Here is a 133,208-nt window from a genome sequence, read left to right as displayed (position 1 = left end):
TTCAATATCAAGTTCCCTGGGAACTGCACACTCCAATTCAGGCATTGCTCAAACCAGCTAAGCAGGGACAGACACGTTGTTTTGTATTTTAGAATGTGCCCATCACTGATCTGAACGAGGTTTGGACCGAAGCTGCAGTGACTGCAAGAACTGGCTTTAACACCAGGGGGCAGATTCAGACAATGAACCAGGTATTTACAGGAAAAGTACCATGCAGAGCTCATGGCTGTGATAACAGAGTGCCCAAAGTCCCCAGGACTCACCTGCGTTTGAGTTTTTCTGCAAGTTCATCCAGGATCTGCACTGCCTGCCTGTGGTAGTCCAGCTGAGCATCCACCAGGGCCGACAGCTGGCTCACCTGCTCAATCTGAGAGAATCACACCAAGACAGGATGAATGGCTTTCCCTTGCTGATAGAAGATTCCCACTAGGGCTGAGATCACACAGGGGAACGTGCACAAGGGACGGCTTCCTCAAGGAAACGAGGATGAAGTTTGGGATTTCAGGTATTAGAGACAAAACTCTGGCTCAGACTCAGCAGAACGGAGGCCACTGTCTCCTACCCTCAATGCTTCCATTCCCCAGCTGGTCGAATCCCTCCCAACGGTGCTGCATTACCTGGCCAAACTCATTCCCAATGGCACCCTCACGTAGATGGAACACAACCCACCCCCAGCTCTTAGCTCCAGGGGCAGCAAGGAGTCCAGGTGCACTTACATCAGTTTCTAGGAGGTTGTGCATACTGGTCTCTGCTACTTCCTTCGACTCTTCAAATTTCTCCATGGCCTGTCGCAGTTCCTCATCAGGGATTTTTCCCTGTCGCTTCTTTTTGTAATCAAAGTCCAAGCGTCTGCCTTCAAGCTTCTTGAGATGGTGCTGGGAAGAAGACGATTATGAACAGTAAAGAAAAAGAGGAAAGAGCCAGAGACTGGAAGCAACTGAATGTTTGTGTTCAGCAGCGGCAACAGTGCTAAATGCACCGAGCAGGGGAGGAAACACTAGCAAAGCTGGAGAGAGAATGCACATTACATGCAGAGGAACAGAAGTGATACCTGTGCATATCCGTGTTGTTTCCCACTGTGATGGAGCAAGTGGTTACATGCACTAATAGCCAAAAGAGGCCAGAATCTAAGGAGATGAACAGCAGAGACAACACCGTGGCATTTACCTGGATCTCTTTCAGGTCTTTGTCACACAGGTTCTGGAGGGGATCAATAAAATTTTGTTTGACTTCAATATCCAGCGAGTCCTTCACTTCAGCCAATCGTTTCATAGATTCCCCAGCATCAAGCAGCGCATCGCCTTTGAGTGAGAAAAGGAAGAGAAAGGGAGGAGGAGAACAGGCCAGCCTGTTAAATAGAGCCAAAGTCTGTGGTAGCTGCATGCAGAGCCATTCTGCCATGACACCCAGCGTGTACAAGTTCTGTCACATGTCAAAAACCTCCACGTTTCTATATGGAGCAGCTCTCTGAGCTGAGCACAGGGAGTGCTGACTGGTGTGACAGCAGGCAATGGCGCGTTGGTGCCAGCTCCGCAAAAGACACTTCACCAACGTGCTTCATTTTCTTCCCCCGAAAACAAGGAACAATCTCTACAAACTACACAGAGGAAGGGAAAGGTATTTTGTAAACAGCTCTGTTAACTCGGGGAGTCCCTGGGCTACTAATTGGCTGAGCGCTGCTTTAACCTTGCTTGGCACTGCTGGCAGCACAAGCTGGGGGCAGAGTACGTTTGGCCTGACTGAGCCAGGCCGTCCTTTTGTTCAGAGGGTTTGTAAGCCCAGAGCACTCTTGATCAACCTCTCAAGTGTCCCCAGGTGTCAACAACAAACTTGCAGCCTTCTATTCATTCTGGATCTCTACCTGGCCAATCTTAGCTCTTTTTCCACCGCTTTCTGAGTTAGAACTCAGAGTCGCTTCTTGAAACCTATTTAGCTTTTCTAAAGCTCCCTCTAATGATGACAGTTAAAACAGACAGCCTTGCTGCAAAGCATTTTTAGTCCTGGCTTTTTATTCCAGTGGAAACCATTTATAGATTAAATTATTCCTGTGCAGCTTTGGCAAACCAATCGTTTCAACACTACATCAGCACAGGAGACAATGCAAATGAAATGGAGAGTAAAGTGAAACCACCAGTCTGCTGTCCGGGTGGAAAAAAAGGATACAACAGAGTATCTGCAAAAGAATTATTTCAATGGTGCTAACCTGTCAAAATAAAAACGCATCAAGTTAAGTGCTTCTGTAAAGAGAGGCTATTAAAGGAAGCCACGTTTGCTATGTCCTTCTAAAAACTTCCTTCCCCTTTGCACTGCAATAATGCTGGTTTCCTGCAAGCCAAGAGAGATACAGAGTTCTGAGTCAGCCAGAGATACCCTCGAGAATTCATCACTCCCACAGAGCAGCCAGAGCTTTGTAATTTTCCTGAAGCAAGAAGGCTCCTCCCTGCACTGGAAGCCATCAGACAGCTGTGCACCGTATTGGCTCTGTCACATGGACAGGCTGATGTTTCGCTGGATTAAGACTGATGTCATCAAAAAGCTTCACACCCCCTTCAGGCCTGCAAGTCACACGTGGCTTGTTTCACGATTATGAGAAGTTACCCCATGAAGAGATTTCTTGGCTACAGAGCTCTATTGCATATTAAAGCACCTCATCTTGCTCAGTCCAGTCTCTACATCACTACACTCAGTTTTAAAGCACAGAGATAGTTTTTCTCACATGCAAGCTTATCCCAGTATTCAATAAGTATTAAAAGGTTTTGGACTTAAACCTAATGTCATTGATTGCGATTTGGTACCCATGGATTCTGCTCTCTCCTTCCCTGAGTGGAAGGGCCAGTGTACAGAGAGGCTGTTGACAGCACAGACATCAGCAGTGAGCTGTGGATTTTGCCCTCGGTTTTGGTTTAAGACATGAGGTGCAGCTGCTGCCATGCATTTGCTCTGAGACTGCTATAGATCTGGCACTCATTACTGGCCTGGACCAAAGGCACATGCTGCTAAGTGATACAAAGGGTCATAGAGCCCTTCAGGAATCCAAAGGAACAGCTTGGAAATTTGGCACTGCACTTTGCTGTCTCATTTGCACGCTCCTGGAGGGAGCAGCCCCAATGGGCACTCACCAAAGTTGGAGTCCTCGCCCAGCTCCTTGCCATAGCGGATCATGCTCTCCCCCAACAGCCCTTCTGACTGTGGGTAGCCAGGGTTCTTCACCTGCCCGCGGATCTTCGACATTGTGTTCAGCATGGTTAGCTTGGCTCTGGAAGCTGGCAAAGAAACAGCCACAGCCGTGTTTGTAATTGCTTGGACTTGCCAGCAGCTGCTGGCCACTGCCAGCAATTCTTTTTTTTTAAGTGATTCCCAAAGCCAAGAAGTGCTATTGTCATAATCGACCAGAAATATCACTTGCTACAAAAAGTAAAGTTTCTTTTCCAAGACAGCAAACAAATATAGATCCCTACAGCTAACTGGTGAAGGCCAAAGGAGTTTCCCCAGCCCTCCCATAGTCCCTGGAGCATTCTCTGAACAAGCTGCCTGGAAACACACGGGGCAGCAGGCTCCGGAGGTGGTGGTTACAAATCTAACCGACTCTTCCCAACCCAGAGATGATATTTTTTCTGCACACCCTGGTAAAAATAGGTCCCCAGCAGATCTCTCCTAGATCCAAGGTTAAAGATTTGTCTATTTTATTCACTGTTTGACAGCAACAGCAGTGTCTTACAGCCCAGAAATACATTACTGGTCGAGATGGCTTTACAATCACAAAGCAATACCTAGCTCACAAATACCTGTGAGCTAGGGTAGGACCTCACCAGGCTCAGCTAGTTAGGAAAGCCACAGGAAACGTACAGGACAGCCCAGCATACACCAGGTAAAGGTAGGCAGCATACCTGATAACAAATGTGGGCTTGGTGGCACACCTCAAGGTCGTAAAGGTTCTCTCTGAGGTCTCTCTGCACCTTCTGCCTATTTCCCTCTTGCCCTCTTTGGGAGGCAGAGGACAGGAGAGGTCTCACCACTCACCTGGGTTTGGCTGCAGGTATTCTATTGTTCTGGTCAATACTTCTGTAACTGCTTTGCTGGTCAAATCCACTTTCTGTAGGAAAACAAGATGATCCAGCAGCAGTGAAGATCAGCTCAGGGCTTTGGCAAGGTCACAGAAGGTTTACATGGGTGATATTAGGGATTTCTCCTATCTCTTGCTCACCTTTTCCATTTCCTTGAAGTCATCGTCAAGTTTGGTCCCTTCTGCCCCTCCAACCTTCTCACTGACCAGCTGCAGAAAAAGAACAAGGCAGGAAGAATCAGGCATGGTAGTGTCTGTTTACCTCATGCAGAGAGGTACAGAGTCCTGGGGACAGAAAGAGAACAGGGGTGGTCCAGACAGCACCTGCAAGAGAAAGGAGCTGGTAGGAACAGCCCAAAGCACGGTAACAACACGTGGCTCTTTGCTAACACTGCCCCATTAAACAATCTAAATGTCCCCTACCCTCCCAAGGCACGACAGCTTGGCCTTCAGACATAGGCAGGATATTCCCCACCTGGCAGAAGCTACAAAGCTCTTTAAATTCATAATCACAGCTCCTACACCAACACTTGTTGGAAAAGGCAAGTAACAGCATTGTCTCTCAACTCCATTTCACACAAGGCAAAATGCAAGTAAACAGGGAATTAAGATACTCTGCTTGCAGCAGCCAGTACAAGAACAATGCTCAGAAAGAACCACTCAAAGCCTTAAACCACAACTCCTTGCGATCCAGATGGTGAGAGCTTAGGATCTAGGGCTCTGTATTTCAAGATTTTTTTTAAAGAGAAGGATAAAGAGATTTACAGAAGCTACAGGAAAACGTTCGAATCCAATTATCGAGGTATCTCTGACGTCTGTTCTAAAACAAAGTGAACACAAGGTGTTTGACACAGCTGGAAAGGCAGGGCTGCTTTTGGCTATCTGCACAAAGGGCTGATGGGCTTTCTTCAAAATGCCATTTAGTGTAAGAAAAGACTTTTTCCCAAAGCTTCACCATTCGCCTTCCTGAGCTGAAAGACGTGTGCCAAAAGTGCTTTATTAAATCCAACTGAAGAAGTGTCCTTCCATGCAACCCAAATGGAGGGGGACATCTCCTGCCCTGCCCCGTTCCCTTGTGGCAAGGCCAGTGGCAGCACCTGGGGTTCAATAGACTGGCCAGAGCTACCAGCAACACATCCACAAGCAACTGCCAGGCCCCGAAATGGGTCCGTGCACACCAAATTACCTCCACAGACATCAAAAGTGGTCTAGGAAATGGCTGCTGCCTCCCAAGCTCTTGATGCCTGCTACAGGCCATTGCCAGGATTCCTCGTGCTTGTAGTCAAAACTCCAGCTCTGGACGAACAATAAAGGTTTGTTTACTTCAACATCAAATACCTGATTTTATCAAGTCTTGCTTCCTGTGGCGCCCATGGGGACTCAGAGTGGTTCCTTAGTTGTTAGAGGACAAGGAGAAAAAAAAAACTCCTTAGGCAAGCATCCAGTTCCAAATGCACTTAGAGATACCCCATAAGCTCCGTGTGACTGCACTCACTGGGCAGTGCTTAGTCCCAAAATCAAACGATGAGCTGCAAACCAAGGTGCTAGGCTGAGCACTGCTATGGCTGAAATGCTCCTCGTGCCTCAGTGGATGGATATCTGCAGCTGCCGAGAGCTTCAAGGCACGCAGGCGTTACAGGGAAGTGGCTCAGAGAGAGCACAGAGCTCTTCTGAATGACAGCACTGCACTGAGCAACAGCAGCATAAATCATCCCAAGGCCAAAATATCCTTTGAGAGCAAGAGTTTGAAAGAACTGAGATAGAAGGCAGCAGCCTTTTAGGGCCTCACTTTGCCTGGGTAAGGGCTTTTTTCTCTCTCTGGGGGAGCAGAGGAGCTCAGATGTTTCACAAAGAGATCACTGTGGTTTCCCTGGGCATTTAAACACTGGGGGAATGCAATGGGTCAGCGCTCTCCAGGTTCACCCAGTCCAGCTCTCAGCTCTGGATTTCATTTTCAGATGTACGCCCAGATGGATCTTCACTCATCCCTTTGTGTGCAGCCCCGCAGTGGTCCATGCACACTTCTGGGTGCAGCACAGCCCTCCTGACCTCACCAGCACCTGAAGTGCAGGACTATGGATTCAGCAAGAGTGTGCCAAGAGGCAAGAGGGGCTTGAAGGGATGTTATCACTGCAGAGCTGCCTGCAGATGGGCAAACAACCAAAGCTTGAATTCTTGCTTTTTTTGGATCCTTGCTCTGTGCTTGGGGTGCCAGCACACACAGCCTGCCAGCTCTGAGCTGGGGAAGTACACATTCCTCTTTGGAGCAGGGAAAATAAACCACAAAGCGGTTGCTCTGCTTTCCAGACCCTGTGTGGGCACTCACTCCCAGCTGCCACCACCCACTCCTGTGCTTCCATGCCAAAAGACAGCTCGTCATGCAGCCTCCGTGGCCAGAAAGGGGCTTCTACGCAGCCCAGAGCAGCACCTCCAGAAAGGTCTTTCATTCTGCAATAAACCTGAGAAGAGTACAATGAAGCGGAGTAATTCCATCCCTGCTTTTCTCCACCCACCCACAGACTGGCAGCCCAGAAAGCTGCAAATACTGCCTCTGATGGGGAGCTCTGCCATAATCAGGGACTGCATGCCATGTTGTACACGGTGATCACCACAGTGATTTTGGAGGCTTAGCACTCTCTCAGAGAGCACAGAGATGTGAAGGAGGAAAATTCGCTTGCAGACTAATTTAATCCTCCTTTTGACATCCAAGAAATGCTACTGGTGCCCTGCTGTGAAGGAAGAATAAGACTGAGGTTTTCTCCCTGCTGGCTCTAATTAAGCTAGGAGGCTTCATTTCAGGAGGAAAGAAGGAGGGACTGTGTGCCATCTCCATCCCAACAGTCCCAAATCTGTCAGGCAAGAGGACAAACTAATGCAAGTTTCCTCCTTTGCCAGCAGGGATGTGAGCCAGGGACATGGCCAGCTTGCTGTTAGCCCAGGGCTGTCCATCCTGGAGAAGGGATCTGATCAGTACTACTCAATATCCAAGGGGAGGGGGCCAGAAGGATGGGGTCAGGCTATGTTTGGTGGTGCCCAGTGACAGTACAAGGGACACTGGGCACAGACTGGAAGCCAGGAGAGGGCATACAGCAAAATGTTAAGCCTACAAGAGGCAGTGCTGCAGCTCAGTGGAGAGAAGCAGGACACAGTGGAAGCGCAAAAGCCCTGGGCTGCACTGCACAGCAGCCAAAGCTGTGTGCTTCCTAGAGCAAATATTAGCACAAGGCAATACGGTTGGGCGTCACAGATCGGAGAGATAAAACAGCTTCAAAACAGGATGGCTGTTTACCTGGCACCATCACCACCAAGACGTAGGGTCAGAAAAAGGGATGAAGCAGACGGTGCACAAACAGTCCAGCAGAGAAGCAACACCTGTGTATAATTAAAGGGTTGCTGGCAGTAAAAATATGGCCCAGACAGCTCTGACCTGAGCTCAGGGCGTAGGGAGGTGCGGTGATTGCAAGTCCTGTTTGGACGGCTCTGGTTCTGTGCCAGGGTGCAGTGATGGATCCCACCCAGCAAACACGTCCACAGCACAGCACCCATCTTCTGCCTTGTCGGTCTCTTTGCTCCTGAGTGTATTTTGCAGATACTGTAGCCTCATTTTAATAAGGATTGATTCAATGGGGCTTCCTTTGTAGAGTCATGGGAAGTCAAACTATCACCCTTACCTTTGGCGTTCCAATGCTACCAAAGGGCTGTGCATGGTAGAAGATGTTCAGAAATGAAAGCCCTTTTGTTAGCTAACTACTGCAACAGGAGCCTGGCAACAGGGAGAGGAAGGAATGATCTGTGTATGCTGAAGGATAAGAAGGACAGGATGGAAAAGGGCTTCTCTTATAGCAGAGAGTGGGAGAGAAACATAACCCCAGGGATGAGGGAGGGCTGCACAGGCACAACTCCATGCACCCCTCCTCATCCTCACCAGCCCCCTCCAAGCCCATCACTCCTTCATCCAACCTACACAACTGCCCTTCAACCCCAGGATGAGCTTGTGATAAATAACTAACAATCCAACAACGCTCTCATCATTTGGTGCACCCTTACATAAACCCGATGAATCAGACAGGCCTAGCAGGCATCTGGTGCTGCCCACGCCATCACTGAAACCTAAACAGATCTCAGTGGCATTAAGTAGGACCCCGGCACACCCACTCCAAAGCTGCACTTCCCTCATTGCTGGCTGCAGCACCACCCCTTTAACATTCCTGCAAAGAGATGGTGACATGAGGCTGTGCCCGGTGCATCTCTCCGCACAGCAGGTGCCTGTGGATGTATTTAGGAGCACAGAGCATCAAGGTATTTTGCAAGCAGCAGATGTGGACCTTCCCAAAGTCAATGAGAGGCAGCTCAGAGCAATGGGATGTGCTGTGCTGAACTGCAGCCTTGCTGCATCGCACCCAGCCAGCGCTGGTGATGGAGGAAGGCCAGATGTGTAGGAAAAAAGTGGAAATCAATGTACGGTACAATCATCAAACATGAAAATAGAGGCAAAACCAAGTGGGGAGATGTCACCATCCAAACCTTCTGCAGCTGAGGAGTGCTGGTTGGTGAAGCCCTTCCATCTCAAGATCCTGCAGAGGGCAGATGTGCAGCATTGGTCCTAAAGGTGAGCAAGTCTTTGGCTGCCCAGCCTGTGGATACCGGAGGCTGAGGTCAGTGCTGTGCCAATAAGCAACTTCTGCACAGGGACCTCACACATCCCAGTCTGACACACTGCTCTTCAACCTTCAGGTAGGACATAATTTCCTCAAACAAGCACAATGTGAAAAAAAAACCACTATTTTTTCTTATAAAACTTGCATTTTTTTTTCCCCTCAGCAAACAGCCAGTGCTATTTATAACGTATCAAACATACGCAATCAAAGCATTCAAAGCAGTTGCCCACACTATAATGAAAACATTATCCTTCCCAATGCTGACGTGCCAAAGCCCTCTCCCTCCTCCCTGCCACCCTCCCAGCGTCATGCCTCAGCAAAAAGTGCCCTTTTGAGAAATAAAAACCACAGACAAGCAAACAGACGAGCAGCTCTGCCCTGATTGAGCAGCTCTGCCCTGACTGAGCAGCTCTGCCCTGACTGAGCAGCTCTGCCCTGATTGAGCAGCTCTGCCCTGACTGCCTGCGTTAGAAAAGAGCAAGTTCAGTGGAAAAAAAAAACAGCCCGCAAAGTAACTAAAAAAGTGCAGTACGTGTTTTGAATCCCAAAGGAAAGGGGCTTTAGTGCAACACAAAATACCTGGTAGAGAGATGTAGTGAAGGGAAACACAGCTGTAAGTGCTGGGATTGCTGGTGAGGAGTTTCGGTTGTGCATAACTGCATATTGCTGTGAGCTGTGCCCGTGGGAGCTAAATAAAGCCACTGCAATAGCTCAGTGAGGCACAGCTCCTTGGAATTAAGTGTAATTTTTGGTTGTCTTCACTAGTAGCTTCATCATCACAAAGGACGAGGCAGCGGGGTGCTCACAGCTCCACTCAGCCAACACAGCTCGCTGTTGCTGCAATGTATATTTAGAACAGTTTGGCAGCACGTAGGTCTCATCCCTCAACCACAGTGCTGCACTCTCCTGTTGTGGGATCTGACAGTAACAGGGCTGGAGAACCCCAAAAGCTATTCCTGAAACACACTCTGCTCCAGCACCCAGGAAGTACCCGCGCTGTCCCTAAGCTCTCATGACAGAGAAGCTCTCTAAGCAGAGAAGAGGAAAGAGAATGAGAGGAAGTGATTTGCCTACTGTCAAGAACAGGTTAGCAGCAGTTTGGCTGCAGAAAAGCAGATCAGAGGAAGGCAAACAGCAGGAGAAGCTCTCACCTCCCTGCCCCTCCACGTGAGTCACTGCTGCTGGCTCCTAACATCAGTCCTGCTATTCATCTCACTTCTCTGGGCATATGGACCTGACAGTTCCACCTGCCACTTACCTCATCCCATCTCTCTACTCACATAAATGTTCTCACTCTAGTAACCAGCCTTCAATCTTTTGCTGGGCTTTCTTGCCTTTACTGTTCTTTTCTTGTACAGGAAAAGCTGCTCCCTCCTGAGACCAAGCATCGCCCATGAACCTGTGCAAACACATACAGAGGTTCTCCTGCTGCCTTTTGCCCTGTGCTCTTTCCTTCCCTTTCCCTTTCTCTCTTTCCCTAGCAAAATGCCTTCAAAGTGACCTCAGGTTGTAATCTTATCATATAGGAACCACAAGGAAAGAGCTGTCATACGCAAAGACAGCTTTCTAGGGAGCCACCTGTCAAATCACCTACTCAAAGCATTATCGAATGACTCATCTCCATCCAGCAGATGGGCTTAGAGGAATGAGGACAGCATGAATTAGAAAACGTAACTTAAGCAGGAGCCGGGAGGTCTCACTCGCAGTGCTAAGGCCAGTGCAATGCAGCCGCTGCCTATTTGCTCAGGGAATTCATCCTTTCATTTTCTGTAGCTGGATGACAGTGTTTGATCCCAGCTTGTACAAGGGGCACGTTGCTGCCCTGAGAACAGATTGGCACCAGAGAGAAGTTTCGCTCCTTACCTCTTGCTCTGGGTGACACTTGCCACAGGCTTACCACATGAAAGCAGGCACCTCCCAAGAGTCAGCAACGAGGCCTTGCATCACATTTGCTCCTGTTATTAGCTACTTCTCGCATGCTTTACACCAAATGAGACATGGTTTGTACTCAGCTAGAATTCATAAAAACTGGGTCAAGCAAACAAGTGAAAACAAAACCACGGGGAAAAGCAGCAGCAATTCTCCCCTTGTGCAACTCATCCCCTCGCCCACCTGCCATGGCTACAGTAAACTGAGGGGAAATGGGGAAATATTTGCCTTGCATTCAGATTTCCTGCCCAACCTCCCCACATCCTATCTCCCAAAGCCTTTGTTAATCACTGCCTGACTTTCCTGAAGTTGCTGAGCAATCACTTCCCAGCAGCTCCACCAGAACTCTGACGTAGGGGCAAAGAAGAGCGAGCGACTGCTGCCATTTGGCACTCGGAGCTGCTCAGTAGATAGGGCAAAAACAAGTACAAAGTGCTCAAGTGCCTCCCGGAGTTTGCTTTTCGTCTCTTTTGTCAGACAGAAGCAAAGTCCTGATGATGCCAAAGCAGAGCAACCAGCAGCCTGTCTGTGCTGCTGCCAGGGACTTCAGGATTTCATGAAAAGCAATGGAAAAAAGGAGAAGGAGGGTTTATGACACCCGGAGGTCCCAAACACAACAAATGTGAGGCAGCTTGCTAGGAGGGTTCTCAAGAAGTAGACAGGATTTCTGCTCCAGTGAAAACTGAGACACAAGAAAAATAACACCCCAGGGCACAGGGCAGTGAATGGTATCATCAAGCAAAAGCCTCCAGTACAGCAGAGCCCAAAGAATGTCACAGGGCTGGGAATGGGGCTACAGAGGGTCAGTGTGATGAATGAACCCAAGCCATGCTGATGGGACACGCTGAGCAATGAGGTAAGGGGGGTTCAGACCCCTGTATGCAGGTTCAGATGGTGACTGTGTTAATGAGTACTGAGGCCGATGAGGTGGATCAGCAGTCAGGTTCATGGACAGACCAGATCCAAAAAGGGTGGTGAAAAGACCTCAGCAGCAGCTCAGACCTGTAAAAGGGAAGGTAATGACCCCCCTTCCTAATTGTAAGGGGAGCAGAGGAGGACACGTGCAGAGTCCCCCCCCTTAACACAGGCAGCGATGGCCAAATGAGAACTACAGCTATCACAGTGTACACAAACATCAAAGAGGGAGAGAATTCAGAAATTCATACACACACGTTTTCCTTTGTTAACGTGAATAGTAGGAAAGGGGCTTGGTTATCACAGCCCAGCACAGCATCCTAAGGAAAAGGAGAGGGGGAGTGACATCTGTAAGGCCGTGGGGAGCCAGCAGAGCCAGGTCAGGCTCCTGCAGTTTGCTTTCACTCTGCAGATTACACTTTCAATGCACCACTTCAGCCTTTCTGCCTTGAAGCCAGAGAAACAGGTGTATCAGAAACCCCTATTGCATTACCCTGTTTAAACACAGTGCAGATTCCCTTGCTCTTGGAAACGCATCCAATGCAATTAGGAGCTTTGTTACGTATGAGAAAGGCTCCAGCAACATCTGGTGCTGCAGATTTGTGCCTGCCCAGTGCCCAAGAGAGGCACATGTGCAGCCACACGTCAGCACCAAATGTAGCGCTTGCTAAATGCTCCACCACTTCAGTACGTAGTGAAGACGAGGGGAAAAAAATCCTTCTGGTAAGAGCAGCACCTCCTTACTCAGTGGATTTGCTTTGTGGGTGGGTGATGAAGCCGGTGGCACAGGCTGGGATGAGCACGGCATCTAGGCTCTATGCCTTCACCAGGAGGAGCAGTGGGGCAGGTCTTGACCCCCCCCCCAGCTCCAGGTGGAAGCCATGCTGCTGCTGGAGGGGATCCAGGGAGCTGCTTGCTTACAGCTCCAGCCTGGATGGCTGCCGCCATGCAGCCCTGACCGCCCAGCACGGCTGCTTCCTGTCAACAGGAACCTGAAAGTGATGGGGTTGCAGTTTAAAGGGATGGGTGGGGTGAGGTGGAAGAGGAAACCTTTCTTTCTGAAAAAAAAAATATATATATATATAATAATATATATATTACTTTTACACAGGGAGAGGCCAAGGGGTGTGTGTGAAACTTGCACTAAGCCATGTCACACAGACAGTCGTTATAAGTAATGTGATGCTGCATGGCAGATGTAGAGTGAGGAGCACGAGTCCTTCCCTTCCTGCCCCAGCTCTGCACAGATGTCACTCACCTGCCCCCAGCTCAGGGCCGCTCAGGATTTGACCAGCAAGCAAATAGGCCGACAGCAGAGCAGCACTCTGCACGGGGCTCTTATGAAACAGCATTAATGTCCAGATGCATCAGTGCTTTTCCATGTGAATGAGACGAGCTGATGCTACAAACCCAAGACCTTCTAAACTATGGATTTACTTGATTTCTGGGTGGAGGGTTTTTGTTCTTCATTTCCAGCAGTTTGGCATCTTGCTTGGCAGTGGCACATACTGTACACATCAAATGGGTAAAGCACAAGTTGCCATGAGACTCAGGGCCTATGGAAGGGCACAGGTGAGGCCAGTGTTCAGCACTCTTCCCAGCCCCCCAATGAACCTATAAATGAGCATGGATATCTACTGAGGGGCACAGACCGAACCTCTTCCCTTCAGCATACACCAGCTTCTGCAAAAGAGGCTACAGCCCCCCCCAAGGCACACAGAGCCTGCAGCTGTGATTCATTTTTACATGAGTGTTTCTGCATCTCAAACAAGGTGAACCGCTCTATTCCTGCAGCAGCACCTCCACGCTATGGGTCCATGTCCCTCCAGGTCTGCTGGATAGGGCTGTGAGTCCTGGCGTATGGTGGAATGAGGGAGAGACAGAACAACAAATGTGCTAAAGGAATAAGTCAGCTTTTACAGGGCGGGCTGCCTGATCTCATCCCCCATTTTGCTCTTTCCCAGGAGGAAAGTGTTGGCAGGGCGAAGCAGGAGGAAGGATTTCCTTCCACTGCATCCAGCAACACCACCCCCTCAGCTCTGTCTTACACTTTCAATACTTCACCCTCAGATTAACCCGTTAGAAGAGTTAAACAAATAGGTAATTTTAGACAGGCTGAGGTGACAATGAGGAATCAGCATCCTTGGTGCCACACGATTCCCCCACAGCTCTGAATCATGCATCCTCCCCGTGTCCCAGATTCTCCAGCTGTAAACATGGGATAACAGCGCTCTGTTTAACATGAGAAATGAGGAGGGAAGCACAGCGAGCAGGGTATGGGGGGAGCCAGAGCTTCCCACCTCTGCTTTCTGTCTTTGCCTTTCAAGAATCAGAGCTTTCATTATGATGAGAGCCTAAAAGCTGTGAAAGCAATCCCAAAAGGGTGAGAAAAGCCAAGTCAACATAACTGATGCAACGAACCATCCCCTACCTGCACCTCCAGACAGGCTGGACAACACTGAGAAAAGCTGAGAACTGGTGTGTTCATGGGGCTGTTCTGACAATGATTAACCGGCAGAACAATGCTGCCATGCCAAGTATTTCATCAATGACTAATCAAGCAAGAAAGGAAGGAAATTACTATTACAATATCCTGCACGTGGTCATTTTAGCTAGACGTAGCAGCAGGCATTATACCAGCATTACAGTGAGAACAGGGAGAGGCAATTCTGCTCCCTGAGTCCCATTCACTCTCAGGTTTGCTGAGAGAAGCTGGTATACGCACAGTCAGAACTGAAGGTTGTATGGATGTATTTCCTTCAGCTCTGAGCTGAACTGACCTGTAGGAGCTTCAAGGCAAAGCACGGGTGTCTTCATGCTCTTTCTGAAGGATTCACTAAAAGCCAATACGACATCTGCATGCCATTGCACAGCCTGGCTTGTCTTGGGGTTCTGTGCCCACTTGCTGGCACTGTGCTTCTGCTCACATCCTATGTCCATAAGGCTGCAGCACATCAGCACTGGGGACACAGCTGTCCTGACACCACTGCTCTCAGCCCTGCAGTTCACATCCTGCATCTGCTATTGGTGGCTGAAGCTCTTGCAATGGCTGTCTTGAGCTCCAGGTGTGGAAGCATTTAGCAGTGTGGGAACAACTTCCATCTGAAAGCAAGCACAACTCAAAACGTCTGCAGCAAGACAGGGCACCAGCAGGGCAGGGAAATAGGCCTCTGTGGGTTTTGTTTCCAGCATAAAAGGTTATCCTGCATGCTGAGCAGCACATTTCCCTTCCAGCAAGAGACCCTGAACTGTACAGCACATCTGTGACACTCAGAGCAGCCCAGCTGCAAACAGAGCAAAGGAAATGAGTGGAGAGCTATCTCCTGCCTGGGGGAGAAAGCCTCAGAGTGCTAGAAGGATTGGCTTAACTATAAAAAGAAAAAGGGAACTGTTAAAAGGTATAATGTGGGGAACAGGAGAGGGAAGAAGAACATCCGAAACTACAGCACAAAGCCACAACAGAAAGAACTTCACCCAAAGGGAACTAAAGGAAATCTCACTCCGGACCAGACAAGAGGAAGAAAGACAAAATAAGAGCAATGCCATCCCTCTCCTGGTCCCCATGGAGTCCCTGTGCTGTTTGTCCAGGCCAGGCTCATGTCTCAGGCCTTTATGCAGATGCCACTGCACCTCAACACTGAGCACAGCTGATCCTTCACCCATTGCTCGCAACAGTGAGCACGTACTGCAGACATACAGGGTGTAGGAACCACTTTGTTCCTGGAGTGAAATGACTGTCATGGGCCAAAGAGCACAACTCAGGCCCTCAGATCAGGCAGTCACGTTCAAAGATACCTTCAAGAGCCTCGAGAGCAATCAGCAAACCCAGGAAAAAAAGCGTGTATGTTAAAGGCTTGGTAGAGTTAATTAGCACTCCCCTCTCAGAAAATAGCTTTTGTCTTCTGCACACAGAGGGGGAGGCTGCTGGTCTTTGTCTTGGGCCAGGACTCTCTGTTCTCATTTTGAACACCCCGGGAAGGGAAGAGGATGTTATCCTACAGCAACGAGGCTGCTGTGCTGCCCTACACGCTGCAGCTTTTGGCATGGTCACCGAGTGCAGCCATGGCAGATTGCAAGCAGAAGGGCGGCTGGCAAGCAGCTCCTCAGGCCCAGCAGGCACAAGAATTCGTATGCTGTTCTGGTTATTGAGCCTGAGCAGGACGAGCAAGGTTTGGGTTTGGTCTGCTCAGAGCACACACATCCCATTCAATGTGACAGTGGCACTGAGGGCTGAGCAACAGCATGGGGCAAAAAAGCAACGCCACTCACCCACCTGGGTTGAATCCAAGCCCATGCTGAGCCATCAGGGCAAGCTGCTGATCGATGGCAGCACAAAAACACGTTTCATTTCTGTGCAAAGGGCCTTGTTACACACAGAATGCCAGCAGCTGGCAAGCCCCAGTGGGGACAAGGCTATCGGGCAGAGGGAGGGGACACGTTCACCAGTGCCACATCACAGCACAAGTGCCTCCACCCTTAGGGCTTGTCCCTACAGTGGCAGATAACCCACCTGACGCAGGGAGCAATGCTGTTCTGTATGAGAGCAGCAAGGAACCCGCACATACACACACCTGGCACTGGGTTCACCGAGGAACAGCACAGACGTATTTCTTTGCCCTGCTTATGCACAAAGTGTATCAAATTACTTGCAGTTAACAGCAAGTCTTGCAGATATTAAATCTTCCACTTCGGGACTTAAATTGGTTTGTATTAAAAGAAAACAGTGCAAGTGAAGCCACCTCTGCACCAGAAGGTTTCTGCATCTCCCTGCATACCTGAGAGGCCAGCAGTGGACCACGGTGATGACAGCCTGCCATGCTGCACCCAGCTCATGCTGCTGGAGCTCCAAGCTGTTCATTTGGTTGCTTCTCCCCCTCGGGAGAACGTTTTCTAAAGGTTGGTTTTATTTTTATACCGTCTTTTTTCTTTTTTTCTCTCCTCTCTCCAAAGGAACGTTTTGCTGTGAACTAGCAAAACCTGTTCTGGATGCACAAGCTCACGTCTTGCAGCATTGCAAGCATGGCTTTTTGCAGGGTACTGTGGGTTCTCTATTGCATGTGAGGCAGAAGCCAATGCCCAGCTCTATCCCCATAGCCGGGGCTGAAGGGCCCAGCATGCTTCAGTCCTGGCTGTGCTCTTCTTCAATTAATAACAGAAGTGGAACAAAACACAACGTTTTAGGAAAGATCTTCCACATGTTTGGCTTTGGCAGCATTTAATACCTTTATGGGAGCCAAAAAATAGCTAATCCTCCTCCTGCTTCAGCCAAGGAGCGGCTGAAGAGTGGGACCAGGGGAGGGAAAGGGAAGAAGGGTGAAAAGGGAAAGGAGAGGAGAACATAGAAAAGGGGCAGAGCTAGAACCAGTCACTCCTGTTTCCAGACAAAGAACCTCTGCAATGTGGCTGCCTTCCTATGGTCCAGCCACTGGAACCACGAAGGCAGCAGCAGGATCCATCCTTATGACTTTGCTTCTCTAGATCCTGCAAAACAACCCTGCAAATACCAGCAGAACGGCTCCTTTGGTTTTAATCACCTTCCAAAACCCTGCAAGCAGCAGAAGCTGCAAGAGAACCCAAGATGCAGCCGCACACACACACACCTTTTCTCCCATTGCAATACTCCTGGAGCACAAGCTAAGTGCTCAAAACAAGCACATACGAGCATGCACGCACAGCAAGACGAATGGGCCACCAAGTTTGGACACTGGGCTGCTGCTCACCAAGGGAGCTGCAGAAGGTTCAGCTTTTCCATGTGCAAACAGATTGGTTCCTTTAGAGAAGTAAAACATGGCATGCGTAAGAAAAACACCCACCAAAGAACACACACCAAAGAACACATATGAATTCACTTCAGTTTACAGTAATTCCCCCCCAGAAAAGTTTCATCAGATGTTTTAGGAAGATGCATCCAAGCTTTGGATACTTCTGACTCATCCATGAGCTTTCACCTCTAATTGCCCTGCTGTAACAACACTGCACATCTGTGCTAAGAAAGTCTTCCTACAATTCCTTTCCAGCACAATCTTCCCCCCATGGAAGTCATAAAAAGAAGAGGAATGATGCAGGGATTTGTTTTCTTGTTGTAACAAAGGGGGTGGGGGATGATTTCAGGAATGTATTACTTTGCTGCTTAAGCAAAATGCTTTTGCATAAACACGGCCAAGAAAGGAACCAATGCACGTAGCAATAGACTGAGCTTTAGAAGGGTTTAAACTATGGGAAGCAGAGCCCATTGGTGGATCTGTGGGACATTAATCTGCCTTCAATTGGAAACAGGGGCACAAAAGCAGTGACTGGGGGGACCCATAAAAAACCCCACCAAATCCAAGTGCAAATTTCAGGAGCGCCGCTGTACTGTAATGACAGGAGGCACAAATAGGCTTTGCTTGCTAAGAATTGCTCTTCTGACAGCCTTCCCAAACAGAAGCAGAGCCGTGCCCTGACACAAACACACGCAGGTGGGGAGCTGTGCTTCTGCTTTGCTGAGCACAAAACCCTTCTCCTAGACCAGATGCTATCACAGCAGTGGGAACTTCCCAAGGCCACAGGAGAGAGGTCCATGGGGAACACGCTCTCCCTTTCCCCTTTAACACATAGCTCCTAAAATCCCACTGTGTTCAGCCGTTAATATAAAGCACAGGGACGGAAGCTCTTTGCCACACAGCTCAAAGTGAACCCGCATAGATCTCTGCATTGCTGTGCTGGAGCCAAGTCCCTTTTTGGTGACCGTGCCACTATGTTACCCAGCTCTGTGCTTATATCACCACAACGCTGATGGCATGAAGAGCTCCAGCACTGCCTCATCTCCACCGTGGAAGAGATGGAGGGCACCTAATGGCAATGGAAGGGTTGAACCAGAGGTGCTGAGACCCACTGCTACAACAGTGGGGGATCAGCCTAGGGGTTCCCATAGTGGGGGTGGCAATGGAGCCCACAGCGGGTACCGGGCTCTGTGTGAGGGGATAAAGGGTCTGACCAAGCAGCACAGACCGGGGGGGCAGCTGGGGTGTCCCAAGGCAGAACGTTGGGGCACAACGGGAGATCAGGCTTGTTAGCACGGGGCTACCGGACGGAGAACGCCGGTAGGGAAGGTGGGGGGGGGGGGTAACGAACCCCCGTGAGCACCGAGGGATACCACCGAGTGTGGGACGGCGCGGATCGCAGTGCCTCACCTGGCTCGCCTTGTAGAACTGCTTCTTCAGCCCCGCCACCGACATGCTGCCCCTTGTACCGACCGGCCGATCACGGACACGCAGCGGGCGGCGGGACGCCGCGGTGACACTGGGCAAACACGGAGCCCACCCGCAGCCCGTTCGGCCGCTGCCACCACCGCCGCCGTTTCCGCCGAGTCGCCGCCGCCAGGAAGCGCACGGCCCGCCCCGCCCCAAAGCGAGAGCATAGCGCCCCCTAGCGGGACTAGAGCGCCCCCTAGCGGCCTGGCGGAGCGCCACCGCAGCGCCGTTGCAATGGGCGGGAGGTGAAGGGAGCGGGATGAGCGGCATGGGGAAGAGAGCAGACTACGACTCCCAGCGACCTTTGCGCCAGCACCGCCTTCTAACCGGGCCTCTCGTTGGCCGCACGGCCGCCATTTCGCGCACAGTTTCGGCCCACTCATTGACTTAGCGTGCTGGGAGGCCCCGCCCCTCTGCCCGCTACTGAAGAAAGCCTGCCTTGATCTCCATAGAGCCGCACCGCCCGCACTGCGGCCCGACAGCAACGCGGCCTCAGGGCTGAGGGACTTTTTAAGCTCCTCCTTCCTCCTATCTTTATCCAATCAGCGCTTCCAGTGAACGAGAGTGACAACTGTTCCTACCAATCAGCGCTCCTCCTCGCTCTGACCAATGCGGACGTGGGGGCGGGGCCAGGCGCGCAGGCTCCTCGCGAGAAGGCGGGCGGAGGCAGGGCGGGCGGAAGAGCGAGTCACGTGGGCGTTGTCCGCCTATCAGCGCGGAGAGGCGCGGGGTCGTCCCGGCTCCCGCCAAATACGAGCGGGAGGCGCAGGGCCGGAACCGGACGGAGCGGGCCGGGTCCGCTCGGGTCCGCTCGGGTCCGCTCGGTTCGGCTGCCGCTGGAGCCGTGGCGCCTCGCCATGGCAGGTAGGAGAAGGCTTAAGGGTCATCGCGGGGCTTCCGGGGGCGCGGGGCCTTCCTGAGGTAACAAAGGAGGCCTGAGAGCTGAGGTACCGTTTCGGTGTAGGCCTCGTTTGGGTGTAGGCCTCGAGCGGGGCTGTTTCCTCAGGCGTCGGGCTCCCTTCAGCTCTCGAGGTCCGCCTGGATCCGGTTGTGCCTCCCGGCTGTTGCTCGGGGCCGGTGGTGGAGCAGCGGCGCGGTCCGGCCATTCACGGGGCTCTTTTTGTTTCCCTTTTGTAGCCATGGAGTGCAGAGACAAAGCGGTCGTTCCTCCGCGGAGACTCGTGCAAGGTAAGGCCGTGGGAGAGCGTCTGTCACCTCTTGTAAAGCCCTAATGCCTTCAGAACACACCGGCCCTGGGGATATTTGCTGCTATGAGCTGCCTACAGCTGTAACCTGGTTTCGTTCTACTGCTTAACAGCCAACTGAATATGTTAACTTCTGTTTTTCCTACCCCAGTGATTTGTTTGCTGTGACTTAAATAGCCAAATGTTGTTTGTTGCAGCTCGGTTGCCTTTCAAGCGCCTGAATCCTGTACCAAAGGAGAAAGATGATGCAGAAGCAGAAGGCAAGAAAGGAAAGAGTTCGAAGGGTGGTTTGGGGCAAAGTAAGGATTCCTCCACAGACACGTCTCATGCGTCAACGGACAATATGGAGAATGACTGCCAGCTGAATTCAGATGTGAATTTTGTTCCGAAACTCGTTAACGGAAAGGGTCCGTTAGACTACTTTATACAGAAGAGCACAAAAGATAACACAGATGAAATCATCGTCATTATTGACTCGGTAGATGAGTCTCATCAAAGACTCGGTGATGATGTAGACAGCATTAATTCGGATTCGAAAGCATCTGCTGCAACTCTGACTAATGGTGTGCTAGGAAAAGATACAGACAAGCTGGGTTGCCTGAATTCCACTCAGAACAGCCAAACTGATGATTCGATGGAGACTGACGTGCGGTGCGAAGCTATTGCAAATAAAGGTGAAGATTTGGTAGATGGAATCCAGTCTTGTTCTGGGTTGACGGAGTGTAACAACTTGGAAAACACGAAGGTTAATCAGGGTGAACTGAAGGACGTCATATTTGAGGGGAAGATGCCCGTAGTTCTTCTTGAAGATATTATGGCTGCCAAATCTCCCCAAGTCACTTCTCTGGATGGAAGTGTCACATCAGAAAATGAGACCGTAGAATTGTCCCATGAAGGAGACTCTGTACTTACTAATTCCTCATTGAGCTCTCTCTCTGTGAGCTCCCCTGAGGCGCAGCCTGTTGCAGAAACCAAGAGAAACACTAGTCCTTTAGCTGTCTCAACGCCTGTTAGGAAGGTTGGTCTCTTTTCTTGGTTGTTTAAGACTTATTACATGGTAGATGGGTTGTTTGTCATGAAAAGGATAAATAAGTTAGTTGCAAAGACTGTGAGACCAGGTGTAATGTGTTTCCAGCTATTAATTATATGACTGAATGATTACCCGCTTGAATCCTCCTTTAAATTGTATGGCTAGACTACTTAAATCTTGGTTTTGAGTTGCTATGTTTGAGTACCATGAGTGCAGCTTTAAGCTCTGTTCCAGGTTCTTTTCATTATAGTGATCATGAAGTGTATGCCTTGGGATGTACACCTTAGTAACTGGGATATGGACAGTGCTCAAAAGGAGTTCTGTACAATAAGTAGTGTTTCATAACCTCCATTCTGTTCTCTCTGTTGCTGCTGAGGGGTTTTTTTGTGAGCCATCTTGCTTCCAGCAGCAGCTCTGAAATCTTGAATCCAGGCAGTTAAAAGCACTTTAAGTGAAACTACAGGGCATTAGAAGTGCAGTTTTCCCTCTGAAGACAGAGGACAAGCTAAATAAGTCTCAATAGGAATTTAAGTGTGTAAGGCTTGTGCTGTCAGCCATTTTGTGCCCCCTGGCCAGCACGGGGGTGCTTAAGGGATAAGTCACCGTGTGCTCCTGTGACAAAGATGTTACTGAGGGCTGGAGGGGATGGGATGCCTCTGATCTGACAGCCCTGCATGTGCTGGGGCTGGGATCTGGTGTAGCTTTTGGTCACTGCCTGCTCTGTAACAAGAGACCCCTGAACTTTGTGACTTTTGGTGTCATGCTGAAAGGGAGGCTTTTAAAGCCATCAGTACCTGCACAGATGGCTGAAATGGTGACTTGAGTGGTTGGAAAGTGCTTGGTCTTCCTGGGGAGCAGATTGGTGAAGGTGTAAAGGGAGGATGCTCTGGTTGGGTGCACGGCACTCAGTTGTGATACCTGTACAGCCCAAAGTTTAACTGAGCTCTCTGACTGCTGTGCTTGCTTGCATTTAACTGCATTATTGGAAGGGAAAATGAGGCAGGTGTTTCCAGGTGTGCAGGTGCTGTGTTGTGTGAGTTCTCATTGTGATCTGCCTTCTTTCTTCTGTTTGAGTTACCTGGTTCTGACTTCAGGCTGTTAAAACTTGTGATATCGCTTTAAAATGCACGCACAAACTGAAGTAGGCATGAAATATTCCTAGTACAACAGAACAGAAGAGAGCACTTGACTTTGAATGTAATATAATCATGTCAACAAGTTATTGGTTTTGCCTGGTGCGAGGTGAGGTTGACATCGTTCATTCTGTTTGCCAGAGTGGGGATGTCTGTGCTGGTCTGCACTGATCTGAGTATAGAAAATAAATCATTTGGTCTGCTTTAATCACAAGGATAAAAGCTCTGCCCTTACCTGAGAATGGCAGGAGGATGAGGTAGATACAAGCAACCAAGCCAGAGAATGCTGAAGTACTACTCAGAAGCTAATGTGTCAACAAGTGCTACTCTTTAGATACAGAGTACCTTTGTACCTTCTTCCTTCAATTGGTTTAACTGAAAGGAAGGTGTGACCCATAGGGTTGATGGACTGATAGTAGAGGAAGAAGAGGGCTAGGGTCACCAGCAGGAATGGCATGGAAATGTAGATAATAGCCCTTATGCTTAGGAAGTTGTAGCTAAATAGTCTGGCAAAAAGAGCTGGTAGCATCAAAAGAAGTTTATATGGCAAAGTCGCTTCCTTTGGGTTAATGTTACGCTCTCTGTGGTGCTCTTGTGATTTGTAGCAGCTGTACCTCCTGTTTGCTTTTGTACTCATGGTGTTACATTGCAAATGATACTTTAGGACTGAGTAACTAGAAGGGTTTGTTTATGCAAAGTCTAGTAATAGGAGCAGCTAATGTAAACTGAAACAATTAGATGCATTCAGGCTTATGTATAAATAAGTGTGATTGGATCTAAGAATGGAGTTTAAGCATTTCTAGTGCTGGAAAAATGTGTTGCTGAATATAGTAATCAGGAGAAAAAGTCAATGTAATTTAAATAGAGCTTGCTGTTCTTTCTATGAGTTTTAGTGTCTCATGAAAAAGGAATGACAGGGATCTATAAAACTTCCTTTTTTTTTTGTGATTTCAGGTATCTCAGAAACTTCACAAAACTTCTGCAGAGAAGGAGAAGCTGAGATTGCAAAGAGTAAGGCATTTTCACTGACATAGAAAGTTAACCTGCTGTGCTTTTGCATTGAATAGTAAGCAAAGCCCCGTGTGTTTCATCTCAGTCTACTTATAGCATCTCTTTCCCTGGCTTTCCTCACTGATGAATATGGAAGAGTCTTAATGCATGCAGTTAAAGTACTCAGTTTGTTCCAAAATCTTCTTAATGCATGCCTAATGAAGTGTGGGTGGCCTGCACTGCATTTCTGTGTACTTCAGTAGGATATTAAGAAACTGTAAATGTTGCTGACTGCTCATCAAAGTGCTTTTGGGAGTGTTTTCAAGCCCTTCCTTAGAGAGTGGAAGCCTACAGAGTGGACACAAGCGAAATCCTCAAGAGGCTTCTGTTTAGGATTCCTGTCTCACTTCCTCACCCTTTTCCCTTTAAAACACAAAAAGTAACATCTGTTCTTCAGCAAAAGGGCCAGTGGTTTCATGGCTTGCTGAAGAAACTGTTGGATGTCACTGCTGGAAATGCTTAAGGCTGCAGTATGTGTCCACTCAAATGCTGCTAGTCAGAATATCCGAACAAAATAGCGGTGTAATTTTGCTGTCCCTTCTGTTTTCAGTCATGCAGTGCTAAATACAGAGCAGTCTGATGGATCACATGGAGTTCTCAAGCAGTCGGCCTTGTTTGAGTGGGCTCTGCATGCTGAAAAGCTGGCTGTTATTTTAACAGCAGTTGGGAAGGGCTGTGCTTGTGAATCCTTGCTGTGTTTTGTAGTAACTAATGTATAAATTGGTTGGTTGCGTTTTCTTATGTAAGCTGTAAGTGGCTGGGTGAGATGCTTGCTTTCACAGCGCCCCATGTAAAGTTCCAGACTGTTGGTTTTTTTTTCCTGTTATTTACTTATAATGCTTATTTATGTCAATAGTTACGTTTGAGAGAGATGAGAATGTGAAAGCTTTGTATTGAAAGCTAAATCAACCCACCACCCCTGTTGTTTGCTTCATACTTCTTCCCAAAGCTACCCAGTAGATCTCCGCTGAGTGCCGTGACTCAGTTCTGACAGTGTTGCTTTTTACCATTGGCACAGTTTTGCCATTATTTGTACACTGTGATGCTGTTCAGTGATTTTTCATCCTGCCAACAAGACTTAGATGGGAAATAAACAAAAAGAAATTGGAAATGTACCAGAAGGATGTTTATATCTCTGAGTTCAGATATATCCTAGTTTCCTTATGGAGTTACCAATGTCTACAGTGTAGGGAAATAATTTTCCTTGAATTTATGGTTATTTTTTTTTAATTGGTAAGCATATCACTTTCTCATTTGTGTCAGTAGAACCATAATGAGAATTTCAGTTGCTTTGAGATGAAATAGTGTGAACAACTTTCACTCTTGTCATCTTCCCTCATTGTTCTCATACTACCCTTTAAATAAGCAGAGTGCCTTGCCTTGTCTGATTATCTATCTGGAAAGAAATTAACTAATAAATTGCCACACAAGACAGTACATCTAGCTGAGGTTGCATACAGCGTGCAGTTCCTAACTGCAGCTATAGGAGCTGGAACCCATCAGTTCTGTATGGATGGGTCAAGAAGTTATGGAGAAGTCCTTATGTTACTCAAGTGTGTGTGGCAGTAGCTACTTCTGTGCACAAAGACACTTAATGGTTTTTCTTGAACTAGGATCAGGAACGAGCTGACAAGTTGCAGAAGTTACAGGCAGAAAGAGAAGAAAAAGGAAGGCTGAAAGAAGAGGCAAAAGCTGCAAAGGAGAGAGCCAAGGAAGAAGCAAAGAAGAGGAAAGAGGAAGAGAAAGAACTGAAAGAGAAAGAAAGAAGAGAAAAGAAAGAGAAAGAAGAAAAGGAAAAAGCTGAGAAGTTGAGAGTGAAGGAGGAGAAACGCAAGGAGAGGCAGGAAGCCTTGGAGTAAGTGCTAAAGGCCAAGGGGAATCATGTGTGATGATGTGATAACCTTTGTAGACCCACTGTATCTGTCCACTTTAGAGGACAAGACAGCAGTGCCTATTTGTCACTGAATATGTTCAAAGTGGTTGAAAGACTGTCAGATCTTAATCTCAGCACTGCTTGTTGCTTGCTGGTTGACCTGGGTTTCTGATCTGAAATGGCTGAAAAGAGCTGTCATGAACCACTGAGTTTTCCCTTCCTGATCAGTCTTGCTACTTGCTTTGCATCTGTAGGCACTGCTGTCCTCTGATGAGGAAGTCACTTGTAATGTGATAACTCATTAAATACCTTTTCTTGTTATTGAGGGAAATTCGAAACATCCCGTATACTTTGTGCCCAAAACAGTTCAATCTCTGATTTAGGAGGAATGAAGAGTCTTACGCTTAATTCAGTCAAGTGCCATACTTGTCTAACAAATTATCCCAGTGCATAGTGTGATGTGGTCTTAAGTCTTCTCACCTGTCACAGTCCAAGCAGATACTTTGATTTGTGACCAGTGAAATGAACTTTTATATTAAAGGGCAAAACTTGAGGAGAAGAGAAAGAAAGAAGAGGAGAAACGGTTAAAAGAAGAGGAAAAGGTAAATGCTTTCTCTAAGCTCTTCTGTTCTTGTGAAATACTCTGAATGGGTTCCCTGGCACCCTGCTGAGTGCTGCTGAGCTATTCACTGTGGAGCTGCTGCTTTACCCTCCCAGAAGTTCACCCAGCATTGTACACTGCCTTGTTGCCTCTGCAGCATCTGCTGCTGGGGAATGAGCTTGTCCCTTTGGAACAGGGTCAGTCCAATGGGATCAGGTAGTTCCATTCCACCAGTTAGATCTTGCAGTTTCCTTGTCTTATTTAAATGCTGCTGTCTGTTCTATCTATTAAACGAATTCTTCCTGCATTTGTTGTCTTAGCAATTATGTTGGAATCTGTGTAGGTGTGTTAGAGCAGACAATTGCTTTTTTTTTCTTATTGCATCACAGGAGCTGATAAACAACAGAGCTTTGTTTTATGCCTCATTAGATTTGAAGTTGGGTCATGCTTGAGTTCACTTTAAATTATGAGGCCTTGTCATACCTTTAATTACAATTTGCATTTTCATTCTGACCTTAGCGTATTAATGCTCAGAAAGCAGAAATTACAAGATTCTTCCAGAAACCAAAGACTCCACAAGCCCCAAAGGTGAGCTGTTGCTATGCCTTCATTTTGCTGCGTTTTCATTAGTCGTCTTCTTACAAACACACTGGTTTCCTTTCCCTTAGAGCCCCTTAAGTGTACAAGGCATTAATACTTCCTCATTTTAAAACACTGAAGGGTTTAAAACAAGTCTGTGACCAGATTAAAGATGACAGAAGTCTGTAGTTGCTTGAGTAAAATCTCAGCTTTGTCTTTTGCTATATTGGGTGTACAGACCTTTAGAGGATCTGTTGCAGTCTCTGATAGGAAGGGCTTATTGTAAATCCTCATTCAAATACCAGTAACGTTTTTTTTTCCTTAGGTTTACGTGTTATGAATATGCTGGTACTATAGTTTCTCAGGTGTTCAGGTCCTAACAATCCTCACTTACCATTTCAGATTCTTGCTGGCTCTTGTGGGAAGTTTGCTCCTTTTGAAATTAAGGAGAACATGGTCTTAGCTCCCCTCTGTCGTATTGCCCTTTACCCAGACTTCTTAGAACAGCTGGATCAGCTCCTGCGTGCACAGAATAGTGAAGTTTCTTTCTTAAGAGATCTCAAGTGTCGTAAGCCACGTAGGACTGGACCTACTTTTGTCAATAGCAGTACCGACATAGTGAACAGGTTAGTCTGTGTCTCGGGGCTTTTCTCTGCTTGTTGTGTTTGTTCTCATCAACTCAAGTTCTGTGTGATCTGAAATGTTATAAGAGATATTATCCTAAGCAGCAGGGGAGCATTCTATAGGTTCTGAAGGTAGTCTTTTGTTTTAACAGTGATGTGGTAGTGGTGGATAACTGCAAAACAGATGCTGTTCCTGAAAGGGGGAAATTTGGCAGAATGAAACTTCTGCAGTTCTGTGAAAATCACCGTCCTGCATACTGGGGTACATGGAACAAGAAAACCACAATGATTCGTCCCAGGAATCCTTGGTCAAAGGACAGTGTAAGTATCTCACAGGCAGTGTGGTTGGATTCTTCTTTTTCTTTATGCTCTCAGAGTATATGGTGATCCAGTTTAACTTTTCTTTGGGATTTATGATCCATTTGCGTGCTCAGTCTTGCTATTGAGTTATGAAGAACTAGGTGGACTGTGCTTTCATGCTAACGGAAGTGGCATATTGGCATTTCTTCTAGAAATTACTGGACTATGAAGTAGATAGTGATGAAGAGTGGGAAGAGGAGGAACCTGGTGAAAGCCTTTCCCATAGTGAAGGGGTAAGGATTCTATGTGCTGAAGAACAGCTTTTGGAAACAATTGTATCTGACAGTGCCAGATTTCTAAAGAGCTGAGTTTACTTTTTAGGATGATGAAGAGGAAGGAGAGGATGAAGATGATGACGATGGGTTTTTTGTACCCCATGGGTACCTATCTGAAGATGAAGGAGTGACAGAAGTAAGTGAACCAGGTGTCACTGGATTTTCACCTTTGCTTCCAGCCCACAAAGTACTAAATATTGATACACGAAGAAGTCACGTAGACCTGGCAGTGACCTAACTCATATTTACTTAGTGCAGGAGAAAACTTGTGTCTCGGGGAACACAACAAGAAGGTGGCTTTTTAAAAGAAAGTCATTAATCTGGCATGGTTGTAACAGGCTTTTTCACCTGTGGCTTTTTAGGAGTGTGATCCAGAGAATCAGAAGGTTCGTCAAAAGCTGAAAGCAAAGGAGTGGGATGAACTCATGGCCAAAGGGAAGAGGCTCCATGTTCTACAGCCTGTGAAAATTGGCTGCATCTGGGAAAGCGCACAGAATGACAGTGGCACAAATGCAGACCTAAAGGTTCTCCAGCAGTTCACAGCATGTATCCTGGATTCATCTGTTACTGAGGAAGAACAGCAGATACAGAAATGTAGCAAAAAAAGAGCGAAAGATCAGCAGAGTAAGACACAAAAGGCTAAATAACTTTATTTATGCTCTGTTTTATTCCACTTCTGAGACAATAGATATTTTTTTAAATCAAGTTAAAACATCAGAATGGTCTGCTTATTACTATCTAAAATGCAAGCAATCTTTATGTGGTCTCCTGGGATTCAGTTTTCTGGCATTGCACACTGTATGGCCTTGATTGCTGTCTCCAAAAGCTCTTGATTCAGGTAATCCAGGAAACAACGCCAACAAGACTTCATTCAGAAGGCTCAGATTAGGACTACTTACTGGAAGTGCTCGAGCCAACTTAGCTGTGTGTTGCTCAGGGAAATAGGATGTATTTTGTTTGTAGTTTCTGTATTGAGTACATCCTGTCTATGATTAACACAAGGGTATGAGTAATGCCCAAAAAGGTTAGAGTAGAGGTTGGAATTCTCACTTCACATTCCTATTGTGGTTGACTTGTCACATAAAGTTTAGCTCCTGTTGCAATCCTGTATCTAAAATTAATCTTATTTGTCTTCTTTCCTGGAGCATGTGTATTGATATTGCATCAGCCAGGCTTTTCTTGTCCTTTTCAATAGTTCTTCTCTACAACCTTTGTGCAACCTCTTTTCTCTGCAGTCCTTGGCCAGCTTCTACCACTGCTCCATGGGAATGTGAATGGGAGCAAAGTGATCATCCAGGAGTTCCAGGAGTGCTGCCGGCAAGGACTGTTCAGTGATGTGACTGCAGCTGCTGACTGTGGAGACACGAGCCCCGTGAGCCCTAACACATCCCGACCACAGACACCAGTTGGTGAGGACAGTGGTGTCCCTTCCAAAGCCAGGCTAAAGCGAATCATTTCTGAGAACTCTGTGTATGAGAAGAGACCTGAATATCGGATGTGTTGGTACGTCCACTCGGAGGTGCTGAAGAGCTTTGATCAAGAGCACCTTCCTGTCCCTTGCCAATGGAACTACATCACCCAAGTTCCTTCTTCAGGAAAGGAGGATGGTGGAGGTGTGCCAGGTGTGGCACCTGTGCAGAGCACCCCTGTGTCAGTAAAGAGGAAGTCCACTGGAAGTATGTGCATCACTAAATTCATGAAAAGGCCTAGGGATGCTGAACAGGTGAGATTTCACGGCACTCTTCCCCAGTTATGAACAGCAGGAATGTAACTGTGTGTTTTCAGTAGGCATGTATCATGGCACGCCTCCCAGATTGACCTCAATCTACCATCAGCAGAGTCAAAATATTAAGCTACCAAAACTATCTGTCATACAAAAAGATCTTTTTGGTGGGGAAGGAGTAAAATTTCCCAACTCTAAAGAGATGGGTTTCTTTTCCTCTAACTTGAATTGTTTCACTTTAAACATTGATCTCTTGCTGTTCTTCCATTTTCTGCTCTTTGGCAGTGATTACTTCCAAGCTGTGAATAGTTTTGAGTGTCTGCTTGTCCTTGGTTTTCCAGCTGTAAGTAATTTGTGTGTATGGCTGCCAGATGTAAAGCCTGGGCTGGTGACTTGCATCAGATGCACGTGTACTGGTTCAATGTGGTTTCTAAGTGCTGCAGCTCAACTCTTAATAGTCTGCAAAGTCTCAGGCTTGTACTATTTTATATACTTAAAGCAGAATTTCAAGAGCTGGTTTAAAGCAAGAAAATCACAGGAGCAAAGGAGATATTTGGAATAGTTACTATTCCAACCCTATAATCATGCTCTTCCTGTTGTGGTTACCCTGAAAAGCAGAGGCAAACAAGTAGTATTAAGAGCTTAATTATCCAGAAGTATGGTTAAAAAGCATGTGATCATTGCTTTAGCTATGTAATGCTCTGTCCATGTTCTTAAGACAGTAAGGCTTTAGGGTCTGAAACCTACTATTATCAGCTGTGTGCTTTCAGACCTACAGACAGGACTGGTTTGCACTCTTCAGTGGATTTATTACTGGATTTATTACTTGACAGCCTTGACCTGCTGATTGTTTTTCTGCGTGGCCTGCAGTGCTCTGCCACAAAACTTGTGCCAGGACATTTCTATAAGTAAAGGTGCTCTTACATAAGCTGCAGAAAAAGAACCTGGTACTGAAATACCTCAACGTGTGTAGGAGGGCTGAAAACTGCAACTGTGATGAAAGCTGTAAATATGAAACTTCTCGTCTTGGAACAGTTTGTATGGGCAAGGACCAACTTCTGAGACTTTGGTTTCAAGGGGAAAAAGAACTTGGAGGCATTTGATGCAGGACAGCTTCAGTTTGCACCATTCCTTGCGTTTGTTTCCTTTCCTGATTCAAAATGGGTGTCTTTTTGTTGCTCTCAGGGCAGCAAATAGTGTCACCCAGGAATGAACTATGAAAAACATCCTTCCTTGAACAGAAGTTTGTTGATAAAGATGAGTCAGGGGAGAACAAGTTTAAACTTGACAGGCTGAAGTTGCTTTTTGTCTTCAGAAGCAAGAAATCAAGAGAGGGGGGAAGATTTCCCTTAAGTATATATGTATAATAATAAAAAAGACAAAACTGAGTCAGGCTCTAATTGAGGCATGAACTGACTTCTAGTTGCAAGAAATGTCCATTGCAGTCCTTAGCATTGGCTGTGCAGGATCTCACACCTTAACGCTGTCACCTTGCTGTTACACAGCTGATACCTTATAACTCTTCTTTTCCCCCCTTCTCTTCCCCTCTAGGCTGAAGCAATGGAGATGGATGGGTTTCAAGCAGACACTGAGGAAGATGAGGATGATGACGACTGCATGATTGTGGACGTACAGCCATGCAAAGGTGGGGGGAAAATAATGCTTGACAGCAGGCTCTTGGCAGACAATCACCACCAGATGGGGGAGTAGAAACTGTAGCTAAACCTGTCACTGTTTTTCTGCTGCAGATTTACCGAGCTTTGTGTTCTTCTCTATAGATGTTTTATTCAGGATATTTTTCTCCTTTTATGACTTATTCTAGATGCTTCTTTGCTTTTTTATGATCTCTAATCTGCTCTTGGCCTTCTTTTTCCTCCTCCCTCCGAGTGACTAAGCAGAGCAAAGTGTTTGTGAGTAGCATTTGTCTGCCAGCATTACGGTTTTTTTCTGATAAGAAAAGTGAACATTTGGGCTGCTATCAGCAGATCCACTTAATATTAGTAAATGTTGCTGAGAAGGGCTCATCTCGGGGGCTTGCATTCTTATGTTCAGAGCTCTCCCAGAACTAACAAGGTCTGGTGCTTAGCTTTGCTGCCTTCTTGAAGTCTTAAGTGCATGTTGAAGTGTCCATTCTGAAGTAAACAGCACCAGATAACCAAGCTCTCAGCTGTGTGACAGATGGATGCTTTGATCAACATTGTACAGCTATGTGCTAGAATCTAAGCAGTTGTTTATATTTGCGTCCCAGTTATCTCAGAATAGGGTTTTCAAAAGCTCTATTGCTGTAAGTGTAGCCTTTCGGGCTACAGATTCCAAAACAGTGAAATGAGGAAAGGAAAAGCTCCTTTCATCTCAGGGAGGCTTTAACTACACATACTTGATCATACAGATCAATGACTTAATGCAAACCATATGCAGCTTGGTCCTCTAAACTGCTTTTAAAACCTCCCAGCTTTACAGCTTTCACAATAGCTCTTTCACAATGCTACTGCACAACCTGAATTAAGTGGCCCTTTTGATTATTATTAGGCAGCTCCTTTAGTTGGTAGATGAGGGCTTCTGCATGTTCCCTAAATGTTAAATTCTACAGGGGTTTGCTCCATTCTAGACGCATCTTGATTCTCTATCTGAGCTGGTGTTGCATTCCTCCTCTTACCTTCCATAACTGACAACACAGCTATCTGGCAAGAAGCTTTGCATTTAATCTTAAGCAAAAGCAGCTTATTACATGACTGCAGCAGTATGGAAGCCTTACTTCAGGTTGATATGCTCTTGTTCTGAGGGTGAGTGCAGTTTAGTAGCAGCTCTTCCTAGTTCTAAAGCACTAACAAGACTTGATTCTTAATTAGGATTAGTTTTACCCTGCATTAGTGTAACCCAGTGTTAAAATCCAGCGTTAATACCGAATGGTATTGAAAGGACTTGTAAATGCATTCATGACTGGATGCATATAGGGCAGTAATTCTTTGACTGGTTTAATGAAAATGTTTTAAAATGAACAAAACCACAAGAAGACATTTTCTACTTTGCAGATTCAACACTGACAGCCAGTGAAACAGCTCCAGAACCCAGTGCCACAACTGCTGCTCACCAGGATGCCAACATGGTCAGCCCATCTAATACAGTTTGAGACTTAAAATGCCTACTAACTTCTCTTGTATGTATGTAGAATTATTTAGAAGATTTAAAACCCTGCGTATCTTTGAACAAGATACCTGAAAGTATTCCATATTTCTTGTAAAGAGAAGACAGCACTTTGTTCTGCTTCAGACCAGACGGAAGCTTAAATCTTTAGTTTTTAGCTCAAGAAATATTGCATATTAATCTGTCCTTAATAAAGCATTATTGAAATTTTGATACTTCTTTGTAATGGAAGGTATCTGTATTAGTGGGAGGGTTTTCTAAATAAGCTTATTGCGATGCTTCTTGAGATTTACTCTGTTCATAAAGCTGTATAGTGTGCCCTTGGGTATGAATGATGTACAATTACATTTGATTTTATGCTATCTTTATTATCCTGTTTGTGACTTTACTTGATCTGGGGAACAGCTCCACAGCTGTGCCTTTGGAGGAGAGAATACCTGCAAGCTGTTCCTCCTATTTTGTGATAGTCTGATATTAATTACAGGCTAGCGACAGTGAGAGACTGCTGGTCTCCTATATACAGTGCTGCAATAGAAGGTGGGGTGTGTGTTTAAAGGCTGATCACTATCCCCCAGGAGAGCTTTAAGCATGTGGAATGGAACTAGCATCACGCTTGTTAATATATGTAACAAGCTTGCTGTGGTTTTTAACTTTTTTTTTATAAGGCTTTTAAGCTGCTGAGGAATAAGTTCCCTAAAATACTGGCTGTAGGCTGGGGTTTAATGTCTCATCAGAGCAATAATGCAGCATAAGTAGCTCTTGCTTGTTGCTTGTTTCCCGGTCTGGCTCTTCTGTCTGCAGGTGCCTTGAAGATGAGGAGCAATGCCCCAGCTGCACATTAGTGCCAGCTCCAGCAGTGACTGGAACTCAGCTATAGTTCAAAACTGTAAGAGCAGTACAATTCAAATAACTTGAAGCAGAACTGAATCTTTAAATAATCAATTTAATTAGATTAAACATACCATTATCTAAATATACTCTCTCCAATAGGAGTTACAGTGCACATAGAAGCAAAAGGAAAAGCTGAATTCTAAGCCCAGCCCAATATCCAGGCTCAATCAGTTTGTCATCCAGCCATCTATTAGCATCTCATCCCTCCTCCAAAAGAGGAAAGTGGTACTTCATCATGGTCTTAAAAATACCTTAAACAGTCATTGCTAGAACGTAGTTCTTGAAGCCATTAAGTGCAGCCTTGAAAGTTTTACTGGACGAGACTACCTTGAATGGCTACTGAGTTGTGGAAACAACTGCAAGGTTGGTTTAAAATAGCTGAACCTCTAGCCTCCCACTCTGCAGAGCTAAAGTTGTTGGAAGCTCCAGCCTAAGGGAACAGTCTAAAACCACCAGTGCTGGATCCATTCCCCTTTATTTCAAGACAGTGTCTGGACATGGGAGAGAAGTTCTGGTTTCAGGGGGCTTGCTGCCTGTTCCTGTCTTGATGCCTCAATGTCTGACATGACTGCTGCGTCCCAGGCAAGAGTCAGAAGAGCTGAAGGGACCTGGAACAGAGAAAGCAGTGTTACTAAGCTGCAATACAACACATCAGTGCTGGTAAATGCTGTAGCCTGAATTTCCTACAAGTCCTTAAAGTTTATTTGGTGGAGGCCTTATAGGCTTGAATTAGCCTTCATGCAATTACCTGAGCTTAAAGAAGGGACAGAGCACTACTGTGCTGAAAGCTGAAGATGCAAAGTTATGAGCAGCAGCTGACCCTGTCAAGTAGGGCTCTGTTGCCACCTGAAGACCCCTGTGCAAGGTGCTGTCTCTTACTCACCAGCCCACACTCATTGAAAGCCAAGTTCTCATCTGTCAGTTTGAGACCTCCTGGTCCCAAAAGCTCGAAGGGCAGCCAGTTATCTCTGAGTGCTTCTCTTACAAAGTTGTAGAGCACAGATACAGGTTCACGTGCATAAAAAGTCCCTGCCATGAAGAAAAAGTGACATAGAGGAAGAGTCTCTGGCATTTAGCTAATGCAATCTTTTGTGGTAGCTTTCATAGGGCTCCAGTACTGATGCAACTTCATAAACTACTTCAGTGGCATTGGAAGAGCCTGATTTTACTGAAGCATAAAAGCAGCATCCCTAAAGAAAAGTGCTGCTTCACATGCTGTAAACCCCTGCCGGCCTGTAACAAAGAACTGGGAAAACCTGAAACCATTTCTGGAGTTCTACTGCAAAAATTGAATAGGATTTATACCGTTGTACAGCCTGCCACCACACAGGCAATTTCATGCTGGTTACTATAGCAAACTCATCTAATGATTCCAGCTTGCTAGCGGTAGCCTGGGAAGAGCACATTTAATTAGTAATGCCTTGAGATTCCTTTCCTCTACAATGAACCCTGGTTTATAGTACCAGCCCTATGCAGGTGAGGCACGTGGAAGGCTCAAAGAGTGTAAAGATTCATACTGAAATGTTACTCTGCTTTCTTCTTTCTGTATTCATTCTAACAGTTGTGTTCTGCACATCTCAAGCCCGTCTATCAATCTCTCCTGCTACAAGTACTCTCAGAAGCTACTAGGGATGCACAAAGAGAGGGTAAGAAGTCTTACCTTGGAGAAGGTAGCCATCAGGAAATCGAACTCGTAACAGGGTATAGTTGTACTTGCGCATTTCCCTTTGTTCTTCTTTCTCTCTCATGGCTCTTGTCCTCAGCATTGAAGCCTTTTCCACTGCTTCTGTCCTTTAGATTAAAAAGTGATTTCTTTTTTAGCATGAAGAAGAGGTATAAGAGAAGAATAAGGTAGTTAGCTGGCATCGTGTGCCCCCTGGGTAGTGGAGAGGCCCTCACTTGAAACCTGCTCACCGGAGCCGTTGCTCTCGTTTTATCTCTTCTGCAGTGAGGTTGTAGAAGTCATTTGGCAGCTCAAATCGGGCAGCTTCAGGTGATGGTTTAAATACACAGAGCTGGCGATCCAGCTGGAGTCTCAGTGGCTCACAGCTTAAAAGCAGCTCTCTGTAGTGCTTGAGGTCTTCCAGCTTGGTCAGCATTTCTTCTTTCAGTACGTAATATTCTTCAGTGGTGTCTGCAACCAAAAGCACATTCATGTATGAAATTTAAGGGCAATAATCTCCAGGAAACCTACTGCCTTACCAAGAGAAAAGCAGGACCAGAGGCTGTTCATGTAAAACAGCCCTGAAGCGCGGAGCTCTCAGAACAACCAAAGCAAGCCTCCCCTGGGATGTCCCACCACACTCAGACTGCTGCCTTCACTTTATAATACGCTTAAATATCTTGCCTTGTCCTGGAACAGGCAGCGTTTTTGTCTCAAACCCAACAGACTGGAAAAATCTATGTATGCCTTCCAGGCAGTTTATCCTTTCCTGGAAGAAAAGGAAAAAATATTAAATGGAATCTGCTCCAGGCAAGGAGTTCCCCAGGCAGAACAGCTGCATTAATCCTGATCTCACCTGAAATACTTTGTTCTGTAGTTTGATTTTCCGGTACTTTTCCTCCTCTGGATGCAAATAGATATTGTCCAAGTATCTGCAGAAAGAGGAATGGACTTCATGGATCAAAGCGGGCACTTCAGGACATGCTGCCCCCACGTGTAATGATCACATTGTGAGAGATACCGTAAGGTCTCAGATGGAAAAGGAAAGCAAACTATTCATATCAAGCAGCACCTCCTAAACCTCTTGGACCAGTAGATCAAGTCGAAGCATCTCAGACATTGCCTGGAGTGCAGCAATGCCTGTTAACCTTGCAGGGAAGGGACAAGCTCCCTGCATGCTCCATCCTACTTACTTGGCCATGGTTTCTACACCCACTCGGACTTTCTCCCGATCCTTGTTAAAGGTGTGAATCTCCATGATGGAGGCAGTCACTGGGTCTACTGAGAAATACTGGGAAAGAAGAAGAGAAGTCATGGGTGGACTGACTATTCTGTACAATCAAAGAGCATTCATAGCAAGCCAAAGGGAAAGGCACTGATAACATCTGAACAGAGCCTGCAGTCTGGGAGATGGGGGAGAAGACAAGAGGGTAAGAGGGCACCTACTGCATTGCTTCATGCACAAAATGAGTTAAAATGAAAGCAGCAAAGCCAGCGGATGTGGAGCTCACCGACTGGATGGCTTCTCTGATATGCTTTTCTTTCTCATCTTTCCTTACAACCGCGCTGGTCAACGGGCAAATGAAATAGACCCCTGAAACAGAGGGTTCAGCTGCAGCTTCCTTGTATGAGAAGGCTGGGTCCTAAAAGAGACAAAAGCAGGTGCAACTGAAGGATGTTTGCTTTGTATTGGATTGTTGTGGGAACAAGCAGCGTGTCTCGTACCTCTTGGTCTGCAGAAACCCCCTTCTCGTTTGCAGCTGCCTCAGCCATCAGCTCCTTTCTCACTAGGAGAGAAAAATCCCAGTTATGGCAGCAGGGGAACAGAGCCCAGGTGGTTCCTCATAGAGCTTTGCACTGCACGGTTCTGCTCTGGGCAAGCAAACACTTCTGCGGGCGTTCTTTGGGCTCAGGGTGTGCCTCAGCCCCATTTCTAAGAGCCTCGTCATCAGCACGGAGCCAGCGATGCAGGTGACAAACTGGGGACTCTATGCTCAGTCCTACAGCAGCTGGCTGAGCTCGGAGCTATCACTGACAAAGCCTTACAGCCCAGCCAGGCTCTCAGCCCAGCCGCCCCATTCCAGCCGTATCAGCGAGGAATCTCCTACCCTGGTTCTTGATGGCTCCCTGGGAGGAAGGCGGCTTCGCTTTGGGCTTCAGCTCCATCCGAGCCAGCGCTGCCGCCGCCGCCATCTGCGCCTCATCGGTGGGTCCCTGCCGAGGCTTCGGTGCTGTCTCTGCTTTCGGCTTCTCCTTGGGGACCCTGCGGCAGGACAGAACGCGGCTCAAGGAGCAGCTCTCCGGGCACCGCGGACCAACCCGCTCGGCTCGCTTCGAGCACCCGGAACAGCCCTCGGATGGACTCAGCCTATGTTCGCTAATCGCTCCAAGCTGCATTCGGGCCATTCCGGGATCACGGCGTCCCCCAGGCCGTGACGTCCCGGCCCCGAGCTCCATCGCTGGGCCCGCGGTTACCGTACCGAGCCGGCTCCGAGAGCTTCTGGCCTGGCCCCGCGCTGCGAAACTTCAGGTCGGCCTTGATCTCCTGGAAGAACTTGCGCATAGCGACGGAGCCGGGACGCGAACCCACACCGGAACGCAACCGGCCGCACCCACCCCTCACTTCCTGTCTGCTCACGTGATCGTACCCGGAAGTGGGCGGGGACATCGCCGTCTTCCTGCCTCTCTATCCCGCCGACTCAGTGCGCGGTCCTCCAGGGCTAATGAACCCACACAGTGTCCTACATCTCGCTTTCTGATGCACCCCGAGGCTTGCAGCCCCACCATGGGGCAGGTCAACTGGGTCAAGATGCAGATCACAGAGTGGTTTGAGTGGAAGGGACCTCTATAGGCCATCTGGTCAGAGAATAAGGACACCCACAGCTCCAGAGAGCCCCATCCAGAGTCCGAGTGTCTCCAGGGTCACCTCTTCGGGTCCTTATACCCGCTCTGAATCTCCCCTCTCTTAGTCTGAAACCATTTCCCCTTGTCCCAGCACACAGACCCTGCTAAAGAGCAGCCCCTTGTTTCTTACAGCCCCTCTAGGTACTGAGGAGCCACTCATCTCCCCACGGAGCCTCCCCTTCTGCAGGCTGCACAGCTCTCAGCCCGTCCTCACATCACAGTTATGGCCGTCTCCGCTCGCATTCCAACAGGCCCGTGTCTCATTGGCACTGAGGATTCCACATCTGGACTCAGCACTCCAGGTAAGGTCTAACCACCATAGAGGCAGATCCCCTCCATGACAGCTGGCCACGCTGCTTTAGACACAGCCCAGGATACAGCACAGCTTCCCCTCGGGTCACAGCAGCAGATGCTGTTTGGGGCAGCTCCTTTATCCCAAGTAACTCAGTCTCCATAACACTGATCCCAACCACACCTCTATGGATCCCTTCCACGCAGCCTGCAGTCATTTCCCCTGGCCACCAAAGCAGCCAGGCTGGCCCAGCAGCGCCGCAGGGAACACAGCACGCTCAGCCCATAGTTTGTTCTCACTTGCCTCTCCCAGGGCTGTAATTGCTTTGAAGTCATCCCTGCCACACGTGTGGGTTGTGTTTGCTAACAGCCTCACCCTCGCCAGGCGCAGCTCAGCCCCATCTCATTCAGCTTCCATTCCTCACTCGGGGAAGCAGCAGCAAATTGTTGCTTAAAAGCTGAGCTAAAGCAGGATGAAGATGCAGACGGGCTGATTGGGTTCATGAAAGCACATCCCTCAGGTCATTGAATCACGGATGATTCCATGATCCTCAATCAGCTCTAATTCCTCTGCACGCTTCCAGCTCCTTTCCTATTCAACCCCAGGTTATGGGGCAAGCTCTCCATGGCCGTGCTGTTTGAGGGCTGCCTTCCAGCTGCCCCAGCCCTGGTTATATCAAGGTTATATCAAGGCCAACCCCATGGGGATGTTGGGATTTAACCTCTCCTCAGCTCCAGCCCTGGAAGGCTCAGGCTGCATTTGAGATGGCTGCTGGTGGCTTTTATCCCCTCAAAACCATTCACCTTCGTGCCGTGGGGACCCTCCTTGACAGCCTGTTTTCCCCTCATAGATCAGCCCCAACCCGCAGTCCCTGACCCCTTTAAACCCACAAACCCCCCAGCTCTGCCCTCAGCCCCACAGGCCCCATCACCCCTCCACATCTCGGCCCCCAACCATGCCCCTCATTGCCCCCTCCCCTCCGGCGCTGGAGGCACGGCCCAATCCCGTTATCCCGCCGTGCCCTCCCTTCTTTCCATTGGACGAGATGACAAAGCGGCATCGTTAACAACCAATAAAATCCGTGTATTGCGAAAGGGGCGGGACATCCTGCGGGCCGGGCCGGGCCGTCTCCGCCCCGTTGCTTGCTGCTGCCCGCGGCCTGGGCCTCCGCCGCCGCCCCGCCCCGCGGCCGCCATGCCGCACAGCTTCAAGCCCGGAGATCTCGTCTTCGCCAAGATGAAGGGTTACCCGCACTGGCCCGCCCGGGTGAGCCCGAGGGGCCGCTCCGCGATGGGGAAGGGCTCGGGAAGGGCTGCGATGGGGGCGGGCCGGTACTGCGGCCCCGCGTTGCGGTTAGGCCGAGTGGGAGCTGAGGTCCCGCTGTGGGAATGGGGCTCTGTGCTGCCAATGGGGCCGGCTGGGAGCCGGGGAGCCGCTCATGTTCTGCCCTCCTTTCCCACTCCCTGGGTCTCCCCTGGGGTTGTGCCTCTGCCATCCCGGGGTCCAGCACTGATGCTTGGGCTGAATGGCAGCTGAGGCCCCGTGCTGATACGTGGGTCCTACGCTGGCACTTGGACCGAAGCAGGGAGCTGAGGTCCTGTACTGACACATGGGCCGAGGCCCGACCCGGGCAGAGATGGAGAACCACTCAAGAAAGGCCCCTACGTTGCTCTGCTCTCCCAGAGCCTTGCCTGGCTTTGTACCCCATCCCCTGCCCCGTCCTTCCATCTCCAGCCTCGTCCCTCCACTGCATTGCACACCCATGCAAACTAAGGATGACTGTGGGGGCTGTGCCCTTCGCTGGGGAACACTGGGGCACGTTGAGGTGATACTGATGTATGCGGGAGACCGTGAGCTCTCAAGGTGCAGGAGCAGAGCGAGCTGTGCTGTTGTGCTGCAGGCAGAGTGAGGGGTAATGAAGTTCACGTGGTGGGGATGGCCGTCCTGCTGGGCAGCGCTGTGTATCTCCATCCCAAATGGTGGTACCAGCACGGGGCGTGCAGGGCTCGGTTAGGGTTCTGTGCTTCTATGGGCGCGAGGGTTCGGTGGGTCGGTCCAATGGTGAGTGGTGCCGTGCGGGACCGGGACTGGGTGCTGGAGACATCACTGCTTGGCTGCACCACGCCAGGAGATCTGGGATGCCAAACCCTGCGCCAACGTGGGTCTGGGTCCCGGCACCAAGAGGACTCGGCCCTTCCAGCAGGGCGCTCGCATTGCCCACAGCATCTCCTGCTTTAGCTGGCTGCTCCTTTGGGAATGCTCCTCCTGAAGACTCCCCAGCGTGTGGGGGGGCCCCCGAGGCTCCTGCTTGTGCCCCAGACCATGAGGAGCAGATCGAAGGGCACCGGAGTCAGTACGGCATGTTGGGAAGAAGACTGGGGTGCCCGTGCGTCCTGCTGGCGGCTGGGCTTTGCCTGTGGCCTGTCTGCAGCCAGGAGGGACCTTCAGGCCACCCGCTGGAGCTGCCACCCCTGGGCTTGGAGGGGCTTTCCCAAGCATCATGACGAGGGGCACATCGTGCCCAGCTGTAGCCATAAAGCATCTGTGCCGGATCCCTTCTGTTCCTCTTCTAGAGCTCCTGCTTGGCCATAACGCTGCATTAGGACTCTGTGCGTAGCAAGTTCCCTGTCCGGGTGCTTTGTTGCCATGCTTGCCTCCAAGTGTGTGTGTGTGCTGGAGTCCGACGCTGCTAGCCGGGGCTAATGTGCCTTGCAGAGGATGTGCCCAAGTCAGCTCTCTCTGACCACCTCCTGCTTTGGGTTTCCTTTCAGATCGATGACATCGCGGATGGTGCTGTGAAACCCCCGCCGAACAAGTACCCCATCTTCTTCTTCGGCACACACGAGACGTAAGCGCTGCCTCGTCCCCCCTTCTCTGGGCTTTTTGCCCTGCTGCTTCTGCTCTGGGCTCACTTCTGCTTTGTTTCTCTCCAGCGCCTTTTTGGGTCCCAAAGACCTGTTCCCCTATGAAAAGTATAAGGACAAATATGGGAAACCAAACAAGAGAAAAGGCTTCAACGAGGGATTATGGGAAATCCAGAACAACCCTCATGCCAGTTACAGTGCCCCTCCGGTGAGTGCGGGCCTCGTGTGGCGGGGGGTCAGCAAGGATCCGGGCTGCCTCCAGCTCTCCTTTTCCTCCAAGTCGCTCTCCTCCTTTTTCTGCTTGTCACTGCTGTGGTGTCTCTGCGCTTCCATCTGGCAGATTGGCTTTCTCGGGTTGAAATAGCTTCCCCCCCTTCCTGCCTCTCCTTTCGGTGAGTCCAGCCTTCCTTGTCCTCTGCGAGGTCCTGCACCTCTGCTCCCCATCTTGGAGGTGAAACAAGGGACGTGCTGTTTGTGCTTTGCACAAAGCCATAGAGGATTTCTTTGTCGGTGTGAGAATGGAGGCTTGCTGGTCCCTGGCTCCTGGACCTGTGTGCATTCCCTCTCTTCATCCGTTTCCAAAGTCCTGAGCCAAAAGCCACTGATTGCTCCTTCATAGCAGGCTGGGGAACGGCTCTTTGCTGTCAATTGTTCATGTGTACGAGGGGTATTTTGTAACCATTATTGTATGATACAATTTATTGTATAGCGATCTTCAAAGAAGGCGTCCAAAGCAGCTTCATAGGCAGTTGGTCTGAAGAGGCAGAGGAAGGTTTTTAAAGGTGAGCTATGAAGACGAGATGGTCTGGAGGTAGGCAGGTTCAGATGTGCTGCTGGCGGTGCAGGAGAGGAGCGGTGGTTTGAGTAGCTGTGGGAGAAGGCTGGACCTGAGGATGCAGTTGTAGATAAGGTGAGACCCTGGTGATCTTTGAGAACCTGGAGAACAGCTTCACTTGTATGTAGTGGTGGGAGGGAAGATGGCAATGGTGAGGAAGGCAGCATCTTCTACTCAAGAGATTGCTCAGCACCACTGTGAACATCCACCAGACTTAAGAAACTGATTCCTGAAGGGTCTGCTGTGACTGGGGCCATGGCGAAGATCCCAACGAGGCCACAAGTCTCATAGAAGAGTCTGAAGTAGAGGCCTATTTGGTTTTGAGACCAAAGTGAAGCAAGGTGTCAAGATGAGGAGAGTCTTTCAGCAGCAAGACTTCAGTGCTGGATGAAGCCTGGCTTCAGGGTCAGCTGGTCCTGTTGGCTGTGAAAAGAATGGAAGAGCCCAGAAGAAGCAGCTCAGGTGTTTCCTTCCTCTTGGATGCAATGTGCCTGTATGAGGAACATCACGGCAGGTTGATGAGAAGCTGGGAGACGTTCTCTGTGTGGAGTGATGGAACAGCATGGAAGAGATCCCAACTGGGCAACAGCAAGGGCTGCTGTGCTGGACTCCTTTTGCAGGCCACTCTGATGGGGAAGGTGTGTGAGAAGGAAGAGGTCTGGCCTGAACTGAGCTGCTGGAGGAAGGACTGAGCCACGCCACCCACTGGCACCTGCAAGGCAGTGGAAGGCTGTAGTCCACTCACCTACAGGGGGATGTCAAGCTCAGGCTTCTCCAGGGGTCTTTGGCAGAGCATGAGGATGCTGGGGAGGGGAGCAAGGAAGTGGTAGGTGGAGCTGAGCCAGGGGAGCTGGAGGGAAGGTGTTTCTGGTGGTCTTGGGGTGGTGTGGATGGGGTCTTGGGGAAGGGGATGCGAGGAGATTAGAAGAGGGTCAACAGCACGCTCACCCAAGGGCTGTGTGATATTGTCCTTCTGCCCCAGAACTGTGCTGAAGGGCCCTGGCTCTTGTTGGGGACCTTACCTGTGCTCTTCTGTGTGTGCTCCTCTCTGCTCAATGCTGCTGTTCGTTGCTTGCCACCCTTTTGTGCCCCTTTTCTCCAGCCTGGCACACCACAGGCCTGCTGGTGCAATAACATCACTGTTATTTCCACTATCTTTAGCCTGCCAGCTCCTCTGACAGTGACATCCCCGAGAACGACCCGATGGGGGGAAGCGATGCTGGTGATGATGAAGAAGATGCTGCCATGGCTGCAGTCACCACAGAGAAAATGGAAAGCGATGAGGACTCAGATCGAGGCAGCGACCACAGCGGGCTCAAGCGAAAATCACTGGCAATGAAAGTGAGTGTGGGCTGAGGCAGTGGGGATGGGGGGCTGTCCCAGTGTGAAAGGGGCTGTAGTGTGGTTGTGGGGCCCAGTGTGTGTTCAGGGGTCTTGCAGGTGTTGTGCTTTGTGAAGTGGTGGCATGGCCAAGTCCTGGTTGTACGTCTCTTCTGAGTGCATGTGACCTTTCCATTGGGGCTGATCTGATAAAGCTGGGCAACCTTTTCCTCCCTTTCTGTTGTGGGAGGAGAAGGGGTGGACTTCTCACTTTGTTGCTTCTCGAGTATCAGATGCCAGTGGCAAAAAGGCCTCGGAAATCTTCAAGTGAAGATCAGGGCAGCCCCTCCCTGACAGAAGAGGAGAACTCAGAAACGTCTTCTGAGTCAGAAAAAAACAGTGACCAGGTAAGAGGGTTTGGGATATGCTTGTATGGAGACTGGCAGGATGCTGCTAGAAGAGCAGCACCATCTGTGGAGCCAGTGACACTGAATCAGGGCCTGGAGGAACTGACTGGCTTCACCTTTGTGAGATCTTTCCCCATTTCTTAATATCTGGGTTTTCCTTCAGGACTTCACTCCTGAGAAGAAGCCAGTGGCCAGAGCTCCCCGTAGGATGCCTGCAGGGGGAAGGAAGAAGAAGGTAAAAAGACTCCTGAACTTTTCTCCAGGCTCCTTGGGTGATGAGGGACCTGGTGCTGTCTAGGAAGGTGCAGCAGGTGGCTCCTCTGTTGAGTAGGGAGGCTGAACTCTATGCTGCCTGTAGGAGATGGAGCAGGAGGGCTGCGCTGTGGGCTGGGTCCAGCACTAGAAGAGGCCTTGTTTCTGTCCCAGTGACCTTGCTGGGCCCTGTGGTTCTGTGTCTGGGGATGTCAGCTGCTCCTGTTCCCCACATCCAACCCCACTTTTTACTTACAGAAAGTGGAGTCTGGCTCCGACTCTGACTCCAAGGTGGACTCAGACTCAGAAATGGGAAATGCGACTGTGGACATGACCAAGTCAGACTCCAACTCGGATTCAGACTCCGATGTGTCCGTTAAAAAGCCTCAACGGGGCAGAAAGCCAGGTAACACCAAGGAGACTTCACCTACTGCAACTGAGCCACTGCTGGCTTCTTCAAGATACTGGAGAGCACATAAAATCGGGTGCTTCTGAGGTTCTGGTGTCCCTTTCTATTGTGGGCAGCATCTAATGCGTGTCTGAGCACCCCCTGACCCCCTGATATGGGGCGGTTTTCACAAGAAGCTACCAGGGCTCCTGATGAACATCTCTTTGTCTTGCAGCTGAGAAACCCCCTCCCAAGCCCCGTGGTAGGAAACCGAAACTTGAGCGTGTCCCTATCAGCTCCAGCAGTGATAGGTGAGATCAGTTGCAGTGGGATGGGGAGTGCTGTCACCCGCTGGGCTGGGAGGTGTCCCTGGCCTCATTTCTCACCACAAGGGTCCCAAACACACTCTTGTTTCTTGTAGTGATAGTGACAGTGATGTGGACCGTATCAGTGAATGGAAGAGGCGAGATGAGGAAAGGCGACGGGAGCTGGAAGAGAAGAGGAAGAGGGAACAAGAGGAAGAAATCCGTCGGCTCCGGGAGCAGGAGAAGGAGGAGAAAGAGAAAAGGAAGGAGAAAGCAGAGAAGGGCGAGGAGGTGCACTCAGACAGCGACAGTAGCGCTGATGATGAAGTGGCCAAAAAGGGCAAAAAAGGTCGGGGTAAGGCCCCATCCTCCTCGGACTCTGAGCTGGAGATGGAGAAAGAGGTGAGTACAGGAGAAGAGCTGGTGTCAAATGACAGCCCACCATCTCCTTGCCAGGTCAGCAGGGGCCTCCAGGAGTGGCAGTGACCTGCTGCTTTGGTCTTCTGTTACACTGGAGTTGCAGGAAAGGGATGTATCCATAGGGCAGCTGTTCCCTGGGCTCTGGAGGCCTCATCCGTCTTGCATCCCTGTGATGCTCTCCCTCCCACCACAGTCATCGTTTTGCCCTGCAGATAATGGAAAGGGTTTTCAGGGTGAAGCACTGAGAAAGGTTGCAGAGGGGCTTCTGGCAGCTGTGGTTCCTTACTGGCAGAGGAAGGGGCACTGTTTCATTCTGATGCCTGTTTCTCTGTGTAGAGCTGGGCTGTGAAAGCATCCTGCAGATCTGAGTTCTGAAGGGAAGTGTGGGTCTGCCCACACAGGCAGGCAGGTATTGCAGGCTGGGTGGGCTGTTTTAAGTACCAGCATATTTACTTCTGGAGCAGCAGATGGTTATGCTGTAACCCAAGTCTTTTTTCATCTTGTGCAGGGGACAGCCCTGCACCCAGGCCAATGGTGCTGCTTGCCTGCGGCTTGCAGCAGTGATAACATGGGTGCTGGCTGCTGGATTTGTTGGATCACACCCATGTGGGACTGGGAGGACCAGAGTGGGCCATGGCACTGTCTCCCTCCTGCAGTGCTTGGCGTGGAGGGGGGGGGGTTTCTCTGCTTCAATCTGCTTTTGCCTGCATTTTTCTCTCCTTTCAGGTAAAGAAGCCAGTGAAGAAGCAGCCCTCAGAGTTGTCAAGGAAACCGAATCAGAAGGAGAAGAGAGGCCGAGCAGAGGAGAAACCACGGAACAAGTCAGCATCTCCCTTCCCTGCACACAATGCTCTTTTCTTTTGGGGACAGATCTCCTCCTTTACTGGTGCCCAGTCCCTTTTGAGGACACCTTGGAGTGAGGATGAACATCCTTGTGGAGCTGTCAGTGACAGCAGCACACATAGGGGGGGTTTCTTCTTCCTCCCAGAGCTGAAGGGGCTGATGGAAGTGTCTGGTGGGTACCAGGCTGAGCTCCCTTGTTTTTTTTCCAGCCCACAGAAGGGAAGATCGTTGTGGTATCCCCAGACACCTTGCTTTGAGTTCTGCCTTTCTGCAGTTCTGGGAAGCTGGGGCATGGGGGAGCTGCTGTCTCAAAGCTCCTGCCTGTGTGAGCTTGGAGATATGTCTGCAAGCATGGGTGGAATGTGGCCAGGCTCATGCTGTTGAGCAGTCTGGAGGATGCATTGGCATGAGCTGTCACCTTTCTTGCTTGCCCAGCAACAGGCGGGTGGTTTCACCTGCAGGCATCCCTTGAATGACCTTTTTCCTTTCTTTTTCCACAGACCTTTGAAAGTGGAAAGAGGCCGGAAGAAGTCTGACCTGATCCCAGAAAGGAGAATGGAGAAGAAAAAGGGTGAGAGAGCGATTGCTTTTGAGAGAGGTCACAGAAGGGCGAGAAGGGAGCCAGGGCTGGTTCCTTTCCCAGTTGGAGCTGGAGTTCTCTCCAGTTGGGATCGGTGTGGCTTTCACCTTTCCAACATGGCTGTAGTCCCTGCATCATGTTGGAGATAACAGAAACAACTTTCCTACATACACTGATGCCAATTTTGGCACACTCAGCCCATCCTCCTCATAGAGGCTCCTGCTTTCAGCCTTGGATACATGGGAAGAAGCCAGTCCCCTTTTAGGGGAGGGCTCCTGGGTAGTGGCATGTTCCCTACTGGTGACCTGATACGTTTTTCTGTCTCTTGCTGCTCCAGAGCCCACAGTTGAAGAGAAACTTCAGAAACTTCACAGTGAGATCAAGTTTGCCTTGAAGGTGGATAACCCGGTGAGTGCTTGAACACATTGGCTTGGCCTGGGAGGTCCCTGGTTGTGTTCTTGGCCATCAAGTAGGCCTTGCCAGCTGCTCAAGGCAGATGTCTTGATAGTGGGTGCTGTGAGGGAACTGTGCTCACAGCAGTGCTGTCCTGGGTGCCCACTGGGAGCTCAAGGCTGCTCTGGTTGCCCCCTTGGGAGCTGGCAGGTACGATTCTGTCATTCCCATTCCTGTCCCTACAAGCTGGGGGGTGGTTTTCTTCTCACCTGAGCTGAGCTGGCGGAGCTGGGGCTGGAGTGCTGTAGGATTGGTGTCTCCCTTGTGGCAGATCCAGAGTTTTGCTGAAAAACCCCATAGGGGTTTAGCAAATGAAATCCCTCCGGCTCCCGATTTATTCCTCCCACTGCCTGTATGGAGAGAGATGTAATCCACAGAGAGACTTCCAGGCAGTTTCTGATCTTGGTGCCATCCTTGCAGGACATCAAGCGGTGCCTGAATGCATTAGAGGAGCTGGGTGCACTCCAGGTTACCTCTCACATCCTCCAGAAACACACCGATGTGGTGGCTACTCTGAAGAAGGTATGGCAGGTGGAGGATTGAGCATCCACTGGGAAGGCACAAGCCTGCTTAGGGTGCTCCAACTCCAAGCTTGTCCCTGTTTCTGTTGCAGATCCGTCGCTATAAAGCAAACAAGGACGTGATGGAAAAAGCTGCTGAAGTCTACACCCGGTTGAAGTCGCGTGTCTTAGGACCAAAGATGGAAGCAATCCAGAAAGCCAATAAAGCTGGGCCTGAAAAGGACAAGGGGGATGTGGAGAAAGGCCAGGAGAAGCTGTCAGGAGGGGAGACACAGAATGAGAAGGGAGAAGAGGAAGTGAATGCTGGTAATGTGCCCTGCATGTCTTGGGATGGTTCCCTGCTCCATCTGGGTGTGTAGCAATCCCAGGTCTGTGCTCAGGGCGCAGCTCATCCCCCCGTGGGATCATCCCCTGGCTCATGTCAGGCTGTGGAGCTGCCTGGAGAAGGGGCAGTTTCACACCAGCTTCCCCCACAGTGTCTAGGGACTGCATTTTTAAGTGAGACTTTGTGGGATGAATATCAGACGCTCGTGGCAGTAAGAGCAGAGGGCAACCTCAGTGCCCACACCCTGGTTTTGAGTGCCTCTGGAGCAGCTTTTGGGCCAGCCTCATTCTTTGAGCTGTGGTCCAGGGCACCAGGGAGATGAAGGAATGTGGAGACGCCCTTGGAGGGGCTCTTGCAGAGGCAGCTGATGGCTGAGATCTTCCTTTGTCTCATGGCTGCGAGCCCAGCAGTCAGTCCTTGGCTGGGCACATCCTAGTAGTGGCGTAAGAGCTTTCCTGGAGGGAACAGTGGGGAAAATCCATGCTGAAGTCAGCCTCTGGGCTCGGGCAATTGAGTCTTTGGGGCCATTCAAGTATCTGTCTTGGTCGGGCCAGAGCTGGGCTTGGCTGTGTATGGAGACAACCTGCTGTGCTGGTCCTGGTGGTGCCCAGCCCCTTGGGTGGGTGAGAATTGCCCCAAAAGCCCAAGTGTCCCAGCCTGTCTCTTCTCTGCAGACTTATCAGGTCCTGTGAATGGTGAATCCTTGTCCCAAAAGATGGAGGGCACAGAGGAGCAGGAGAGAGACAAAAGCCGAGGGCCAGGAGCTGGAGAGCTGGAGACACCTAGCGAGGAGCCCCATAACAAGTGAGTGAATGAGGAGCCCCATAACAAGTGAGTGGACGAGGAGCAAATGCAGCACATAGGAGCTCCTTGGCACCTGCCATACATCCAGCTTCAGCTCTGAGCTCCCATTTGGCCACATCTGGGGGATTTCATGGGTTGTGGTAGGGCTTATCCTGGCTTGGGAAGGGGGTCAGAGTAGGGGAGATATTTGCTGAGGTGGTGCCTGTGCTCTCCTTACAGCGTGCAGGATTATCCTAGCACCGAACGGGAGAGGGCTCGTGGGGAGTCAGAGTCTGTGGATGATGCAGAGGAGAGCTGAGGCTGCGGAGAGCTGAGCACGTGGGACTGCCTGCAGGAGGATGTGGAGGGGCCACATTAACCTGTTCTGAAGGGAGACTGGCCTCTGCCTTGCCCACCTTTGCGTTACTTCACTAAGTCACACAGTAGCTGATGTCCTAGGTCTTGTCCTGTGCCCCCGACCCCATGAAAGCACTGAATGTGGGGGGAGACTGTGCTGTTTTGTCTGTATTTGTCCCCTCTATTTTTTTTTCTCCTTCCCCCCCCCCCCAAACCTGATTTCTTGTGATTTCAACCGACATGAAATGAATATAAAGGGTTTTTTTAATGAAAAACACCAAGAGCCATAGTGTGTATTTCTTAAGGCATCGCTGACTGTGACTAGGGGTAGGCAGGAGCCTCCCTTATCCCTTTGTCCCTACCCAGGGCTGGGACCAGAGCAAATCCCCAACGCTCCCCATTCCTTTGGACCCTGAGTTGGGCTGAGCACCCAGACTTGGCCCTGTCCCTATCACATCTGTCCCCAAGGGGTGATGGTGGGGCCTGGCTGCGCTCCCAGCCTTCTTTCTTCATTGTCCATTGCTGGGTGCAGAAGGGACACAAGGACTTCTCCCATGAATAGGAGACCTTCATGCTGTTGCTCTGAGCCCCTTTCTCCCTCCTGTGATGTTCTCTCCAGCTGGTTGCAGCTGTTGGAGCCTGGTCCTTTTGCTCCAGCAGACGCAGCAAAGCTTCTCCCCTATATTGGCTGGAATAGGGAGGAGGGGGGAAGGTGGAACTCACCAATGGCAGCATCCTGCCTTGTGCTGGGCAGCATCTTTTGTTTTGTCTGTCTGTCTTTCTGCTCTTTTGCAAGAAGTCTGAAGCTTTTGTACATGGAAAAATAATAAAGATGTTCCCAGCTCAACCAGATGCTGCGTCCTCGTGTCCTGTTTGTGCCATGGGTCAGGCAATGCCAACATGGGATGCTGTGCCTTGATCCCAGGCTGGTGTTGCTGTAACCACTCCCTGAGGAGCCCGTGCTCTTTTCCAGCCTTTATTTCACATTCCACCCCTCCATAAACAAAACCCAAATAAACCTTGTTTCCTTCTTGCTCAATGTTCAGGTCTTGGGTTGGCCAAATCACGCGTCATCCCAACAAGGGGCTTCTATGAGCATCACTTCGGGCATCACTCTGTATCCAAGGGTGAGCTCAAAGTCAGATACAGGGTGTGAAGCAGATCTAAGCAGGTACTGGGAGATCAGACTCCAGTCATAGAATGGCCTGGGTTGAAAAGGACCGTAACGATCCAGTTTCAAAGCCTCAGCCCCAGGCTCTGTACAGCACTGGTGGTGGTGGAGGCCCATATGGAGCTCAGCACCAGGACAGCCCCTGCTGGTGCCACTATTGGAAGCCCCCACCCCTGGAAGAGCACACAGGGCCACATGCCCTCATTCCTCCTCCCAGTAGAGGCCCCAGGAAGGACTTTAAGTGGCAGCAAGGAGACGAGCAGGACAGATCCTGAGATGGAACTGAGCTTCCCAACCCCACCAGCCCCAGTTCCCCACCCTGCCCCAAGAAGGCTTAGACCATTGCAAAACTAAACTGAGTTTATTGCTTTGCCCACCCCAAGCCACAGCCCCCTTCCCCCCACCAGGTGCCACCACTAGGGGCGGAACGCAGCTGCAAAGGATGGGAAGAGCAAGGGCCTGAAGGCACTAAAGGTGACGAGTGGAGGCTAGAGAAGATGGAGAGCTGGCCAACAGGAGCAGCCATAGGCACTGGGGGAAGCTAAGGCACTTTGCTGGCACTGCCCTGGCCAAGGGGATGGATACCCAGGATGGGCAGGGAGGGAAATTAGTGGGTCCGAGGGCAGGGATGGGTTATAGCAGGAGCTTTGATTTCAGCTTGAGAACTCTTTCATCCTCCCCTTTGGGGCTGTTATTTCCCCTGCGCATTCTGCCCCTGCTGCATGGAAGGAGCAAAAGGTCCCACCAGCCAGGACAGGGGTGCGTTGTGTGACACACGCTCCACCAGCTCATCCATCAGCTCACGAGCTTTGGCAGCGTGGGCACGTGCCCGTGTCACTGCAGTGCCTGTCAGCTCCTGCAGGGAGGCAGCTGAGGTCAGGCTGGCACGGAGCTCCTCCACGTTGTGCCGGACCTGTGCTGCTGTGTCCTGGATGTTGGCAGGGAGACCCTGCAAGCTGCACACCAGGGGCTGGCAGGTGCTGTGCAGCTGCTGAGCCAAGCCTTGCACCAGGGTCAGCACACCCGACTCCACCGTCTGTGTTGGGACAAAAGGTGAGGTGAGCACCACGGGGAAACCAAGGCAACCCTGGGGACCCTCCTGCCCTCTGCTTACTGCTGGTGGCACCAACTCCTTGCCCCCGCCGGGCTGCTTGGTGCTCCACTCCAACCACAGCTGCTGCAGCTTCTCCTGCCCTCCCTGCAGCTTCTGGTCCACACCTTGCTTGAGATGCTCCACCTGCAGCAGGGGGAAAAGCAAAGGGGGGTGGGTGGCTGATCCCAGCCTAGAGGTGGGGGTCAGGATGGGGACAGTCCTACCAGGTCGAGGGCACGCTGGAGCTGGCCCAGCACGTCTTGGCTGCTGGAGCGGGCACTCTGCAGCTTGCCCAGGGAGTGCTGCAGGGCACGGTGCTGCAGCTTGGCTGACAGAGAGCCCAGGCGTACAAAGTAGCTCTGCTGCTTCTTCTGCTGCTCTGGTTCAAAGCCCTCCACAGCCGTGGCAAGCTTGGCTGGGGGGAAAGGAACCAATCAGCTGGGCCCCTGCCCCACCATTGACCTCCACATAGAGCCAGTGCTGCCCCATCCATGCTCTCCCCTACATCACTGCCATCAGATCCTTACCCAGCTCCTCATCTGTCATAGGCAGGTAGTGGTCCACCAGCTCCTCAGACTTCTCCAGCATGGAGCCCACCCCACTGGCCACCATCTGGCCCACGGTGGAGCCCATCACGGTGGTGACACCGCTGCTCACTGCCGACTTGGTCAGCTCCATGCTGCCCTGCACGGCCCCTTTGGTCATATCCATCACTCCTGTCACCCGGCTGCTCACTGCATCCTTGGCTCCGGCCACAGTGGAGGTCAGGACATCCCTGGCCCCCGTCACTGTGGATGTCACCAGCTGCTTGGTGTCCGAGATGAGCTGGTGGGAACGACAAAGCCCTGGTAGGCAGCACTGGGGCAGATCCCGACACCCCACACACCCCATAGAGACATTACCTTCTCAGTGGGCTGCTGTAGGATGGGCAGCTTCTCCTCCAGCTTATCCAGCCCTTTGCACGCGTATTCATTGGCAGTGGATACTAAAAAACACCCCAATAACCAGATGTGTCACCCCATAACACTCCCCATCCCCGGATCCGTGGGGTGTCCCACTCACTCTGTGGCTCCAGCTTGCTGAGGATGGGCTGTGCCCCACTGACTGCTGCTGCCGTCAGAGTCTTCACCCCCTTCTCAGCAGCATCACACACAGAGCGGACGTAGGGGTGGCTCTCCTTGGTGGAGTTGTAGGCGCTGGATACGATGCCGCAGGCGGAGCTGACCAGGGGCAGGCTGGCCACTCGGGTCCCGATGCTCTGTGCACGGCAATGGGGACAGTGAGCGCACAGCGCAGCCCAGGGTCCCTCGTGGTTGGGAATGGGGTGGATCAATGCCCCCCCCCCGGTGACCGCAGCCCCATCCCCACACAAAGGTGGGCTCCCCACCGACCTGCTGCTGCTGCTCCTCAGCTTTAGGCTGCGCTGTGCCATCCTCGCTGGCGGCCATGGCGGGGCTGCAGGAGAAACAACGCGGGGCTGAGCAGGAGGGCAGCACCCCTAAAGAACCGCACGGTGGGGGAGGGGGATGAATACCCCGGAACAGGGACCCCCACGTTGCCCCCCCCACCCCAGCGGTCCCCTCCTTTCCCCATGAGCCGAACCCGGACTCGCACACCCCAGGACAGGGGGGTCCCGCTCCGCGCACCATTCGCCCCCCGAAGCTCCCACCCACCCCCAGCACGGAGCGGTGGCGGCTGTTCGCGGGGTGGGGTTGAGATACACACAGCAGCTGCGGGCTCGAACCGGGACACCCCCGACCCCACTCACCAGCTCCGTCCTACACGCAACGTTCCTTTCGAGGCCGCTCCCCCCCTCCGCTTTTATGGCCCCGGGTCCCGCCCCGTGCGCATGTGACCGGGTCCCACCCTACAGGGGGCGGCCCGGGAGCAGCGACCGACGAGCAGCCGCCCTTCCCCAGCGGAATAGGGCAGTTCCACGCCTTGTGGTGCCCCCCCCCCATCCAGCACTACCCACAGCCTTCAGAGCCCCCCCCCCAGCTGCCCCCCGACGTGGGGATGCCCGCACAGCCCCGTGCGCACCGTGGGAAGCGGCTGCGCTGATAACGGGGTTGAAGTCCGCTGCCACCCGACGGCGGGGCACAGTCCGGGGGCACTCGGTCGCCTCAGCGGCCGCATGGAGCCACCCCCGGTTCTACGTGTCCCCCTCCCTCCCCCAACGCAGTGTGAGGCACAGAGCGATGGGTCGGGATCGTTTGGTTTGGTTTTTTCTCTCTTTCACGTGCTCCAAAAGCTGCTAAGATAAGGAATCCTGGTGCCGTCTGGGCTCGGGGATGTGGTCGTATTCCATGTGCCACCATCCCCTTGTTTCCATCACAGGTCCCACATCGGGTCACCGAGTCCATCCTGCTGCTGGCCCCATTGGGGTTGGCTTCCCTCTGCGCAGTCACTGAGCACAGTGCTCACCCCGTTCCCCACACACACGCAGCCATTCCACTTGGCCATCTCAATGGGACAATCCTCCGGGTACTCCACGAGGGCGGGAGCAAAGGGTCCCACAATCCAAGGCAGGGCTGTGTGCTGCCCCACGTATTCCAGGAGCTCATCGATGCTCAGCTGTGCTTGCAGCACGCGCTGCCTGCTCTGCTCCAGCACCATGCCTGATAGGTCGTGGAAGGAGCAAGCACGGGACAGGGAGGTGTGCAATCCCTCCACGCCGTGTCTCACGTGCCCCACTGTGTCCTGCACGCTGCTCGGCAGCCCACGGATGGGGAGGTGGGCGCAGGCAGCTCTCAGCTGCCTCAGGAGCCCTCGCAGCATGGCCATGGTCCTCACCTCCACCTGGAAAGCCATGAGAAGGCAGAGCTGTTGGCACAGCCCTGACCCCATTGCCTTACACCCCGCTGCGGAGCGACCCTCCTTTACCTCTTTGTCCTCCATGGGTGCATCATCCTGCAGGCTCCACTCCAGCCACATGTGGTGCAGGTGCTGCCGGGCACTGTGCAACGAGTCATCCACACCGTGTCGGCCCTGCTGGATCTAAAGGATGGAGAGCACCAGGAGTGCACTGAGATGGTCCAGGTGGGGGGATGTGGGGATGGCTGCAGCCTTACCAGCTCGATGATGCGGTGCAGGCGGCTGAGGGCTTGCTGTGCACTGTGCTGGGCCCATTGCAGCTCACCCAAGGATCGCCGCAGGGCACGGTCCTTCAGCTTGGCTGAGATTGAGCCCACACGCACCATACGGCTCTGCCGCCGTCGCCGCTGCTCCCGTGAGGTGCCGTCTGTTGCAGGGTGATGGTGAGAGCAATGCTGGGTGCACAGCATCCCCCCAAGGGATGGCACAGCGCAGGGTGTTTGGCTCCCGGTCATTGCAGGTGTCCCTTCTGCCCCTGCGGTCACCTCTGAGGTGACACAACACCAGCTCTGCCCACCACTGCCCCGTGCTGAGCTATAAATACCCAGAGCAAGCAAGCTGGTGGCGCAGGGCTATATTTGCTCTCTGCTTTCCAGGTGAGAGTTCACCCAATGCTGCTCCACATTTCCCCATGCAGGGAACATCCTCTGGGTCACGGTGGCTCAGTGCTGCCCTGGCAGAGGGGTGGGGGCTGCCCTGCAGGTGGGACTCTCAGTGCCCACACCCCCATTGTGGCACCCAGCAGCCACAATACCAGAGCAGTGCTGAGCCCTGGGGATGGGGTTCAATCCCAACAGGGGGGGGACAGCACTTAAAAAGAAGGAGGGGGCTCAGCACAGTGCAGCAGACACTCACCAGGCCCCTCATCCGTCCCAGGCAGGTAATGTTCCACCAGCTCCTCCGACTTATCCAGCACTGTGTCAGTCCCATTTGCCAGCAGCTGACCCAGACGGGAGCCCGCCACGCTGTCGATGCTGCAGCTCAGCTTCCTCTGTGTCCTCTCCACGCCGCCCCACACGGCTCCATAGGCCCTTCCCGCAGCACGGCTCACTGCTTCCCGCACCCCCATCACGGTGCACAGCACCAACTCCCTGGTCTCTGCCACCACCTGGAGGGCACAGAATGGGGCAGTTCATCCCAGACGTTCACTCAAGGCCAACCAGCCCCATAGAGACATTACCTTCTCAGTGGGCTGCTGTAGGATGGGCAGCTTCTCCTCCAGCTTATCCAGCCCTTTGCACGCGTATTCATTGGCAGTGGATACTAAAAAACACCCCAATAATCAGATGTGTCACCCTATAACACTCCCCATCCCTGATCTGTGGGGTGTCCCACTCACTCTGTGGCTCCAGCTTGCTGAGGATGGGCTGCGCCCCACTGACTGCTGCTGCTGTCAGAGTCTTCACCCCCTTCTCAGCAGCATCACACACAGAGCGGACGTAGGGGTGGTTCTCCTTGGTGGAGGTGTAGGCGCTGGACACGGTGCTGCAGGCAGAGCTCACCAGGGGCAGGTTGGCCACCCGCACCACCACGCTCTGCTGTAGGGTGGCAATAGGGACAAGTGAGATGGGACCCTGCGTTGTCCCCAGCCCACGGGCCCTCCCCATAGCCCTACCTGCAGCTCTTCTCGTGCCGGTGCTGCCTTGTCGGCTGACATCGCTGCGGTGGAGAGAAGAAAGTGGTGCTGAGCACTGCAAACTCATGGCACGAGTGGAAGGCACCTGGAGGCCGCTGGGGATGGGGAGTTTAGTGGATGGGTGGATGAAGGGGATTGGATGAGGCTCCGTTCTGAGGCTCCCACCCCACCAGGATACAGTGGGGTTGGGTCTCCGAGGGATGGAAGCGGGGCTGGAGGGGGTCCCTGGGGAGGGGGGGGGGGGAGGGTGCAGGACTCCTTCCGTCCTCCAGGCGGCGCTGGAGGGGGAGGTCCCCGCCGGGGGGAGTCCGAGGGGTCCCGTTGGACATCGCGGTGCCCCCCCCCCCATCCTCGGACCCCCGGACCCTCCCGTGGGTCATTTCCCTCCCTCCCTCTCTCCTGCTGTTGCGGAGCCCCCGAGCCGTACTCACTGCGGGGTGGGGGGGGGGGGCGGGATATCGCGACCTCCGGTCACGATCGAGATTCTCGGTCGCGATCGTAACCCCTTTCCGTCCCCTCCCAGCGCCGCGTTCATAGCGGGGCGGGAGCCAATCAGCGAAGGGGTGGGGCGCTCAGCCACCAATCGGGAGAGAGGGGCGGGACTTTGGGGGGGGGGGCTTCCCCGACGTTGTCCCCCGACCCGGTAACCCCGTGCCAGGTGTCCCCTTCCAGGTGTCCCCGTTCAGGATGTCCCACAACGGGTGTCCCTATACCTCACTGGTGTCCCCCCCCCCCCCCGGCACTCCCCAGTTGTCCCCATGCTGAGCGTCCTTGTGCTGTGTGTCACTTGTCCCCATAACGAGTGACCCTACACCGAGTGTCCTCTGCGTCCCCGTGACAAGCATCTCCATCCCACGGTTGCCCACGCCAGGTGTCCCCGTGTCTTTATGTCACACCTCCCCATGACGGAGCCTCATGACTCCTCTGTCTGTCCCCAAGGCTCAGGGTCACCCAGAGGAGACGATGGGGAACTTGGGGACGTTGTGTTGTCCAGAAGAGCCACCCCAGGGGATCAGGATGGGAGTGGGCAGGGGCATGGGACATGGAGGGGATGGGATGGGCTTGGCCAGGGGACATGGCAGCCATCACTGCCTTTCGTTCATGAATTTCACAGGACAACACAGATGGCAGCACATGAGAACGAGGAGAATCCATTTAATGCGGTCTTGTAAGGATGGGGACAAGGAGATGGAGTCTGGGATGGTGTGAACCAGGTGGGGTGGGACTGGGGGCCTTTGGGATGGAGCGGGTAGGGTGGGGATGGCAGCCACTGGGATGGGGGTGGGAATTGCTGGGATGGGGCAAGGTTCTCATTGCCTCAGTTTCCCTGGGTGGGTTAGAGGGACAAGACATGGCACTGAACCCTTTGCCTAGTGATCCAGGGGACTCTGTTTGTCCCCTCCATGCTGGCAGCCCTCATCCCCAGCCCGGCTCACAGCAACCACCTCCTGCCCCCGGTGCTGTGCAGGGCTGGCACATCGTGTGTCGTGGGCAGCAATGAGCTGCAAGGCCGCATCCTGCAGCAGTGCCAGCAGGGAGCACTCACAGCCCCAAGGGTTCCCTGAGATGTCGAGGGACAGTGGGGGGCCGGGGGAGCGTGGGGGCAACTGCAGAGCCTGCAGGTGGTTGTGTGACAGGTCGAGGACACGGAGGTGGAGCAGTGGGGAGAAAATGCCATCGGGCAGCACCTGCAGGTTGTTGCTCTGCAGGAAGAGCAGGCGCAGAGCAGGGGTGGGCACGAAGAGGGTTGGTGGCAGTGCACGGAGCTGGTTGCCCTCCAGGTCGAGCCTCTCGAGCATCTGCAGCCCCATGAATGTATCGGCAGAGAGGTGCTGCAGGTGGTTGTGTGCCAGGTCCAGGCTGTGCAGGGAGAGCAGAGGGTGGAGGGCGGCGGGGGGCACCTCGAGCAGAGCATTGCCCGCCAGGTTGAGCCAATGCAGCTGGGTCAGGTGCACAAACCAGGAGGGCTGCAGTGCCTGCAGGAGGTTCCCTTGTAGCACCAGGTGCTGCAGGTGGATGGAGCGATGGAAAATGCCAGCAGGGAGGTCGGGCAGGAGGTTGTTGGTCAGGTCGAGGATGCGCAGAGTGGGTACGGGTTGTAGAAGGGCCTCTGGAAGCACGGCCAGGTGGTTGGAGGAGAGGTGTAGCTCCTGCAGATGGGGCAGCCCGGCCAGAGCATTGGGGGCTATGGTGGTCATAGCTGTGAACTCCACTGAGATGGCCACGGTGGTGGGGGGAAGTCCGGAGGGGAAGGTGCTGAGAGTGGGCTCCGTGCAGATGAAGTGTGTGGCGTTGGGCTGGGGGTGGCACGGTGCAGCGTGGCTGGATGGCAGCAGAAGCAGAAGCAGCAGCAGCAGTGGCGGTGGTGGAGGCAGGATGTGAGCCAGCAGTGCCATAGTGCTGTGGGCAGGCAGCTTAATGTCACTCCAGAGGTTGTGCCCTGCACTGCTCCCACCACCACCCCTGGGTGCCCCCAGGCAGGGGATGCACTGCAGCCCCCATATCTCCCTCCTCATCCTGGCCCAGGGACCCCCCCAGCCCCATCCTCACCTCCTCCAGCAGCCAACTCAGCTCCCTGGGGACGGCTCTTCCTCCTTCGTCACCACGCTGCTGGTTTGGCCTCACGTCCCCTCGATTGGGAAACCATCTCCTTCGCAATCGCTGCAGCTCAAGGAAGTACCAGCACCCACAGCAAGGCTGGGCACACCTCATCCCCATGGCCCCACACTGAGGCTCTGGGTGTGAGGGTGGCACAGCATTGAGCTCCCCCCTTCCGTGAGGCTGCAGGGCACAGTGGGTGCCCAAATAAAGGTGTGACATTTGTGCACTCAGTGGGGCTTTGCACAATGGAACAGCACAGGGCCCCACATGCTCCCCTGCCCCACAGCCCCCTCCATTCTGCTGCCCTCCCACCCGTGCCCCACAGGCTCTGCTGCAGCAGGGACCGCTCTGCCTCTCCACATGGCACAGCACTGGAGGCGGTGGTGGGGAGGAATCACCTCTTGTAAACAGAAGTTTATTGCGGGGCTCCGGGGTTATACAGAGACGTTACCGCTGTCGCATGCATGAACGGCCCCGGGGCGATGGGGTGCCCGCGGTGCCCCGGCACCCTATTTACAGCATGGGACCAATTGCCCTCCACCCTGCAGCCAGGGTGCTGAGCACCTGCAGCGCCCACATCCCTCCACCCAGCCCTGCGGTCCTGCAGAGCCCTACTGCCCCTCGTGCCTCCTGCAATTGGGGCAGGGGTGGCGCTGAAAGGGCACCTTTTGCCAGCAGAGAGTGGGTTTGGTGGGACCCCGGCCCTCTGTATCCCAGTGCCCAGCTGTGCTTTCAAGGAGAGGGGAGTGGAGTGCTGGGATCTTGGTGGGAGCAGAGGTGTTGGGGGATAGATGACAGCTCCCCGCTGGCACTGGGTGGGGGTAGTGGAGATTTTGCCCAGTCCTTGGCAGATGACGCACCCTGATGGCATCCTTTGCTGGGTGCTGTCCTGGCTGGGTGTTCCGAGGGTGCTGGCAGCACCCACACACCTAAAGGTGCCCAGGCACAGCCAGTGGGGCTGAGGGGCTCTGGGCAGAGAGCACTGCTTCGCTCTATGCCAGCTGTGCCCATGTCTGTGTGCCCATCCTGCTGCCTCCCAGGGAGTCCCGCCCAGGGCGCAGCAGTCCCTGGGTCCAGCCTGGGGAAGAGACCAGACAGACAGACACTTAGAGCCTGTGCAAAGCAGCCGGAGCCTGGGGCACTGCCCCGTGCCAGCCGGGGACAGCAGGGACCTGTGCAGCTCCAGGAGCAGGAGGGGAAAACCTCAAACCCTTCCCATGGGAACCCAGGGGCTGCTAATCCCCCATGCAGCATCTCAGCCCCATCCCCATCCCCACAGAGCTGGAGCACCGTGCCACGGCACAGCGGAGTAAAGCGTCCACGGTGGCAGCACCTGTGGGTGCCGAGCCAGGCGGTGAGCTCCTATTTGCCCGAGGGAGTCCGCTCCATGCCATAGCGCAGGAGGTGGTGCAGGTCCGTGAGTGCACGGGGGGGCCCCGCACCGGGTGCCCGTGGGGCCGTGCCGTGCTGCCCATAGCCACCTGCCGGCGCTTCGCCGCTGTTAAATGTGTGGTTCCTCTTGAGGTGGGCACCGGGGCGTTGGGTGCCGTTGTTGGCGTTGAAGTTCAGCTGCTCAGGGTGCCACGGCGGCCCCTCCACAAAGTCCCCCCCTTCCCCACCAGGAGCCGAAACCACGCGCCGGCGGTCAGGGCTGGGACGTGGGGTGCCCCCAAAGTCGCCGTAGGAGCTCCGGGGTGGACGGCGGGCACCAGCAGGGGGGTGCTGCCGTGTGCGGGGACCCTCGTGGTGGTCCCGTCCCCAGTGCCCGTCACCTGAGGAGTCACTGAGTTCAGCCTCCAGCTCCTGATCCACCAGGATGGCGTGGCAGGAGAGGGGCATGCCGCGGGCAGAGCGGCCGGCACCGGTGTGCAGCCGCGTGCCGCTGGCACCAGGGTCCCGCAGCGCCGCGTTGATGATGTTGTGGCTCTGCTCCCAGCTGCAGTTCTGGAGGGCACCAGGGCAGCGCTTCTGCTGCAGCGGGGTTTGCTCCGGCGTAGGCAGGACGCCCGAGTCCAGGTCGTGTTGGTTTGCCTTGCCAAGCTCCTTGGGCCATCCGTTGGGCATCAGTGGGGCCAGCAGTGCGCCGGGCTGCCCACCACGCGCTCGCCGCTCGCCCAACCGGCTGACGCTCACCACCGACTCGCTGTGTGCCAGGATGGTCTCCTTGTCCTTGCGCCTTGCCAGCTCCTTGCGGTCCCGGTGGCCAATGAACCAACACACGCTGAAGCCGGAGATAACGGCGCCGATGACGAAGGCGGCCACCGAGGAGATGACCAGCAGGTTCACCGACACCAGCCCATCCGGCTCGTCCACGAAGCTCTCCGTCACCAGCCCTGGGTGAAGGCAGTGGGGCTCAGGGGACAGCTGTGACATGCCACGTGTCCCTGGGTCCCATCCCTGTCCCACACTCACCCTCGCACTCGCCCAGGTGCGATGTGCTGCCACCAGAGATGTCCTGCTCGAAAGCTGTCCTGTCGGGGAGTGCAAAAAAGAGGGGGTCAGCCAGCATCCGACAGCCTCCCAGCATGATGCAGCTGGTGAGGAGTCTGTTGGGTCTCCGTGGTGAGAGGAATTGGAGGAGCTGATGTGGCTCAGAGTTCACATCAAGGGACTGATGTGAACCCAAGATCCCTGTGTTGCTCCCAAAGAGTCCACCCAGCCCAGCCAGCATTACCTGGGGCTGGGCTCCAGGAATACACAGGAGCCCTCAGGTGTCCAGCCACAGTACGGGTCCCGGCTCCCAAGGCAGCTCCTGGCAAGGAGCAGAGAGGTCAGGAAACCCCCAGCCCCCAAAAGGGACCCTGGCCCAGCACTGCAATCCCTCTCGCAAGCCCTGCCCTCTTGGCACTCACTTCATGCAGCCTGAATGCTGCTGGCAGCGAGCCACGGGCACCCTGGCCACACAGGGGGGGAAGGCCAGCAGCAGGGATCCAGCTGCCTTGTCCAGCTCCAGGCCCAGGAGTTTCCGCTCGTCCTCTGTGTCCCGGCCACATCTGGGGATGGAGCAGAGCTCAGTATGGCCCCAGCTCCCGTCCCCATCTGCCCTGGTGCAGGCTGGTCCAGAGAAGGGAGCTCATCCGTTGCCTCTGTCCCATCCACACATCCACCCCACTGATCCCACCATCCATCTATCCCTTGCATCTTTCTGATCTGTTCCTTCCATCCATCCATCCATCCATCCATCCATCCATCCATCCATCCATCCATCCACCCATCCAATCCACATCCATCCATCCATCCATCCATCCATCCATCCATCCATCCATCCATCCATCCATCCATCCATCCATCCATCCACTCATCCAATCCACATCCATCCATCCACCCACCCACCAACCTCCCTCTCCCCACCCCAGCCCACCTCCCAGGCTGGTAGGTCTCAAACTCCTCCAGGAAGATGCTCTGGCTGCCGGGGGGTGCAGGTGTGGGGCTGTTGGTGGCATTGGGATGGATGAGGAACTTGAGGATGGTGCCTGTGCTGGAGCCCAGGAAGACCACAGTGTGGTTGCCCCATGGTCCTGCTGCGTTGTCTACCACAATTTTGCGGAGCTGGTACCTGCATAGCATGAGCAGAGCAGGGTGTTGGGGCCAGCAGGAGGGGCCCCCATCCCCACATCCCTGCCCCTGTCCCCTGCAGCCCCATCTGCAGCCCTGCATGTTGTCCTGCTGGCTGGAGGCTGTGGCCCGAGAGCTCAGCTTGATTAATTCCCCATCAAACAGCAATTAAGGCAGATTTAATTAGGATGAGACAATCTCAGCTGCAAAGTTGATGACATTTATCAGGTCTCATGGCGCTCTCCCATGCAGGGGCAGTGCTGGAGGCACAGCAACGTGCTGAGGCACAGCAGCGCAAGCCATGCACATGGATGGGCACAGCTGTGTGCGGCCGTGCATGCACATACACACATGCACCCCAAAAGCACCCACTCTCCTGCATTGCTTTGTGCTGGGGGTCCCTCTGCAGCCTTTCCAGGCCCCCATCCTACCCCCAAAACTCACCGACTCATCGTGCGGATAATCCAGGGCACGTTGCCCAGGGATGGCACCGCTTCATCCATCAACGGGTGCGTCTTCACAAAGGTGAGGATCTCATCGGGGAAGGTGCTGGAGGAGTTGTAGCGCATCCCCGGGGCCGCGCAGCACCCGGGTCTGACACCACAGCACGGCAAAGCTCAGCACTGCCACGACGTGGCTGAGCCCTGCCCCACTTCTGTCCCAGTCCTGTCTCCAGCTCTGGTGTCACCATTCCAATCTCTACCCCCACATCACATCCTGACATCCCCATCCCCAGCCGGGTTGGATCGAAGGACATCCAAAAGTCCCTCCCAACTCCTCCAAATCTATCATTCTAGATCCCCACCACCAGCTTTGGTCACTCCCATCCCTGCCCCTCTCCCCACCTCCATCTCCAACCCCTTTCCTGCCTGTCCCCTGCCCCCATCCCCGCTGTCCCCATGGGTCACTCACTCACCTGGGTTTTGGCACCATGTCCTCAGGTACGGCTGTCCAGATGGACTCAGGTGATTTCTGCTCCCGGAAGCGCCCCTCGAAGACAGCAGCCACTTGGGTCATGTCAAAGGCACACACAGCCGAGCCGGGGATGCTGGGGAGATGCAGTGTGGTGTGAACACCGCAGCCTACCCCCCATATCCTCACCCCTATGGGGTATTCCCCAGCCCAGCTCTATGGGGCCAACCTGTTGGTGGGTGTGGAGAAGACAGCGAGCACCACGGGGCGCCCGTTGAGCTCCAGGATATCTGTCACAGCATGGATGACGTTGAAGTAAAAGTGTGAATCACCCGGCACGGAGCAGTTGAGCCGAGCCTTGAGGAAGGACGTCCACTGCTTCTCCAGCACACGCTGGGATCCCCCCATGTCATTCTTGCACACCCGAGCCACTCGAGACACAACCACCTGCAAAGGATGCCCGTCACCACCCAGCAGGGACACAGGGACAGCCCCCATCCCAGGTGTCCCTTAGGATCGGGTCATCACTGGGACCTCTCCAACCTTCTCCAGGTAGTTGAACTCCATGGCGATCTCACGGAAGAAGAAGTAGACGTGGCTCCTCCACTCCACCGCGTGCACAAAGTAGGGCTCTGCAGGGACAGCGGTGGGGTCAGGGCTGCCCCAGGACAGGGCAGAAGGGGACAGGGAGCACATGAGACATGCACACCACACTGGAAGCACCTTTGAACCACTTGGAGTCGTGTTTAACAGTGCGTAGGGTTGGGCTGTCCCCCAGGCTGCGGTAGATGACGGCATCAATGGCCAGGAAATCTGTCACCGTGGCTGTGAAGAGCATCCCCCCTGCAAGGGAGACACAAGTGTGGGCATGGGGATGGAGGCAGAACCCAGGGAGCACCTGGAAGAGCAGTGCCCAACCGGTGGTCCCCACTGTGTCAGCACTGACCTGTGAACAGTGCCACGTTGGCGTGCTTGGGGTCGTAGGGACACCGTGCCATGCCGCTGATATTGTCCCCAACGGGCTCCAGTGTGTCCATCTGCAGAGGGCAACACAGGGCTGTCAGCATGGCCAGGGGGTGCCATGCCAGGCAGCGGGGTCTGGGTGGTGGCAGGAAACCCCAAAAGGGACACGTTGTCCTCTGCGAAGCTCCTGTCCCTGTTGACACCCGCCAGCCCCCATCCCAGCAGCAGGGGACTCACGCTGTAGTTGGCACAGATGGGGTTGAAGGCGTTGGTGCCACACACGAAGAGCAGGTTCTGGTTCCGTACCAGCATCACCTTGATGAAGTTTCGGCACTCTGCCTGTGCCAGTAAGAGGGGGCTGTCAGCTTCTGCATCCACTCCCCAGCACCAGCCCCAAAAACAGCCCCAGGGAGAGGAGAGGGGTCTCCTCTGCCCCCCTCACCACAAGAGGCTGGGCTGGGGGTGGGGGGGGGGAGGGGGGCAGCCCCAGGGGGCACGGACGGGACCTGGAAATTGGATTTCTTGCAGATTATGAGATGTGTCTGTTCTGATCAACGGGCCAGAAATAATTAATTACAAACCCAATTATACCAGCGTCCAATAAATCACAGTTGACACAAGCGTTGGCAGGGAGCCGAGAGGCACAGGGTGACACACACTGGGGGACGGTGACACGTGACGTGGGAGGCAGGAGGGTGAGGGGGGCTCACAGGGTATGGACCCCCCCCATACCTCGTGTTTCCCCTTCATCCGGCAGATGCTGATGTCGTGTTGGTTTGACCTCCAAGTCAGCTTCTGTGGGGGCAGAAAAACCCAACGTGGGGCCAGGACAGACCCCCCCCAGCCACCCAGTGTCCCCATAAGAGCCCAGGGGTCAGCCCTTACCCGGTGATAGCGCATCTCGCTGCCAGCAGTGGGCTCCAGGCTCACACGGTAGACGTTGTCCCTGCAGGGATGATATGGATGTCACCACCTTATGGGTGTCTGAGGACACCTCAGGGATGTGCCCTGTAGTGTGGGACTGTGGGCTCTGTGCTCAGCCCATCTACCCCATGGGAATGGGGTGCAGTGGGCAGTGAGCCTCTCTGGGGCTCAGCCAGCCCAGAGACCCCCAGGATACAGAAGTGGGATGCCCAACAGCACCCTGCTGTGAGATTGGGGTGTCCAAACTCCAAAGCTGGGGAAGACTTTTAGGTGCCAGGGGGGGCTTGGGACAGGAAGCAGGGTCCCTCCCAAATGATGGAGCCCAAGGGGATGTGTGGGGTGCAGAGGTTGGGGACCACGTTTCACACCTGTCTCCAACGAAGAGGGTCCTGTTGACCTTGAGGATGCGCTGGATATTGAGGCGCTCAGTGCCACCACCCTCAGGGCTGCCTGGCCGGCTGCTGCCATGACCCACAAACACAGCGTAGTGTTTCACATCTGGGGACACAGAAACAGCATCACACACAGCCCCATGGCCAGCCAGGACCCTGCTCACAGAGCACCCCAAGTCCCCCCCCAGCCCCTCTCTGCACCTCCCCAGGCACTCACAGTCCTCGTTGGCCACGGCGATGGGGCTGGGCTCCTCGGGGAAGGTGCCGTGAGCCGTCCTCTCTGCTGTGAGCAGGAGCAGCAGGACGAGGGGGGGCCACATTGTCTCCCCTGGTGCAGGCAGGCGCCCACAGCACCTGCAGATGGGGGAGAGGTGGGATGGGGCAGCACCCGGCTTCCTCCCTTCTATGCTCCCCAAACCAGTGTTCATGGGGTGCCTCATTGAGGCTGGAGACCCTGGGGGGACCCCTGAAGTGAAGGGTGAGGGTCCAGGATGCTGGGGTTGGGCTGGAACCAGCAGCCAGCAGTGTGGGACCAGGGGTGTGCCTGGGAGATGGGGGAAGTGAGTCCTTCCCCTGCTGAAGAATTCCAAATATGCTGGGAAAAGCAGATCCAACGCCCTCCTCGAGCTGTTCCCAGAGCCTGCACAGCTCTGCATGGGAGCTACTGGGTACAAACTGGGTACAAACTGGGTATAAACTGGGTATAAACTGGGTACAAACTGTGTGCAACCTGGGCTCCAGGACAGCTGCAGGGCCATGGAGATGGGGACGTGGGGATGAGGACATGGGGATATACAGACAGGAAACCCCCATTACAGCCCTGTAGCTGCTACTTGCCTTCTCCCTGTCCAAAATTCAATCACACCATCTTGGATAATCAGTGGGGAAGTGGTGGTGTAGAAATAAGCCCCACACAAACCCCTTCCCAGCAGCACAGCCATGCTGTCACCTCTGTCACCAACCCCCACTGTGTGCCTGTGGGTGACACGGCGTGGGGCAGGGCTGGGTAATTAACAGGAGGGAATTGAATTGATTCTCAGTCTGGTGAGGGCAGTGAGTGGGGATGTGGGTGCCATCGAACCGTCGCCCTCCTCTGCATTGGAGTGAGGGAGGGTGACATTGTGGGGGGTTAAGGGACACAGGCACCACAGCTGCTCCAGTGCTGACCCAGACCTCATCCCAAACCCCTCCACAGTGTCAGAGCCTCTGGATAAGACCCAGTTCTGCATCCCGTGGCACTCTGTGCAGTGTCATATCCTGGGTGAGAGCTGGCACCATCCCTATCCCTCTCAACTCTGGGGACACCAGACCCAAGGCTGCTATGGGTCCCCTCTCTGACCCCCCCCCCAAGGAGAGCTCTCCATTTACCTACAGCTTTAGGAGCTGCTGGGACCTCTCATGCAGCCTCAGTTCCCCCCCTTCCACTGCCCATTGCCTCCTGTTGCCACGCAGCCACTCTCCCAGTGGGATTTGGGGCATGGGGACCCTCAGGAGCTCCATGCCACTGACCCCGGTGGCTGTAACCCAGCTGGGGGGCTCCGGTGTCACCGTCCCCCGGGCGCTCAGCAGTGATAGTGAGCGGGTGCCCAGCACAGTCGGGGTAACCCGAGCCTCCGGCTGCATAAATGCCTCCAATTGTGAGGGTGAAGAAAAGGCAATGGCTGAGAGGGGCCGGGGAGGAGGGGGCTGGCGGCGAGCGGGGGGCACAATGGAGAACAGGGCCCCATTGATGGAGGAGGAGGAGAAGGGGGAGAGGAGCGGGGATGGCCGCTGGGAGCTGAGGGGAAACTGAGGCAGTGAGAGGGGGTACCCCTACATTGGAGTGGGGTTGGGGTCCCTGTTAGGAGCTTTGAGATGGAGTTGGGGGGTGGGAAATGAGGATGGCTGCGACCCAGAGCTGCTGAACAACCACGAGCAAGTTGTCCCCGTGCTGTGCCTCAGTTTCCCCATTTGATAGCATGCCCGGTGCCAGGCACCACCCATCTGCACCCACAGCCTCGGGGGGGGCTGATGCCTCACCCCATCACTCCCCACCCCTTCCAGCATCCCCTCAGCACTGAAGCATGGCGGGGTGGGGAAGGGGAGGGGTAGCTCTGCAGCTTTGCCCCCACCCTGGAGGTGACTGCATGCTCCCACTGCCATCCCTTTAGGGACAACACCGACTCCATCCCTTCAACCCCTTGGTTTGGGTTGGGGTGAGTGTGTGTGTGTTTGGGGGGGGTGAATGCTTCCCTCCCAGGGATGGGATCCCCTCACCACAGCACCACAGCACCCCGCACCCCCTGCTATGCAAACCTGAGCTCCGCTGCCACCGCTGTCCCCACTGCTGCAAGAGGGTCCCCCTGGAAGCTCCGGCAGAGCTGGGTGCATGTCTGGAGCCTGAGAGCCTCTCAGCTGTCACTCTGTCAACCCTCCTCTCCCCCCACCCCCATGGGACCCCCATGGGACGGGGCCCGAGCCCCCCGCGCCAGGTGGGAAGGTAGAGCTGATGTCACCGTAACCGGAGCCGGCACCGCCGCAGCTGTCACCAACTGGAACCGCTTTGAGTCCGGGTTGTTGCCCCCCCCAGACCCCTCCTAACCAACCAACCCAGAGCGTCTCCTCCTCAAGGGTGCCACCACCACAATGGGTTACAGTGGGGGGATCCCAAAACTGGGACATAGGACTCCTCAGGGTGGTGGCACCACGGTGGGTATGTTACCCCAAAGCACACTATGGGGGGGGGGGGGGTTGGGGGTGTCATCCCAATATCTCCATGGTGTCCCTTTCCATACGGCTAATGCTGGGTTTTATTTGATGTTTAGGCTAATTTTCTTTACAAAGTAACTAATGCCAATAAGCAATCAGCACAAATCACTATAGAGAGGCAGCAATTAGATATGTTAATGAGGCCCCTTACAAGCGGCAGCATAAGGAAATGCTGACAACATGAAAACCCAGCACGGGGAGGGTGGGGGGGCACAGGGTCTGACCCCCCCCTGGTGCTGCACTGAGGGACGCAGTGCCCATCAGATTGCATTTGGGGGTCAAAATGGGGTTGGGGTGCAGAGCCTGGAGAGCCTGCAGTGCAGCCCAGCTGCTGCTGCCATGCAGCCATGAGGGCCACCGGCCCCAGTTGGTGGTGGTGGTGGGGAGGGGGGGGAAAGGAGGGGGGGGGGTCACCCCCACAGGTTTCCGTCCCGCCAATGCTTTGCTTGCTGCCTGGTGGGTTCGGGTGGCAGAGGCAGGAAGCAGCTGTCCCTGCGGATGGAGCAAATGTCACCGCGGCCACCTGGCACCACACACCACCCCCAGCCCCCCCCCCCCCCAGCAAACAACCTCCCCCCCTACCGGGGCCTGCGGGTGTTCAGAGCCTCCAAGAGGGTGCCAAGAGGATATCTCCCCCCTCACCATCAGTGGGACATCAAGGAGGGGGGGGGGGGGGTGCCACCACCAACACTGCCATTTACCTTTGGGTGCTTCCGCGGCCACGTCCCCATCAGCTCAGCTGTCCCCCCCCCTTCTCTTTGCCCCCCCCTGGGATTGGGCTCCGGTTACCGGCTCTGCTTACAGCTGCTGCTTATAGCCCCCCCCCAGCACCCCCTGCCTGCCGCCTGCCCTGCTCTGGGATCCTGTGTTCATTGAGGTTGCTTTGTCCCCATCACCCCCAGCAGGATGGACGTCACCCTCCCCCCCTTGCGCTGTCACCCACCTTTGGGTGCACACGAGGTGCCACCGACAGCCAGCGCTGGCGGCCGGCCAGAGCTGTGTCAATTTGCATATTAAATATGTCCCATCTGCATATTAAGGATCATTTCCTATTTAGGAGGCGTCTCGCTTCGCACCGAAAATAAACCCCCACGGTGGGCACGGGGTGGGCGGCACCATGGGGGTGCTGGGGCTGAACCCCCCCCACTCTACAGCAGCTCCTCATCCCTTGTCCCATGCATGCATCCTCTGCCCATGAAGCTCCCCTCAAGGCACGTGCCCTCCCCTTGTCCCCAAAGGTCCTCACTCCTCCTTGGTCCCCTTTGACCCCAAAATCACACAAATCCCACTTGTGCCCCCCTGTAGCTCCCTAGCTTCATCCTCTACCACCCCCTGCTGCCCCCAGCCTTGTGGCCCTGTGACCACTGAGAAGTGCAGTAGCCATGGTGGCAACCTGGGGATGGGGTCTGCCTTTGGCAATGGGACCCCATGGCAACCAGCATGCAAAGCCTCAGAGCTGAATGAGCACCCTACACTACCAAACGCGTTTAACCTCAGCTCCAACTGGGCACCCTACGATACCAACCCCATGTTTAACCCCAGCTCCAAGCAACATCCCTACAATAACACCTCTGTTCCCACAGACTGCTCCAGGTGCCAACCCTACAACAACAAAGCACAGCCCTGTCATTAAGAAACCACCTCACAACGTTGCTTTAAGGGATGGGAACACAACACTTAGGAGGAACCCTAAAGCCACTCCAGCCCTAAGAAAGCAGCCCTACAACACAAACCTGCAGGTCCCAGCAGGACAAGAGGAGGCGGTGGGGAGGGAGAGCAGCTCGGTCCATCCGCCGTCTCATTTTCTTAAGCCTTAATAAAAGTTTATTTGTTGTTGTTGTTGTTTTTATTTCCTCTTTAAGTCTCCCCCGCATCTCCGCCGTGCCGGGATGTGCTTGGCTGCTTTGCTCTGCTTGGGAAAATGTTACCTTTAATTGCTCCAAGCTCAGGCACCAGCGCCTTGATTTGAAATTTCTATGCTTCAACCAACTGTTTTCTAGTCAAATAAGATGAAATAGCCGCTGTGTGCCAGGGTCAGCGCGGGGAGAGAGGGCAAAGGGACCACAGTGCCCAGCCACACAGTCCCCTTGAGGTGCTGGTGGCCCCCAGGACCCTATATGGGTCTTCATTTCACATCCTCCCTCCTCACCTCCTTGCCCTCAGACATGGCATGGAATGGCACTGCATGGCTCAGAATGGCATGGTATGGCTTACCATGGCTCAGAATGGCATGGCACAGCTCAGAATGGCACAACATGGCATAGAATGGCACAGCACAGCTCAGCACAGCTCAGAATGGCATAGAATGGCACAGCACAACTCAGAATGGCACAGCACAGCTCAGAATGGCACAACATGGCATAGAATGGCATGGCACAGCTCAGCGCAGCTCAGAATGGCACAGCATGGCATAGAATAGCACAGCACAGCTCAGAATGGCACAACATGGCACAGAATGGCACAGCACAGCTCAGAATGGCACAACATGGCATAGAATGGCACAGCACAGCTCAGCACAGCTCAGAATGGCACAGTATGGCACAGAATGGCACAGCACAGCTCAGAATGGCACAACATGGCACAGAATGGCACAGCATAGCTCAGAATGGCACAACATGGCATAGAATGGCACAGCACAGCTCAGCACAGCTCAGAATGGCATAGAATGGCATAGAATGGCACAGCACAGCTCAGAATGGCACAACATGGCACAGAATGGCACAGCATAGCTCAGAATGGCACAACATGGCATAGAATGGCACAGCACAGCTCAGCACAGCTCAGAATAGCACAGCATGGCATAGAATGGCACAGCACAGCTCAGAATGGCACAGCATGGCACAGAATGGCACAGCACAGCTCAGAATGGCACAGCATGGCATAGAATGGCACAGCACAGCTCAGCACAGCTCAGAATGGCACAGCACAGCTCAGCTCCTCAGGAGGGATGCATGCACCTGCTGCAACCAACGTGTGGGCAGTGTTGTGCAAGTGCAGCCTTCACATGGCCACCACCTCCTCCTCTTCCTCCTCCTCCTGGCAGGCTGCAGGCTTGCTGCTATGACCCAGCTCCATCCCACTTTGCATTTCCCATCACCATCTCCATCAGCTGAATGAACCACCGGACGGCAGCCAAAGAGAGGGGAGAGCTGGGAGCCACCATGGGTAACCCTGACCCACTCCTTGTGACCGACCCCCCCCCCACTCCAACCCACATAGACACCAGGACAGCCCCATCCCCATGATGTGGGCTGCACTGTAGCAGAGCTGCGGTCGGGCTGGGGGCTGCAGGATGCTGCTGGTGGGGAACAAAGGGCCATTGTTTGCACTCTGTGCCCCTGCCTGTGCGCTCGCCGGAAGGTCAGGTGCTTCCTCACCACCCCGAAATAGCGCCTTGTTCTGCTGCCATGGTGGGTGGGAATGGGGGAAGGAGAAGAGCTCCCCATCCTAAAGCCAGATTTGAGGACAGCTCTGTCACTGCCATCACCCAATGAGTGGGCAAGGGGGGGGGGGCTGTACAAGCCCTGCTGCAGTGCTCCCAGCTGGAAGGTGACAGAGCCCCACAGCCCCCACCTTGGGATATGGGGTCCCTGTCCCCACCGTGGTGCAGAGCAGATGTGCACTTGGAGGCAGATGTGTTGCTAAGGGCCCAGGAGTGAGCAGAGAAGCAGGGGGGGGGGAAGAGTATTGATTCGTGCTTCCGGGGGAGGAACTGTTCAAAAGCAGAAAGAGCTTAGAGGGGCTTTCAAAGGGCTGGGGAGGTGGTGTGGGGTCTGTGCAGGTGTTGGTGTGTGCACTGCTGTCACACGTGTGTGTGTGTGTGTGTGTGCAGGTGTTGTGGTGTGAGCACTGGTGTGTGCACACCGGGCTGCTGCTTGCATGCAGGTGTCAGTGTGCGTGCATGCAATGGGCAGCAGGAGCCGTGTGCACAGCAGTGGGAAGGGTGTTTGCACACAGGGCCTCTGCGTGTGCACGGGTGTGGGTGGTGTGCTGGGTGTTGGGCAAGCAGGGGGATGTACATGGTGTAAGTGGGTGTGTGGTGCCATCATGTGTGTGTGTAGGTGTGTGTGCACACAGGTATGTGCACGCAAGCATGTGCCCAAGCGTGTGTGTGCAAACATGTTCGCATGTGTGCAGCTGCATGCAGGTGTATGTATGTGTTTGTGCATACGTGTGCATGCATGAGCAGGGTGTGTGCATGCATGTGTGTGCAGGTACATGCACACATATGTGTGCTTGTGTGCATGCATACAAATGTGGATGCATGCACGTGTGTGCAAGTTACAGGGGGCCATGCAATGCTCCTGTGTGTGTGTGCATGCTCTGACCAATGGCTCTGAAAGAAGCATCGTTCAGGGGAGGGGGGGCTGCAGTGGATCAGATGCATTTCCTCCTACCACCACTACCACCCCAAGCACCTTGGGATCCCAGCTCAGCTCTGCTGGATGGCCCTCAGCCACCAGCAGCCATGGGGCTATTCACAGCACTGACCTCACACCACTGAGATAACTCCAAAAGGTGAAATGAAGGGTATGGCACAGCAGGTGCCGGGCAGCTGCCGGGTTATTTGCAGCACAGCACTCCCTACCTGCTGCTGGGACAGGACCAGCCCACACTGCATGGGGACAATCCCCATCCTGGCCTTTCCCATCACCTTTGGACCGCTCCCTGATTTCCCCTGGTTGGAGGTGACAAATGGGGCACAGCTCTGTCCCACCACCCAGACCTGAGCTGGATCTGACCTCACCAGGCTGCTGGGTGCTCACTGTAGGAGCAGTGCTCCTTCCTGCCCACCCATCCCAGCTGCTCTTCCAGGGACCACCATCACCCCAGGATCCATTCGGCACCAAACGCGGTGCTACGGGCGATACGGGCACACCCAACCCTAAGCTCTGCTGCTGGGTTTGATGGGATTATCCCCGTAGGCAGGATTACATGGGGAAGAGCCAAGGATTAGCAACGGCGCATCAGCACGCTGCATCCACGGCCGCTGTCAGCCCCGGTGCCAGCCCACCACACTGTACTGGGATGAACTGGGACAGAGTGGAGACAGGCAGACCCTGAGTCCCACCATGGGGACCCTTTGGGGTCCGGTGGTGGCTGCCACCTGCTGCGTAATTAACGGCAGCCGCTCCTGGGAGCTGCAAGCAGAGATGAGAAGGATCTTCTTCTTTTAATTTGACAAAATTGTAATTAAATAGGGAGTAAAATCCCTTTAGCACAATCCGGCCCCACTGGGAATCTCCTCCGCTCCAGACGATCCTTCTCCTTCTCCATCCCATTGCACTAAAGGGAACCAAACCCCCATTTGGTTCTTTTGGGGGCTGTTGCCGAGGCTTGGAGCTACAGGGGGTGCCAGAGATGGGCAGGAGGTACCCAGAGCCACCCAGTGCCTTGGGATGATGGGAACAACAAATAAACCTCCCACATACCCAGCACAGATTAAGCAGGAGGAGAGGCCGAGCATGGCGCACCATCACAGCCCACACCCCCAAAACAACCCCCAAAACACAGCAACTGAGCCCCACTGCACAGCTGCACCCACAGCCCGGCCACGGCGCAGCTCAGCCCATTGAAAAACAGCGTCCAAGCTGGCAGCTTTAATTAAAAACCTGAGGCTGCGAGCGTGGCCAGCACTGCAGCACAGCTCTGCACTGAGCTCCGGCACCTTCACAGCACGGCACAGAGCTCACCATGGGGAGGGGGCACAGTGAGGAGGGGGCACAGTGAGGAGGGGGCACAGCACAGCCCCCCCCCAGGCAGCAGCGCAGCTGAACACGGAGTGATGCTCATAGTACATAACACCAGCAAAACCACGGTGTGCAGCTCATACAGAGCACGGCACAGGGATGGTGACATCCAGGCTGGCTTGTCACCTCCCACCCCATGACTTGAGGTCCTATGGTGCAGAGCTGCTGAGCCCCATGGGGGTGAGGGGCAGTGTACATCCCTGCAGCCCCGCACTGGGGATGCATGCACCCCCATGACCGTGCACCCAGCCCAGCCCCGTGCTCACGCTCCTGCACAGCTCTCCCCATCACAGCACGGCCGCGGGGCACGGCAGCACGGTCCTGTTGTTGGCATTCATCAGGCACGAGCCGAGCGGCACCCGGAGCTATCAGGGGCTAATTTGGTCATATCCCTTTGTTTATGGGAACGGCCGCCCTGAGCAAAACCATCTTCTGCCAAACAGCTCCCAGCACCCGGCAGGATCAGCACCCATAGCACAGAGGGAAGTGGAACCCCAGGAGCCCCCCAAGCCCTATGGCCTCAAGATCAACCCACCTCCCACCCCCTCAAGTAGGACGGTGTGCAGCCCACCCCCCCCTCCTCCATACACACCACCTCCGAACGCGGCAGCCACGTGCCCCGGTGACAGCAGTGACCCAGTTCCCACGTCACCCCGCAGCCGCCTGCACCCCTCTGCATGGGGCTCAGCACCTTGTCCTGCCCCCCCCCCCTTACCCCTCCTGCACTGGGTGCGATAGAGATGGCAGCACTGGGGGTCACATTCTGCACCAGAGCCAAGCAGGGCTGCAATGGACCACGGGGTACTGGGGTGCAGGGGGGGTTGGGGGGGCAGGAGTGCTTGCTTTGTCCTCATCTCCTTAAGCTACAGCTGCAAGAAGGTGGCGGGGGGGTCACCTACCTGTCCATCCCCCCCCTCCTCCAGGCTGTGCTTTGGGTGGAGGGGAAATCGAGGCAGAGAGGATGGCACCGTTCATCCAAGGTCACCCCGAGCCAACAGCTCAGCCCAGCCCTGCTCCCCTGAGGGCACTGCCCCCCCCCCCCCCAACACAGCCCAAACAGGACCAGCTCTCCCCACCCCTCCTCCATTCCCTACTTGATTTGGGGCAGGAAGGTGCTCAGGACCCCCCCACCGCAATTGACATGGATGATGCAGGAGGAAAGGAGGCCAGGCCTAGGCTGGGGGGGCACTGGGGGGGGGGCATGCTGTGGGCAGGATGCCCATGGTGACAGCAAGGAGGGTGACAGGGCAGGATTTGGGCCAAGCTCAGCACAACCCACATTATTTTGGGGTTACATCACCAAAATCCATCTGAATAGTGCAGAGTCCCCGAGGAGATGACAGCCCCCCCCCCCCACAGCCCCTGAATGGGGATGTTCAGCTGTGCTCCAACATGGGGAGTGCCAGCACCCTCAGCACATATGGGGTGACCCTATGGGGTGTCATTCCCCCCCCACACCACAGTGGGAACAAGGAATTAAAGTTACAGTTCCAGGGAGACAGTGCATGGCACCCCAGTTCTCTGGGGGGGGCTCTGTCACCTCTGGGCCCGTGGGCTGTTTGGGGGACAAAGCACTTCCTACACCCCCCCCAATCTGAGCCCTCATTGCTTCCCTCTGCTGTCCTGCCCCACTGCAGCCCCCCCACCACAATCCCTCCAGCTGAGAGCAAATGGGGTGGGGGCCTACATCAACCCCCCCATTCCTGCCCCAATACTCCACATCCCAGCTGCTTCTTATAGGGTGGCGGAGCCCTATGAAACAGGGAACCCTCCCCATCCTATCTGCTTCTTTTCCACCCCCCCAACCCCCCCCGGTTTGGGAGTGTCCTCCATCCCCTCCATCTCTGGCCCCCCAAGGGCTCAGCACATTGCATTCCGGGGCTGGGGGGGGGGGGGTCATGATGCAGGGTTGGGGTGATGAAATGAGATGAGGGGATGCTGGATGATGCTGTGTTCAGGATTCAGTGTGGCTGGGGGGCAAGGGGGGGGGGATCCAGGGTGTGGGAAGGACATAGGGGTGCTGGGCAGGGGGAGGTGGTTATGGGACCATGGGATCAGGGGGTGGGGGGTGCAGGATGGGGATGCTGGGGGGGGGTAGATCATAATGCTGGGGGGTAGAGCAAGGTGCTGGGGGGGGGCAGCGGGGTGAAAGATGAGGGTGATAGGAGAGTCTCCATGGTGCGGGGGGGGGGGGAATAGAGGTGTGGGGGGGTGGAGGTGCGGAGGATACCCGAAGGATGCGGGGGTAGGGAGGGGGGATCGCAGGGTGGGGATGGGGGAGCGGAGGGACACGGCGGTGAGGAGGGGGTTAGAGGAGAGCGGGGAGGGGGGTTGGGGAGTGGGGCCGGGGTGCGGGGGGGGGGACCCTCCAGCCGTGACCCTTCAAGGTTCCTCCTGCTCCGCCCGGAGAGCCGCTAACAAAAGCGCCGCTTCCCAATGCAGCAGCAGCAGCAGCCGGGAGGGGGGGAGGGCCTTGTCGGGGGGGTGGGGGGTGGTGGGAAACGACACATTTTCCCCTTTTTTTCGCCCCCTTCTTCCCAATGTCCCAATCGCAGGGTGAAGCCCCCCCCCCCCCCTCCCCTCCTCACACCGGCAGCCCCCGGCGGGAGGGGGAAACTTCGCACCGATTCGGATGGAGATGGGGTGGGGGAGGACAACCGCATCAATGGGGTGGGAGGTGGGGGTGGCGAGGGGGCACCGGCCGCGCTCTTACCTTTAGATCCGGGGGTCGGGGGGGTGGGGGGGGGGCACCGCACACCTGCGCCCGGCGGCAGCGCGGCTCCGCTCGGCCCGGCCCCGCTCCGCTCCGCACCGTGCGCGCCGCCGCGGCGGGAGGCGCCGGGGCCACCGGAGCCCGTGGTGGGGCGGGGCTGCGAGCGAATCTTGGGGGGGGGGGGCGGCCGCGGCCGGAGCCGGGTCCGGGCCCGCGCCCGCCCGGCAGCTGCGGCTGCAGCAGGGCCGCTCCGGCAGCGCACGGCGCTGGAGATACAGCGGAGCTGCCGCTCCTGCCCCCCGCCCACCCCCCACCCCCTTCTCGCCCTGCCCCCGCCCCAGGACGCCCCCCGCCCCCGGCCCGGCCCCTGCTCGCCTCGGCCCCCTCCCGGTAGAACGGCATCGCGCCCTCCTCGCCGTGCCCCGGTTCGGGGGATGTGGGGCTGTACCCCCCCTCTGCCTCAGTTTCCTCTTGCATCAGTCCACCCCCCATCCCTCGCACCTCAAAAAGGCTCAGCCTTGCTTTGTCCTTCCTCCTCATCCTCACACCCCCCACCCCGTTCCCCATCCCCAGGACCCTACCCACAACCCTCAGTTTCCCCGTGCACAAAGTGCCTCATCCCCCTTCCTTGGCTGCATCCCCTGCATAGGGGGCTCAATGCCACCCTACTGCCCAGGGGGGCTGCTTGTGCACACTGGGGTGGGAGGACACTCCAGCAAGGTGGGACCCCCAGAATGTGTACCCAAAGCCTCCAGGTGGGGACATGGCTGGAGGAGGAGGGGGTTCAGTTTCATGTATTCAATGATTTAACACCAGACGAGCATCATATTCCCCTCCACCATCTGCTTCCCGCGCCTGTTTTAGCTGAACTTACACAGAAAAAAATAAATAAAGCAGTCATAAATAAAGCACTGCCCCCCCCCCCCCCCCCCCCCAGTCCATTCCCCCTCCCATCCCATCCCCCAGCCCTGGGGGCAGATGCTTGGCATGGAGCATCCCTGCTGGTCCTATGAGAGGGATGTGCACCAGGAGGTGCCACCACCCTGTACCCAGCTGTGATTTGGATCCAATTGAACGTTGCTTTCCCAGTGCAGAGATGGATAGAGGACTCACAGTGCCCTGACATTGCATGGTGCTGAGGAGAGGAGATGCCCCCCCACTGATGGAGAAGGGCCGTGGGCATCTGTGCTCTGTGTGTGCCATGGGTGCACTGAGCTGTGCCGGTGCTCAGCACTCAACCATAGGTTTCTCACGCCTCTGATTCACCCCTTCCTGCTGGTTGCTGGCAGTAGGAACATTGGGACAGGCAGCCCCGGGGTGGTGCAGGAAGAGGGGATCCCCAGAGGCTCTGTGATGGGAAGGAAACTGTGGCTGTGACTCAGTGCCTGAGTCAGCATCCCTGGGGTGTCGTTGAGGGGACAGCCCTTGGACCTGACCCTCAGTTCATCATGCCGGCCAAGCTCAGGCTACTTAAGGTCATTTACCATCTTCCTTCTTCATTCCTTCCCCCTTCCCATGGACCCCTCCCCATTGGGTGACATGGAGGGGACCAGCATCCCACCCCATGGGTCACTGTGGTTCTGTGCTGGGGAAGCACTTCCAATAGGGTCTGCACTTCCCAACCTGACACCCTATGGCACCCCATGAGAGTGGCCCCGACCCTTCCAGCCATAGCACTCCCTGGGATTGGCCAGCACTCTGGAAAATCACAGCTCTGGGAGAAGCATCACTGCGCACAGCCTCTGTTTGGAGATTTATTCACGGGCTGTGGGCTTTGTTTGACCTTTTGGAAGCGTATATAGTTGGAGAAGAGCTAATTGGCTCTGTAAATCCTGCTGCGGCGGCAGGATGGAGAGCAGGCTGCTCTGGTCCCACCATGCTGGGTGACACAGAGGGCACAGTGAGAAGTGGGGGGGGGGGAGGGGGATGCCAGCAGCCCCCCATCGCTCTTTTTATCCTTTATGGGTTCGGCTTTATTTATAGGGAAAACACTCTGGAGATGCAAACAGAGGGGTATGTCAAGGTTGTAAGAAGCTGCCTCCATCACAGCAGAACGTGCCCGAATCTCTGCTTGGGGCACCTCAACTCCCAGCTGCCCAGGCTTGAGTTTCTCCTGGGCGGGCTGTAAGTGAGCCGAGGGATGCTGTGCATGGCAGGCACGCACTGCAGGCAGCCCCAGCCCTCCCCCCGTGCCCCTAATGTGCATTGAGAACCACAGTCACCGTGTGATGAGTAGAGCCGTTCTCTGCTGTCTCGTGGCTGGGGGGGATCCCAGCAGGATGGAGGGTCAGGGATGGAGCTCAGCTCACTCCCCACCCCCCCCCGTGTGCTCCACCAGCCTCACACATGCCAAGCATGCAGGGGGAGTTCTGGGTGTAGCTGCAGTCCCCAGGCCTGTTCCAGCACGCCTGCTGCACGGCACAGCACGGCACGGCATCCTGCTCCTCCTGCCCTCTCTCCCCCCATAGAGCCCCAAGCCTTTCTCAGAGCAGGGGCTCAGGAAGGGGGTTCAGGCAGCACCGCCCATCCTGCTGGCAGCCCCCACATCAGGACCCAATGAGATCCCCTCTCCAAGGACCCCTCACCCAACCCTGGGCTCAGCAGCTCTGCCCTCCTGGTGGCTCTGGCACCACTTCTTTAGGAACAACCCATTGTCCCTCTGAGCCAGAGTGCAGGTAGGGTGCCCAGATCAGCCAGAACACATCAGCTTTATGCTGTTAGCAAGGAGCTTGGACATTACTAACCTTCCCTTCCCTACTTAGTTGCACCTGTGGGTGTCCTGCCCAGCATCCTCCTTCATGGCATGCACTGGGCAAAGTGAGAACCATGCAGCAAAGTACAAGCCTGTGCTTCTGCAATAGCTGCAGTGGGGTTGTGCACAGATCTGGGCTTGAACTCTTGGTAAGCCTCAAAGAGAGCAGAAAACACACAGCCTTAGCACTGCTGTGCACGAGTCACGCGGGGCGTGTGTCAAACCTTCCATCTGTAGAGATCAAACTTGGAATCTGGTGTGAATTCCCATCACCAATAAGATGGGGTGGGGAAACCGAGGCACGGGACAAAGCAGGGATGGGAGCAGAGCTGTTTGTATGCACACATGTATGTCTGCATGTGTGTGTGAGCATGGATGTGCACACACATGTGCATGGTGCACCCAGCAGCCGAGGGCAGTGCATCTCCCAAGCTCTCAGCTGCATCCCAGCAGCCTTTCAGGCACCCTCTGCAGTGCCAGCGCCTCCACCTGTGCCAGCCACAGCGAGCCACAGAGCAGCCTTTGTGCAGCCAGGATGCATGTGTGTGCATGCATCTTCTTTTGCACACATGTCTTTTTGCATGCATGTGAGTGCACGCACGTCTCTCACACAGGAGCATTGCAACAGCCCTTCCCAGCTGATATCAACCCCCTCCCTTCCTCCCCCAGGCTGCACCCATTGACCACAGCAGCATCTCCATCCCCAGCACCTGCAGCAGGCCAGTGCTGTGCCCAGCCCTTTCCCTACATGCTGCAGCAGCGTTCGAGGAGGAAGGGTGGTAATTAAGTTAATTTGCACATGCAAATCATCCTCGGTTTGAATCTGTTAATTTTATAATTTGATGTTTAATGTACATATCTGCTGTGTTTTCCCAGCCAGAAACCCAACATTTTCTGGGTGCTAATGACGAGGGTTGCGTTCCAGGGGGTAGGGGCAAAGGACCCCACATTTGTACGGCCACGTTGGGCTGATGGTGAGGAGGGATTAATTGCTGCTGTGGGTTGGGTTAGGGGTTCTTCCATCCCTTCTGGGCTTTGCCTTCACCCCACAGCCCTCACCCGCCCAGCAGAGTGTTAAGGACCGTGTTACAAACCTGCAATTGGAGTGGTTTTAAATACTTCCAAATAAGTACCTGTCAGCAGGGCTGAGTGTGGAGGGGAGAAGGCGACGAGCTGTTGGTAGCAGGAGAGGCTCACGGGGTGGCCTCAAAAGAGGCTGAACCTGCTCCGTTCTCAATGCAATGCTCCTTCCAGCCTTTCTTCTGGGGATGCTTTGGGATGTGGTGGTGCAAGGTGAGACCTGGCAATCAAACTCCAAGTGATGGAGCTTTCCCATCCTGCACGGTTGTGGCTTCATCCACCTCCCCATGAGCTTCAGGCATGAGCATCACTGCAGAGAATGCAGAGCCCTCAGCCCATATCCCACCCCTGAGAGCTCCCTGCGATGGGTACTGCAAAAATTGGGTCTGCATTGAGTGTCAGGCATCACTCTGAGGCTGAGCATCACTCTGAGGCTGAACATCACTCTGAGGCTGAACATCACTGAGGCTGTGCATCCTCATCCCCATGCTGAGCATCACCGTGAGGCTGAGCATCACCCCGAGGCCAAGCATCGCCCCGTGGCCGAGCTCTTCCCGGTGCTGCGGCGGAGGACGCCCAGCCACATCCCTGTTTATCTGCGGTTCCGGCTGGAGTTTTGCATACGCCGGATTTACGGATTCCCTTTGAAGCTCTGGCTGCTGCCGGTCCCTCCTCTCTGCCTCGGCGGAGATAAAGCAGCTCCCGCAGCCTCCGCACCCCGGGGGGATGCTGCCATCACCCGTCACACCTCCCTGCCCCCCTGGCCCTGCAGGTTTGGTCCACATTCCCCTCATCCTTTCCCCACACCCCAGCACATGGCCGGGGTTGTAGGGGTTGTATCCATCCACGTTATCCCCACATCCCCCGGTGTCAGACAGGAGCAGAGCATCCCCCGGGGTGCAGGGAAGGGCGATGCCACTTTTCTAATGAAAACTAATTGGCACTAATCCCTTCTCATTGTTTACTCGGGACTGATTTAAGCACATTTCAGGCTAGACTGAGCAGTTGAGCATTTCTAATGTATTTTTCTTTCTGCTTTAATGACCTTGTTCCTGCCACCCCGCTGCTGACTCCCTGCTCCGGAGTGCGATGCGGAGATGAGTGTTAACTTAATCAATTTCATCCAGAAAGAGGAAAACCTCTGTAGGGAAGGAGCTCCCCTGGGTGCCACCAGGACCCACTGTCCCCATGCTCTGTGTCTCTGCCCATTGCAGGACCCTCCCATCCAGCTGTTCCCCAGCCTCAAGTCCAGATGTTCCCACTGCTAACCCATCCAGATGTGCCCCTGTGATCTCACTCCGGCTGTCACCACTGCCACCACAAGGTCACTTCATCGAGCTGTCATCCCCATCACCCCATCCAGGTGTTATCCTACCAGATATTCTGGCCCTCCAGAGGTCCTCCTATCCCACAGGATGCTCCCAGCTCTCCCCCAGCCCAGCTCCATGCAGGCTGTCCCTGTCCCCATGTCTCCTGTCCCCCCCCACCCTCAGCCTCCCACTGAGCTGGGGATATTTATAACCTCCCTTCCAGCTCTTGCCTGCTCTGTTTCCGTGCAGAGACGGTGACTTTCACAACCTCTAAGACTTTCTGTTCTCCTTCTCTCCTCCGGTGATGAAAGGATGCATGTGCTCATGCTATGAAGGAGGTGGGCATCTCTCCAGGCCACCCCGCTGCTGAACTGTGCCACCCTCACCTGTTCCTTGGAGGATCCTCACTGTTCTCTTTTTCCTTCTTCCCCAGTGAGGATGTGTTTTGTTGGGTTTATATCCCCTACTCAGGGCTGGGTAGGGGCTGCTCCTTGTTCCCCACTGCCCAACCCCACACCAACCTAACCAACCTTAACCTCTATGCCACCCCAAGGACAGCACTGCATCCTACTGTTCCCAACCCTGCTCACCCCATTATGCCTCAGTTCCACAGGACCCCGTGCTCAACCACCCCACCACGCAGCTGCCTGTTGGCAGGGCAGATCCCAGTGGGATCCCACAGACACACCATTATGCTTTTCCCCTCAAGCATGGCTAACCCGGCACAGAGCCCAGCCCGGAGCATTTTTCCCCCTGGGTAGTTCAGGGCAACATCCTATGGAAACAAAAGAGAAAAGAGAAAAGGAGATTTTCACCCCAAAAATGTCACAAAGCTGAGCAGAACCTCCCTCTTTTGAGGGGTTCTCCCCTCCCTCCCCATTGCCCGCATTGAAGCTCTCAGCCCTCAGTCCCTTTGCAGGAGGAGGAGGACAGCACTGCGGGAGCTGTGCCATGGGGACCCTCATGGTCTGCCCCCCAGGGAAGGACTGAATCCCTTTGTGCAATTCAAGGACAATCTGAGTCCGTGGAGCTGCTGTATTTCATTTCATACAAACATATGAAATGATTCACTCCGAGCTTTGAAGCAGAGTAAACAAATAGTCCTAAATGGTTGAAAACCCAATTAGATTGTAAGAAATCCTTCAGTTTCTTGCTGGCTAAGGACCGGAGTTAAGGTCAGCTTTTTTTTTTTCTTTCCTTAATATGTGATTTTCACCATGATCCCGTTTGTGCCCGGGCTGTCAGCCTACTGCTAAAAGGCTCCTTTTGTCTTCAGCCCTTCCTTTTTCTTAAGGAAAATTCACTCCTTTTTGGCAATGTGCTGTTCCTACCTGGGGGAGCTGAGCACACAATAGCACAGTCCCTTCCATCCCATTCGGTCCCCAAAGGGATATTTGGGGTGGGGGATTCCAGACCATTGGCTACAGGTTGGGTTTGTCCCTGGGTGCTGCCTCCCACCCTCCAGTTACATCACACAGCATATTCTTCTTCCTCTTTGGCTACTGAACCCAATGGATGCTCAGGGTCAGACCGTGCCCAGGGAAACCTTCAGCCTCTCTGCTTTGGGCTCACTGCCACCCAGGGCTTTGCACCGATCGATGCTGCAGCCTCTCTTAACACCTTACAGGGATCGATGGACAAGGCAGGGAATTGCCTGCACCTGAGGGACTGTGCAAACGTGGTTAATCCCCTTGGCAAGGCTCAGCCTGCAGCTTCTCACCTTAACCCTGTCTGGGACACGGTGGGCACTGTGCTGTGATGGGCACTGCACCGTGATGGGACACCACGCTGTGATGGGCACTGCACCATGATGCTTTGTACAGCACAGTTCCTTTGACCTATTTTAGGTGTCTGCTCCAGCGTCTGCCTCTTCCCTCCTCCGGCTGCAAATAGCTCTGCAAGGAGACAACCATCAAGGAAACACTGAATCCAATGAAATATTGCCAAAGCTGGAGCCTATTGTTGGTACCGGTGCCATTCCCTGGCTGCAGGCACCAGGGCTGTCAGCTCCTGGCAATCCCATTGCACTGCTGCATGTTAAGATTCAGCAGTTCAGCCACAAAAAGGCAATCTGGCATTGCAAAATCAACCTTTGCACATGGGCACTGTGGTGCACGTGGCTCAGGGGTTGGGATGAGGCTCCGGTGCTGTGCAGCATCCTGCAATGCCTATCAGGAGTGCTGCAGCATCCTTAACCTGCTCGGTCAGTGCTGGTGCCAGGAACCTGCTGAGCCCCACAGCAGCTCAGCACACGCCTGATTTAATCTCTGGGCAATGGGATCCAGGTCCTGAGGGCAGCACAGCCACGATGTATCCCCCGTCTGTGGAGCTGGAGCCCATCCTGGCAAGTCGGCTTTCGAGGAAAGCGATGCGGGGAGAGGGAGGATGAGGTTGGAAACGCTCCAAGATCAGCCGTGCTGATACGAAACCATAAATTATCTTCCAGCTGAGCACTCGGCAGCACGCAGCCCCTCCGAAGTGATGGAGGGGGGGGGGAGAGGTGGATCTGGCACTGACCCCAACCCCGCTGCCACCATCGGCCGCAGACCTGCCTGCCACGAGAGCTGCGATCCTTCATAAATCTAAAGCGGATAATTAACGGGTTCTGGGGCTGCTCCCCACATCCATCACGCAGCCCCAAGGCTGGCAGGGCTGCGCCTGGTGTAAATCACCAGCAAGGAGACTCTGCTGCTCTCCATCCCAAGCAGGAAAACCCCACATACTGCAAAGGGCTGAAGGGATATCCATGAAAGAGCAGAGCGTGGGGATGCAGAGCTGGGCTGGGCTCTCCCGCTGCCTTAATCCCCCTCCAGCAAGTGTTAACAAGCGCTGCTTTCTGCTATCCCTGCGAGATAATTACACCCAAGATGAAGTGGGGAACGCTACCTTGCATTTAATTAATGACTCAGCACCGCCACACGTGCCGCTCACGGGATGCAGAAGCTCAATGCTCTGCTTTACAGCAGCTTTAGGGCACCGAGGTGCACCCCACGGGCATCACCCAACCCAAAAGGGAAACGGGAGGCAAACGCTGACATTTAAATAATAAATCCCTGCGATTAGAGGGAGAGGTACCTGGGAGAGGAGGCCGGCGCTGGCGGCCAGCCGGGTAATTAGAGCACGGCTGAAATGATGAAAAGATATTTGCAGGCTTTGAGGCAGAGCCTTTGAAGCTGTAAATCCTGTGAAGGAAACAGCGCCGCTAGAACCCGTGGGGAGATATTTACCCGGACCTGCTTTCCGCTGTGTATGCTCTGCCCTCAGCCTATAAATAAACACGTGGAGGTGGCAGAATACGTCCCCACACACAGCAGCTCCCATCCCCCTTTAGTCCCCCCTCCCCACCCAGGGAGGAGGTGAGCCCTGAGAGGAGCAGTGCTTGGGGTGAATGGGATGCGCTCATGGGATGCTTGGGTGCTCCTGGTGCAGGGAGTGCATTGACAGCCCTGCTGTTCTGTAGGGGTGAATCCTCCACTGCTCCTGAGCCCTGTACACTCTGGAGACATGAAGGGAATCAATTAGTATCAGCGTTAAGGGGATTAACTCAAAAGCCCCATTTAAAAGCGGGTGATGGATGAGTTAGGTAAGATGGAATAAGGGGTGTTAGGAGAGGGAGGCGTTGCGTGAGCGTGGCTGGATCTGCACCCCTCTATACCCAAATACAAGTGTGTGGGTGGGTTGTTTCATAACACCTCTGTGTTCACCGCCCCCATTCTTGCACGTGCCTCCTCCCAGCACCCTGAACTGGGCAGCACTGATTGGAGTGGGGCTGCCCCAGCTGTGCATCCTGTAGACAGACAGATAGACGAGGTCCTTGGGTGCAAATGAGCCCCCCCACATCTCCCAGAGCCCCCCCCAAGGCTGAGGGCACGTGGGGATGGAACTCATCCCTGGATTTATGTGGCTGCTGAACACACAGGTTTTGCTCCATAAACATCAGCCTGGTCACCCCAAGGGATGCATGCAGGTCTATGTGGAATGAGAACCATTACAGTCATGGCACTGGGAATTTCCTGCCCTTGGAAATGGAGAGGACCTACAGATTTGGGCCCATCTGCCCTAGAAAGCTGTGGCAATGAGGTCTCAGGCTGCACACAGAATGTGGGGATGCTGTAGGGTAGGGCGGACTGACAGACATACAGACATACCCCAGTAGGAACCATGCAGCAGTTCAGCACAGGGGTAATTAGCAGCTTGTGATTCCAGCTACTCATTAGGGGTTGGCACCCCCCACTGTTGCGCTCTGTGCAATTAGTCGCTAAGTAACACAAGGATATTTATACCCCAGCCAGGAACTGGGGGCCGGCACACTGCTGGCACCACCGGGATACAGGAGGGGATGGGGACACTGTAGGACCACGGGGCTGGATCCTGGAGCTGGGATCTGTACCCACATGGGGGCACAAAGGACACCCCGGGGTACTGTGCTGCTGGGGGGGGGACACCCTGGGAACCCCCTATGGGGACCGAGGTGGCATCACTATCCCCAGCCATGGGACACAGCAGCCACCACTGAGGGGACTGGGCTGCCCTGAGCATCCTACGTGTAGGGAAGTGTTTTATCTTCCCTCTCACCCCACCCTAACGAATTGTTTTAATTAAGGAAAGGCCACTTCCACTCCTGACTGCCATTTGCCAGTGGAAGCGTTGCTAATTACAGCGATGCGCTGTGCCTTGTTGGACTCATTCCCCAGCAGCTGGGAGGGGGGTTTATGTGCGTGGGGTGGTGTGTGTAGGGGGGGGGGACTAAAAATATGTTGGGAAAGGGAAAACAACCGAGTGCTCAGATGCAAACCGATGTGAAGGGAGTTAGAGAGTGTCTGCTCAGGGTCTGCTGGCACTCAGAGCCCTCCAGTGTCCCCCCCAGTGCCCATGCAGAGCCTTCTGCCTCCAGACAGAGGCAGAGGACCTGGGGGCCATCTGGTTGTTACTGACCCAAAGCTGCCATCTCTTGTCCCTGGGCACCTCTATGACCCTAACAAAACACATGGATCTGAACGCTCTGGAGACGCCACTTCAGAAACATCCGTCTTTATTAGCAGCTGTTTAACATCTCCCCGAGGGACTATAAAGAAGGGAAGCAACTTAATCAAAGTCATGCAGCAAAGTGCGGGCGAGCACGTCTCTCCTGGCTGCTGTGCCATGGCCTTTCCCCTTACCCTCACTGACACTTTCCCTTTGGTTCTGGTGTCCTCAGGTGCACCCAGCAGGTGCTAATGTCCCTCCTGGTCCTGTGAAGCTCTGTGCCAGTGTCCTTACTGGTTGCTCATAGTCCTCTGATGGTGTCTCTCCTAGTTCTTTGTGACAGCATGCTTCTGGTCTCATAAAACTATGGCCTTCCTGGTCCCATAACCTGGTTCCCCAGCAACATTCCTTTTGGTCCCCTAGTAATGACCCCTCCTGGTCCCCCCTGGCCCCATGATGCCCATCTCAGGAGTGTCCCTTCTGGTCATTTATAGTCCCTTCTGGTATGGCCACATTGTTCTTCCTTAACCCCTGACAATGTCCCTTCCAGTTCCCTCCAGTGTCCATGATGACATTCTTCCTACTGTCCCCTGCTTCATTCAACCAGAGGATTCCTCAGACAACATCCCCTTGCAGCCCATCTCCAGACACCCCTGAGGTTCCTCCATCTGGGCCAGTTGGATGAAGGCATTTCCCCCATCCGTTCCCATTTACTGCCACTTCCTAAGTTGCATCCCATACCCAGAGGAGCGACATCCTAAGGGATCCCATTGCATCCTATCAGCATTCAGGCTGCCAGAGTGAGATAAAACCCTGTAGCCACCACGTCAAGCTGGCTGCGGGGCGTTGTGATGGTATTTAATCCTTTTGAAGGCTGCTCTCCATGCTGGTGATAAAGGAGCAGCATCGGCTGCAGTCGGATCCCATTGTTTCCTACAGAGGATGAGGAGCCACTGCTGCACTGCTCCTATTCCCAGACAGGGACACAGAGCTGGGGAAGGCTGCAGCACACCATTGCTGGTGGCATCACAAGCACTGCAAGGGGAGAAGGTGGCGGGGGGGGGGGGAGGAAGGATTTTTCCTCCCAGCTCATCCTCATGCTGTGATTTCCTCTGAGCTGTGAGCTGCCTTGGAGCCAGTGGATGCAGTGATTTGCTGCTTTTCCATCAAGAAATGAGGGAGGGGGGGAAAATGGTGTGTGTTTGTATGGCGGGGGTTTCAAAATGAAGGTGGTGTGAGGATTGGGATGCAGTCCCAATTGGGACCCCAGTCTGGGGGTGGGGGAGGAAGGGGAGAGGGAAACACAGTGCTGTGATAACGTCCCCTACCCTTCTGGTTGTTCTAGGAGGGGGTTCAGTGCTTCAGGGCTTTCCCCACCAAGGCTGGTGCTGTGCCATTAGTCCCGTAATGAAGCTTAATGAGCATTGCCTAAGATTTCTGTTCCATCGAGCAGCGTTTGCAGCAGCTCGGGATGTCCCAGGGGGGATATCACCTCAATAGGGACAGCTCTGATGTCACCCTGTGACAGGGACTCCCCTTTGCCCACGAAATCTGGGCAGATATCAGCCCCTTCTTGTCTTTCCAGGCATTTTTTGACATAGATAAGCAGTTCTTTTCCCCTTCCACATACCCCAGTGTGATGGTGATGGGCACATGCTGGGTGCTGGGGGCCCATTGACCCCAAGACTCCCCATACTGTCCCCAGACACAGAGTGAAGGGGACAACAGTCTCAGTGCTGCACTTCTGGGCTCTCCAGAACCCATCTCTTCCATCACAGCTCATTGGGCAGCCCAGCTCTGCCGGGGTTCAATTTTTCTGCGGTGATTACAATTTAAAAAGCAGCTCCCCTGACCATTAAATCAAAATGAAATTGATTGGAGGCAACAAAAGGAGAAAAGAAAAAAGAAGAAAGGAAAAGCTGAGGGAAAAGGGAGGAATTTTTCTCCATTGCTGAAGCTGTCGTGTGCGTGGATGGCTGCAGGCTGTGCCACAGGGACCCCAGTGTTGGCCATCACCAGCACCATGGCTGGGAGCATCCCTATGGTATTGGTGGACCCCTAATGGGGTGGAGATGTTTGCATCCTATGGGTTTTCCACCCCATGGGGAGGAATAGCACAAGGCCTGGGGCCATCTCTGGCAATAATTAATGAGCCCACAGCTTAATGAGCGCAAAGCCTGACCCCTGGGCTCGTCTTATTGCTCACTGTGCTGATTGAAGTGATTCTGCAGAACGACACTTTGAGAGCACAGCGCTCCAGGAGGACTCAGGGTGCCTTTAGCCTGAGGTGATGGTAACTGAGGTCCCTCCATTGGAATCCAAGTTGCAAAGGTTCATCTGATCCAAAACAAAGGGTGTTTTTTTTCCTATGGACCATTTCAGCTCCGAGCTGCTCCTTCATTTTACCAGCTTTGCACTCCTCCCTTATTTTTTCGGTCAACTTCAGAACAAAAAAAGCACTGCTTGGAAATGACCTTCGTTTCCTAACGCTACTGAAATGGCACTTTTTCTTCTGGCACTTCCACTTTGTTTTGAAAACACCACATAGAAATTGCTCAGCTCCTTGCTCCCTCCTCAGCACTACCGCTGCCTTACCACCAAAACCCCACAGAGTTTGGGGCTCCTCTTGCTCCTCTCCAAAGCCCCCCGTGTTGGGAAGAAGATGCTCCAACAGCAATGGCTCGGTGCAGGGAGACTGAATGGCCTGGCAGCATCTCTACCCTGATGGATGGTTCCCTGTTGGGACCCTTGTTGGGTCAGCTGAATTTTGGGGTAGAAGAAACCAGACCCAGCCTGGTGGCTTGGTTTGGTTCCCTCATGACATCGTTTGTCAACAGCTCCATGTCCAGGTAGGGGCTGGTGATGAGTGATCTCCCCCAGGGGTCCTTCTTGGTGATGGCCATGGGGAGAGGGTGATGGTGGCCATGGGAAGAGGAAGGTGTTGGTGATGAGGAGATGGTGGTGATGGCTGTGGGGAGATGCTGTGGTGTGGCCATGGAGAGATGATGGTGTTGGTGATGAGGAGATGGTGGTGATGGCCATTGGGAGATGCCGTGGTTGTGATGATAGGGAAATGCTGTGGTGGTGATGAGGAGATGGTGGTGGTGGCTGTGGGGAGATGCTGGGTAGTCACGTGTAGATGCCATGGGGAGGTGATGGTGGTGGTGATGAGATGATGGTGGTGGCCATGGGGTTTGCTTTGGATGCTTGAGCTCCTTTGGGATACAGCAGCCCCGCACCTCCCATTTTACCATCTCCATAGGTGAGGTAGGGTAAAAAGGGACCAAAAGGGAGGGGAAAAAAAATGGATGCACAGCACAGGGAAGCCTCCTGCCTGCAGTCCCTTGCTGGAGGATGCTGCACCAGCTCCCGCCTCCCCACGAGGAGCAGGAGATGGAGAGGAGCTCGGAGAGCTGGTGTGCAGAAGATCAAGAGGAAAATGATCAAAGGAGGCATGTGGGTGAGCGCTGGCAACCCCGTCACCCTGGAAACGGGAAGCAAATATTTGGGCTAATGGTGCTCTCGGTGAGCAGGGCCGGGCAGTTCCCATTGTCAACGACAATAGAAATGGGCAGCCGTCCCACTGCTCTGCTCTGCGTGTGGCTTCGTTAGGCTCTGCGGCACAGGGCTACCTGGGGTGTCAATTAAGGGCAGCAGCCATCAGCCAGCATGGGAGGGATGCTGGGGGCTGGGGCAGGGCCATGGGGCCATGAGGCTGGACAGTCCTGGGCGAGCATGTTGCATGGCACGAGGCTGGGATGCCAGCACAAAGCTGTCACCTCCCGCAGCATGAGGATGCTTACAGACACACCTGAGATCCAGCAATTAAAAGAGGGGGGAAAAGCCCTTAATGAGCAGGCAAAGGGCCTTTCAGTGGTGGCAGGTGTAGAGCAATCCCTGTCCTGTCCCCAGGGTGGGACCCTCCGCCCCAGCACCGTACTCAGTGTTCCATCTGCCTGCCCGTTCCAGGAGCATGGCATAAATTGGAGTGACACGGAGGAAAATCAATCTGAATGAATGAGGTCACCTGCCTTATGAATAATGCATCCAACACGTGCGTTAATACGCATCGTCCCGGTGCGCTGGTGATGGGGAAGCCAAGAGGGAGGCAGGTGGGGGAGCAGCACAGAGGGAGGCAGGTGGGGGAGCCATTGTGTGGCCCACAATGGGTGCTGGTAGTGGGTGATGGGGTAGGAAAGCTAAGCTGGGTGCTGCCAGTGCCGGTGTAGTGCTTCTTGGGGACAACCAAAGGCAATGACACCCAACCAGGTCTGCCAGTGCCCAGATAGATCCTCCCACCCCATATCCTGTTCCCAGCTGCTGTCGGCACATGGCTCAGCACCGGCTGCTGCATCAAAGGCAGTTGTATGGCACGGGGACAGGGCAGGTGATGGAGGTGGAGGAAGGAAGGGCAGCACAGCGCAGGGATTACTGCAGGAAGAAAGCACAGCACTGTTAAGGCAGCAAGTGTTTTAATTCCCCTCGCAGCTGCCCACAGCCCAGCTGCTGGGGAAAAGGAGCAGCAGTGCCATGGTGCATTGGGGTCAGCAAGGAGCAGGTTCACACTACAGCTCAGGTTCTCCCCGTTCTCCTTCCTTTGCACGTTTTTAAGTTGTTTGGTGCTAGAGGAAAGCAAGCAAAGGAGCCCGGCTGCACCTCGATGTTGCAAAAGAACATCTTGAAGCCATTCTGCCATCTGTTGTGCTTTCAGCGCAATTAAGCAGGCAGCAGCCATGCGAGACAGCAGGGAGCACCAGCCTGTGTGCAATCCTCCCTGCAGGGCCGGAAACCTCCCTGGCACGGTGGCCGGGGCACGGCTGGCTGCAGCAGGGTGTGAGATGTGGGCATTGCTAATCACATCAGTGCCAGAGCTTCCCCCACCCCTATGTGCAGTATGTTGGCAGCCAGGGAGCAACGCAGATGCCCGGGATGCGATTGCTTGGCATGTGAAGCAGCAACAGCACCAGCCCTCCTCCCCTTCCCCCCCCACCCCCACCATTGGCTGCCTGCAGGGAAGGCAGCACTGTGTTGCTCACCCAGCCGTGTGCCACTCGGCCCCCCGCAGCCCCGTGTATCAGAGGGGTCAGAGCATGAGATGCCCAATGCTTTGCAGCTAAGGGAGGCTCATTATGGGGTGCAGTGAGGAGGGAAGCTCATACAAAGCAGCTGTGCTGCCAAGGACAGGGCTCAGGGTTCCCTCTGTCCTATTGGGAATGGAGCTGGGACATGTCCCACATGGGAGGGAAGAAGCTCCTGAGTTCCTTGAGGAGCTGAATGCTGAGCACACCTCACCCTGCATCCAGAATCTTCATGGCTGGGTTGGAAGGGACCCCAAAGCCCCGCAAGCCCCATCCTACCATGTGTTGTTGGGTGCTTCCCAGCAGCTCAGGCTACCCAGGAACCATCTGTAGCATTGGGCATCACCAAGGATGGGGCACCCACAGTGCTGGATCCTCACTGCCCTCAGTGAACAATTTCCTCCTCACATCTGACCCACATCATCCATCCCCCCTTTATCCTACCATATCCACCAGTCCTGGGCTACTGGCAGCCCCAGGTGCTGCTGTTCCACCAGCGTCCCACTGAGCCTGGAGAAGCACCCGCTGCCAGCGCGGGGCTGTCAGCACTTCCCTTTGTTGCTGCTGTTGTTAACTTTAACGGTAACACGGGTTTATCCCCTTGATCTTGACGGGAAATAGGAAGGCGAGGGAAGCATCTCCAGGGAATCAACGCTGCATGAGCTGAGCTTTAATTAGGGATGTGAGATTTCCTCCGACAGACACCACGTTCAGCGTCAGCCCGGATCTGACAACGATGAGGACCAACACTGCTTCGAAATACAGCATCAGATGGGAACGGAGGAGGCGGACCCCGGCCTCATCTATACAACCCAGCCTGGCCCAGAGGCAGACCCATAGCGGTGGGGGGGAACCCAGCGGGGCTGGGGACAGCGGGGACGTGGCCGTGCGCATGGCGCTGTCACCACGGGCAGCGCTGGGGAGAGATGCAGCGCACGGAGGCGGCTGTGCTGCTCACAAGGGCGCGTGGTGGCTTCGGAAAACATTACAGCTGATTAAATCTGCAATTACGGATCTCGCTGCCGCCGCGCTCTCCTGTCAGCCTTGGCCTCAGCTGCTGACATCGCCGCGATAACAGCCGCGATTAGCATAAAATCCCGGCTCCGAGCCCGGCCAAGGATGGGGAGGATTAAGCAGCCGGCTTCTTCTGCTAATTAATAATCCACTTGATTAAGAATTGTCAGTCAATATGTCACCAGCACAAGGACGGGACCTGTGTCCACGAGCTGGTGGCACCGCTCTGTGCCAACATCCTCTCCCCAGCCAGACACCTCTGTGCCATCCCAGCCCTGCACCCCCCCCCTCCATCGTCCATTCCCTTTTGCCACCACCCGACATCACACATTGCTTTGGGGTATCCCAGCAGCCAGCGTCCTGCAGCAGCACCACCTGAAAGGCGAGATGCCGTAAGAAGGGCTCTCCCCGTCTGATGACGTCATTTGTCACGTTGGCTTGTGATGACATCACACGCTGTAGCCATAGATACAGAAGTCACCACCTCACCCCAACCCAGTGCAGCCCCACAGGCTGCTCAGACCCCCCTGCAATGCACAATCAAGGCACAAATGATGCTGAAGGTTGGAGTGCAGCAGCATCATGGCATCATTTGGACTCAGGACAAAGCTCTGTGCTCCCTCCTTCCACTTCAACCCCCCTCTGGTTGCTGCCAATGCAGTGTGACCATGGGGAGGGTGGGCACCCCTAGAAGCAGCTTTGTGTCAGATGAGCGCTGGGTACAACACAAGCATCTCCCCCCACCATGGGAATACAGAGCAATTAACTAATTGAAGCAGGAGGTCGAGGTGGGTGCGTGCTCCATCCTCGGGGTGCAGCCAAGCAATGCTTTGTGCTTAACCCACATTCCCTTTTGTCCTGTCCAGATCATGCCCAGGGCGCTGCACTCAGCACGTGCTGAGCTCTCAGCCTCAAATTAAGCAGCCTCTCACCATGCTAACGAACCCAGGTAAATGGGTCACACTCGCTGCACAGAGCAATGATGTACCACAGGCACTGGGGCAGCTCCCATTGCTCCTGGGCAGCCCAGGGGATGGATGGACTCAGCCTCCAGCACTTGGGTTTTTGGAGGCCATGCAGGAGATGCTCCCAGCATGGGCCCATCCTGCCCTTCTGAGCCCAGCATGGAGGATGGGATGCTGTGCCCCCCTCTTTGGGCGTCCCAAAGGATCCAAGGAGGATGGCACGTGCCTCTGGAGGAACAGCACTTCCTGACTGCAGCTTCTCCGGAGCGTTAATTATCTAATGATTCGGAGCTGCTGTACTGTGAACAAACAAACAAAGGCAGAAGGCACCCGCTCCAGCTGCAACGTTGGGGACAGATGTGCAGCGGGGGGGGGAGAGCCAGACTGAATGGTGGGGGGACAGCACTGCATGGAGACACAGCCCTGGGGACCTGCAGAGCCCTGGGGACCTGCACAACCCCTCTGCTTTGGGGCACAGCTGCAGAAGGGGTTCCCCAGCTCTAAGACTGCCCCACAGTGTGTCCCCATGTTGATAAAGTGATATTGGGGTGCAGCTCGTACAGCCTGAGAGCCACCCCAAGGGATACCCATCAGCTCAGCTCCTTTCATGCCCTCCTTGGCTTTCATTTGCCACCCTAAATATGCTCCAGTGGGTGAGCAGCACATCCCAGCATCACCCCTCTGGCTCAATGGGGTGCCCCACTCCTTACCCCAACCCCAAAGGGCTACATTTCCCCCTGTGATGCTCAGATCCATCCCCAGAGATGCAGCAATTCGCACATGGAGGGGGGGGGAAGAGCTGTGATTGTAGATGGGGTGTTCATAGAGCCTGGGGACTGGCATTCTGGCAGCTCCCAAGACGCAGCCGCAGCAACACAGCAATTATCAGTCCCAGGTGTTAACGACAAAACTTCCCACTGCTGCTTCCAATTAGCAGCTCCTGGGGACTGCATGCAGCCATTCCATCGCCCCACTGGGCGTCTTGGGGGGTAAAGGGGGGAGGGCAACAGGTGACATCAGTGTCACTGGGGCTGGCTGGGTGCTGCGTTACACCCAGGGGAGCTTCTGGTTGCTCAAGGCCAGGTCTGTCTCCTCCCCATCAGCATTTGCTGCTTTGCTTCCATCCCCAGAGGGCTTTAATAACACGGTTAAGATGTACAGTCTTTCATTAGGGTCTGCACTGCAGTGCCCTGTAACAGAGAGTGCAATGCTGGGAGGGATTGAAGAGCACTCAAGCGAGCCAGAGCCTCCAGCACGTCTCCAATCCTGCAGGAGCTGGGCACCAAAACATCCACACCTCAGGGTCCAATGGGGCTTCCCTTGGGGTCCCCCCCAGTTTCTCTTCCCTGCTGCACCCCAATGCTGTCCCAGGTCTCTCTCAATTGGGTTGCAGCCCCTCTGCAGCAGAATCAGCTCAAGCTCAGGCTGCTGGGGGCTTCTCCTCCTGATCTTTGGCTCACATACAAGAGTGGATTTTTCTGCTTCATTCCAACCAGGGAAGGTCGCTCCTCCTGGCATGGAGAGGACGGTGGTGGCCCCAGTGCAAGAAGGGACCATTGTGACCGAGCGCAGCTGCATGGAGGGGATTGGATGGGGAATGCCAAACGTTGGCTGCTGGGAAGAGGCTGTGGTGAGCCAGCAGCCCTGACGGCGTTCCAAACCCTGCACGTGGATGGTGACAATCGGGGCTTTATGGGGGATGGAGGCAGTTTGTGCCGCCCATGGCTCGGGCAGGAGGAGGTGGGAGCTCACAGGCGAATGGTGGGGGTAGGAAATCCACATGGGGCTCACAGGGTGCTCCCAAACAACACGGTGATGGGGAAGAAGAAAGGCAGAGCCGGGCAGCTCGCTCGGTCCTATTGCTGCTGCTTCTCTCATTGAATTTCTCTGCCAGTTTTCATCCCCCACTGATTGGCAACGGCTGCACAGCTCCATAGAGCTGCCTGGGGACGTTGCCATGTAGCACAGGGGGGCTGGGGAAGGCTGCCCAAAGTGGGATAACCCTCATGCAGTCAAACCTCATCCCTAACCACAACCCTCAAACCCCATCTCCCACCATGTCCTGCTATGGCACTCCCAACCCCCTTACCCCAAAGCCCTTACCCCAAAGCCCTTACCCCAAACCCCTTACCCCAAAGCCCTACATCCACCCCATAACACTGAACAAACCCTAATCCTTGAGCCCACCCCCAGAAGCAATGAACATCTCAGGTCTCTCTTTAGGGTCATTATTACTTATGGTGTTGGGGTCCCCTTGGGGTTGGGGTCAGGGTTCTTAGGATGAGGTTCAAGGTCAGGTTTAGGGCTCTGGTCCCACTACTCACATCCCACCAAGGGAATCATTTCCCCCATAATCAGACCCCACAAAAGTGCCCTTGCAGTTCTTACACTGGTTACAGTGGCAGCGTGGTGAGGATTATTAAGAGCTATTAGGGCTATTATTGGGGTTAATACAATAATTTCCAGAGTAATTGCCATTCTGATTAGCTTTAAATTGGGGTTATCTTTAGGGTGGAAGTTACTGTTGGAGTTGCTCTTATGATGACTTTCCTGCATTATTTTCAGTGGATTTTTAGGGCTATTACAATTATTATCAGGGTGATCAGGGTTATAATTAAGGTCATTTTAGGGTTAAGATTATGGTCACTTTAACAAGGGTGGGTTTTGCTTTGCCTTACAATTAAGGTTATTTTACTGTAAACTTTCAGCATTCTTTTTATGGCTACATAAAGAGATGCTTTTAGCACCAGCTTTAGGGGCAGGTTTCTACACTGGGGGTTGATGCAGTTTCTTTAGGGCTCCTATTAGAGTTTGGGGTCTAGGTTCAAACAGAGGCTGTTGCAGCCAATCAGGCCCCACCAATGCAATCTGCTTCCATGCTGTAAGGCCTTATAAAGGCTTTGCCTTCCCCTGAGCAGGTCAGCATTGGGTTGAGACCCTCCCAGCTTAGCAGGAGCTGCAGCCCATACATGCAGGAGTTTAGCAGCATTCCTGCTGCTTCTCGCATCAACCTATAGCGATGCTGCCCCCTGCTGGACGTCGGGTGGTATTGCAGGCATAACATCGAGTACGCACTGTGGCTCCTCTTTCAGAGCAATAGAGCTCTAGCCTGTTGGTAATTGGTAATCATTTGTATTAATCTCCATTAAGCAAGGTCGGGAGGACTTACTACCATAGAGATAGGAGTCACGAGAGAGCGCAGTGTCTGTTTAGTACAACGCATGAGCGAATCAACGCCTGAAATACCCATCTTTGCCAGCAGGGGGCAGTAGTGAGCCCTCTGCGCCTGTAGTACCGCTATTCTTCCAGCAGGGGGCAGCAGCGCTATAGATTAATACGTTCCCATCCTCATCCCCCCCCCAACAGACAAACCGTCCTACTACTGTGAATAGAAACACTTTATTGCTACTGTGCTGGGCTGCGTGCAGCAGTGTGAGGGTAGCACAGGACCCCCGCAGTGCCAGGTGAGTGTTGGGGATGTGTGCCAGCACCGGGGTGCTGCTCTGAGAAGCAAAAGGGGCCGTGAGGGTGTGAAGATGGGCCTGACCCCCCTCCCCACCTTGGCCAGGTTGCTGGCTGTGCCCATCATCCCTGCTTGGGATTCATCTGCCCTGCTCCTGCAGCCTCTGCATCTTCAGGATCTGGCACAGCAGCCTCTGCACGTCCTCATCCATGTGGCCCTGGGGTTCAAAGGGACGTTCAGGAGCTCATTGAGCTGACAGTCTGTGGATCCTTTGCTGCCACCCTTATGGCATCGTCCCCATAGCCATATCCCAGCTCACCTGCACCGCACAGAGCAGGTGGCTCCGGTACAGCTTCACCACCTTGCTGTGCTGCAACTCGGTCTCCTGAAAGAGAGCAAGCAGGCTTGGGCTCAAGGTGGGGACCTGGGAACCCATCAGGCACCCCTTTACCCACCGCCAGCTTCTCCTCCAGCGCCCGGATCCTGGACTGCATGGCAGTAGTATCAGGGGGGGTCTGCAGCACTGCCTTGGACTCTGGGAGAGCATTCAGGGCCTCCTTCAGCCTGAAGACCTCCTTGGAGAGCTCGGTGATCTGCACAGTGCGGTTATGGGGAACCAAGGGACGCTCAGCCCCATCTCCCCAAGGATCTCCCCATTGCATTGCCACCCTTCCACCACCTCCCCATCCCTTACCTTCCTATCCCTGTCCCTCACCAACCGGGCTGAGTCCTCCGCATGGCCGTGGAGATCCTGCAGGCGTCGTGCTTCATCCCTCGCCTCTGCCAGCTGCTGCTGCACCGCAACCAGCCTCTCCTCTGCCGCCTGCCTCTCACTCTTCATGAACAGCGCCTGCCTCTGCACCCTGAACACCTCCTCGCAGGTCTTCTCGTGCTTCCTCGACAGCTCGTTCAACCTCTGGCTCAATGCAGCCGTCTCAGCCCGCAGCCCTTCCTGCACCGCCTCGTGCTCCCCACGCGGCACCGCCGCCGCCAGCTCAGCCTGCAGCCTCGCAGCCTCGCGCCCTTTAGCCTCAGCCACAGCCTGCAGCCGATCCGCACGTTGCTGCAGCGCCTGCAGCTGCTCCTGCAGCGCCGCTGTGGCCCGAGCGTGCTCCTCTGGTGACACTTGGCCTTTGGCTTCTCTCTGTGCTTGCTGCAGCCTGGCCAGCACCTCCTCGTGTTCCTGCCGTCCCACCGGCCGGGCTGCCAGCTGCTCTCTCAGGGTCTCCAGCTCGGCCTCCCTGCAGCCCAGCACCTCTCGTAGCTGCCCAAGCTGAGCTGTCAGCTCCCCGTGCTGCAGCGCCAGCTCGGCCATGCGCTGCTCCTGCACTCCTGGCTCCAACTTGGATGCATCACCCGCCTGCCAGCCCTGTGTCTTGGCTTCCAGCTCGCATCTCATCGCCTCCGCCACCGCCTCCGCTCGGCTGCAGCGCTCCAGCAGGGCTGCCTTCTCCCTTATTGCCTCCTCCTGGGCACCAGCCTCCAAACGGCCCTTCAGCTCCCTCACCTGCTGCTCTCGCTCCTCCAGCGCCGCCTGCGCCTGCTTCAGGGCCAGCCGGGCCTCTGCCAGCTCATTGCCACCCTCCTGCTTGGGGCTGGAGGGAGACTGCTGGATTGGCACCCGCAGCTCGCACTTACAGCAGCTCTGGACCTGTTGCTCAGTGCATTTCTGCTCCTTGCTGCCCTTCCCACCCGGCTGTGTTGCACCCTGAGCCTTCAGCCTCTCCAGCTCCCGTTTGAGGGAGTTGTAGAGGCTGGCAGGCACAAAGTCCCCAGGGGAAGATGGGTCACTCTCATCCCTCTCGAAGTTCTCCAGGACCTGCTGAGGGGGGATGGTGAGGCTGCCAGCAGGCAGGGGACCAAGGGAGGGCTGGGCAGATAGATGGTGACTTGCCTGTATCTTCTCCCTCAGCTCCTTGTTCTGCATAGTGAGGGACTGCACCTGACCCTGCAGCGTGGCCAGCATTTCCTCAGCTGAAGGGCTCAGAGTCTTCTTGGAGAGGAGCAGCTCTGCCCCTGTGCAGCAACACAGATGCTGGTGCCGTGCCCATGTGCCCGCTCCACAGCCCCATGGTGGCCTTGGGAGGTCAGCAGGGCCCTACCTGGGAACTCAAGCAGCTCTCCCTCCTCGTCCTGCAGCGTCTCAATGTCGTAGCTCGTGTTTTCCTTCTCGTTCTAGGGGTGCAGAGCAGTACATGTCAGATGCTGCACACCCTGCCCAGCATCTGGTGCTGCCAGTGACTGCCTGTGCCCACCTCCAGCGAGGACAAGCGGCTCTGCAGAGCCTCCACCTCCTTCCCCAGCCTCTCCTTTTCTCTTTCCCTTGCTGCCAGCCGCTCCTCCAGCTCTTGGATCTGCAGGACATGACACAGGGGTCCCCCTGTCTCCCCAGTGACATCCCCAGCACCAGGACCCCTCAGACAGCCAAGGCTGCCTGTGACATCCCCACGGTGACCTCACCTGCTTCTCCATGGAGCGGACGGAGCCCTTATCCAGCTCCGCCTGCTGGCAAGACACAGAGAGACAACAGGGAAGGGTAAATGCTGTCCTCATCCCTCCCATCCCTGGTGATGGGGTGGCATCTTCCCCATGGAATCGTGCCCCATCGGTACCTCTCGTCTCTCCTTCTCCTGCTGCTCCAAGCCCCGGATTTTCTGCAAGAACTGTGCCCTCTCCTGCCTCAGCCTCACAATCTCCTCATAAGCATCCTGGTCCTCCTGCAGGTAGATGGAGGAGTTTGGAATGGGTCACAGTTCAGCTGCCTTGTGCCTGCTATGCTGACTGCTGATACGGAGCTAAGCCCGTGCCAAGAAGGATCCCATCTCTTACCTGGCCTGGGACACCTGGGGGAGGCAGGGGAGCTTTCCTCTTCCTTGGGGTGTTGCTTTTCTCTCTGCCTACTGACTGGCTGGGTGAAGATGTCTACAGGGGGACATTACACGGCAAGTTTCCTCCCCCCTTCCTGCACAATCACCACCTTGGAGAGCATGAGGACTCCCAACGGGTTGAGGGCAGGGGTCAGGCTAACCCTGCTAAGAGTCAGACCTGGCAGCCCTCACCTGGGACATCTGCTCAGATGATTCCTCTTCTGTGGGGCAAAATGGGAGGAAAGAGAAATCAAAGAGGTTTTGGTGGGGCATGGTAGGTAGAGCCAGACTGGGGGTGCTCGCACAGTGACCTGCAACTCAGGGAGAACATACAGCTGCCTTACCACTGGCCCAGGACTGGCGCTGAGCAGCCTCTTGCAGGAAGTGCTGGATGAGAGCATTGCCCGTGGACAGGCTGTAATGTGCAGCATCGTGACCCAGCGAGTCCACCAAGGCCACCCGTGCACCAGCGTTGATGAGCACCTCCACTGTCTCCACGCTGCCATTCTCACAGGCCAGCATCAGGGCTGTCCTGAGCAGAGGGGTGGGAGCAGAAGTGAGAGGACCATCCATCTCTCCATATGCCCCCCAATCCTCACCAACAAAGACTCACTTCCCTTGCAGGTCCCGGCTGTTGATGGCTGCTCCGCGGTGCAGCAGGTACTGGCAGAGCTCTGAGTGGCTCATCTTTGCAGCAAGGATCAACGGCGTGCAGCCATTCTAAGCAGAGAGAAATTGAATGATGTTCTGGGGATCCCCCATCTCAGGGCACCCTGCTGCTTGATTTCCACATCCTGTGCTCTGGAGACCCCAGGTGCTGCCAACTGCTGCATTCCAACCCAGAAGCAGCTGCATTTCAGATGCAACCTGGATCTTTGCTGCTCTGTAGGGTATCACAGGGTGAGGAGCAGAGGGATCTCACCTTGTCCTTAATGTTCAGGGGAGCTTTGTAATCGCAGAGGATCTCTGAGCACGATATGCAGCCGCTGATCGCTGTGGAGGACAGAAGGTGAGCATTGACTGATGTGGGCAGGATAGGTTTGGCACTGTCCTCACTCACCTGCGTGGTGCAGTGCTGTCTGGCCATTGCTGTCAGCTACATCCACAGGGCAGGAGGCCTGAAGGGAGAAGGTTACAGCAGGATGGGGGACAGATAGACTCTGCGAGCTACATGTGGCTACTTGGCATGGTTATAGGGTTGAGCAGGGCTGCCCCAAATCATACAGTGCCAGACAGAGCCAGGAACCACCATGCCAACCAGCACCAGCATTGAAGGAAGGGAGCTCAGGGACAGAGGGCACCATGCTGGGGCTGCCCTTAAGGTGCTGGGCTCAGTGTGGTGTGACACGAGGTACAGCACCATCCCTCCCAACCCCAGTACCTGCAGGAGCTTGCTCACACACTGTGGATGGCCGTGCTTGGATGCCAGGTGCAGGGCAGTGTAACCTGCAGAGAGGGACAGACAGACAGGTCAGAGGGGACAGATGGGAAAGCAGGATCTGCTGGGCTGAGCTGGGCTACTACAGCATTAGAAAGGGGCATATGGTTGCCATGCCCTCACCTGAGCTGTCTTTGGTCATGGCATCCACACCGTGAGCCAGCATGGCCTCAAGGCAATCCACATTCCCCCGGGTGGCAGCCAGATGAAACCTGCAGCAAGACCCAGAGCCGTCAGACCCATCTCTCTCACCTTAAGCCCCAACACATCCCTGGTGACCTGGAGGCACAGGCCAGCACTTACGCAGATTTGCCCTCTGAATCCAGCTTGGTGGGGACCAGGCCCTTTTTGACGAGGAGGGATGCCACCTTTCCAGCATCATTGTAGTCCACAGCTTGCAGGAGCTTCTCATCGTTCTTGGTCCAGTCCTGACTCTGCAATGAAGCCAACGCGAGGCTGTGATCCCTGTGCTATCATCAAGGGCAGGTAGGATGTTGGACTAGGCATGGGTGCTAATCCTCATCCCCTCCCCTGCTATCTCCCACCCAACCCTACCCCTTAGGTGCACTTTCCCAGCTGCTGCTGTGTCTGCTGTGATGCATGAAGGGTTTATCTAGGAGAGCTGATTTGAATGAGGTTCCCCTTCATCCCCCAACCTGTTTGCAGTTCACAGATGGGGGAGGCAGCAGAGCTGCCCCAGTTTAGCTCTGAATATTCCAAGGTCTTGGATGCTCCCTGATTGCCTCTCTTGCCACCCCAGTGACCCTGATGCTATCCACAGGCAGCACCCAGGGGTTCCTGAGCCCTATCCCTGCTTGGGTCTCTCTATTCTCAGCCTTGTTTTTCTCCTTTCCAAGGAAGGGGTGAAGTCAGGGCAAGCAGAGCTGACAGTGAGCTCAAGTCCCTGGGGATGACTGCAGCCCAGGATGTGTTGGGCACGATGCTGCCCCTGCTCCTGAGCAGGACTGGGGCTAGGTGAGGCTTTGCTGGCCCATTGGCCCCACACATCCCCTCCTCAGGGAATGGCCCACAGCAGAGCAGGACCTGGGGCTCACCCCACAGCCTGGGACAACAAACCAGAGCTTGACTGCGGCTGGGAAATGGATGTCACCTCTGGGAGCAGCTCGCATCCTGCCCCTCACCAGCTGATGCCCAGTGCTAGGCAGGGCTCTGTGCCACAGCACCTGTCCTATAGGGCCAGGGGACCCTGACGTGGGGTGTGGAATAAACCAGATTCCCAGGGTCACTGGGCAAACTGGGAGCGTGGTGCTCACCCCCACCCCTTTGTCTTGCAAGGACAAAGCACCTCGGGGAGGATGCAGCGGAGCCCAGGGGACAGGGTTGGGAATAGAGGGGGTCCGGGCGAGGGTTGGGGGTGACAGCTTACCCCGTGTGCAGGACTGAAGGGGAGCGGGGATGGAGGGCAGGGACGTACCGCAAAGGAGGCAGCGGCACAGAGGCAGATCTGCTTCATGGTGTTGAGGAGGAGGCGGCGGGCAGCCATGCATCCCTTGCCTCTCTTGCCTGGGCGTGGGTTGGCCGGGGTTCCAGGTTACGGACCCCAGACCACGGGTCGGTCCGGTACCGCCACCGGGGCGGGGACCGAGTCCTGCCGCAGTGACAACCGGGATCCGCCTCCTGCCGTCCCTTCGTCCCTCCTTCCTTCCCTCCCTCCTCAGCGCCCAGAGCTCCAGCATCCCTGCATCCCTGCATCCCTGCATCCCTGCATCCCTGCATCCCTACATCCCTGCATCCCTACATCCCTGCATCCCTGCATCCCTGCAACCCTGCATCCCTGCATCCCTGCATCCCTGCCTCGGAGCAGCTACTGAGGTCCCACCAAGCACCAAGTCTGGTCCCAATTAGAGGGTGTGTGTGTGTGGGAGGGGGGGAAGGAGTAGCTCTCCCACCCCGTGCCCAAGAAGAGGAAAGGATGTATCCCAAAACTATGGGGACAAACATCCTCCCACTGCCTGCAACCAAGGAGGAGGAAGGATGTAGGACCTCAGCCCTGCCCTGGGGGACAGAAACTGATCTCCCACCGCACTGGGGTTAAGAGGGACACGCAGGATCCCCCCGCCTGAATCTTAGGGTACCACTGAACCCCTGTGCAACCCCAAAATGCACAGGCTCCTCCACCTCCACGTCCCCCTGGTGCTGCCATAGGCAGTGGGGACAGCACAGCCACCTTCTTCCCAGCCTGGGAAACAGCAGGAATATGCAGCATCGTGCCAGTCTGGTGCTAAATAATTAAGGAGCATTGACTTGCTGGCTCCAAGGTGGGAACCCAATCTGACTGCCGTGGCTGGAAAGCTGGCAGCCATCCCTGCATCCCATAGGACAGAAATGGGTACAGGATCTGGGACATATTCACCTCTCCTCGGTGCTGCCTTCCCTTCCTTTGTTCTGCCCTACTCACAACTATGATCCCAGTAGCAGCCGTGGTTATTGGCCACTCATACCCATGGGACATCCCAGGGCAGGGCTCTGTGTCCCCATATCCCCATAAAACCCACTGACACCCCAGGACAGGTCCCCACATCCCTATAGACAACCCAGGACACATCCCTATGTCCCTGAGGACAGCACTTACATCTGCCTTCCTGAACTTGGCCTTCAGGCTCTTCATGGCAGTCCTGTAGTACCTGGGCACCTGACAGCTGAGCCTTAAAGCCTCGTCTGCTCGCTGGGGTCAGGCTGTAGGGATGTGGCTGTTGCAGAGGGCAGCTTTGAGGGCTGCTATGCTATGGGTCCAGCTCACCACCAGCCCTGTCTGTCCCTTGTCTCGCTGCTGCTGGCCCACAGCACAACATGGGGAGGTATTGGGTTACCTCTGCAGTTACATCCCAGGGGGGGGAACATGGGAGAGCCCAGCAGCAGGCAGGGCAAGGAGCACTGACATCCTTGAAACCCCTGCACCCAGGCACAGGGCAGCTGCAAGGAAGGGGGGTACCATAAGGTACCATAACAGGGCTGGGAAAGCCTCAGGGGAGGGAGAGAAGGGTTTGAAACCACCACGACGTTTCAGATTCGGTGTTAAGGAGGATTGTTGTATTCAGAGGGCAGGGAGATGCTGGAACAGGTTGGCCAGAAGTTGGGGATGCCAAATGGAGGCACTCAGTACCAGGCTGGGTGGGATCCTGGACAGCCTAACGCAGCTGTTGGCAACCCTGACCAGTGTAGGGGAGCAGAACTAGTTTATCTTTAAGGTCCTGTCCAACCTAAGCCATTCTATCCCAGCCCTATTAGGGATCTAGGGCTGCAGGCATTGTAAGACATGGCTGAGGCCAGCAGAGCTGATGCCCTCTGCCTTTGTGGTGCACTTGTGTGGCACCTCGTGGCATAGGCAGCTCCTCGCCAGCCCCCCGTGTCTTCTTCCCCTCCAAGGGCTGAGTTTGATAATGGATGTATTGACAGGGTGAGGGCAGAGCTCCTTATTGCCAAACACAAAGATGGCGGCGAGGACTTCGCTAGGCGTGAGTTTTGCGCATGCGTCTCGAGGCTGCGGCCTCCTCTAGACAGGCCTTTACGCATGCGCCCTGGTGCAGCGGGCCTCGCTGTGTGGGAGTTTGCGCATGCGTCCTGATGCCGCGGCCTCCCTGCGCGCTTCCGCCCGCTCGCGGGCCGACAACAATGAGCTCTCCGGTGGCCGGGCCGGGCCATGGCGGTGAATTACGCGGCCGGGCTCTCGCCCTACTCGGATAAGGGCAAGTGCGGCCTCCCCGAGGTGAGAGCGGCGCGGTGGGGTCGCCTGGCGTAGCCTGAGTCTTGTGAGGTCTCCATAGCAACGGGGCCTTGTGCCCCTTGGGGACCACAAGCAACGCGGGGCCTTTGGGTGCCCCGGTCCCCCATCCCCCCATCCATTGGGTCCCCCCCCCCCCATCCCTGCTCAATAAGCTTTGGGGTGAGGATATGGGGCTGTAAAAGGGCCGGAGTTCTGTCCCTTTCTAGGCACCAAAGAGCCATCCTATAGAAATGAATTTGTGCTGTGCCAATAATCAGAATGGGCCCATGATCCCATCCATCGCTATCCCCCATCCTGCTCTTTTTAAGCCTTAACTTGTATGGGGGATGGTATATACAATTCCGCTTCCCTCATTACGTGCCGTTGTCATTAAGCAATGTGACATATCCTTTCCTGCATGGGGTTTGCATTGTGGATGTGATGGAAGTGCTGGCTCTTTGTGCCTGCCGGGAGGCACGTAGGACCCATCTCTGTATATCCCCATTCACGTGGGGATTTGTCTCTTCTGCTCAGATTTTTGATGCACCGGAGGAGCTGGAGAGGAAGGTGTGTGAGCTGGCAGACTTGATAAGGAGTTCTTCCAATGTGGTGTTTCACACAGGGGCTGGGATCAGCACCGCCTCAGGGATCCCTGACTTCAGGTAAAGGCAATGGGCAGCAGGCACTGTGTGTGTGGGGGGGGGCAACAGCACCTCATCTGAGTCCATCTTCCATCTAGACTGGGCTTCCTGCCAGCCATCCTGCCTATAGGGAGACCTGTGCCATCCTTTCATGTCCTGTTTGCTCTTGTCTTGTCCTATATCCATCTGAAACGACCTTTTCTATCTTGCACACTGGTTTGATGTTAAACTGTACCCGCAGGAGCCCTACGTGCATTTTGAACTAAAATATCCAGGATTGTGTGGTCCTTGTTTAGCAGTGCCTTGCTTGCACCAATAGGGCTTGGGATGCATTTACAAGCATCGTAGCAGAGCCTGAGATCTCACTTATTGCTTGTCCTGTCCTATTTCTGCAGGGGGCCTAATGGTGTCTGGACTATGGAAGAAAAGGGGCTTTCCCCCAAATTTGACACCACCTTTGAGAACGCCAGGCCCTCCAAGACTCACATGGCGCTTCTGGGGCTGCAGAGAGTCGGCATCCTGAAATTCCTGGTCAGCCAGAACGTGGATGGCCTTCATGTGCGCTCAGGATTCCCACGGTACTGCCTCCCCCTCCCTGCCTCCAGGTTCCTTTAGTCTCTCCCAGATGCCAAAGCACGGCTGTTCTCCCTGCCTGATTAACATGGCCTCGTGTGCAAGCATATGCAGGCATCCCTGACAAAGTACACCAGCCAGTTCTCTCTTTATGTTGGGGATTGAGCTTCAGGGATAACTTAGAAGCTGTCTGCCCACTGATATGGATAGTGGATACATTTATGAAACTGCCATACTGTCAGAGCAAAGAGAATGCTGCAGTAGGAACTGATCTGACTTACTGGCTGCAGTCTCTTTGCCAGCTGCAGTGGGGTCAGGGCTCCTGACACAGCAGTGTTCCCTCTGTGGGGAGGTGTGACATGTGATAAGGGATCTCCCCTCCCTGCTTGGGTGGAGTCTGAAGTGCGTTTAGCAGCGTGGTGGCTATTTCCAAGTTGTCCTCAAAGGAACCTGCCTTTCTATTAGCACTTGTGGCAACGTGCCCTTTTCACTTCAGTAGACTTCAGCCTGTGATAAGAACCCATTTCTAATACTTAAGACCAGCAGGTAATTATCTCATAATCCAGACTGTTTGGAGCTGCTTGGAAGAGAAAGAGAGAGCAGCTGAATTCAAGTAAGAAAATAGAGTGAAGGAAGTTAGAGTGAGGAGCCTGACGTGGTCTGAGCATGTCCTTTGGGTCTCCCCTTCCCCATAAGAGGGACAGCTCTTCCCAAACCACCCTGGAACAATGTTTCTTGTGTTAAATGCACGAGGTGGTCTCCATTCATCATCTGCCATTTCTCTCACAGGGACAAGTTGGCTGAGCTCCACGGGAACATGTTTGTGGAGGAGTGCATGAAATGTGGCAAGTACGTGGGCAGTGACAGGTGGGGGCTTTGTTGTTGTCCTGAGGAACAATGGAGGGACTGCACAGACCTGGGGCTGCCTGTCAGAGAGGTCCCCAGTGCAGAGTGCATGGAATCTTAGTCAGATCTGTCCCATCTGTATCATAAGCCCTGTCATATTGTGGGAAATAAACATTAAGAGAAACCTCTGTTGCCTGGGAAACCCTCTGCTCATTGTGGCAAGTGGGGCTGCCTGCTTAGGTAACAGAAGGTTGCTGCAGGCTGGGCTTTGCATCCTGGATGGTAACAGTCTTTCTTGGCCCTGGAGCTGCTGTTCAAAGCTCCCTAAAAGGGAAATTATTGTAAGCAATACCTGTGGTTTGAAATTGATGAAGGATTTGGGTGCCCAGCTCATTGCATGGGGCTCTGAGCCATCACCTGCTCCCTTCACTCCCAGGTGTCTGTGATGTGAAACGTGCTGTATTGTGGGGACGTTTCACAGCTGTGTCACCTCCCTACGTGTGACTGCTGTGAGTCACCCTGTATGTGTGGCTGTGAATAGCACCATCTCTTGTGTGTGCAGGCAGTACGTGCGGGACGCTGTGGTGGGCAGCATGGGGCTGAAGCCAACAGGCAGGCTGTGCAGTGTCACCAAAGCACGAGGGCTACGGGCCTGCAGGTACGTCTGCTGGGGCGGCTGTGGGAGTAGAGGTGCTGGATGGGGCTTCCCAGGGTGCTGTGAAATGAAGAGGGGACACAGAGTATCTGGGGGGTAGGAGTTGAATGATTTTGATGTTCAGATTTTGTGTTGCAGGGCTGAGCCAGCAGTCCCTCAGGTTCAAGTGAATAAATAAGCAGCAGTGGTTGCACAAGACATCTTTAAATGCACAGAGAGGAGGCCATTGTCCCAACCTTTGAGGAGTTCCTAGCCAAGCAGCCTACTCTTGGGTGTCTTCCCATGCTAATCACTTGAACGTGTCCTAGTGCTGGAGAGTGCCCTGCTGTAGGGCTGCAGCTTTAGAGGTGGCTTTTCCCCTCCAACAGGATGCAGCCCTTGCACTGCCCTGATGCTGCAGAGCTCCTTTAGGAAAGTGTGGGAAGCATCCTCAGCTCTTCAACCCCTCAGCTGGAGGGGCACTGATGTGATATGTCATCCAGACACGCTCCCTCTGTGTACAGTAGAGTTTGAGCTGGAGTGTGGGGGGCTCCAGGATGTGGGGCAGAACTGTGCTGATGCACCCCTGAAACTGGGGAGGTAAAGGTGCACACCAGCAATTAACAGAAACAGTGAGAGAGCAGCTTTGATGGCTTTTGGTGGCATCACAGCACCATCCCCAAAGCGCCTTGTGCAGGTGAATTATGTCTCTTCCCTTGCCTACCATTGAGTCCCTACAGCTGCTCCAGGCTCTCTCCTGTACCTCTACAGCACTGGGCTGAGGACATGCGACAGGGGGTCTGGGTTATAGAGCTGTCACTTCTCTCCTAGCCATCTCTGCTGACCATTCCTGCCTGGCAGGGTAACAGTGGTCCCTGTATCTCTTCTAGAGGGAAGTTAAGAGACACTATTCTGGACTGGGAAGATTCCCTGCCTGACCGTGACCTCACACTAGCAGATGAAGCCTGCAGGTACCTTATTTAGAATATTCAAGCCATCATGGCTGCTGATTGCTGCAGCTTGCAGTGACCCAGGAGGGTGTCTGTGCCCTTTGCATTCTGCCAGTACCACAGCAAGCAGCCCTTGGGTTTTATTTTTTTCTTATTTTCTGTCTTGGATGTTTTATCTCCTCCCTGCAGAAAAGCTGATCTCTCTGTTACACTGGGGACCTCTCTTCAGATCAAACCCAGTGGCAACCTCCCACTAATCACAAAGAAGAGAGGAGGGAAGCTGGTCATAGTCAACCTGCAAGCAACCAAGCATGTGAGTGAGAGCATCCTTGTTGATCTATCCCGCTCTTTTCCCTTCATTTGTTTCAGTCCCATCACTTGTTCCCTGCACATTGTCCCCTCCCAAGCAGCCACATAGAAGTGACAAGCTGGGCATCTATTGTTGGAGTGTTTAAACTTGCAACTCCAATAAACACCTAGAAATGGAAGGTGTGTATTAAGAGCATGATAAAAACCAAGCACAAAGCCTGATGTATGCTCAGGTGAATTATGTCCAATTAAGTAACTGCACACACATAACCTATGCCATGGCACAGGGGAGTTTGGTTCATGTTTAGCTTTGGTTTTGGTGCCCTAATTGTCAGGTATCTTTTGAACAACCAGATCTGGGCATACTCTGAGATTTGCTAGAGCAAATCTCTCTTGTTCTTGTTCCATCCTGACCTGGGCTTGCTAAACCTGGCTTTGCATCCATGTCCGCTTTGCTGGGCTGTATTTAAAGGCACAGACTGCCTCTTCACACCTGGATACAACCTCAGCAGCCTGCAGCATAGCCAGGGAGCAGTGTCAGGTGTGGTCACGGTCTCAGTATGTGTTCCCTTATGGAAGATGTCCCCAGGGGCAGGATGTCCCTGGAGTCTGCGTGCAGCTGAGCCATTGCCCAGTCCCTGTCCCCAGGCACTCCCTGAGAACAGACATTTGTTCCTGTACGTCTTGTTTGTCCCCCTAATGCTGCATTTGTCCTTGCTTACCCCAGGACAGACAGGCTGACCTGCGCATTCATGCTTACGTCGATGATGTCATGACAAAACTGATGAAGCATCTGGGACTGGAAGTCCCAGAGTGGACAGGGCCAGTGGTGGTGGAAAGTGCTGACTCTGCCAAGCCTGAACAGCTCTACGAATTTAAGCCCGAAGCTCACGGGTTGCTCAAGGAGGAGCCCTTTTCCCAGCACAATGGAACAGCTGGGCAGTGCCCTGAGCTTGGGACCACGCTGGTGGAGCACCGTGACAATCTGAAGCAGGAGTGTCCCAGTCCAGACACAGGACCACCACTGACAAAGAAGATGAAGGTAGAGCCTCTCCTCACCTGACCCAGACTGTTCCTTGTCTGTGCCACTTTTTCCTACCAACTTTTTTTTTTAATATCCTTAAACTTTGTCCCTTTTTTTATGTAAGTATTAAATACATTTGAATCATGTACGTCTGGGCAGCTGTACCTGAGGGAAGAACGTCCCCTGCTCCATACAGTTCCTAATCTGTAAAGAGAGGGTTGCAGAGCCCAGCTGTGCCCTGCAAACCTCAGAGGACCCAGGGATAAGGATGCTCAGTGTTGGGTAGAGGGAGTGACACAACAGGACTGGGCAGCTGTTGCTGTCTCAGAGCAGGGCTGGGTGGTGGTGGGATGCTGTTCTGATCCCTCTGCTGTGCCTGTGACTCCTTGGGCAGCCCTGGATGGGATCTGGTCGAGTATCCCAGCTCTGCTGTCACATTGTGAGCCAAGGAGCTCTTGAACCCAACAGCCAAGGTGTCTTTGAAGCCCTGTGAATTACCCTGTATTAAACTAAGGCAGGTGATTCTTTTTGTTTCTTTTTTCTAAAATACTTTTTTATTTAGAGATGAAAATGAAATTTGTTTGTTTAAAAAATAAAAGAGAGAGAATGAAACCACCAAGCTGCAATGGCAATATCCAGCCAGACCAGGCCTCCTCTGGTACCCCCATCCCCACCTTGACCAAACCCACGTCCCTTCCCCAATTCCCACTGTACTCAGCAGGCAGGAGCAGCCCCTTCCTTCCCTCCTGGTAAGGCCAATAGGAACTAGTCTCCTCTTCCCAGTTTGCAGATAGAAGCAAAGCCAAGTTGGTCTCTAGCATCTGTCCATGCCTGGAGAGGGACCCCAAAGGTCTGTCCTATAGGTGTTGGGGTGTTGAACTCCACTGTGTCCCCTGCAGTCACTGGGTGCTGCTTAAAGCTCCTCAGCTGGCTCCAGCACTGTGGGCCTGCTGTGGTCAGCTTCGGTCCAAGCAAGTGATGTCAGGCTTTGGTGCAGTGCAGTGCTGTCCCCCAGTGCAGTGCCAGATTGGTCCCCATCACTCTGGCTCAGCCCCTCTGAGGCAAGTGGTGGCGTGTTGTTTCGGGTGGGAGCTTTATCAAGGTGTGGAGTGAAGGAGCTGCTACCAAAGGCTTTGTGCAGTGTCTCAGTTTCACCCTGATGCTTTGACCACAGTGGCTCTGGAGGCTTCTCATCCCCAGCTCGGGGCTGTGCATAAGCCACACGGGAGGCAGCTGTGTTATGCAGGGACCTGGAGAAAACTGAGCACAAAGGAGAGTCAGGGCTGGCAGCAGTGCTCTCTGTGCAGCCCTTGCATGGCCCCCACAGCCCTCCTTACCTCGCACTGGTCCGAAGTCCCCACCTGTCTCAGCCTTGCTAGGGGCGAAAGGGCTGATGGAGGGGAAGACGATGAGTGCGAAGGAGAGCAGCAGGACCTGGGGACACAGGGGTGGTGTTACCGTAATGTGGTGCTTGAGGAGGACCAGGCTCTGCAACATGATTCCCAGAGAGGGGGCTGGTGGCAGAACCAGGGCTGTGTCCCTCCATTTCTCCCTGCCCACGTGCCCCTGGCAGGACATCATCCATCCACCCTTCACACGTGTCCATCCCTTCTTCCATCCATCCAACCCTGGAGCATCTATCCCTTCACATCAGCACACCCATCCCTCCATCCACCCTTGGCAGCACACTTCCAGTGATTACTAACTCCCTTGAAGCAAGGAGCCCTGGAGGAGATTTAGGGCAAAGAATGGGGACAAAGAGCAGGGAGCTCCACGCACCGCAATGCAGGTTCCTGTCTGTGCTGCTTTATTGCTCGACTGCACCACCAGGGCCTGAAGCTTCTTCAGTTGCTCCAGGAGAGACCTGGAGATAGAGAGAATGCATGAGAACCCCAAGGTCTGAGATCCACATCCCAACAGAGTCCCAACCAACCCTTCACCTTCCCCTTTGTCCCTGGTCTGTTCTGGAGACACCTACGAGTTCTGCTTCTCTAGGTGCAGGACTTTCCTCTGCAGCTCCTGGTTTTGAGCCGTGCACGCTGACATCCTGGGGGACAGAGAGAGGGATGTGAGATCTAAGGGGTGCCAAGCAGTGTGTGCCTATCAGCAGCCAGCCTGAGGCAGGGGCTCAGTGGCCATACCGACTCTCCAGCCCATCGATATACTCCTTCTTCTTCTTGCGGCTCTCCTGAGCTGACTGCTTGTTTCTGATCTTCCTCCGGATCTTCTTCAGCACCCGCTCCTCATACTGCAGGAATAGGGGGTGGTCAGGGCAGCAGGGATCTCAAGCACGGGGTCCACTTGTTCCATCTCAGGTACCAACTGGACTCACCTTGGTGAGGGGCAGCTGGGTGGGCAGGGACACCCCTTCCTTTGCCAGCAGCTTCTTCTCATCCTCTGTCAGCACGAGCTCCTGGAACTGCCCTTGGCCCTGCCTCAGTAGGGAGCTGGGCATCTGTGGCTGCTGTGGGACCGTGGATGGGTGATGATCCTGGGCTGCAGGCTCACCCCATGCCTGCCCCACAGGACCACAGGTGGGGACCGCGGTTCAGGGTTGAGGATGACATCCAGAAAGGGACAGGAACAAGACTGCGTGTAGTTCAGAAAGGGGAATAAGTGGGGGAGAGACAGGGAGGGATGAGGGCAGGAATGGGATCATGGTCCAGGAAGTGGCAGGGATAAGGAGGGAGGGAAAGGGACAAAGGTCCAAGGAAAGAGACAAGGATGAGGAACAAGAAAGGATGAGGAAAAGTACGGGGATGGGGATGACACCATTCTTGAGGAATGAGGGTGGCGTTTAGGAAGGGACGGGACTGGGCACAAGGAGGGATGGGGAACACGGTGGTGAGGACTCACAGCATCAGAGCTGCCTGAGAGCAGCAGATCCTTGACAGTGAGGGTACAGGATGCAGGCGCAGGGACTGCGGACAGACCCCGTCCCTCTTCCAGGAAGAAGCCAGGGTTCCACATATCTGGGTGAGGACCAAACAAGGGCTGTCAGCTGTGTCATGTCCTCGGCCCCCTAACATCCCCCAGCATCCCCTCTGTGCCCCATAACCTCTCTGTTCTTCCTGTATACCCAAACCTCCTATCCCACCGAGCTCCCTTAACTTCTCACACCACCCCTCAGCTCCCCAGTGTCTCCTCATCCTCCCAGTGCTCCCAGCCCTGTCCTTGTCCCCGTGGCTCACCCAGGTCAATGGAGACCTCAGGGTGGGAGGCTCTGTTGTCCCCAGGGTGAGTCAGAACCTGGCAGGAGTTGGTAAAGGCGTATGGGGCCTCACTGAGCCCTCCATCACAGCACCCGGGGGGGCTGTCGAGTTGATCAGAGGGGGGATCCTCAGAGACTCCACTGTCGCTGACACCTGGAGACCAGCTGGGTGAGTCTGATATCGAGTCCCCAGAGCCTAGAATGGAGCTGAGGAAGTCTTCGCCATCCTGGGCACGCTGTGGGGATATGGATGCTTGTCACCATCAGTGCTTGGCTCCTGCAGGAGCTGCCTGTGCCACAGGACAGCACTGCATGGTGCTAATGTAAAGCAGGGCCACCCCTCAACCCTGAGGGCTCACCCCATCCTCATGCCAGGTGCTCGGGGATGTCGTTCCCAGCTCCACACCACGGAGGATTCCATCCTGGCGGTCAAACAGGAGATCCAGCAGGTCGATGCTGTCGAGGCTGCCCACAGTAGAGGCCATGGCTGCAAAGAGAAAAGGTCAGGCCCCATCCCCATGATTGCCCCTGTGCCTCTCCCCTGAGTTTCACAGCTTTGGGGATGCCCTCGTGTATGGGGCAGCTTGGTGAGAGGGAGCATGGAGATGTGTGGGACCACGAGGATGTGTATCCACACATGTCACATGTGTGTGTGTGTGTGTGCAAACGTGATCATGTAGATGCATGCATAGGTGGGTGTGTGTGTGGCCAGGCTGACACGTGTGTGCAGGGATATGACCGTGTAATCTATATGTCCACACGTGCACCCACATGTGAGACGTGGGTATGAACACGTTGCAACCTGTATCGGAGCATGTGAGCAACACCTGGCCAAGCCCTACATACCTGCATTCAGGAGGGAGAGCACACGTACGGTCTGCACACACACACACACACACATATGGAGTCAGGGACATGGCAGTGTCCCCCCTCTGCTCGCTTCCAGCAGCTGTAACTCCCATATCCTACCCATAGCAGGGGCTCCCCATGGGCACCCAACTATCCCAACCCTACCAGGAGGAGCACCCAGACCTCAGGCTCAGCTCAGATCTCCTGTCTGACCCTGTCTGGCATATGCGACCACTGGGAAGATCAGGTTAATCATTTCGTGTGGCAAATGGACCCCAAGAAAGGTCTCCACCTCTACTCCAACCCCAAAGTCTGGACTCTGAGAATACCAACCAATTGACCAACTGACACTGATTGACCAAACCACCAACCCACTGACCACTCACCTCCTACCCAAGCCACCCAGCCCACCATCCAACTGACCTCCTATTCTATAGAGCATTGACTCAAGGGTTCTTTGAGCTGGGTTTGAGTTTGGCTGCCGTTAATGGGACATTTAGCCAGCCAGCTTGGGAAAAAAGCACCCTATTCTCTACCCATGGTCCTCCCATTGATACCAGCGGCCCCATTGCTGACAACAGGACCCTATTGAGCCAGGACATACCTGTGTGAGATCCCAGCTCCAATGGACTCCCTTGGTGGTGCAGGACACCGAACCTGGCCACCTCCTCCTTTGCGATGTCCTGACCCGAGTGGCAAAGTTTAAACTCCAACGACACATAAACAGTGACCAAGATTGCAAAATCACCCGGATCCTGATTGGGGCCGACAATATGCAACGGCAAAGGGAAGGCCCACGGTGTTCCGTAACTTATTAGCCAAATGTTTTTGTCCTCTTATACCGAACGGGGCAGGAGGGGCCTGGGCTGATGGGCAAAGTCCAGGCTCTGTATGTGCCCATGAACTTTCCCCCACTTTGGGGCTAATTTCTTCCTTTTTCAGACGAGTCCATCAGCATGAATCACACCCTACAGGCATTGAGGTGTCTGGGGAAGACGTTGACTTGGATTCTACCATACGCTGCTTCTCTATAAGGCGTCTTGATCCCCATTGATGTTCACGATCCTTATGGGCCCAGCTGCCCCTCTGTGCCTCAGTTTCCCTGTGGATCTAATGGATGAGGGGTTCACTGCCTGCCATATCCCTCACCCTCCTGTGATGTCAGTGGGTATCAATGTGGGTATCTCACATTGCAGCTGGTGGGTATCAATGTGGGTATCTCACATTGCAGCTGGGGGTTATGGCTTTAGATGGGCATAGCCCCAGCAGAACCCACCCCATTGATCCCCTTAGTGCAGGGCACAGCCAGGTCCGCCCCCTCTCCCTCGTGCCCGGTGAGCAAAGCAGCTTGTGACCACAGCGTGTGCCACGGGTACAAGGCTACAACATCGCGCTTATCTCCGGCACAACGCACTCTGTCCAGGAGGGACCGGTAAGATGGAGGGCACCGCCTTCACGCCTCACTTTATGGCCCCGCAGCGGAGACGGGAACTCCTTGCTCCGGGCAAAGGGCGGCCCCTCCGCCCCGCCACCGCCCCGCCATCCCGGCGGCCACCACCAGGGGGCGCTGCATCCCCGCAGGCTCCGCCCCCCTTAGAACCAATCCTCGCGAGACTCTGCGTGGCGTCCTCCACGCGGCCGTTCCTCACGCCCCGCCCCTTTCGGTTCCTCCCCCCTCTCTTTGGCTCCGCCCCCTTCTCCTCATGCCCCGCCCCGCTCGGCCCGCAGGCGCGGCGCGGCCCGGCCATGCCGGCCAAGAGGAAGCCGGTGCTGCCGGCCCTCACCATCACTCCCAGCCCAGCAGAGGGACCCGGGCCCGGAGGTTCAGCAGAGTGAGTGAGTGACGGTGGGGCCCGTCAGGTCCCTGCCGTGTTGGGAGAATCGGTGCTGAGGGGTTGGTTGTGTGCCGGGCCTGGGAGCTGAACGGGGAACCGGAGAGGGACGGGAATGGGGCTGGGGTGGGCTCTGCGTGGATGGGGTCTGTATGGATGGGGTCAATATGGGAACCGGGGCCGGGCATAGAGCGAGCTTGTCCCCAGCTTGGCTGGGATGAAGGGCCGAGGGGAGCCGGGCTGGGGCTGGGCAATGGGGGGAGGAGGAGCAGAGCCCATAGTGGGGGGGGGGGGGAAGGAGAGGGGGGTCGCTGGGGCTGATGGGGGGGGGAAAGGGAGAAAGGGGGTCGTTGGGGCTGCAGGGAGCCCGTCCTGATCCCCTGCCCGGGGTTGGGGGTGGGGCAGCAAATGGTAGAGGATGGTTGGAGTGTGTGTGTGTGTGTGTGTGTGTGTGTGTGTGTGTGTGTGTGTGTGTGTGTGTGTGTGTGTGTGTGTGAGCAGGTGTTGGGGAACACAGGATCCCTTTTGTGTTCGGCTGTGGGTAGCAGGGGGTTGTTGGGCATGTGGAGAGTCGTTGTGTTTCATTGAGGAGACCAAACGTGGCTTTCCGTGTTAGGAGAGGTTGGCCTTTATAACAATCTAACAAGGGTGTGGGATGGGGCTTCTGTTCCCTTATGAGCCGTGTTTTGCCCCTGCCAACAGAGGGACAGACTTTCTCTGGACCCCCACAGACTGATGCTCCCCATCATCTCCTGCAGGGCTAACCTGGTGGATCTTCAGAAGAAGCTGGAGGAGCTGGAGTTGGATGAGCAGCAGAAGAAGCGCTTGGAAGCTTTTCTCACTCAGAAAGCTAAAGTGGGAGAGCTGAAGGATGATGACTTTGAGAGGATCTCCGAGCTGGGGGCTGGCAATGGCGGTGTGGTCACCAAAGTGCAACACAAACCCTCGGGGCTTATTATGGCACGGAAGGTAAGGGGATGGGAGATGCCTTGCAAGGGAGCAGGGTCCAACCAGGCTGTCTGTACTGCTCCACCTGCATGCAAAGCACCTGAGCTGGCACCGGTGCACAAAGCCAGGCTCTGCACAGAGCCTCTTCCCCTTCATTTCTATAAGCTTTCAGGCTGTTCTGCCTGGCTGTGGGCCGTCTCCTGGGAGGGGAAGTCTGCATCGCAACAGGTCACAGGGTTTTGCAATGCCTGGTGTGAGAACATGGGTTAGTTCTTATACCAGGAAATGGGTTTTCTGAGGGTGATGGCTAACGAGGGCTCAATGTGGCAGGTAGATGCATGGCTGGCCCTGCACACACCTGAGTTTGGCATGCACACATCCCTTGCCATCCATTTAATAGTTCCAAGCAGCCTTGTGAACCTGTCGTGACAGCTGTTTCTCTCTGAGGTCGGCTTATGGGAGATGTCTTTTACTGCAGTGTCTTGTAATAGGGAAACAGGAGATGCTTTGTCTGCCTATTAGAAAAGGCAGCGCTCAGTAAAGGCAGTACAATTGCTTATATATAGGACAGCTTCCTTGGAAGACTCTATTCTCACCTGCTTTGGGGATGACTTAGTGGGTATCGTGAACTAATAGGTTTTCCGGGTGGCTTTGCTTAGAGTGGAGCTCTGTGAGTCCTGCACTGTGGCATTATTTTGCAATTCGATGGTTTTGAGATCATTGGGAACGCTGTGTTGAGAAACTGGAGCCAAGGCGAGCTGCAGCGTTGGGCAGCACTGCTGTGTTCCTTGCAGAGATCAGGGCCTGGCTGTCCTAGAGCTTATACTAACAGCAGCTAACCTGCCATGTTTCCTAGACTTCATTGCTTCCCTTCCCACAGCTGTGTTAGCTGACTCTGTGTGGAGCCCAAGCAATAAAGCATTTACCCTTTCACGTGCACAAGCATGTGAATACGTTGTTTTTATTTCATTTCATGTCGTTTCCTTGATATGAGAGCAGCTGTTCTCACAACACCTACAAAGCTTGTGAAAACGTCCACGTTGCTGAGTCAGATCTGCAGCCAGCTTCTGCCTTGCCTTTCCATTCCATGTCCTGGGTGATCTCAGTGTGTTGCACAGGCAGGTGCTGCACTTGCTAACAGGCTGCACAGCTTGACCCTTTATCCTTAGTTTTGAAAGCATTTCCCTTTCTTTCCAGTGCTCACACTTACTTGTTCACGTGCTTCCTGTAAGGTTGGTTTTTGTTTCCTTTAGGCATTTATACCCTTTTTCTTTAATCATTTTTTCTTATCAGCTGATTCATCTAGAAATCAAACCAGCCATCAGGAATCAGATTATCCGAGAGCTGCAGGTGCTGCATGAGTGTAATTCCCCGTACATTGTGGGTTTCTATGGAGCCTTCTACAGCGATGGAGAGATTTCCATCTGCATGGAGCACATGGTAAGTCCACCTCCCCCCCACACACACACCCCTTCTCCAAATGGCTTCTCCCAGTATTGTTCCCAACTGGATCTTTATGACATCCAGCTGAAGTGGCTCAGTGTGCTGGCACTCATTGCAGTGGCTCCTTGCTCTGAGTGCTCAGTGTTCAGCAAGGCTGCTGAGCTCGGGTTAGAATCTCCATGCTCCTATTTAGGCATCTAAATGTCAGGCATCAACTCTTCTTAGGAAGCAGAAGTTTAGGGGGTGGCCAGCCAGAAATGTTGTAAACCCACCACTCTGCAGAGCTCACTGTCAAGTGCAATGCATCTTTTCTTGTCTCTATCACAAGCGTTGTCATTCCTTCACAATGATGCTGGCAGCCTCATCTTTATGTTTACATGCTGAGGGAAAAGAAGCTTAAAAGCTAACAGCAAGAAACAGAGCCAATAGGATTCAAGTAGTTCTCAGTGAGGAGTTTGAGCTCTGATCACCAAAGATCTTTTTCTGCTGTAGGAGTGTGCTTGATATTGATGTACTGCAGTGCACCGAGTTGGGATGCTGCGTTACCACTCTTATACCACCGGTCCAATATGGATGTCTTTGTCTGTATGGCTGAATGCTCTGCTGGTTGTTGGTGTGCTGATAACCTCAGTGGTTTCCTTACTTTCAGGACGGTGGATCCCTGGATCAAGTGTTGAAAGAAGCCAAAAGAATCCCTGAGGAAATACTGGGGAAAGTCAGTATAGCGGTGAGTCGCTGTTGGTGAGAAAATGCTTGTACAAGGGTACGAGCACCCTAGGAAGCTTGCTTCATTTCTCCCTATGTGCTTTCCCATCCTGAAGCTGGGCAGGAGGTGGTGCTCTGTGAGATGGGAAGCAGATTCCCAAGCACTCATTCCCCATAGCTCCCATCCTTTGGTGTTGCACTGTTTGGTGGTTGTCAGAAACTTCCGTGGGGCAATAAACCCAAGACTTGTGATTGTCACACTAGGGGTTGTTTTTTTTGCTCTATGGCTGAATGTAAACAGTGGCCATTGCTCACTCCCATCCCCGGTGATCAGTTGCAAAACTTGAAGTGCTTAGTCACCACAGAGAGGCTTTCCTCACAGAGCTGTGGTGTGGCAGCACTGAAGTTTATGCAATGCATCTTACTGAAGGCAAAGCTGTTTGCTTCTGAGTTCTTACCCCCTTCCTTTGGTTCTCTTCTAGGTCCTGAGAGGTTTGGCCTATCTGAGAGAGAAGCACCAAATCATGCACAGAGGTGAGAGGAGGAACCTAACAACAGCTGCCTATGCTGGAGGAGCCCTGTGTTTTATCCAGAGCCACGTTTACACTCTTCTCTCTCACTGTTGCCAGATGTGAAGCCTTCCAACATCCTGGTTAACTCTCGAGGAGAGATTAAGCTGTGTGATTTTGGGGTCAGCGGTCAGCTCATTGACTCCATGGCAAACTCTTTTGTGGGAACTCGATCCTACATGTCTGTAAGTTCAACTTTTTAAGTGGGTTCTTACAGTTTGGGTTCAGCTTGGCTGCAGGTAGGGTTAATGTACATGATCCCTGTCCAAGCTGTTTATAGTTTTCCTCTCCATTTCTGCCCTCTTTGGGACTGTGGTCTCTTTGGGCTCTGCTTGATGACATGTGCTGCTGGTGCTTCTGTACTGAGGACTGAGCTCCTCTTGTATTTTGGGCATGGTTCTTGAAGTAGAGTTATAGTTAGATGGTGTATTTAAGGGTGATGTCCCCTCTGCACTCAGCCATTGGGCCTGCACAGCTCGCACAAAGCAACCAGTAGAGATGGCTTGCATTGATTTTTATTAGCTTTTAGCCTTTTTATCACAGTAGGATTTTCCGCTGTTTATTCTCAGATACTAATAGGAATAAACAGGAAAAAAGAAAACTGCTTCATCTTTTTTTTTGCAACAAAATTGAGATCTCAGCTCACTCAGAAATCCAGAGTAGAAGCAACTGCAAAGGCTGCTCAGCTGTATCTATCTGTTGGTTAGATATGTGCAAGTGCTCAGCTGTATCTATCTGTGTGCAAGTGCTTTATGTTTGATGTGACTTGGAAGTTCCCACACCCCCCAGAAGCGTTTCCTTTGCAGGCATCAGGAGTGCTGGCTGCTTGGAGGACACCAGCTCATAGAGAGGATGCTTTAGGTTTCTTCCCACTGTGTTGCCTTGTTCTCTTTCCTTCCAGCCTGAACGGTTGCAGGGCACTCATTACTCAGTCCAGTCTGACATCTGGAGTATGGGTCTGTCATTGGTAGAGCTTTCTATTGGAAGGTACCCAATACCCCCACCAGACTCCAAGGAACTGGAAGCAATATTTGGCCGTCCTGTGGTGGATGGGGCAGAGGGAGAGTCTCACAGTGTCTCACCACGGGCCAGGCCTCCAGGACGCCCCATCAGTGGTAAGGGGCTGTTGTATGTATTGGATGCAATGGGGATGGGTTCTGTTGGTGTGGCTGGGTTAGCAAAAGCTGTTGTGGGGAGGGAGGGTTCTCAACTCACTCTTTCCTGCAGGCAGAGCTATGTCTGTGTTATAGGAGAATCCAGCTCTGCTATGGAGGTTTCTAATCCCGAGAACCTGTGGGGTTCTGGTCTTATATGGGGAGCTTAGGAGGTGATTTGGGGGATATTTTTAACCGTGGGTTCATTCCCAAGTTGGTGCCCTCTGCTTCTCCCAACAGAAGTCCCACAATGTGGGTTTTCTTTGCTTGAAATGAAGCTCTTTGGTGTCTGAACAGCTTCTCACCAGTATTTCTTTCATCTTAACCACACAGGCCATGGGATGGACAGCCGACCTGCAATGGCCATCTTTGAACTGCTGGACTATATAGTTAATGAGGTGAGCATTGCACTACTGTAAGCTCTGCACCCCTGGCTTGGTGTTGTGTCCACACTTCCAAGTCAAGAGTAGGCTCAAAAACCTTTGCTTGACAGGGGTTTATCAATAGGGCCCCTCCAAACTGCACCAAAACCCTGTTGGCCACTAATTGAATGGGAAAGGAGCAGCTTGGAGGGACGTGGCTTTGGACAAACCTTAACTGAAAGCTGTGCTCTAAGCCATTTATGTTTTGACCTATTCACCCTTTTTCCTCTCTCTGCAGCCACCTCCCAAGTTGCCAAATGGAGTTTTCACACAAGATTTCCAGGAGTTTGTAAATAAATGGTAAGGATTTCTGTTTGTGACTGAACGTGGAGGCCTGTACGTGTTCACTGGCAGCTCAACAGGCTGCCTTCCCACTCACAATGTTCAGCCTAAGGGTTCTCTGTCAGTGACCTCCCTGCTCTGGCTTGGCTGCAGAAAGGTCCTGCGTTGTGTTGGGAACTTCTGCCTTGGGGAGGGCTGGAATAAAAGTGGTTTATTTGTAGTTATCCTCTGCAGCTCGCCCCACGGTCTTGCACGCACCTTGCAAACACCATTGACTTCAAGACCCTCTGAGCAAGTTTCTTACAAGAAGTGTCTCAGTGCTGCTTTTTGCTCTCTTCTCATTTCAGCTTAATTAAGAATCCAGCGGAACGGGCAGATTTGAAGATGCTGATGGTAAATGGGAAGAACAATCTTCTTTCTACACTGGGTGGCACCAGATCTGCAAGTTGCTGCCTCATCCCATCCCTTCCCTTGCTCTAAAGGCTGGAAACTCCCAGGCCTGAGAACCAAGTCCAGCCTGGGAGATGGAGTTGATTCACTTGCCTTTATCTCAAAGGCAGTGATGTCATCTAACCCCTGAGAGCCTGCTGTCCCTCCCCAGCAGAGCCCAGGATGGGAACCTGATGGCTCCAGCACCTCTCCATGTTTGCAAAGGTGCCTGGGACGAACCTTTGCCTCTTGAGCAGTGTACAAGAGCTCGGTTTATCCCCATGAACCTCATTTTTCTTCCTCAGCCTGCCCCCTGCTGCCCACATCCTTATGCCCCTGCTCCTTGTCCTTGTTTTGTGGTCACCCTGCTCTGCCTCTCTCCTTAGTTGGAGGGAGGATTTAGGGTTTGCTCTCTGGGAGCAAACTGGGACTGGGCTGAGCTCAGGATCTGGAGTTCTGAACCTACACCAGGCTTGTCCTGTCTCCACCATAAGTGTGCCTTCCTAACCTTGCTTTGCTTCCCTTGCAGAATCACACCTTCATCAAACGCTCTGAAGTGGAAGAGGTGGATTTCGCCGGCTGGCTCTGCAAAACACTGAGGTTAAACCAGCCCAGCACACCCACCCGTGCTGCCGTGTGATGGCCAAGCCTGGTGTCACTACATCTGCCTCTGCCACCCTTTCCTGCCCTTCAGTACACAACAGAACTGCCCTTCTTCCTTCTCCCCAGCCCCTTCTCACCTCGCATCCCACCAGCAAAGCACCATCACTTGGAAATGTTAATCAGCTGCTCCCCCCGCCACCTCCTTCCCCTCATCCCCAAGCAAACATGGGCTTGGTTTCTGTTGGTCTGGGGGGGTGTCCTGGGCCTCTGCTCCAGCTTGGAGCTCTTTGACACTTGGGAAATGTGCTGCTTATGTTATTTTGTTTTGGTTTTTCTTCTTTTTTTTTTTTGTTTTTTGTTTTTTGTTTTTTCTTTTTGGAAACATGTTCACTTGGGTTTAAAAGAAAATAAGAAGCGTGCACTGGTGTATGTGTGTGTGAGCTGGTGGCAGGGGATGGGCATGGGGCTGTGGGGGCTGTGGGGAGGGGGCTTTGCTTGCTCCTGGGCTCCTCAGCTGGGCTTAGGACATGGAGAGGGGAGACACAGCGTGTCCAACCGTGGCAGGTGCTGTGCCATAAGGATGTGGCATCGCTTAGAGCTGAGCTGGGTGCTGGACTCTCAGCTGGTCTGTTGTGGGTAGAGGGAGGAGGCACTCGTGGTTTGACTTCTGTTGTTAATTGGGTTGCTTTAGAGTTTGTTCTGGTGCACTGATGAATTGTCTTGAGCTGCTGGCTCAGATGGGAAAGGTGGGCTCTGCTGTCCCTCCTGCAAGCAGGCGTGGATGCATAGAGAGCAGATGCTTCACATCACCCCGCTCAGCCCCTTGCAGTGCAGGCAGCAGGTTTGGTGCCTCGGGCAGGATCCATCCCTGGCTTTGCTGTGCCTCAAGGCAGAGCAGAGTCCTGGAGACCCCTCTGGACTGTAGGCTTTCCCCCTTCCAGCTCCCCCACCTTCCCAAGCCCAGGTCTGGCACTGTGTGGGTTTAGTGGCAGTTGGGGCCATGGAGGGGCTGGGTTTTGATGGGGGGGGGGGGTTCAGTCCTCTCATGCTCTGTCCCAAAACTTTAGGGTTTTTAAAGGCTCCCTTGTGCCCTCTACGCTCTTTACCCCACGCCTAGGCTGCTGCATGCCCTCCTGCCTCAGGAAGGATGATGATGTCAGGGATGAACCATCACCATACATTCACCCCCACCCCCTCAGGGCTGATTATGCCTTACAGCCTCATCTTCTTAGGGGGCAGGCCTGGTATTTTCACCCTTCAGAAGGACATATATTGCCTTCTTAACCCCAATCACAGCCCCATTGCCTGGCTGGGGCAGGGGGGCTGGCAGCAAAATGCACTGGGCAGTTACTGTTGTTTTTTTTGCCTCTTAGGTTCCAGGTGGGGAGATGGGGCAATTCATAACGTGTCGGGGTTTATTTGTGGCTTTTGAGCATTTTGTTTTGTTGGTTTTTTTTTCTAACTAAATATTTTCATCATGGAAAGATAATAATAAAAGGCACTTTACATTTACAGGCCGATTCTCTTCTGGTTTCTCCTGCTTAGCTTTAACTCCTCTCTAGCAGCTCCTCGTGGAACAGATCCCCCCCCCAGTTATCCTGGCACTGGGCTGCCCTGTCCCAGCAGGATGGATGTGAGCAAGAAGGAAGGCACTGCGCCATAAAGCCTCCTCTAGGATTGCTGGATGCTGGATGTATTCATTATAGAGTGAGGCTGAGCTTAGCTGGAAGCCCTGGGCTCATCCAACCTTGGAATATACCCCTGTAGAGACCCTGTCACTGTGGGGTTTGGGGGACCCCCATTGCCTGACATGGTGTCTGGCACCTCTTGCAGGTGATCTCATGGCCTTGTATTGCCCATTTTCCCCCTAGGAAACCACGACTGGACACTTCACTCTGTGCTGCTTCTCAGGATGATGCTGTGGCTTATGCATTGGTGAGCAACCCCCTGCTGTCCCCCTCTACCACCCCAATTGGACCCCATAAGCCATTCCTTCTTCTTGTGAGCTGTTTGTGGAAGCAACGACTGTCCTGCTGTGCCCTCCAGGCTGCTCCCACCCCCCTGAAGCCCCCCCTGCAGTGCTCTGCTTCCACACTCACAGTGCTGCAATGCCAAATGCTGACAGCCCCCCCAGCATCACCAGTTTCCCCCCCCCATTATCAGAACCACCTGCAGGCAATCAATCCATCCCGGAAAGTACAAATGCAAGCTACCACAATGCTACATTAGCAATAAGATAAGGAGGCAATGTGATCCCAAAACCACCCCCGAAGCCGTGCCCCGTCCCCATACGCTGCCACCATGAGCATCTCTTGAAGTCCCCAATGCTTTTCCCCATTGATTTCCCAATCCCTTTCCCTCCCCTATCCCCGTTTCCATTACCCACCGAACCTCGGGAACGTACCGCTCCGGTTCTCCCCGCGGCCATTTCGTGTTTTGCTCTGTATCTTGATGGACGCAGCACCGCACAGCTCTCCGCCCTCCTTCCCGTTACCCACAGCGGAACCGCTCCGCGTTACCGGCACCCACGGACGCTCCACGTGGCGCTGCGCACGCGTGTGATACCGGCGCCTGCAGTGTCGCGGTGCTGCCAGCAGGTGGCGCTATCCGGCTCCGCTGTGCCGTTATTGCCTCCGCCGAGCTCTGGCTACTCGGGACTTCGTACAGCAGCGAGATGATGCTGGCTTAGGAAATGGGTTCAGCTCCACAGCATCAGGGCGGCTCCTGCTTCACTTCTCCCCCCAGCTGAGCCTTCCCCCATCAGCTCCTGAAGGGGAAACTGAGGCTCAGCAGAGAAGCAGCAATGCAAGGAAGCACTGAGATGTTCCCCCACCCCACCCCCCTCTATTCCAGGATTGCCCCTCATAGCCAGCGGTCAGCAGGGAAACAGCTGCCAACGAGTGAGCCAAGAAACATGATGTTGATGCTGAAGTGTCCTTAAACAGAACCATCTGCGCCACTCTCTGTCACAACAGTAGGAGTTAGAGATGAGGTGTCAGCCCGTCACCCTCTTACATCCCCCAGGGTAACATGGGGTACCTGAGCTTCTTTGTAGGTAACCCCAGAAGCAGCAGTGAGTCACTCAATGTACCCTAGAATCGTACCTGTGTGATCCCCCCCCAGCCTCGATGGGCATCTCCTGCCCCAGCCCCGAGGCAAGCGGCTGCTGCCCAAATCCAGGCAGGCTCAGAGAAGGACCCCCATGGCTTTGAGGCACCCACAGGAGCAGCTCTGATCCCATCTCACGACGCCTCTGCTGGGAGCAAGCAGCGGGCAGGCAGCCAGCAATGGTGGGAGGAGAACAGATTGGCCATAAAACAGGCACTGAGCAAAGCGGGATCCCCCACAAACCTCACCTTGGAGATGGGGCCAATTCAGAGAGGCTGGGGAGCTGGATGTCCCCCGTGTTCGCATCAAGGTGGTGTGTGCTCGTCCCTTAGCCCAGCTCAGCCCTCCTGGGGTGTCACAGCAGCACAAACAGCCTCTTCTCTATTGCACAACTGGCAAAAGGCTGGCAGCACTCCGTGGGAGGGCAGGCGGGATGCGAGCAGCTTCTTCCTGCCCCTGAAGACTGAGCCTCCGTCTGCTCAGGAACGGAGCGAGCAGAGCTTGGAGCTGGGCTGTGAAAGGGAGTGGTGGGGAGCAGAGCCAGGAAATCCAGCACGCAGGCTGACACTTCATCTCTAACTCCTACTGTTGTGACAAAGAGAGGCGCAGATGGTTCTGTTTAAGGACACTTCGCCGGCATCAACGTCACGTTTCTTGGCTCGGCCGTCGGCATCCAGGTGCTGCGTTTCTAGAGGGCTGACCTCTGGATATAGGGGGCGATCTTGGGATAGAGGGGGATGTGGGGAGTCCTGGGTTAGAACATCTCAGCACATCCTTGCGTGGCTGCGTCTCTGCTGAGCCTCAGGTTCCCCTTTGGGAGCTGGTTGGGGTGAGAAGTGATGCAGGAGCAGCCCTGCTGCTGGGGGAGCTGAGCATCCAGCATCCAGGCCAGCATCATTTCACTGCTGTATGAGTTCCTGCAGCCAGAGCCAGGGTGGAAATAGAGAAGGGCCAGCCTTAGCCAAGCACCATCTTTTCCCTGGCACAGGTGAAGTAAATACTCACCCAGCATCACATCACCTGCTGCTCCACGCGGCTCTGCTCCCAGCCCTGCTAATTGCAGCGCTCTCACTTCACGCTGATGGACATGATAAGATTAGTGATTACAGAAATCTCATACGGCAATTGGATTGAATTGGGAGGCTGCGTGAAGGAAATTGGACCGAGCTGCAAATAGGAATTAATTATAACCTGGCAGCAGTGAGATTTGAGGGTTTGAATAGATGTGTTTTCTGTATATTGACACGTTGCCCTGCGCTACCTCTGGCTTTGTCCTGGTGCAAGGAGCTTCAGTATGGTGACATGTGGCACTGTGGCTGCCTCTGCTCCAACACCAGCCCCAAGAGCTCAGGGAGAGGCTGAGGGGGGTGTCACTGAGCCTGGCCATGGCACATCTATGGGGTGAGCACTGCCCAGGGCTCCCAGCCCTCCCCTCCTGCCAGCGGGCTCCATTATCTGCATTGCCATGGCGATGGAGCCAGGCTGATGCTCTTTGTGGCGTGTCCAGTGCAATCTCCAGACACTGCCCGTGCTGGGGGGGGGGCAGATCCAGCCGTGATGGTGGATGCAGCCCCATGTCCTCATTGGGCTTAAATGTGGGTCAGAGGCACAGCCTTTCAGGAAACACAGAACTCAGGGTCTGATCCCCCCCATGGCACCCAGCAAAGACTCCCCCCAGCCTGTACCAGAGCTGTAACACAACTCACAGCCCATGGGCAAAGCACAGAGCTTCAGCCAGCAGCCCCACATGTATCGATTGGTGCTTATCTGAACTGATATTAAAACGTCGGCCAGCAGCTGATGGTGTTGAACGGGGTCCTCCTGTCTGCTTTCTCTTTGCCATTTATTTCCCCTCCCACCTGAGCCTGCTTTGATAGGTTGGGCATTTTGCAAACCTGTCAGAGACAGCATTGAAAACTCCAGCAGGCAGCTGGAAAAGAACTGGCCCAGAGGGGAAAGGCTGGGGAGAGCAGCTTTACACCACAGTACATCCTCATCCATCCCTGTAGCCACACTCATTCCCAGCACAGATTTGGGGGGCTTCACCAGCCCTGCAGCTGTGTGTGACCCAACCAAGCCATGTTTGGGCTTTGGGATGTGTTCATTTCCTCTGCCAAAATCCTCCAAGGGGAGATGGGAAAGGCTGAGCTGGGATCCATCCCATGGCTCCAGGTCCATGTCAGCGTGTCAGCTTCAAAACATGAAAGCAAAGCTGGTGTGGAAAAGCAAAACAACCTGAGCCTGAGCCCTGGGGCTGCAGTGACAGCAGCACAGCCAGCCCTGGGGAAAGCCTGCAAGCTGCTGCTTCTGTGCTGGCTCTCATCAAACCTGCAAATGCCTCCAGGCTGGAAAAGAGCTTCAAGTCTTCCCTATTGCTAATAGGATCCCCCCAAGGGCTTGATATCCCCACAGCTTGAGGTCCCCGTGGCTTGAGGTGCCCAGAGCCCACAGTCAGCAGCCAATGGGGCCATAACGTTTGCCTCTGGCTTTTCCCTCTCACCTGATGTGACTATGAGGAACTGTGAGATTCAATTAACTTCTGTTTTCCTCCCGCTAACAGTGGGAGTCTCTCTCCCTGCTTTAAAACAGACATGCTGCCACGGAAGACAAATGCTTGCAATAAAGATGAGGAGCGTGCAAAGCCAGAGGGAGGCCGATACTCACACACACAGCTGCAAGGTGGGTGCATTTTGCCCTGCGCCCACCAAGACAGCACCGCTCCCACTGCTCACAGCCTCAAGTGATGCTCAGGGATCAAGCTACAGCTGGGGCAGCCCCACAGTGCCCAGAGCCCTGCAGCCCCCGCAACTGGACCAGGCAGCCAAGATGTTGCCAAGCAACAGGGAAGAAGCTCTTTTTTTCTTTATTATTATTATTATTTTTTAACCAAATTCAGCAGCTTTGTCAGAAGGTGCCGTGAGGCCAACCCTGATTCCAACAGCACCCGGATATCTGCAGGGGATGGTAACCATAGGGACCCCAATTACCCCCAGGTAATCACTGGGTCCTGGCTGGACCCCCACCCTGGCCATCCCACAGCTCTCATTGCAGAGGCTTATTGCAGCCCAGCCCCAGCTCAGGGTTTAACCCCAGGCTCTGGAAGCTGCATATATCTTTCCTCTAATAACTCCATTAGTAATTCAGAGCTAAATCTTCCCCCACCAGCCGCCCCTCTGACTGCTTCCCATGCTTTGCATATTGAGAACTTGAGGGATTATTCAGGCTGACCCCATCCACCCTATTTCAAACTAACTCAATCAGACTCATTTTACTGCAAACTGCTGCAGCTTTTACACCTCTAGAAAGGGGAGGGGGGGGAAATAACAACAACCTCACTTTAATTTCCTGCCAAGTTCTCACCACGCTGCTTTCTGTGCCCTGTGGGGCCAGGAGGAAGGGAGGGCGGATCTGTTTAGTTGTTCCTATTCTTTATTTCTCCTAAAAATGACAAATTATTAGTATGGTGGAAATGAGAAAAATGGCATTTAAGCTGCAGGCAAAAACCTCCCTCTTTGCTTTCAGCCAGTGCTTGTTAGAGGTGGGTTGAGAGATGGAAGGCAGGGAAAGAAAGGGAAGCAGAATAAGCTGCTGGCCTGGAACAGCTTGGGGGGGGGGGGGGGGGGGGGCATGGGGGTAGGATGCTGTCCCCATTGCTTCCCATTACAGGGGGTCAGCAGCACATGGGATAATAGAAAGCAAGGCAGCATCAGGAGCTGGGTACCACTTGCATCTGTTTTAGAAAGACTTTATTGCACTAAAAAGGGGGAAGTCATCTGTAAACAAACATTCCATTAATTAATATATATGTGTGTATATATATATATATATATATATTATTATTTTCCACTCCAAAAAAGAAAAGCATTGTTAAATCCAGCCACAGAAATATCATAAAGCAGGAACATTAGAAAAGGGCTACAAGGAGGAAGGGCCCCTCTGGGACTCCACATCCACCCTCCCAGCCATCACAGCAGCAAATCCCAGGGCTCAGCCTGTCCTGGGACAGGTAAGGGGCAGGGGGTGGCACAAACTCTTAGCCCTCAGTTCCCCCCTATGGAGACAAATAGCAACTCCCAGCCCTGCTCTCATCCTCCCAACCTCCCTTCACCCCCAAAACCCAAAGACACACAGCACAGCCCTACCATAGGGGGCAGGGGGGGGCTGTGGCATCCCCAGCTCTTTGTGAGCACTGAAACCTTTGCATTGGTCCTCCCCCAGCTCTTGGCCACCAGCTGGGTGCCCCCTATCCCCAGCAGAGTCCTCCCACCCCTCATGCCAGGGGATGAAAGAAGAGCAGCAGGGTTGGGCAGCCCTTGGTTGTTCCTGGGGGAGACCAATGGGGAGCAGCAGGTGGGAATGTGTCTGTTCCTCACGTCCTGCAACGGTTTGTTTTCAGCCACAAGCTCAACAAACAGCCACGATCACCCCCCAACTCCCTACCCCCCCCCCCCCCCCCCGACATGCAAACAGCACGTTACCAGATCCATGCCTCGTATACCTGAAACATATTTACAGACAGAAGTAAAAACACGCTGGGAAAGATCAGCCTCAGATATAAATAGCCAACACTGAAATCTGCCATCTGCTGCAAAGGACAAGGAAGGAACATCAACCACCACCAACAGAGGTTGACACAGAGGGACACATGTGCGTGTGTCCACACGTGTTGGAAGGGGGCAGAGAGGAGCAATGCTATTTCTGCTCCTTTTTCACAAAAACATGCAGGTAACACCACACCAAAATACAACAAAGTGGCTGTTGTTCAGCCACCTGCAGGTAACCTAACCTGGATATCCCCCATTCTGGTGTCTCCGGGCAGTGGTGGGAGTCAATGTGCCAACACAGCCCTGTTTGGGGACAGGGTCCCACCAGCTGTGGGGGTTTTGTGACCCCAGGGCCATGCATCTCTCTATGGGTGGGTGTGGGGAGGGGGGGTGCAGAAGCTCCCGAGCCCCTCACCCATGATTGCTCAGGGAGGACAGAATTAGGGAGGGCAGCCCAGATCCCAGCCTGCCACCTGCTCTGGTGCCACCCAGCACTTGGGAAGGCAGTGGGTGCTGCTCCTGTTGCATGGGCTCTGCTGGGATGTTGCCCCAGCATGCATGCTCACCCCTGTGGCCATGTGTCCCCCCCAGCAGCAGCAGTACCAGCCTCTATCAGCAACCATCTGGGTTTGGGCAAATCCAAATGCCTCTGAAGTTCCTGAAGCTGTTATCCATGGGGGATGGTGGGGGGGAGGAGTCAGTATCTAGGGGATCAGGACAGGAGGGCATCCCAGAGGCCGTGGGGTGTCAGGCAGAGCTGCCCTGCACACCCTATGCAGTCCCAGGAAGGGACTCAGAAAGACCACAGGTGTGAGTCAGCCACAGATCCACCTCCCAGGGACCCCAACCAGGTTCCTGGGTCACCTCTGCAGCATTTTCTCTGCTGTTTCCAAGACTACAAAGCTTGACTTTTAAATGAAAGCCAAGGTCGATGCCATCATCTGACTCCAGGAGCTAAGGCTTGGAGAGAGGTGGCAATAAGCATGCTGCAGAGCTCTACGCACTTCCAACCTTTGTGCTGGCCAGCTGGAGAGACCATGGGAACCAGGAAGGGAAGAGCCCAGCAGGTGACATCCATCCATCTGAAGGGGACACGGGGCAGGTGGCTCCTGCTGTGCTCCAGGAGCAGCAGCCCCGGGCAGGGAGCTGGAACAGAAGGGAGAGGCTGGCACAAGGAGGGCTGCATCTGGCAGCTCCGCTCCTGGGGACCTGGCCCTGCATCCCTGAGCTCTGCCACGGCCCTGGCCCTCCTCTGGGGACCCTCCCAAGCCCTACTTCAGAGGGGCCAGGGCTGACCCAAGCTCTCCCGTGCCCCAGCCCCACGGGCACGCTCCCTGCAGGGCTGCTGGGCCTACAGCAGGGCGCTGAGAGGGAGCTCTTTCTCCCCCAGCAGTGTGTCCCGCTTCAGGCTGCTGCCTTTGTTGACCACCTTCAGCTTGAGGGACAGCTTCCTGACGTGGCTGGGGCCCAGCCCATCGAAGAAGAAGTCCTCATTGAAGACAGGGTTGCGGCTGTTCTTGATGATGGTGCTGCGTTGCTTCTGCAGCTTCCCCGGGTTGAGGCAGAGCGAAACGCAGCAGTGGATGCCACGCACATCGACCAGAGCATCGTAGAGATCCTCAGCGCAGATGAGCCGCACTCGGAGCCGGGCGTTGGAAGGGTCATAATCAGCAGTCAGACGGAGGCGGCCACCCCGGCTGAGCCTCAGGCTGTGCTCACGGGGCCGACCCTGCGGCAGCTCCGTGCCCGCTGCGGGTTGTCCCCCGGCCGGAGCGCTCCTGGAGCGACGTTGGGCGCTGGGGCTGGTGTCGGCTGAACTGTCATCGGTGGACAGAGAGCTGTTGCGAGCAACCGAGTGCTTCAGCTTGATGACCTTGGATTGGCTCTCCTGGCTGAAGATCTTTAGCAGAGAGACGGAGCGGGAGAGGAGGGGTGAGCCGAAGGGTGAGGACTCGGCCGAGGAGCACGTATCGCTTTCACCACCGCTGAAATAGCGCCCGGGGTGCATGAGGGCCGCCCCCAGGTCGGCAGGTGCCTGGGCTCTGCTCTCACCGTTGAGCTTTGCCCTGCGTTGGGCACTGGGCGAGGTTACCGGCGAGGGGCAGAGGCTGCTGTGCTCGCTGTGGAAGAGCGATTCCTTACGTCGGGTGTGGGGGCTCTCCACCAGCGTGGCGAAACCGTAAGAGGTCTGAGCTTTGGGCACGTAGGGCAGAGACATGGCTGTCTGCGCCTGCGGGTCCACGTTGGTGCCGAAGCCGCCTTCAGCCGTCCAGTCCTCGGCGCTCTCGATCTGGATGATGTGCCGGCCGGATGCCTTCGCACGGGGTCGGCTGGGCGGCCGGGGGCTGCGTGGAGTCTTACGGTCGGTCAGGTCCTGTTCCGAGACGGATGGACCCAGGATGGGCGGTGCGGTGGGCTCGGTACCCTCCGGCTCAGCGGGCGCAGCGCTCAGCTTGGGAGGGATGAAGAAGTCGGGGATCTTATCGGGGGTGAGGACGTTGCTATAGCGGGAGCCCCGCGGGGAATCGTCGGGCCCCGAGCCCCGTGCGCCGCTGTTCTCCGCCATGCCGCGCAGCCGCTCCAAGAGCCACATGTTGCCGCCGGGTGCAGGGCTGGAAGAGATACGATCGGAAACGCTGTCAACCGGGAACCGGGAGCCGCAAGCCTCGCGGGTGACGGGAAAGGGGATGGGGAAGGGAAGGGGCGCGCCGAGGGAGACCGACACCAAGGGGAGGGGAGGAAGGACTCGACCGCGCTGCGGGGCAACGGGACCTTCCGGCCCCGGGGGTAACGGACGGGGAAGGACAGGACCGCGTCGCAGGACGTCGCGACCGAGACACGCCAGCCCCGAGAAAGGAAACGGGAAGGAACCGTCTGCACCGACGGTCACCGGGACCCGCCGCCCCGGGACCCCGCGGCGCACGGCGGAGCCACCGGACTCGAGCGCTGGGAGCGATGGGACGGGGCGGCCGTGACGCACGGAGAGCTGTGCCGGGCCGGGCCGCCCACCGGACAGCTGCCGTTTCCGCTGCTGGAGCCGCTGCCGCACCTGGACCGGAGCCGCCGCCGCAGACCCGGGCGGGAGCGGACGCGCTTTTATACGGCCCCGCCGCTCCCCGCCGCGCCGCCGCCGTAATCCTCCGAGCGCTGCGCCCCTACATTTCCCGCACCGCACCGGGCACCCCGGGGGATGCTGCCGGGGACCACAGGGCAGCCCTGAGCACCGAGACGGGTCGGGTCGAGACCCAGCTCTGCCCTACGGCCCTTTATGACCCGGGGAGCGGCATGCCCACCCGTCCCGGGACACTTCGCCGCGTAGCCATCAGTGGGACTGTGAGTGGAGTGGAA

General features: G+C 54.5%; 13 protein-coding genes across 22 annotated transcripts in view; 4 read left to right on the top strand and 9 right to left on the bottom strand.

The window, feature by feature from the left end:
* The window catches only part of SH3GL1 (SH3 domain containing GRB2 like 1, endophilin A2), a 23,806-nt gene extending 4,873 nt beyond the window's left edge, over positions 1 to 18,933 (bottom strand). For both annotated transcript variants that reach the window (XM_072357442.1, XM_072357443.1), the window contains exons 1-7: positions 18,738 to 18,933; positions 4,205 to 4,273; positions 4,021 to 4,093; positions 3,120 to 3,263; positions 1,168 to 1,301; positions 717 to 875; positions 264 to 367 (exon numbers count right to left, since the gene is read on the bottom strand). In XM_072357442.1, coding sequence (XP_072213543.1) covers positions 264 to 367; positions 717 to 875; positions 1,168 to 1,301; positions 3,120 to 3,263; positions 4,021 to 4,093; positions 4,205 to 4,273; positions 18,738 to 18,782 — 728 coding nt within the window. In that variant the 5' untranslated portion in view covers positions 18,783 to 18,933. The remainder of the gene's footprint in view (positions 1 to 263; positions 368 to 716; positions 876 to 1,167; positions 1,302 to 3,119; positions 3,264 to 4,020; positions 4,094 to 4,204; positions 4,274 to 18,737) is intronic.
* Positions 18,934 to 19,507: 574 nt separating this feature from the next.
* CHAF1A (chromatin assembly factor 1 subunit A) lies at positions 19,508 to 32,606 on the top strand. Its single transcript, XM_072357503.1, has 15 exons — positions 19,508 to 19,661; positions 19,935 to 19,985; positions 20,200 to 21,020; positions 23,120 to 23,176; positions 24,829 to 25,070; positions 25,630 to 25,690; positions 26,209 to 26,277; positions 26,671 to 26,894; positions 27,044 to 27,212; positions 27,404 to 27,484; positions 27,573 to 27,662; positions 27,889 to 28,150; positions 28,762 to 29,249; positions 30,801 to 30,894; positions 32,282 to 32,606. The coding sequence occupies exons 1-15, from the start codon at positions 19,655 to 19,657 to the stop codon at positions 32,377 to 32,379; spliced, it is 2,814 nt and encodes a 937-aa protein (XP_072213604.1). The 5' UTR covers positions 19,508 to 19,654; the 3' UTR covers positions 32,380 to 32,606.
* A 711-nt stretch (positions 32,607 to 33,317) lies between these two features.
* Positions 33,318 to 37,585, bottom strand: UBXN6 (UBX domain protein 6). Its single transcript, XM_072357458.1, has 11 exons — positions 37,428 to 37,585; positions 37,056 to 37,210; positions 36,673 to 36,734; positions 36,459 to 36,590; positions 36,141 to 36,238; positions 35,804 to 35,879; positions 35,632 to 35,716; positions 35,199 to 35,418; positions 34,945 to 35,075; positions 34,168 to 34,313; positions 33,318 to 33,892 (listed from the first exon to the last, which is right to left on the bottom strand). The coding sequence occupies exons 1-11, from the start codon at positions 37,508 to 37,510 to the stop codon at positions 33,764 to 33,766; spliced, it is 1,317 nt and encodes a 438-aa protein (XP_072213559.1). The 5' UTR covers positions 37,511 to 37,585; the 3' UTR covers positions 33,318 to 33,763.
* Positions 37,586 to 39,267: 1,682 nt separating this feature from the next.
* On the top strand, positions 39,268 to 49,648 carry HDGFL2 (HDGF like 2). Of its 2 annotated transcripts, XM_072357651.1 has the most exons (16): positions 39,268 to 39,409; positions 40,915 to 40,991; positions 41,077 to 41,215; positions 43,004 to 43,183; positions 43,456 to 43,569; positions 43,733 to 43,804; positions 44,080 to 44,227; positions 44,445 to 44,520; positions 44,631 to 44,916; positions 45,661 to 45,755; positions 46,278 to 46,348; positions 46,695 to 46,765; positions 47,231 to 47,332; positions 47,424 to 47,637; positions 48,331 to 48,460; positions 48,680 to 49,648. In XM_072357651.1, the coding sequence occupies exons 1-16, from the start codon at positions 39,338 to 39,340 to the stop codon at positions 48,756 to 48,758; spliced, it is 1,926 nt and encodes a 641-aa protein (XP_072213752.1). In that variant the 5' UTR covers positions 39,268 to 39,337; the 3' UTR covers positions 48,759 to 49,648. The 2 variants fall into 2 exon arrangements, with proteins under 2 accessions (XP_072213752.1, XP_072213753.1); XM_072357652.1 differs by lacking the exons at positions 40,915 to 40,991; positions 41,077 to 41,215.
* Positions 49,649 to 50,311: 663 nt separating this feature from the next.
* Positions 50,312 to 52,904, bottom strand: LOC140262824 (perilipin-3-like). Of its 2 annotated transcripts, none has more exons than XM_072357418.1 (8): positions 52,829 to 52,904; positions 52,452 to 52,515; positions 52,123 to 52,318; positions 51,963 to 52,045; positions 51,588 to 51,885; positions 51,285 to 51,475; positions 51,082 to 51,204; positions 50,312 to 51,003 (listed from the first exon to the last, which is right to left on the bottom strand). In XM_072357418.1, the coding sequence occupies exons 2-8, from the start codon at positions 52,506 to 52,508 to the stop codon at positions 50,659 to 50,661; spliced, it is 1,293 nt and encodes a 430-aa protein (XP_072213519.1). In that variant the 5' UTR covers positions 52,509 to 52,515; positions 52,829 to 52,904; the 3' UTR covers positions 50,312 to 50,658. The 2 variants fall into 2 exon arrangements, with proteins under 2 accessions (XP_072213519.1, XP_072213518.1); XM_072357417.1 differs by having other exon boundaries at positions 52,452 to 52,558; positions 52,829 to 52,877.
* A 419-nt stretch (positions 52,905 to 53,323) lies between these two features.
* Positions 53,324 to 55,677, bottom strand: LOC140262947 (perilipin-3-like). Its single transcript, XM_072357657.1, has 8 exons — positions 55,550 to 55,677; positions 55,274 to 55,472; positions 55,115 to 55,197; positions 54,790 to 55,042; positions 54,452 to 54,463; positions 54,132 to 54,301; positions 53,944 to 54,057; positions 53,324 to 53,859 (listed from the first exon to the last, which is right to left on the bottom strand). The coding sequence occupies exons 1-8, from the start codon at positions 55,589 to 55,591 to the stop codon at positions 53,392 to 53,394; spliced, it is 1,341 nt and encodes a 446-aa protein (XP_072213758.1). The 5' UTR covers positions 55,592 to 55,677; the 3' UTR covers positions 53,324 to 53,391.
* Positions 55,678 to 56,741: 1,064 nt separating this feature from the next.
* Positions 56,742 to 58,258, bottom strand: LRG1 (leucine rich alpha-2-glycoprotein 1). The gene is made up of 2 exons (XM_072357658.1): positions 58,121 to 58,258; positions 56,742 to 57,970 (listed from the first exon to the last, which is right to left on the bottom strand). Exon 2 carries the CDS (start codon positions 57,964 to 57,966, stop codon positions 56,941 to 56,943), a length of 1,026 nt encoding a protein of 341 aa, XP_072213759.1. The 5' UTR covers positions 57,967 to 57,970; positions 58,121 to 58,258; the 3' UTR covers positions 56,742 to 56,940.
* A 304-nt stretch (positions 58,259 to 58,562) lies between these two features.
* SEMA6B (semaphorin 6B) lies at positions 58,563 to 76,226 on the bottom strand. 2 transcript variants are annotated; one of them, XM_072357608.1, is made up of 17 exons: positions 76,129 to 76,226; positions 65,135 to 65,271; positions 64,894 to 65,023; positions 64,487 to 64,547; positions 64,334 to 64,396; positions 63,839 to 63,940; positions 63,585 to 63,675; positions 63,362 to 63,481; positions 63,182 to 63,270; positions 62,868 to 63,085; positions 62,643 to 62,774; positions 62,171 to 62,320; positions 61,533 to 61,727; positions 61,024 to 61,164; positions 60,846 to 60,923; positions 60,584 to 60,642; positions 58,563 to 60,504 (listed from the first exon to the last, which is right to left on the bottom strand). In XM_072357608.1, the coding sequence occupies exons 2-17, from the start codon at positions 65,235 to 65,237 to the stop codon at positions 59,534 to 59,536; spliced, it is 2,703 nt and encodes a 900-aa protein (XP_072213709.1). In that variant the 5' UTR covers positions 65,238 to 65,271; positions 76,129 to 76,226; the 3' UTR covers positions 58,563 to 59,533. The 2 variants fall into 2 exon arrangements, with proteins under 2 accessions (XP_072213709.1, XP_072213708.1); XM_072357607.1 differs by lacking the exon at positions 76,129 to 76,226 and having other exon boundaries at positions 65,135 to 66,374.
* A 20,447-nt stretch (positions 76,227 to 96,673) lies between these two features.
* ANKRD24 (ankyrin repeat domain 24) lies at positions 96,674 to 102,667 on the bottom strand. Of its 3 annotated transcripts, none has more exons than XM_072357505.1 (19): positions 102,448 to 102,667; positions 101,364 to 101,494; positions 101,184 to 101,272; positions 101,004 to 101,068; positions 100,683 to 100,740; positions 100,545 to 100,615; positions 100,236 to 100,342; positions 99,967 to 100,154; positions 99,815 to 99,843; positions 99,585 to 99,677; positions 99,368 to 99,472; positions 99,216 to 99,260; positions 99,011 to 99,109; positions 98,858 to 98,930; positions 98,650 to 98,771; positions 97,450 to 98,574; positions 97,211 to 97,348; positions 97,075 to 97,140; positions 96,674 to 96,972 (listed from the first exon to the last, which is right to left on the bottom strand). In XM_072357505.1, exons 1-19 carry the CDS (start codon positions 102,562 to 102,564, stop codon positions 96,895 to 96,897), a joined length of 2,799 nt encoding a protein of 932 aa, XP_072213606.1. In that variant the 5' UTR covers positions 102,565 to 102,667; the 3' UTR covers positions 96,674 to 96,894. The 3 variants fall into 3 exon arrangements, with proteins under 3 accessions (XP_072213606.1, XP_072213607.1, XP_072213608.1); XM_072357506.1 differs by having other exon boundaries at positions 99,216 to 99,257; XM_072357507.1 differs by having other exon boundaries at positions 102,496 to 102,667.
* Positions 102,668 to 104,645: 1,978 nt separating this feature from the next.
* On the top strand, positions 104,646 to 110,373 carry SIRT6 (sirtuin 6). The gene is made up of 8 exons (XM_072357393.1): positions 104,646 to 104,787; positions 105,319 to 105,446; positions 105,821 to 106,003; positions 106,788 to 106,847; positions 107,407 to 107,502; positions 108,369 to 108,449; positions 108,618 to 108,741; positions 109,465 to 110,373. The coding sequence occupies exons 1-8, from the start codon at positions 104,722 to 104,724 to the stop codon at positions 109,798 to 109,800; spliced, it is 1,074 nt and encodes a 357-aa protein (XP_072213494.1). The 5' UTR covers positions 104,646 to 104,721; the 3' UTR covers positions 109,801 to 110,373.
* LOC140262812 (cyclic AMP-responsive element-binding protein 3-like protein 3) lies at positions 110,303 to 124,762 on the bottom strand. The gene is made up of 10 exons (XM_072357391.1): positions 124,613 to 124,762; positions 113,332 to 113,459; positions 112,953 to 113,208; positions 112,618 to 112,733; positions 112,094 to 112,225; positions 111,903 to 112,009; positions 111,740 to 111,808; positions 111,541 to 111,625; positions 111,099 to 111,195; positions 110,303 to 111,021 (listed from the first exon to the last, which is right to left on the bottom strand). Exons 2-10 carry the CDS (start codon positions 113,455 to 113,457, stop codon positions 110,675 to 110,677), a joined length of 1,335 nt encoding a protein of 444 aa, XP_072213492.1. The 5' UTR covers positions 113,458 to 113,459; positions 124,613 to 124,762; the 3' UTR covers positions 110,303 to 110,674.
* MAP2K2 (mitogen-activated protein kinase kinase 2) lies at positions 115,522 to 123,725 on the top strand. The gene is made up of 11 exons (XM_072357392.1): positions 115,522 to 115,653; positions 116,412 to 116,622; positions 117,895 to 118,041; positions 118,694 to 118,771; positions 119,232 to 119,283; positions 119,379 to 119,503; positions 120,220 to 120,433; positions 120,806 to 120,870; positions 121,133 to 121,194; positions 121,524 to 121,569; positions 122,135 to 123,725. Exons 1-11 carry the CDS (start codon positions 115,568 to 115,570, stop codon positions 122,243 to 122,245), a joined length of 1,197 nt encoding a protein of 398 aa, XP_072213493.1. The 5' UTR covers positions 115,522 to 115,567; the 3' UTR covers positions 122,246 to 123,725.
* A 4,392-nt stretch (positions 124,763 to 129,154) lies between the features above and the next one.
* On the bottom strand, positions 129,155 to 132,979 carry C2CD4C (C2 calcium dependent domain containing 4C). 4 transcript variants are annotated; one of them, XM_072357491.1, is made up of 2 exons: positions 132,910 to 132,979; positions 129,155 to 132,472 (listed from the first exon to the last, which is right to left on the bottom strand). In XM_072357491.1, the coding sequence occupies exon 2, from the start codon at positions 132,451 to 132,453 to the stop codon at positions 131,212 to 131,214; it is 1,242 nt and encodes a 413-aa protein (XP_072213592.1). In that variant the 5' UTR covers positions 132,454 to 132,472; positions 132,910 to 132,979; the 3' UTR covers positions 129,155 to 131,211. The 4 variants fall into 4 exon arrangements, with proteins under 4 accessions (XP_072213592.1, XP_072213590.1, XP_072213591.1 ...); XM_072357489.1 differs by having other exon boundaries at positions 132,870 to 132,972; XM_072357490.1 differs by having other exon boundaries at positions 132,841 to 132,914.
* Positions 132,980 to 133,208: the final 229 nt, after the last annotated feature.

This window comes from Excalfactoria chinensis, chromosome 26, assembly GCF_039878825.1.
Source record: "Excalfactoria chinensis isolate bCotChi1 chromosome 26, bCotChi1.hap2, whole genome shotgun sequence".
NCBI classification, from domain to species: Eukaryota; Metazoa; Chordata; class Aves; order Galliformes; family Phasianidae; genus Excalfactoria; species Excalfactoria chinensis.
Note: the sequence above shows the minus strand (reverse complement) of the source record. Positions and strands in the feature narration are given on the sequence as shown.

Bases quoted from the DNA above. Each gene is read 5' to 3' on its own strand.
- LOC140262824 (XM_072357418.1), bottom strand. From the start codon at position 52,508: ATGGCCGCCAGCGAGGATGGCACAGCGCAGCCTAAAGCTGAGGAGCAG. The intron at 51,886-51,962 runs GTAATGTCTCTA...CGTTCCCACCAG, and splicing joins TACAGCAGCCCACTGAGAAG to CTCATCTCGGACACCAAGCA. The intron at 51,205-51,284 runs GTAGGACTGTCC...CCCCTGCTGCAG, and splicing joins TCCAGCGTGCCCTCGACCTG to GTGGAGCATCTCAAGCAAGG.
- CHAF1A (XM_072357503.1), top strand. The intron at 29,250-30,800 runs GTGAGATTTCAC...CTTCCCCTCTAG, and splicing joins GGCCTAGGGATGCTGAACAG to GCTGAAGCAATGGAGATGGA. The intron at 30,895-32,281 runs GTGGGGGGAAAA...TCTACTTTGCAG, and splicing joins GGACGTACAGCCATGCAAAG to ATTCAACACTGACAGCCAGT.
- LRG1 (XM_072357658.1), bottom strand. From the start codon at position 57,966: ATGGCACTGCTGGCTCACATCCTGCCTCCACCACCGCCACTGCTGCTG.
- ANKRD24 (XM_072357505.1), bottom strand. From the start codon at position 102,564: ATGGCTGCCCGCCGCCTCCTCCTCAACACCATGAAGCAGATCTGCCTC. The intron at 100,616-100,682 runs GTGAGTGAGGAC...TGTCCTCCACAG, and splicing joins GACAGCACTGCACCACGCAG to CGATCAGCGGCTGCATATCG. The intron at 98,772-98,857 runs GTAGGGCCCTGC...GTTGCTGCACAG, and splicing joins AGAGCTGCTTGAGTTCCCAG to GGGCAGAGCTGCTCCTCTCC.
- SEMA6B (XM_072357607.1), bottom strand. From the start codon at position 65,675: ATGGCCCTGCAGCTGTCCTGGAGCCCAGGTTGCACACAGTTTGTACCC. The intron at 60,924-61,023 runs GTGAGTGCCAAG...GCTCCTTGCCAG, and splicing joins CAGCATTCAGGCTGCATGAA to GAGCTGCCTTGGGAGCCGGG. The intron at 60,643-60,845 runs GTAATGCTGGCT...ACTCCCCGACAG, and splicing joins TTCCTGGAGCCCAGCCCCAG to GACAGCTTTCGAGCAGGACA.
- C2CD4C (XM_072357491.1), bottom strand. From the start codon at position 132,453: ATGTGGCTCTTGGAGCGGCTGCGCGGCATGGCGGAGAACAGCGGCGCA.
- UBXN6 (XM_072357458.1), bottom strand. From the start codon at position 37,510: ATGCGCAAGTTCTTCCAGGAGATCAAGGCCGACCTGAAGTTTCGCAGC. The intron at 36,239-36,458 runs GTGAGCTCCACA...CTTCTTTCCCAG, and splicing joins TCAGAGAAGCCATCCAGTCG to TATTTCTCAGTAGACCCAGT. The intron at 34,314-34,944 runs GTAAGACTTCTT...TCTTCATGGCAG, and splicing joins TGATGGCTACCTTCTCCAAG to GGACTTTTTATGCACGTGAA.
- HDGFL2 (XM_072357651.1), top strand. From the start codon at position 39,338: ATGCCGCACAGCTTCAAGCCCGGAGATCTCGTCTTCGCCAAGATGAAG. The intron at 40,992-41,076 runs GTAAGCGCTGCC...GTTTCTCTCCAG, and splicing joins TTCTTCGGCACACACGAGAC to CGCCTTTTTGGGTCCCAAAG. The intron at 41,216-43,003 runs GTGAGTGCGGGC...CACTATCTTTAG, and splicing joins CCAGTTACAGTGCCCCTCCG to CCTGCCAGCTCCTCTGACAG.
- SIRT6 (XM_072357393.1), top strand. From the start codon at position 104,722: ATGGCGGTGAATTACGCGGCCGGGCTCTCGCCCTACTCGGATAAGGGC. The intron at 105,447-105,820 runs GTAAAGGCAATG...CTATTTCTGCAG, and splicing joins TCAGGGATCCCTGACTTCAG to GGGGCCTAATGGTGTCTGGA. The intron at 108,450-108,617 runs GTACCTTATTTA...TCCTCCCTGCAG, and splicing joins CTAGCAGATGAAGCCTGCAG to AAAAGCTGATCTCTCTGTTA.
- LOC140262812 (XM_072357391.1), bottom strand. From the start codon at position 113,457: ATGGCCTCTACTGTGGGCAGCCTCGACAGCATCGACCTGCTGGATCTC. The intron at 113,209-113,331 runs GTGAGCCCTCAG...ATATCCCCACAG, and splicing joins GCACCTGGCATGAGGATGGG to CGTGCCCAGGATGGCGAAGA. The intron at 112,226-112,617 runs GTGAGTCCTCAC...ACGGTCCCACAG, and splicing joins TCTCAGGCAGCTCTGATGCT to CAGCCACAGATGCCCAGCTC.
- MAP2K2 (XM_072357392.1), top strand. From the start codon at position 115,568: ATGCCGGCCAAGAGGAAGCCGGTGCTGCCGGCCCTCACCATCACTCCC. The intron at 119,504-120,219 runs GTAAGTTCAACT...CTTTCCTTCCAG, and splicing joins GAACTCGATCCTACATGTCT to CCTGAACGGTTGCAGGGCAC. The intron at 120,434-120,805 runs GTAAGGGGCTGT...TTAACCACACAG, and splicing joins TCCAGGACGCCCCATCAGTG to GCCATGGGATGGACAGCCGA.
- LOC140262947 (XM_072357657.1), bottom strand. From the start codon at position 55,591: ATGTCAGCCGACAAGGCAGCACCGGCACGAGAAGAGCTGCAG. The intron at 55,473-55,549 runs GTAGGGCTATGG...GCCACCCTACAG, and splicing joins CGGCACGAGAAGAGCTGCAG to CAGAGCGTGGTGGTGCGGGT. The intron at 55,198-55,273 runs GTGAGTGGGACA...GGTGTTTTTTAG, and splicing joins CAGCAAGCTGGAGCCACAGA to TATCCACTGCCAATGAATAC.